Consider the following 144179-nt stretch of genomic DNA (forward strand, 5'->3'; position numbering starts at 1 on the left):
ACCAAACTGTGATGGAATCAGTGTAGTCACTGCTGTATTCCCGTGAGCGTGGAGTCACAGCTTGCCCATTTTTAAGGGAAGACTGTCAGGATACAACCTAGTCAATGGCACAGGTGAGAAGAAACACAGATTAGCAGAATTTATGCAGTTTAACTGGGGCAATATGAAGAGTATCTATTAGCCATGTGTTATAAAACATGAGTTTATGCTTTACTACTCTACTTAGCAATAGTTCCTACTGAGCTGTGCCTCTCAGCTTTGGACATGTATCACTGTTAAATATACCTGATAAAAATCTTGCTACTGCAAGAAACCCAAGCTGTGTATTACATGTCTCCGTGCATACGTGCCAAATGCATACTGAGACAGAAGGCCTGCATTAGGAGACAGCATAGAGGCATTTGCATGTGTGAGATCCACACGATGCTGTGAAGAGCATCCCATGTCCACCTCCAGTGCCCTGTTTTGGCACCTCATCAAGCCAAATGGAACAAAATGTTGAAGCCTGGATTCTGGAAGCCACTCCGCAACCCACCTTCAAGTGATGCTAATGGGGAAGCTGTAGCTTCCTTGGTCACTCCATAAGCCTGTCCATGTAAGGTTAAATGCAAACAAATGTTACTGCATTAGAAATAAACAAAGTAATAAAGCCTGCATCTTAAAAATATGTATTTGATTTTTCTTCTATATAGTGAGGAGGAAAATCAAGAGAAAGAGAAGTTATAAATCCTTAGTGTACACTCAAGAAAACCTATCATTATAAACTCAGTGTTTCATGAGCCACGAGGGAAAATATGAGAAAATGCAATATTAATTTAAAACAGCAATACTTCATATTGACTACAAACCAAACTAACAGCAAAGTTCATCCATAATTTAATGACAAAGCCGCAATTTTTTTCACGGCGCTAGATTAGCGTAACTGAACAGATTTATGTACATTGCTGAGAGCCAACACAAAAACATTTGGAAGATATTCTATGAAAATGAAGAAAGCAATCTGAATGTTTCCCAATGAACCCTTAGTAATAGCTACATATATTTGTGTTAACACGTTATTTGTTTGGTAGTTTTTCTACTAGTTATCAAGTATCATCTCAGCTCTGAGACCAGTGCTGGAATGAAGGGCAAAACAGTAAACCAAGTCACCGATGGGCTGCTCTGTGAGACAAGGATCCAGCTCTGACCAGGTGTGCTCTGATCTAGAGCAATCCTCATGGCAGGTCTGGGCTGCTCTTCTACAGCAGCAGCAAAGACTGTAGTCCTGAGCTCAAGAACGCCTTCCTTACTGCAGGAGTCGTACCAGAGGAGTCTGCTTCCTTGTCCATGTCACCAGTGGCATGATCTACAGTTAGTAGACACTTGGACTCAGTTGCACAAAGGTGCACAGAAGATGAAATGCCACTCATTTCCATAGGATGATTCAGAGACTCCTAAGTGACCTTCTGAAATCAGGTCTTTGTCATCTTTTCTTCTCTCATGAGTCTCATCAAACCCCAAGCCCAAATCCTGTTTTGGAAGTTGTTGAAACCTGCAAAATTGTCATCTATAATGGGATTTCCAGCTTCGGAAATAAAAATACCCCACCTTCGGCATTCCTTTCCTGTTCATACATCCTTTTTATGTGTTAGCTGTCAGGCCTGCAGTGCCACACCGGTCCTATCTCCCACCTTTCGGGAAGCAAATGCCATTGGCTTTCACAACAAAAACACCTCCAGAAAACACACCATAAGCATCCAGAGTGAAAATGATAAGCCAGTAGAAGCGTTTGACAATAAACAGGTAGCACCCCCAAACCAGACAGAAAGAACACTCTGGACTTTAGCAATAATTAGATAACTTATTAAGCCAGTAAAGTAGTATTTAGTGGTACTTAAAATTGTGAGCCTTTCTAAAATACTTCTGTCAATTGTAACTGCACCTCTCTTAATCCATCCTGAAACAGCATTTGCTGTAACTTAAGAGTCTGTGACTTCATCGACATTTCAAGTTGTTCACATTCCTATTTCATTATCTGCTCCTCAGCCCTTAGGGTTTCTGGTGCAGGGGGGTAGCCTGAAGCCCTGACTGCAGACTCTGGCTGACTGCAGGCATTTACCAGACCATAAAAGAACGAAAATTCTTGCTCTGGACCATTGGTGGGCATCTTCCTGAGCAAAAAGGGATTGCAACCAGGTGTGGATAACAGGGGAGCTAAGCCAGCTATATCCCTTGCACCATGGGGTGCAGGCCCACCTTACAGACCCTGGTGTAAGTACACAGCCATGGACCCGCAGCCGCAGTTTCCATGTTCCCAGCGTGGCTGGGCCCAGCTCTTCAACAGCACCACGTCCGCAGTGCCTGGTCTGACCGAGGGAGAGGAGGTCGCCTGCTCTGCCCTATTACAAGGCACAGTGTTGACCCTAGGTCATTAAGCCACAGATAAACTCACCGGTGACTGTGGGTAGATACACTTCATTGCTTTGACACCGTAGAAAAGGAGCCCACAAAAAAGAGGGAGTTTCCCTTAGCTCCACTCCAACCAATATTTCCCTCAGGCCAGCTATCCGCTTGTGCCGGGACTGCTCCTTTTCCTGGTAAAACAAGAATAATATTTTTGAGTATACTAAAGTGCTATTTTCCAAAATGAATTAAGGCTCTGAAGCACTATGACTCACCAAACATGCAAGGCGCAAGAGGGAGAAATCTAAGAAACATGGCTCTGGTGGGGAGGGAAAGGGATGCTCCTGATTTCTGCTGGATCAGCCTGAGGTCAGACCGACAGCACACAGACCGTCTGGGAGCAGACCCCGCGTACCTTCGGCTCTGCTTCCCCTCTCCCAAATTTTCAGAAGACGGAAGGGCACAAAGGGAACCTGCCCCATCATGCAGGCAGTCAGTCAGGTGATGGTCTTCACATGGGAAAACCTTGAGCTCTTTACCTATGCCAGGATAATACCCATGAGCACATTTTAGGATCAGCAAATGTGGCAAAGCCACTGAGAAAATGTCTTCCACAACTACCAACAAACCATTGCTTACGACAAAGCAAGGTGGTCCTTGGTCTATAGGACTAAAACCTAAGGCTTTCAAAACCCATTTTGGGTAGACCCCCCCACCACCACCCCCGCAACTCGCAAACCCATCAACATTATGTATGAGAAGCACAGTCAGTACAGAGAAAGCAAACAGCAACTGAGGCGGTCCTGGACTAGCCCTGTGGGTCTCAACCATTTGAAACCCTTGCCTGTGTCCATGATTAGTGTTTACTAAATTCTTATGCCCTGGCACCAATAAGAGACTTCAGCGCAAGCAGACTGCACAGCCACTAGGATTTTTAATGACCAATAAATTATCTGCTGCTTTGGAAAAGCCAGTTATCGTATTTAATTTGACAGCCCCATGCAGGGTGAATTCCATAGACACAAAACAAATGTCAGGCCTCGAGACTAACACACATTTCTCCAGATGCAAAATAGACACTCACCAGTTGCTCTCTTAGGAGGATGGAAAAAGCTAATCCCTCTAAATTATGTAAACCAAACGAGAATGAAGGCTTAAAGCCTCTCAGCATTTACTTTTAACAAGTAAAGCATAAACCACACTACTGCTTTCACATCTGCCTTTGCATTTTTTTTTTTTTTTTTTTTTTTTTTTTTTTTTTTTTTTTTTTTTTTTGCCTTTGAATGATATGCAGTACAACTATTTTAAGATCTGCTCCTGAGTGCCTGCAGCTGGCACAGCTTGGAGGGAAAATAATAGGTGCTCCTTTCTCCTCAGGACTGCCACCCTGCCCCCTAAACGCTTATTGCGCTCTTGCAGGGAGGCTTGGATCACAGGAGATCTTTTCGAATCCAGCTTTTATTTAATTTTGCATCAAGAAAGACAGCGAGGGGAGAGCTTTTTCTTTTACTCGTCTTGTATCTCATTCAGATCTGGGCTGGAACAGAAACAGAGGAGGAACATCCACTGAACTCTTAAGTGCTTTCCAGCTCTGGTTCACATCTGTTACTAATGTATCTTTACATTACCGGATAGTTTAATAAACAAGGAAGTAAGAGTTGTCCGGTGAATTTGATCCTATCATTTCAGAACTCGATCCCCGGCTCTGACACCAGCCTCTTGGAGGGACTGATGTAATTACACGGTTCGTTTTCCCCATTCGCAAATTGAAATAACAATGCTTTCCTTTGCCATGAGCCGCGCTGGGATGCAGGGAGGAAGAGCGCCGTGCAAAAAGCCGGTGCTACTGGAAAGCGGACTGATGGGGCTGCAGCCTTACTGTGGCTTTGCTGTTCTGCTTGTCGGGACAGGGAGAGGCTGCCTGGCTCCGCACAGAGCTCTGCGCGGTGGCACGGGCGAGCAGCACGAAGTGAGTGAGAGGGAAGGGAAGAGAGGCCTTGAGCTCTTAAATTAAGCTCTGGCGCAGACTTGGCCGGGCCCGCTAGCGAGCACTTAGACAAAATTTACGCGTGCGAACGGCAGCCGTCGGCCCGCCTAATGAAAGGCTACGTTACCGTCAAACACGCCGAATTACAGGGCTGCGCTCCTTCCTCCCGGAGACCGCGCCGGGCACCGGCTGACTCCTGCAGGAATCTACACCCAGGGGACGGCACCACCTCGCCCGGCCCGGCCGGCGCCCCCCCCCCCCAACCCCCCGGCTCCCCGCCCGCCGGGCCCAGCGGCCCCGCGCCCGCAGCCCTCCGCACCGCCCCGCACCGCACCGCGGCGGGGCGGGCGTGCTGCGCCCGGCGGCCGGCAGGGGGCGCCGCAGTGCCGCGCGGCGGCCGGCGGGCGCTGCGGGAGCCGTCCCCGCCGGGCGGGCGGCCTCTCCGCATTGTGCGGCCGCGCCGCTGCCGCCGGCGGGAGCGCGGGCGCGCCCGGGGCCGGGCCGGGCCGGGCCGCGCCTCCCTCGTTCGAGCGCGGCGGCGCCGCCCGGGCACCGCCGAGCGCGGCCCCTCCGCGCCGCTGAGCCGCGCGCAAGGAGGTGAGCGCCGGGCGGAGCCGAGCGGAGCGGAGCGGAGCTGCGCGCGCCCGCGGGGCTCCTCCGCGGGCGCGGGGAGAAGGGAGGAGCGCGGGCGGGAAGGTGCGGCGCGGGGGCGGGGGGGGGTGGGAGGGGGGGCACGGTGCCCGCGGAGCCGGGGGTGGCGGGGGAGCGGCGGTGCCCGCAGCCGCGGGAGCCGCCCCGCGCCGGGCGGACGGCACCTGCCGGGAGCCGGCCGAGGAGCAGAGCCCGCCCGAAGTTACGGGGCGGGCGGCGATGAATCGGCATCTACACGGAGACGTACGAGATACCTGCGGGCGAGGGGCGGGCGGGGGCGCGGGGCAGCGCGGGCGCGGAGCGGCGGGTCGTGCCGCGCCGCGGGCGGAGGCAGGGGCCCGGCGGTGGGTCAGGTACCGGCGGGCGGGTGCTTCCGCGGGAGGGAAAGACCGGTGTCCGCCTCCCACCCCGCTAGGTGATACGGCTCCCGAAGCGCTCTGCGTGCTCACTGGTGATGCGAAGCGAGCGTGGTCCGATCGGTGCTCTTGGGCAAAAGGAATCGGGAGCATGAAGGCGTCAGAGACGAGTTGGGACCCTTCTCCAAGTACAGCGTCCTTACTCCTTCTTTTTACAAGCTGCTTGGTTCTTATTAATAGGCAAAAGCCGCAGGCTTTTTTCGCAAGAGACAACTTTTAAGTGCGTTTTGCTGTAGACCGGGTGATATTAACATGGAGAGCTTCCTATGTCACTGTTAGAATTTACGGTTAAAGCGGACACTTTAGCACAGCGGCAAACCTTCACAACAGGTTGCATTCGCAAGTCAAGTTCTACCCCGTTTTAAAGGGAGACCGAAGTTTTGATGTTTTAGTCAGGGCTGAGGATCATCATCACCATCGCAGTTGCCATTTTTCGCCCAAGATCTGAAAGCATACTACAACGACGGGTACTGTTATAGTTTTTACTCTCCAGGTTAGAGAAATCGAGTAGAAGAAGTGTCAGGTGACTTGCTCAAGGTCACGCAGCAAAGCTGTGAATATAGATAATTCCCGTGTGGCCTATTAAAAGCGTATTACCAGAAATTCTGGCATCCTTTTTCTAACCCCATGCTTTGCCGAATGTTTATGTATGAGCTGAGGCAGCTTAAAGAAGGAGCGCTGGAGAACTTCTGCGTACGGATTTGTTTAGCAGAATGGGCAAGGTACAAGTGCTTAGAGGTTTTTAGGCAACTGCAGCTGAGTAATTGAAACCTTTCTGGAACTAGAGGGCTTGAGGAAAGATCAGGTCTCTGCAGGCACTATTAGTGAGTGCTTGTGGCTTTTAAATACATTCTACAAGAACTAATTCGTTGGGGTTGAGGCAAATACAGTAAATATGAGCAATTGCAGCTGAAAGGGAAAGAAAGAAGAAGGAACCTTGTGAGGCAGGTACTCCGGGATAAGTGCCTTTTGCAATATTACGGTGCCAGTGTGAAACAAACAGCGAGAGCTAGAAAGCTGAAGGTAGGTTTTGTATGAACAGTGCCAAACGTGTCAGTGGTGTTACTGCAGTGTTTAAAGTGGGAACGTAGCATCAATTATCATGACTATTTGAAAAGAAAAAAGGGGGGTTGAGGGAGAGCCTGGCTCCTTGCAGCTCCATCCTCGTGGTGTTCTTCCCCAGGCTCTGCATTGACGTCACAATGACACGGTGAAGCCGAAGACAGGAGCTGGGAACAGTTCTTCTGCTTCACTTTTGATAATCGGGTGAATTTGTCACTGCTCCCTTCCTTCCAGCATGGCTAAGAGCGCAGAAGTGAAGCTGGCGATCTTTGGTCGAGCTGGCGTGGGCAAGTCAGGTATGTTTGTCGTCTGATTTTTTCTTATGCTTGTCATCAGGTGACTTTTTGCTCCCTGTGTGCAGACAAACTCTTTGTACAAAGGGACAGCTCTGATTTTATTCTTGTCAGGGAAGTCAGGATCAGGCCAGGAGTTCTCTCTGCCTTGCTTTCCACGCTATTTTCTCCAGAATAAAGTACTTTTATCGCTTTAAAAAAAAAACCCTAACAACAACAAAACAAACTTCCCACCCCAACTCAATCCCACTTGTCATTGAGTAGCAAGATTCCTCTTTTCCACTGGAACAGAATTAGTAATAGTTAATTTGTCTCTTCATATGAAGGTATCTATATCATGCTCCCTATCCTCCAAGATAAGATCCTCTATTAAATATTGGGTGACTTCTGTAATAGCTGTAATTCTGGTTGATTTCAGTGATGAATTTTTATTCTCAGTGCTCTCTTGCATTTACATATTTACCCAGAAACCAAGAAAATATGATGTGTAAAGTTTGCATTTGGAGAGATCTTTTGAGAAACAGATGTAAGTCTGGTGAGTTCATACGGTAGAAACACAAGGGGGAGGCATAAATGTTAAAAATCCATTGCTACAGACAGCCTTTCCTTTGGTGAGACAAGGAGCATAACGCGAGGGTTGCAGGCTCTCTCGGGTAGTTCAGTGGTGTTGCATTAACTTGACAGCTCCAGGACCACTCCAACATGTCCTTGCACCACAGGCTTGAGGAAGTAAAGAGACTGAGTCTAATCATACTCCTGTAGCGGCTTGGGAATTCTAAGGTACTGTTTATTTTAGAGAAATCTGCACAAGACAAGCCAGGAGGTAGGATGTACTGGTAAGAGCATTAGGCTAGACTCTCAGCTGCTGTCAACCAGCTCCAGTTCCCCAAAGTAACTTTTGTATTAGAAGGGCCAAGGTTCTGCCCCACAAATGTATTATAGCTTTACGGGCCAGATAGTTTTGTTAAGTTCAGAACGATTTGTTTATAAAAAGTGCATTTACCCAGAAGGTATTTTACCAGAATACTCTCAGTGAAGTCGCTCTGTCAGCCTTCAGGAAAAAAGGCGTATGTGAGGCAGAGGTTGTTAGAGATTATACCGCTTACACAAAGACAATGCAGATTAAATTCTACCTTTTTGAATAAAATACCTGAGGGAATGCTGATAATATACTGGGATAAGTTTAAACTGTTCCTTCTCCCCTGCTGTGCTCACCCCACCCCTCTTTTGTATTTGTATTTCACTGTCCTGTCCAAGTTTTGTGAGTAACTTCAGTGGTTCTTGCTTTGGTTTGTCTTACATTTGGTTGATGGTTTCTGTGGTTGTCCAGTCTTTTGGCTGGATTCAAAATAATGCAAGAGCATGTTGAAGTATTTGCAGGAAAACTGAAACACTAAGAGACTCCCCTTGCCCTGATATTCCTAATCATTTGAGAGCTTATATTTAAAAAATACAAAACTACCAGTTAAGTGCTCAGTTAAAATGCCTCACCAGCATAGGATCAACGAGAACCTTTTTCACCTGTTGTATCCTTTTTGTAGACCTCAATATACTAGGATTTTATGGTAAAAAATGTTTTCCTGTAGTCCTGGAACCGGGCAGGAGATAATTTTTAATGAAAAGCCAATAAAAACATCCCAGTCCTTCAGAGTCTTCCCCCTGTCTCTTTTCTTTTTCTCCCATTTGAGATGCAAGGAAATATTACATAAAATATGACTAAGGTCCCCTCTTTTTGACTGTGACCACGCACGTGAAATTGTGTGGAAATGAAGGCTCAAATAAGTGGGCAGCACAACAAGGTGAATTTAGGAGTGTGGAGACACTACAGAGTGCTGTCGGCTACCTCAACAGAGCAGCAACTGTGCCTCCCAGAATCTCCAGCTTGCTTATGAAAACCCCTCTTGTACGTTCCCATAAAAGGATCCAGTTTCAACAGCTCGGCCAACTCCAGAGAAATAAGGGGGGGGGGGGGGGAAGTGTGTCTGAAAATACCGATTTGCCTGTAGCCAACAGTAGCAACAGTGGGGGCTGTGGAAGTGCTGTTACACCTTTGCTAAAAGCAGAGCCGGACACAAAGTAGTCTCCAGATAGCTGGGTTTGGCGGATAAGCGTCCTACTAGGTTAGTGTTGGTAGTGTCTTTTTATTTAGCGGAGCTGTGCAATTCCCTATCCCTGTGACCAGTTTGTAATACATTGTTGAGACAGGATCCTGCGGCCATAGGTTACTAGAGTAGGCTTGGCCAGACAGCTGCAAGATAAGCCAGACTCCAGAAGCGAGAATGCAAGGCAGAACGCTGGAGCACGCTAGATATGTGCAATGAAAAGGAGACGTTGGGTGATAAATAAGGCCACTGTAATTGCCAGAAAGTCATGCCAAAATATGGTCACTGGCTTGCTTGCTTGGCTCATCTTCATTTGCTGAGGAAGAGCCAGACATTAGGTTCTTAATCTGTAAGAGGCTTCACCACCTGACAGCATCAGTGAACTTACAGACACATATTGTAATATCCTGGAGAGGCTCCTCTTCCAGTTCCTGACCAGGCCTTTGGATCAGTGAGTCAAAGCGGCTATGAAGAAAGAAGCGTTGTGCTTCAGGACATGCGGAGAATTAAAGCTGTCCCTCATACACCGTGAAAGCCAATAGAACTGTTACCATTAGTGAGAGCTGAGGAACATCCTTATCTCATCATTAACGCTAGACATCTGTTTAATGGGGTGCAAGACTGCTTGTTCTACTAAGTAGTCCCAGCTAATCCAAGACTCTCCCAACATGAGGTGGGAAACCAGAACACTGTTCACAAGTCAGAATAGTGATAGCATCTCAAAAGAGAGTTAAAGCCAGGGAAAACAAAACTTCTCTCCACTTTCTTGCTGCTTGTCACGTTTCCATGGTTCAAAGGTTTAAAAAACAAATGGGGGGAATTGCAAGTCTGAGTGCCAGCTCTTTGCTGGTCTCCTTCCTTGCCTTGTCTCCTCCTGCCTGCTGGAGAGGGCCAGCAGAATTGCTAATCAACTCACCTGTCCTGTTTTGGTTTTTACTTAACGTAGACCTAAACCTCTCAAATAGAAAAGGAGGAGCAAGCCAAATCAGAAAGTACCTCTAGTAAGGCACTTAGTTCAGAATTACACTGAGTAGCAAATCACTGGTCAGCTCAACTGGGCAAGCTCATCGGGTACGAGCATCCCAACCTGCACAATCTTGTACAGTGGACTGGATGCTCCTCCATTCACCCAGTTCTTACTCTTCAGAAGTTGCATAAACTTTGCTTTAAACTAGCTGAAAAAAACCAGATGCGGAGCTCTGCCTGAGCCAAGGAGCACTTTGCTGCTCTTTCACTCAGGAAGAAGAGGAGACGCTCTGTGGGTGGGAAGGGACATTGCTAAGCCCTGCTATAGATAACAGGGCTGCACCTCCTAATTTGGGCTACAGTCAAGCGGCACTGAGAAGGACAGAGAGCTTTTAAAGTTTCATGTCCAAGAGGAGATTGGAGGGAGCGGGGAATTAAAGTTGATATGAATTACTTAAACATTGCTGTTTAAATTGTTCTTCTGCTGAATCCTACAGCTTCATTCCTATGGTAACAAAAGTTAGAATTTCCTAAATAGCTCCTTTTAAAAATACAGTAGTAACAATTAATAAAGACTTACAGGCCTTGTTCTTCCATGTCATTACAAGGTACAGTACGTGCCCAGAAAGCTAAAGAGGAGTGAAAATGTATGAACCAGGAGGAGAGAAGAAGGGCATGTACTGGATAGCACTGCACGGCTCATACTTTTCCAACTCATAATTCAGTTGACTATGAATGCTCAAAATACCTCTGCTTAGGAGCCTTTATATTTTGGCCAAAAAAGAGAGAATGTCCAGCTGCAGTATGTGCTGTCCAACTTGCCTTTTCGCTCTGTGTGTGTGCCAGGCTGAATACTCCAAGTTTCTGGGTTAGCGTGTATGGTGTGCCCACACAGGCAGATGCACTTCTCATCTGTCTGGACGGGTCGTGCAGCTGCAGCCATCGTATGTGACATGGAAGTGTGCGTGGTTTCTACCAGCGCTTAAGTGACAGAAAGATACTAAAGCTCCCACAGGCTCCCCCCAGTAAATATGTGCCTGCTTCTAGGCAGCTATGCAAATCATTTTCTTATGCAATCAGGCACATGAGACACAGGGCTGTTACCGATCTTTTGATCCAGCTATAGCTCAGATGCTTGTGTTTGGGCAAGAGGGTGATCGATAAAGTGGCATCAGTAAATAACATCCTGCAAAGAGCCTGTCCCATCTCAGAAATGAAGATCTCACTAACTTCAATCATTTTAGTGTCACAGTTGGGAAAGTCCTGAGTAGACGTAGATTTGTATCTGTTGGCTCACGCTATTTTCCCTGTCTAACCCAGGATGGGGGGGACATACTTAAGAGAAAGATATCTGGATTTGAAAGTTCCTACGGAACAAATTCAAGCAACAGCCAAGCCAGAGAGGCCTACAACAAATCTGTGTTTTGTTTTCATTATTTGGGGATATGTCTGAAATACACTACCAGGGATCACTTCCCAGTTGCAAGGTCTGGGCATGTGGGGAATAGAACTGAATTCAGCACCACCCCCCCATTCAAAAAAACATACGGGTTACTGGGAAAGAAGCCCATTTCAAAGTGATTTTCTACTTCACAAATCCCTGCTCATATGTTTTCCCCCACTAGTTTCATTTCAGGGACTTTTGGGGAGGAAACATGAGTTATTAAGGAGTGATTAGTCATCAAGCTCACAGCTCTGCTAGTAAGGCAGGGAAAGCTACCACAAAAGCTTCAAAGTCCATGCTATACCAACTGATTTATCTAGGGAAGATTACTGTAATAAGGTGTCTCTGAAACCCAAAAATGTGGGTGGAAGAAGACTGTGGATTTTCTGGTTTGGTTTTTCATTTGTTTGTTTTTTTACACTGGTGGAGTAGATGAGTTGCTTTTTTTCCTTTGTTCTTAAGAATGGCCAATGACAAGCAGATGCTTAAGCAATTATTCAGTGATCAAATTTAACACCCACTGTATTAATTCTCCCTAATATTTCACTGGTAAAGTACTCATTAAACAATCCCACTTTTTGCATCCTTTGGTTTTACACTTTTCAACCAGGTACAGGTTCACTGAGATATTGTGTGTGTATATGTACTGGCAGAAATCTAACAGTAATTAGGTCACACTGGATGAGGTTGTGTGATTATTTCTCCCCAGCAAGCATGTAAATGTGTCCCCCTGGAGCAGGTAATATTGCAAGCAACCAGTTGCATTCACATGACCTTTCCGCACTTCTGTCCAGTGGGTAACTCTGATGCCTATACAGAGGGTGAGCCCTGGGTTCATGGATCAGTGAAAAAAGTCACTGTCACCCATGAATGTGTGGCCCTGAGAGTCCTTGCCATGCCAGCAAGGAGAGGTGCTGCTGTTGTAGTGGACGTAACACGTGCAGTTTTGGGGCCAGGCAGGGTGTACAATAATAACCAAGTGCAGGGCTGTACTGGGATCAGCAGTACCTGGGGGCAACCTCAGCATGCCACTTGGAAAAGCCCCACTGGCTTTACCACGCAGATACAAGCAGTATAGTATTTAGTCAGCAGCTGTGTGACAGCTAGTCTTTCCTGGACTTTCTCAAAACTGCATTTGTTGATTGTTGTTATGCTAAAACTGAAGAGAGGGAACACCAAGAACTTGGGCTAGACACACAAGCATTTGCTCTGAGTGGCAAGATAGTCTACTTGTATCTGTTACCTCCTCCCTTTCCTCTGCTTATTTGCCTGTCCATAGTTCACTATAGCCTTGCAATTGGTGTAGAAAGCATTCATGCTCTGCTCGACATTCAATCTTCCTTCTGGCTAACCATGAAATAATAGAAGGCAGAATTTCTCTAACCAAACGCCAACTTGTTCATTCAAGCATAGCTGCCTTCCCTGTTCCATCTCATTTAACTACATCTGACATCTGCTCTACCTGCGTCCCCTCTCAGCAGCTGGTGGCAGCTGTTAGAGCTAAGACTAGTCCTGCTGTTCTTTGTTTCTGTTTAGGTTGAGCTAAATATAGCCTGCTGTTTGATTACCAAGGAAGGAATGCCAGGATTCAAGATTTATGCATGCAGCACAGATTTTTTTCTCTAGCCCTGTGCCCAGCCACCCCCCGCAGCTCTTGCCTTGATAAGGTAGCCATCCTGCCCACTTCTGTTTCCTGTAGTCATTGCAAAAGGCAACCAAAAAGCTGGTGGAGTCCCAGGAATTGTTTGCGAGCTTACTGCAAAGCCTTGCACTGTTTTGGCCGGTTTGCTGTTCCCTACCAGGTCACTGAATGCACTGGTATCTCCTAGGCTGCTGACCCTAATGGATCCTTTCAGAAATGCTAAGATTTTATTCTTCCACAAACTTGTTCTTTACCTCCCTGCTATCTGGAGTCCCTGCCTACCCCTTGCCTTGCATATACTTCTTTGCTTCATTTCTTCTCAGCTATCACCCTTCTTTTTCATGTTGCCAGTTTAGTACATGTTTCCTAAAGTCTGTGTATGGTGGAATCACTTCTGCTTTGTACTTTACATGAAAACTTTGTATTTACAGTTGCCTTCTCAGCCTCCTCACTTAGTGCTTCCTCCCATCTCTGTTTCTCATCTCCAGCTCCTCCGTTACTCTTTGCCCACACTGTCAGTGCATCATTAAAGGCTCAGTGCATGAGTTCCAGACGAGCTGACCCGGCAGCAGTGGTGTGATGTGGCAAAGAACAGCCACTCTGAAGTGGTTCCTACCGTCCTGGAAACCATTCCCTGGCTTGGACTTTGAGGATGCTCCAAGCTTTGACTGCTTCAAACAGTTCACACGGGTTAAAAAGGGAAGCAGTATAATATCTTTACATAGCTAGCCTTGGTCATAGAAGTGGGTAAATGCACCTATTTTGGCTTCGTGGCAGAGCAGGAGAAACAAGTTATGTCTGTATTTCCCAAGAAAACTTTCTTTCTCTGCATTTATCTTTGTGCCACCCTTGCATCTTTTACATTTTTAGCACCCAAAAATGAATATGTAAGTATATGAAAAAAACACTGCCTTAAAGTAGGAGTATCAACAAAATGCTTCAGGCTTCAGCCAAGCTGTGGTTATAGGGCTGTCTTTAACTGCTGTTGATTGAAGGTGTACCCTCTCACCACACACCTGGCAGGCATTCCCAACACTGTGGTGAGCAGGAGAGTGGAAAAATTCCTGTAAGTTAGCAGCGGACAAGGAATCTACAGCATCCTCATCCATTTGCTGCTTTTATTCCAAGTCTGTGTTTGCTCTGCATTACTGACAGTCTTTTATTCTACCTGCTGCTGCAGAGTTACAACTTTGGGAGAAGGCACCCCTTGGCTTTCCTTCCCTTTCCACATGCAGTTTGCAGGGCGCTGCCGTGAGCTCTCCCCATTGCCGCTTCACTGGTTATGGGACACCCACCTCACCAGCTCTCAACCTGGCCCGCTGTTTGAACTAGCCTTTCTTTCCGTTTGCCTCAGATTAAACCAGCTCCCCTGATTTCATTGACTCCTACCTCTTCCTAGAGTCAGAAAAATAACTGTGAAGGGAGGTGCATCTGTTTCTATAGCCTTTTCATAATTCTGAATGGGAAAAGTACTTTTTATGATTGTTTCCCACCAGGTAGAGCATTCACTCTGCTGGAGTTAGTCTGCAGCTGTTAGTTTCTAATGGATTTGCCATGTAGGTGTTGGGAAACGCCATATATTACGGTAGTGACGCTGTAGATAACTCATATTCTATGCATACAGTATGAAAAGATGAATGGCAAGAGAAGCATGAAGCCCTGGGGAAGGAAGTAGTAGATATATTAAACATATGTGCAGCTTTAAAACGCCATAGAAATTGGCTGGAATCTCTAGCTGCCTTTCCAGAAATGTTAGACAGCAGTCTGCGCACAGGAAAATGAGACAATATGTTGAAAACATCAAGCCTGGTTTTGAAAGCACATGAAGCTCCTGATGTTCACAGGTTGTTTTGCTGCTGCCACGCAGGGGTCAGAGGAAAGGAAGCTGCAGACAAGCAAGAGCAGACGCCTGGGGCAGCGATGCATTACCGTGTGGGAACTGTTTAGATAAGTGGCTTGAAACGTTTTCAAGCTGGAAGGATGCAACTGGAGAGTACACAGGATATACTCTCCCAGGGAGGGAATTTCTTTAGCACTCGAACAGCACTCTAGCTTTCCAAAGGGCTGTGGGAACAGCGGCCACCACCATGACCCTCCCCGCAAGGCACGCCACCATGACTGTCCTCAAGTGGCCAATATGGAAACCGAGGTGAAGGAAGGAGGAGCCTGATAGTCTCAAGTCACCAAGGGAATTGCGACTTGGGCATTGCCAAAGCTTCTTATATATATACTCTCAGTATAACTATAATGCAATCTATCATAGATTTGCACAACCCTACTCTGGAGGGCTCAGTGGCTTATCTCTGTGCCTGCCATGGGAAACGAAAATCCCACTCGGCAGAAGCCAGTTACGCAGAGCTGTCGACCGTGATCTTTTCCTGACCTACCCAGCAATTGACCTGTGCCCTTGAGGAGCTTTGCAAGTGAGAACTACAAGTCTGACGTTTGGAGCAGGGAAATGCAAGAAAATGTAGAAGCCAAAAAATTGGAGAGGGCTATTTATTTCTCCACTGAAATAGGGCTGCAGAATAAATAGAAATCTATTGGAGAGTCACCACAGAAGAATGCAGTATTAGACCCATGGGGAGCAGGAAAAAAGCACAAACAAAAAAAGTCCCAAAGCCCACACTCTGCAAAACGTGGGGCATGGGAGTACGAGTGCCAAAACAAACACCTTGTGTAACCAACCTTAGTGGCAGAATCTGTGATGCCAAGCACTCTTGCTTAACCCAACTGGATGCTTGTGGTTACATACACTGAAGTTGGTTCTGCTCCAGGCTGAATTCCAACATGAAATAATTTAATAGTGATCCACAGCATGAATTTGTCCCACAAGTCCATGTCTGTTAGATCTATTGCCAGGCAAAGGTTCAGGAAATTTATCTCCAATTAAGAAAACTTGACCTTTATCTACAGGGAGCAAGGTAGGTCACGAGATTATCAAAGAGGAGAGGACTGTCAGTATCCTTATTTATGTATTTATTTAGAAAGTTGCCCTTCAGTGGCATGTGGTCTTGGACCCATTCTGGCAGTGGGTGCCAGCTTACCCCAGCTGAAGATCTGGCCAAACAAGCCTCTTTACAAAGCTGGGAGTGCAAAGTGGGCTGCCTACCTCCTGCTGCTGTGCTGTGCCGTGCCCACACAATCACCTTTCCCCTTGCTGCAAGGGGGAGCTGAGGAATTTGCCTTATTTCCTGACCACAGTCAACAGAATCCCTAAAGAGGATCGAGAGCTCTTGTAATTCATATCCTAGCAAGTGCAACTGCACATGTGGGCCTTACATCCACTCTTTCTGTTTATGTTTACGTTGCTGACAAGAACAAGGAGCACAGCAATTGTCCCATAAAGGTGCACAGTCCTGAAGGAACACCACCTGCCTCTGAAGAGCTGCAGGCAGAAAGGTTGAAGGCAACAAGAGACAACTTTATCCTGGACACAGCTTACTGTATTTTAATTATCAATTACTCATATACCATGTCCTATTGATGACTTTGTGACTAAAGAAATAGGCTTGGGCATAGGACTTCGAATAATCCAGCTACAGGCTAGTGAGCATAGGTTGGCCATAGATGGAAAACAATCCAAACTGGGCAGAAAGCCCCATGCTTTTGAGATTTGGTAATTGAAAAATGTAAATCAAAATTCTCCCCAGTATGTGTCGATGGAAGAAGGATTCATTAATGAGCTGTACTAGTAAGACATGAAAAGTAAGTGACACAAAAGTCAATGACACAAAAAGCAACCCAGGCTCATTTGTTTTTGCTTGAAAGCAAGTGACTGACCAGACTGGAGCGTTCAGACCCATTCGCAGGGAGAGGCAGTCCTGTTCAGAAGCACCAGCTGACCACCTTGTTCCTCACATAACTGATACGGTCTCACTGAAATGAAAGCAAGCACTGGCTGAGGCAAGAAATCAAGATCTTGCCTTTAATTAATCTTCAATGCCCCATGGTAATCTCAAATAAGTACATCTCATGCAAGAATACTCTTTCATTAGTGTTCAGTGTAATTAAAGCAGTCTATTTCTCACCACCCCCAACCATGCATCCTCAATATAACTTTGTTAATTTCTTGGGGATTTTTGTTTTCAGTTTGACCTGGCACCTGAAACAACCAAGCCTCTCTTGTGAAACAAACTACCTCTATTTTAAACGTACTCAGTATGACTGTTTTCTTCTTTTTTTTTTTTTTATTTAGGCTCTAGCATGAAAGAGGCACCTGAGCTTTGACTCAGCACCACTACGGTGGAAACCAGTGGAAGTTCACATAGTGCTCAGTGTATGTTGGGAGGAGTTTGGGAACGTGTAGTATAAGAAATACTTGCATAGTTTGGACAGGTCTTATGTATAGTTCTGCAGACTTCTAGAGCTCCAAGGAAAAGATCATGCACTATTTCCACTCTTTCCTGCTTGAAAAGGCAGACACATTGGATTCTGAGCTAAGAAAGGAGCTTTGCCTGTTCTATTTTGCTAGACCCCCTCTACAGGAATTTCATTCTCCTATTTTATTTTCATGCTGAAACCTCAGTAAAATTGCCTACCTCCTAAGCAGTTGTAGCACCTATGATATATATTGATCTGTAGAATCATGGGCTGCATGGTACAATAAGCATCAGCTCTGGAGCAGGCTAGCTTGACATCCCTTTGAAGATGAGGCAAGAGGCAGACCATGGAAAATGCAGAATGACCCTAGAGCAGTTTCTTAATTTTTAGCACCTGAAAAATATGAAAAATATCATAATTTGCCTGCAGGAAGTCCCTAGACCCAGCTGAACTAAGCTTCAATATTGTTAGGACTAATTTCATGTTCAGTATCATACACCTTGCTCCACATTAGGACTGTATCTAAAAGACTTTTTAAATCACCTAAAATAATTTTGCCTGCCTCATTTTATAGCATTTCTTCAATTGCCAGGCATTTACTGAATGATACTTTCTAGCAAGCTGTGAAAAATTTAATACCATCAAGTCTGAGGAACTTCGTTGCACATGAGAGTGCAGCAAGTATTACTTTTTGTTCCCAGCGCTGCAGCATGGACCTGGACTGGCTGCGAATAGAAGCAGGGAACTCAACAGAAGAGTGACCTTCACAGCCAAGTTGAAACAGTACATTGCCACCTCAGATCCTACTTCTAATTTCTGCACAGGAGGTAGCTGACATTCATGTTGTTCAAAAAGGCAGGGAAAATAACAATGACCAACAGCAGGAGCTGGTACAGGGCTTAGGGAAACGTGTTCATGATTAAAACACCTTGAAGCTTGATTGTGCACTGTCATTTTCTGTTCATTCCCATTAATACCTTGCTCTTGGTGAAGGTTAAAATGCTTTTGTGTTTTTTGGATAACAAGACATAGCAGATGGAAAAAAGTCTTTAGTTTCAAGCGTAGGCAGACTGACATCATGTGTTAAAAGTACTAAATCACTGTGCAATTCCAGGACTTCTCTGTTCGCTTTAATAGGCGACTCTTAAGAAGTTGTGGCTCTACACTCCTGTGACATTCTAAAGGCATATTTCATATGACATTTTAGAACACTTTGAACCTGCTGATGGCAGAAGTGCTCTCAGATCCCAAACTGTTCTGCTCAGAAAAAGGTTTCCAGGGCAGTCACGAACATAGGATGCTGGGTGCACCTCCTGGAGTACTAAACCAGTGGGATTAGTTTTGCACATGGGTCTCTTGTAAGGCATAATTCAGTTGCACCTCTACAGTTTCTGAAGAATCCTAGGGATCAGCTTAATGATGTTGCTCTTTTATTTGGAGAACAAAATGAATGTGGTTTGTTGGGGGTTTTTTTGAGTCTGAATATTGACATCTAGAAAAACTTACCTGCCTGAAGCTTAGAGCACAGAGTGACATTCTGTAGTTCCCTGTTGGACTGCAGGCTTTCTGAGGAGCAAGGCTAGCATCACAGTAAAAGTGATGGTACACGACCCAAGAGACCCAGGTTTGATGCCTGTAAGCAAAGTTCCTGGGCTGCCAGCTTTCAGCTATTCTAAAAACAAAAACACAAAAGAAAACAAACCCCACACTCAAAAAAGAACCCCACGAAAACAGGCTAGGAGAAAAGTGCATGAATGCATGGAGCCATAGATCACTATGGGAATGAGAACTGTCTCTTGTAGAATGCCCAATGACTGTTCTGTCTTCAGTTTATCCCTGTACCCATCACCTGAGGGACAGCCAGTACCGAAAAACCCTTATAGATTGGGACACATTTTAGCACAGTACAGGAGTGTGCAGTGATACTAATGTGTAAACTCCTTATATCACTCAAGGACTTTGGTGAAGCACTGGGACATGATCAGGGAATTTTGTTACCTCAGCACAACTTTGTAGCCGCTACTTCTAAAAAAAAAAAAATTGTACCATCCTGAAGCTTTCTGCTGCACAGATGAAGTAAAACAAGCGTTACCACCTTACTGTAGGAGGACTTACACCATCTATATCTCCAGAAGCCAGGTCACAGCAGCTCCTTCAACTCATGCATTTGAAAGAGAACATTGTTGCGTAAATATCATCACATAGGTAGTGCACTTGCTACCATACTTCAATATTAAATAATCCTGGAGAAACTGAACGACAATAACGTGAGATATATGTATGGACTATCTCTACTCTTAGGGAGTCAGTGCAGGGCTCTCTAGCAGTAGTCTCAGAAGTGCAAACCTTGTCCAATTTTAAATAACTCATGAACCCCCTAGGATTTTATTCCTCAGTAAATAATTTCCCCAGTGACAAGCATTTTATGTCCTTCATTGCAAGGGGGTCAGAGTGGATGACTGCAGTGACCCTTCCTGACTCAAAAAAATATGATCTTGTTGGCCATGAGTGTATTAAATTAAAATTTTTCCCTGGTGCTTAATTACCTCTTCTTTCCCTTTTGAGCTAAATGACTTCTGTAGTCATGATCCTGTCCTCTGGGCCACTTGAACTTTCCTTCTTCTTAGCAGAGTTTGCATTCTATATATCTGATTATTCCTACATGCTGTCTAACCACATAGAACTCCATCCTCATTTTATATGACAAATTATTTTCCTAATACAATTATGAAATCTTTTTATAGTATTTAAGAAAAAAAACAGATTTATGTAACTTCCTGTTAAATAAAACAAATACATATAACTTTAGGGCACTAAGTTGAAAGCATTAGCTGAGGCAATGTTTGGAGTGTGCTACAGGGGTGTTAATAAGAACCAGCAAATTTTATGCATTTGAACTCATTAAAATGAACAGCACAACTTGTGCAGCAGTGGCTTATTTGCAAGAATAGGGATTAATAAGAGCATGTGGAATAGCAGAATACAGATGCAATTCCTTCTGTAAATTCACATGAAGATCAGAACAAAAATACAGAGCTTTCTGCTGACTCTTGCTAACATGAATACTTTTACCTCTGACCAGGGTGTAAGATTTGAAAACACACTGGCAAAGAAACTAAGACCTTGCACAGAGGAGATCCTGTGCATATTGGGGGGGGAAATCTAGAAGCAGACAGTTTTAGAAAGAAAATCTAAGTTAATACTCTTTGAAGATGAAAAAGCAAAGTCACAGAAAGGTGAGCTTTAGTTACAATTCTTCAAAACTAGATGGAAATTTGACTGGATTATTTGCAAAGCTGAAGAATATTAGTTATGGGAAATTAAAGATTATTAGTTAAATTAATTCAAGATTCCACAAAATGCTAGACTAAATAACCTTATACGGTGCCCTGAACAAATGCTGTGGCCCTCACAGATGGAAGGAGATTGATATATAGGTAATATTTGATTTCAAACAATCTGAATTGCAGCTTGCTGGTGCCACTACTTCTGCACTGTTTTCTTGTCCTTAGAGGTGATAATCTACTAGGGAGGTCCCAGTTTAAAGGAGGTTCTCCTCATTCAGAAACAGCTGTGAGAGATTTGAAAAGCAGAGGTTTCAAAACACTCACTGAGGGAAGGGCAAGAAGGTAAATGTTTGGGGATTATTTTTTTTAATCTCTCAGTTAAGAGCAGGTTTCCTCAGGCTTAGCCACTCCAAGGACTTGAACAGAACCAATCCAGGAGAATCTGCAGCGATTTCCAGCGACACTTTTCTTCCCCCCCCACCTCCAGAAACATACTGGTTTGGGTGTCTTCTGAATTGCCATCATTACTTAGCTTCCAGAGCAATATTTCCACAATTTAGAAGTATTGACAGGCATCTGGAGATCAATCCAAAGTCTGCAGAAATCAGTGGAAAAGCATGTGTTTATTTCTGTGGGCTTTGGAGCAGGTCCATGGAGAGCAGGGTCAGTCGTGCCATGGCCCATGCCCACTGTCCCTCCACGGCACGTCCCAGGGATGAAAGCAGCAGTCTGGGGTGTCCCCACACCCAGTGCTAGCAGACTCTCTCAGAAAGTAGTATAATGAATTGAAAGACAAAATACCATTTAAAAGCAAACATTGTAAAGGCAAAACCATAGACCTCGGCAAAAGCGTGGTGTGCTATTTCCTCAATCATGGGTGCTGCATTGTTTTTGCATTCAGAATTTGGAGTACTTCCTACAAATTCTCTAAAAGCTCATCATCTGAAAAAGTTATAGTTCAGACTTCTTTCCCACCCCTGCCTTGCAACAGCAATAGACTGCAAATAGCGCAGCGCTGATATACCCTCGCAGTAGCACGTATTTCACATACTGAGGACAGGCACTGGGCAAAGACATGAAGTAACTGATACCAAGGTGGTAGCTGTGCCAGCAGTCCGAGCCAGACCTCTCCAGTTCAATCTAGCCCCTGACTTCTTGGACCAACGACTCTTTCTGCTGTTTGCGTGGTTTAGACTACCACTATCAGCATGTTAGATTTTTCAGTCGCACAAATCCAGACTTACCACAACCTACTGGCTTCATCTCCTAGATACCAGCACCTAGCAGCGCGCTTGCTATCACAGGACAGCAAGGACATACCCACAGTTGCAGCATTTTTCTGCTCAACAGTGATGTGATACTTCTAGATGAGCCTGGCTCAGACTGCTCAGAGCGGTGAAAAAAAGAGGTGGTTTGTTGAGAGCTTTGGCAACTAAAATAATGAGGACACAATGCTAGTTACTAGTGGAAAAAGCATCAGGGTCACAGGTTCAATAAAAAGAACTATTTAGCTGTGCTGCCTCAAAACGCCGAGTTGTGTAAGCGAAGTCAGTGCGGCTCCTGCCTTTCTTTCTCTGACAAGGATGAGCGTCATCTGTCAGACTAAGCCTCAGTTTTCAGTCTGACAGGTGGAGCTGGAAGCAATGCTATTTAACATACCCTTAAATAGTAGTAGGGTAGTACCAGGGCCCCTCTAAATTTCTTAGGACATTGCTTAGATTTAACTGTTCAGGCTGGATATTTCCATGCTGGGTGTCTGCTTCAGGCTGGCTTTTTTTTGTTTGGTTGGTGTTTTTTTTTCTGGAAGTTGCCTGCCAAAGTAATACAGGCATTTCTAAGAGCAAGGTTAGGAAAAAACCATAGGTTGTGTCTGCATTAAAAAATATTCTTGCAGCCACTTTACATAGGTATTCTAGTATCATCAGTCCCCAAAGCAGGAACTCAAAATATGACAGAGAGGGGTTAGCATGTCAGCAAGGGTATGCTTTTGCTATGCTTGTGAAAGTATACTTATCTTTGGTAACAAGCCAATGCCTCTGAAAGTCCTGAGTTGTGTTTCATGTGTTGGAGCTGGGAGTTAAATTTTCCTCATGAGTTTATCCTTACAGAAAACATTCCAGCTCGGGATACAGGACTAGCTTTCTTTTCAAGGAGCCGTGTAAGGAAGAAAGTGGGCATGCTGTCATTGCATTTTCCTTTTTGCTGGCACAGAGGCACTCTGAAGAAGTAGTGAAGCGCATAGGAGACAAAAATCCCAAGAAACAAAAAGCAAACAGCAATTTTGGATTAAGATTGCCTTACCATTAGTTTATCTGAAACAGATTTGTCTTAGGAAGCTATGCTGGAAGCTAAAAATGTGGCTCCCAGCCTCAGAGATCAGTGGCAAAATTTCAGTCACTTCACCTCATCTGGCAGCCAAGTCTCTGCACATCAGCGTGAGCCTTTCTCTCTTCCATGCTTGGGCTTTGATGGAGCTTTTTTTACACTCTGTATCTTTTTTACACCCAGTGCAAATCGAAATAAAGAATGAATCAGCCTCACCCACTTAAAGATGCTTCTGTACTGGGCAGGGTCAAAAGATGTGGGCAAAGGGAGTTCTCCCTCCTGCTACTGCCTGTGTGGTAATTACGCTGTGGATAAGCAGAGGTCTTCTGTCTCAAGGGCAATCAGGCCAGCCAGCACCTCTCACCAGCACAAAAAATAAACCAAAGCACAGGGCTGAGGTTTACCTCACTGGTTCAGGAGGAAATTTAAGTTAAATACAATAAGTATTGTATCTCACATATGGGGAGAGATATACATGCATGCACAGAAATATATATCTCTCCAAGTATCTTTTGGCAGCTGGGCTTTGTGGGCTCATATTCAATCTTTTGAATAGCCCAGGCAGAGCCTGCAATCCTGCAAAACAAGTTCCAGTTTTCAAACAGCACAAGGGTTATACGGGCTATTTATGTATTTAAGAAACTGAAGCGCTGCTAAAAGAGAAAAGCCTGCCTTCGTAAGGCCTCTTCTCAAACACGGGCCACTAAGGGGACATCAAGATATCATTTATTTTTCTATTTTGTCTAATGCCCTAGATAGAAGCCATTCGAGAGCAGTTAATGTTTCATCCATTTCAATTGAGAGATCAGTTCCTTGTGGCCTCTGAGTGTTTTGGGGTTTTTTTTGTTTGTTTTTGTTTGTTTGTTGGTTTTGGTTTTTTTAAAGATACTTTTTAGTGTAGGGCTAGAATGCAGTGTTCAAGTAAGGCTAGCGAGCAGCTTGGGAGGCAGTTTTAATACCCTGAGTACATACATACCATGCAGCAGCAGGCCCAGACACTATTGTTGGTGCATTAAATTAATTCTAGGTGTTCATCTTACTTCTAGGTGTTTGTCTTAGCTAAATGCCTGTAAGACTCTAAAAAGTGACAGTAATCCAAATGCCTTCCACAAGATTTAGCACCCACACAGCAGCAAGGAAGCTTGAGATGCCAGTTTAGGCTGCCTCAACTGATGAATGCAGGGCACTTTGTGCATTGGCATTTACATCAGCTCAGCAGCACACTGTTATTTAGCTTTGGTGGAATTTTATAGCCTGCTTTACTGCAGCAAGAGCAGCAGTGTGATGAATCTTTTAAATAAATCTCATCAGATAGATTTGCTTGCACCTTATTTAGACTAGGGGTGAAAAGTATCCCACCCTCAAAGCTCACCACATTTACCACCAACGTAGGCACCATTTAACACCATTAGCACAGTTTTGACTAGGAAATTTATATTAAAAACCCCCACGTACTGCGTGGGGACACATCACAGATGAGCATTAAGTGCATGCAGTGAACAACTCAGCACTGAAACGAGCTCATATTCAGTATTAACTAGCTTAAGTCAGACTCTTACTACACAACTGGATGGGTTGTCTCTTCTGCTGTGTGTTTCCACGCAAATGCAACAAGTGAATGAAATGAGCATTCTGGGGTTCAGCTGCTGCTGAAGCAAGCTGTGGGGAAAATAATTTATTTAAGGGCAACTTCAATTTCACGTTCACTCAGAAAGTGAGTTTAACCCAATTTCTTTTTACAGCAACTTCCTCTCCCCTTCTCCCAGTTCCCCCCACTCTCTCCTTCAGTGCAGCAATACCAAAGGAAGCTGTTTGAATGGTATTTTTCACCTTGTCTGAAATTGCCATGAGGAAAAATCTTTTGTCCCAGTGAGAAAAAGGTCAATTTTGCAGACTCTTGAAAAGCAAATGATTTTTGGACAAAACCCTAAACTTCTGGGAGTTTATCCAGATTTGGACTTTTGTTTGGGCATTACTCAAAGAAAATGAGGAAAAAGGCATGGGTTGGTATGTCGTTCTTGATCCCATATGCCATAATATCTTAATCAAACTGTACCTTTGTTTGCTTAAGCCCTTAAGTATGTGAAACTGGAAACTTGGCTAACATCTATTTATAGGATAGCATCACTGGTCTATGCAAGTGTTAAGTCAATCATTCTGATTGTTGCCTAGTGTATGTTAGGTGAAAGAAAACTCTACTCTAGCATTTCTCCCTGTATTGTGGAGTTTAAGGGTCTGAAGTACCCTATCTCTTGCCTAGGCTTTCTACACTGTTACAAAGGAGGTTTTTGATGGATTTCCACTGCCTCCTCCTTACCACCTCTTTTCTTTCTGTTCCCTCCAAGATGTCCCTTGCTGAAGGACAGTGGAAAGGGGGTCTTGCAGCTCTACTGCCTTTCTTGGGGACACGTTTCTTCCACACTGGATGCCTTTGTGTTAGCCTGTTCCTGCTCAAAGCTTTGCTTTGCTCAAAGCTTTCTGAAAGCTGCATTTATTCAGTGTTTGCACCGTGGCTTGCAGGGGCATGAAACCAGTATTTATATTAACCTGAGGCATACTAATTTTGCATCTATAATGAGTGATAAAAGTCTGATCTTTAGCAAAGATACAGGATCTGTCTGCAGATCCAGAATGTCACAGTAATTCTCTATTTCTTCATGGATATTTTACCTCAACATATTTCTGTATAAGAAAGAATACAGGTGATTTTTGGAAGAGCTTGAACCTTTTTGAGCACTAGGCTTAAAGTCTATTTAGGAAGCAAAAAAGTTAATTTCTTTACTGGTTTGATACAGAGTATTTAGTAATTTTCCTCCTATGATATACGGAGAGAGCATCTCTTTGCCTTTTTGCACTTCCCGGAGAATCATAATCTGACTGGCAGTGTCATTCATACAAGTTCGCATGAATGTTCAAAGACACGCTCAGTTAGTTTTAACTACCAAAGAGAACAGTTTTAATATGAATACAAGTACAAGGATCATGTTTATGTGCACATAGCAAATGAATGACAGTTCTAAAGTCCAAGCGTGTCTACACCAATAGTTAATTAGCAGCCAGAAAAAATACATACATCTCAATATTTAACCTTGAAGTTGGGTTGGTGTAAAGGTCTGAAATAATGTCACATTAAAATGTTACCCAGAAATTGTGTCTTGAAATGAACCAGTGAGCTGTGGTTGACAGCAAGAGACTTTGGTCCTAGTTTTCTAGCATCTGTTCTTAATTCTGCTGCTATTTATTATAGAACCTTGAGGAAACTTCTCTCATTTTGGGGTTCCTTGCTCACCATCCTATGCTGAGATACAAGGAGGCGGCTTTATTAATCTCAGAGAAATGCTTGAAGTCCTTGAAAAGAAGTTATACAAGCGCGAAGTTGGATGATAGAGAAAATTCCCTGGGGATGGAGTAAGAGAAGGGGAAGGTGGAGAGGAGTTCCTGCACTCCTGTGATGCATAGTTCTGTAAATGCTTCTGCGGGATAGGTAGCTCTTAGAAGTCTGGCTAGAGTCAAAGAGATGCTCATTTGTGACTGAATTTGCTTTGCAGTCAAGGTTGTTAGAAGAGAATGAGAAATTAAAGGGATGTAACAGCAGCTTTACAATGAGACACTCGAAGAAAATGGGACTCCCCAGTGAGAAAGCAAAAGGTAGAGGGAAGATATGATCAAGTTTTACACATCATTAAAATGGCAGGCAAAATGAACACAAGGTTCATTGAATACTACAGTATGAGGCCACTTGATGAAACTAGTATAAGAATGGCTTAAACCAGATACAAGCAAGTATTTCTTTCAGAATGGGTAGCAAAATCCTGAAACTGTGCTAGAGTTTTAAAACACAGGCAGCATCAGCAAGATCATAAAAGGATTTACACAAGTTCATGGATAACAGATCTAGAAATGGATCTTGAAAGCAATTCATGGATGTGCCCTGTAACATCCTTAATACAACAGTTCTCAAGGAGGGGAGTGGACCACAGAGCGCAGCCGGGCTCGCATGCTCTCCCCAAAACAGTATCTCCTGTTGCCACTGTCAGAGACTACGTGCTTGGCTAAGATGCACTGCTGGTCTGACCCAGGAGGGCATTTTGTATGCTCCTGTGCTACAGGGAGCAAATCACAGAGACAGCGCAGTAACTTTACATGCTGATGTTTTTCCTATAAGATACCCTTTCCTTATTAACTCCAGACTTCTAAATATCATCAGATCAGGACTAACTACTTCCCTGATCATATGCTACTACTGACCACCCCCCCCAAAAAGGTTTCTTTTTTTGTTTTAAATTTGCATTTTCAATTAGCTGCTATTAAGACTCTTTTTATTTGCTTTCTGGTGTGAAGTTTCAGAACACACTTGCTTAACATTTTCAAACTTTTCTGCATAATCAGGGTGGCCAAAGACACCTCCACAGACTTTCAAACAAAGCTGAGATTCTCAGAGTCTGCTGCTATCACTCAGGGCTGCAGTAAAGGGAGCAAATGTCAAAAAACCTGCAGTGAAGTCATGAGAGATAGCAATACTTTTGTGACTAAACAAGACTGGTTATCAGCCATCTAGATAATTCTATATGCATTCAGCTTCCACAAATCAAAAAGACTTCTGGAATTAATCTATTTCAAAGGTCTGCATCAAAGAACAAGTGCCACTTGTAGTGGTTGTTTAAGTCCCAGCACAGGTGTTAGAAAAAGAACAATGACACTAGAAGTTTGTTTTCCTGGCAGAGGACCCCTTTCACTAGTCACAGCAGTACGGGGTGGTTTTTCTTGAGGCTGAACAGATGAATTGTGTCTTAAAGCCTATCAGCTAGAAAATTCTGCAACAGTGGTTGACCACACAAACTGATGTCAGTGAAAACAGAGCAAATTCTGGCCAGTTGCATTTCAGTTTAATGTGATTCTTAAGTTGTTGGCTTATGTTTTATTCTGCTTCTGCTGAGCTCCTTTCTTTTGCAAGAGTACTTTATCTGGAAGGCACAGTTCTGTGCTTGCTGGGCCATAGAGTAGTTAGCCATCCATAGGGTGTTCTTTTCACTTGGCAACCTTGGAAGCAGGGGATAGACAGCCCTTGTAAGAGAGGTAACAAACACACACATGCTTATTTGGAAGTCTAACAAAATTTCAAGCTAGAGCTATTCAAAGTGTTGGAGGTTTTATTGGTTCATTTTGTGTATGTGTGGGGGGGAGGGGGTTCTTTGTTTTGTGGGTTTTTTGTTGTTTGTTTTGTTTTTTGTTTTTTTTAAACAGTTACACAGATTCCTAGGACTAATTTCTAAAGCATAAAAAAATTAATCTGACTGTAGCCAAGCAGAGGAAAAGTTAGACCTGTCTCACAGTAAAACAAACAAACACTTTAGTTTTACTGCTGCACTTTAAAACATCCTTATCAAAACCCGTGTAGGGCAAGAAGAGCTCTACCAACCTGAACACACAGCCTTGATATCGTAAGTCCCTCAGTTAAGAGGTCTACATGTTATGTCATTAAAGCAAGAAGCTGTGCAGCGTACTTTTGTGCCCAAGCACAGGGTGGCTTATTTTGAGGAGCTGAGCTGTAAGATAGGTTCTTTGCCTATGCTCCCAGGTGCCATAAGGAGCACAGGCAGGCAGGAGGTTATCTGGACATCCAGGGGGTGCACAGATGCAGTTTCCAAGTTTTATGATGCTTTATGTAGAACATTCCTAGTTTTAATGCAAGAAGTCCCATATCTACTAATGAGAGCTACAGACTAGGAAATAGGAGCTTGAGGGCTATCAATAATAGCTCACTCCTTGTGTGGTCTTGGTGAGTCACTTAATCAGTTGCTACCTCAAGTTCTCCCAGCCCCTGAAGAATATAGTACCTTTTTATTTCCTGCTTCCTCTTTCATTATGGTAAGAACCAGCAAGCCCCAGCAGAGATTAGAGGATGCTCTCTACTGTTTGCTATAAGGCAAATAAAAAAGATGTGCAAAAATCAGCTGATGTTTGTATACTGACGAGTGCCTTGTTTGCAGTGCACCATATGGATGCAAAGTTTTCGTCTGGCATATTCCTACAAGCAGATGCCTGAAGGAGCAACTGCTCATCTGAAGTTTTTACTAGAGGAACCTCCCATTTCATTTGCACCACAACCTCCTCCTCTTTCTCCTCCTTCTCTAACATATGGAAATTAAATGTAGTTATGACTCAGGAGAATGTTTGTCCTTAAAATTAAAGAGCTTTCCCTGAATGCACTTTCTGTGAGGAGTTTTCCTTCTTGCCTTTCTTACAAACCATTTTATAGTTTGCGTGCTTCTATAGATTATATTTTATATGTCAGCAGAAAGCCATTTGCTTGTACTAATGTACAAGCCACTGATTTTGGAGACAGGTTTGCCGTCTCAGTTGGTTTCAAGACCAAATGAAGGCTTAGATATCCGCCCAACTGAATGGTTTGGTTTTCCCACTTTGTATCTGCAAGGAACTTCGCTTTGCAAGTGCAACACAGTGCCAGTGAGGGTTACACGAATAACTAATCGTGGGACAGGCATTAATTGCATACCATAGTTTATTAGCTACCACGTGGCAACAGCCATATGGTTGCATGTTCTTACTCTGTTGAAGACATGACATAGCCTTAATGGGAGGTGAACTTCCTTCTTTATTTGGGAAAGACTACGCACACAGCCGCTAGCGCAAAGAAAAAGGGATGACATAGTGCCTACCGAATTTGCCTGGCCCTAATTTGTTTGCATTCCCCATGTCTTACAATGTAGTTGCCATTAAAGATTAGATGCTTTACCCTGAAAGCTAGTGACTTGAATTCAAGTTTCCCATCTGTCACAGATTTCTTGTACAACCTTAGGTCAGTCACTTCACCTTTTATCATGATTATTAGAATAAATCTTTATTTCAAAAAAGCTGGGGGGGGGGGGGGAAGGGGTAAGTGCTTTCAAACCTTTAAGTAGTTGAATATCACAGCAGTGGGAGGCTCTACAGGTGATCATGTCAGCTTGGGTTATAATTGTGTAAAAACAGTTTGGAAGAAATAAAAGATATATCAGCATATACCATATAGAACAGAGTGTATTTAGGGTTGCTGAGGAAAATAATTTACTGGGAGAAAAAGTAGATGAGGTTTCTTTTACTGCTATCTACCTCCTTGGCCTCCAGAGTAGTTTTTCCTCAATATACTTTAATGTCAAAATAGTTTTCTTGTATTAAAAAAAGAATCTTTCTGCAGTGCTCCCCAAAGAGTTAGGCTTAGCTTTAAATGCATCCCCCCACACCTCATTCTATCAGCCACGCACACAGGGCATCTTTGTTTTCACTTTAATTTTTTTCCCCTCCATTTTTTTGCCAGTTGTTTTGTTGACCACTTCCAGATATTGCACAAACCACCAGCAATTCAGAAAAAAGACTGAGAAACATCATTCTAGAGGCTACTGCAATATCAGAGAAATGTTTGGAGGGAAGAATATGGGAAAAGCTCCTGTTTCCCAGGGAAGACAAAGCCAACAATCAGAATATTTTTAGCCAAGGAGGTTGTTTCTTCACCTGTACCTTCACCATCTTGTCCAAACATCTCTGGCAGTATCCTCAAAGTCAGGTTTCCTGTCCATTCACCGGGCACCCCATGGGCACCCACAGAGCACGTTCTCTGCAATGAATCTTGAAGGCACTAGGATTCAAGGAGCCTTCAACTCTGGGTGCTCCTGCTTGGGGCAACCACAGTCCACTACTCAGATGCCTTCACTATGTTCTAGAAAACATACCCCAGTACTCCTGCATTTCCTCCCACCTCATTGTTAAGGCTTCCCCCCCCCCGAAAAAAAAGCCCAAACCCAAAACACCTCACTAGGCACACAAGTCCCATACATGGCTAGGACATGCTGGCCTGAAGTACCTTCACTGCAGCACATTCAAAGAACAATCTATTCAAACACCACAAGCACAAACAGAAAAAATTACTGGGGCTTAGGCTGCTAAGAAGTCTCTGCAGTTCAGAGGATGGGACCTTGGTGCTTTTGAAGACAACCGTTTTTAGAAGAGAAAGTGCTGTCACTGGGGCCCTGGATGAATAATTCCCACACAGAGTATTTTTGTAGCCTCAGCTGGATATGGCACATCTGTGTTCCCAATTTAAGCATGTTTGTGATAAAGAGCAGATCAGCATCCAGGGATCCCTGTGCAGTGTGGATACTATACAGCCTAATATAGTACAAGTTTTTGTCACTGCTAAGTCAGTAGTTAGCACTGGGGTTTAGCAAGACAAAATGCCAGTAATGGCAGTAATGCCAATTGGTACTGCCTTGGAGCAGAGGGTTGACACATTTGGTACCTGAACCAGGAATATGCCAAGACCCTGCTGAAAAGTGTGAAGCACGTTGGCTTCTAATAGAAGTAGAACATTCTGCTCTTTATGTGGCAAGGGGCAGGCTCACACGCTTGCTTTAAAAAGACTGGAGGTTAGAAAATGTTTCATAATGGAATGTAGGAGACTCAGCAAGTTGGTTTAAAGAAAATGTTTTTCCTCTCAATCCATTTTAAACTCTCTCCTTGTGTTTTTCCCATTGGCACTGAAGGACTCATCTGAAATAGCTCTCCCCTGTAGAAACTTCTGTCCCAGAGAATGATGTGGTTGAGAGAACATCTTCATGCGATACCCCAGTGGTACTTATTAGCCCTTAGATGTATGCCTGATGCCATTTTCCTATGGCAGCCAAGTGGGTTGAGACATTAAGCCTTTCTGTGAGCATCAGGCTGCACTGAGAAATGAGAACGCCTCCTTTCAAGAACCAAGGTCATAGACAGAATCTATCCAGAAGTCACTACAAAGCAAGGAGTTAGGCAAAAAGCATCCCTACTTCTACTGTAAGTGTGAAGATTTAGTAGTAATGAATACTATATACACACCCTGCTCAGCATCATTATTTAGTCAGGATGGCTTAAGCCAGATGACATAATTAAATCTGCTGTGCAGGCCAAGGGACCTTTCACCAGTATTACTGCCTGTATACATAGTGGCTTTACAACTATAGATATGTCAGGGAAGATGTGCAGGATTTGTTCTCCTAATGGACAAAGATAAGCAAGCACAACCTTAGAAGTACATTAAATCTAATTCATCTTCAGCACATTGCAATGAGAGGCAGCTCTCAGCATGTCCTGCAGAGAACTGTGCTTGCATTCCCAGCAGACAAGGAAATTGCTCTGGAATAAGCAGGGACAGTGTTAACCTGAAGCATAAGGACTATTCTAGAATATTTCTCTGTACAACTGTCCTGATTTTAAATCTAGTCTTTCATAATTTAGTTGAATTTTCCAGGTATATGTCCTTGCTTAAAGTACAGCTCCAAAAGCTCAAGCTGTATATCTTCCATTTCCCATATCAGGGATCCAGAAATAAAACAGAAGCTTACAATACTGCCTGTGTGGTATCAAATGACTTGTCTACATGTGGAACTGTCAAAGTGAAGTTTTGCATCCTGGTTTATAAGCCACCATGATCATATTCCCTGTTTGGAGGGGCTTCAATGCCTTACACAATTTTTCTTACAGGTTCTGCATGAAGATTTGCAGGGGTGGTTCAACATAATGAAATGAAGTTTTCTTTAGCTAGGGCTCAGGACTATGGAATTACGCTTCATTATCGCTTTAGATAATGTCACCAAGACTGTCAAGATCAACACTGAAATGTGTAGAGACTGAACTCAGTAAAAGAGCCAGTTTCTTAGCTGAACCTGGTGAGAGATAGTACTGTATCAGAAACAAGGCAAAGTGACATTAATCTTTCAGACATTCTGCCACCAGCTTGCATCTTGTACTATTCTTCAGGTCTTCCCTTCTCTAGCATATGTCTGGTTGAGCCTATATACAGCATACCAACTGCCTTATTGAGACAGGCTTTGTGTCTTTAGGGAATTCATGTGCTGCTAAACTCAAAAGATTGTCCATATTTTCTAGACAGCACATGGTGTTTACATGCATGGGTTTTGGTGGCTGCTGAATCAAAATATAGTACCAGCAGCTACCACATAGTTACTAGATCACATAGTAGGATACACTGGCATGCAAGGGAAGTAGGATTATCAGATCCTGAAAAAACTTTCCGATTTGTTATGTATCCCATAGAAACAGCATAACATTTTTCTTGGAGAAAGGCCACTCACAAATGAGTCAAGCCAAAAGTCTAGAAAAAACAACAGGAACCCTACTGACAAGTTCATGCCCAAATACTAAGCCTTCAATACAGAACATTTTCTGCCTAGGAAGGGTTCTCAGAGCTTTCCATTGACTGCAGCCAGGCACCACCTCTGATTTCATGGCATCAGATCATTCACATCCCTTTAAAAAGCAGTTTTTCCTAGCATCTGCATGTTGCTTGGGTCAGATAAGCAATGAAGGCCAGTCCGTAGTAAGCAAGGGCTGCATCTCTTCACCTGGGAGTCCCCTCGCATACTTTCCCTCACTGTCATTGCCCTCCTCAGCCTCCTCTTCAATTCCTATCTTCAGTCCTTTCCCCAGCTCCCCTATTATTGGAGATACCACTGACACCGTAATGAAAGTCACATCAAGCTAGGCACAGGCAATGCAAAGACAGGTAGGATGTGACTGTTTACCCACTCCTGCATGTTTAATTTTCTGCTTATTTTCTCTGCCATGGTTGGAAACCCCTCTTCTTCCACCCTCGCCTCTCATTTTCTAAGACCGCATTGCTCTGCTTGGCACTTCCCTGCACTGTGTCTAGCACGCAGAGAAACAGATGACACAGCCTAGTTAGCTCCAAAGAGGGGGACAGAAAAGCATTGCCTTGGTATGTTAGTGCTGGATCTCTAATGTCTGGTGATGTGTAGGCCAAAAGCCTAGTTCTTTGCATTGTGGGTCCTAGGATGGAGCTGCTTATTTATGTGTGTTTTGCTACACAGCTTTGGGCACATAATGATTTCTGGACAAGTCCTTTCTCATAGCAAGGAACCCTATGGGGGAAACACTGTCACAAAGCAATTTGAGTCTGCAGCGGATCCATAGCACATGGAGACACACCTGATCTCCAGGACAGGAAATAAAGTGGACTCAAATAGTCTATCCACTATGCTCTGGAGATGTCCAGAGTTTGCTCCCAAGAGCAGACTGGCGTCTAAACAGCATGGGCAGGCAGCAAGCCTGCCAGGGCAATGCTCCATCAGTAGTGCAGGCACAGCATGGGCTGGAACAGCAGAGCACCTGAAATCACAGGCAGCAATCCTGACTCGTGGAGCAGGAGCTTAGCTGAACTCCAGTCTTTTCAGGGCTGGGGACTGGATGAAAGTTGTGGGAACTTTTTCAGGCTGGGGTGTCAAGCAAAGAAACATTCAAACTTTTCTGCTCTGGAGGTGCCCATTTGGCAGGATTGATGGCATTCAGTGTTCATTTTTGTTCCTGCACTCATCATTAAGTGCTGCCCATGGCAGCAGCTTGAGACTCACATGGCTCATGCTGCCAAGGGTAGGACTGAGAAGGGGAAGAAGGATGGTGCAGGACAAAAGACAACCCCTCCCTGATCTTCCTACCTCTGTAGCTCCCATGATGGTAGTGTGCTGTGCTCTTCCTGCAAGCAGGAGGTGGTCCTACACTCAGCCCTTGATAGACCTTATAGGACCCACCTGTAAGCAGGGTCAGGCCTATTTCCCATCAGCTGGGCCAAAATAACTTTTTTAAAAAAAATAATCAAGGCAGTACAAAAAAGAGAAGCTTCTGAAGGCACACGTGCTCATAAACACACACCAGAATGAATTAGGATCATGTAGAAAAATCTCCTAGATCATCCTAAGGTTTATTTGACTACAGTATGTGGAGATCAGCTCTTACTTGCATTAACCCAAGTTGTATGGCTTGAATGTAAGTTACATCACATCAGAGTTTTCCCATTAAGTGGTAAAGGTGCACCCTGACATAGATTGAATTCTCAGCTTGTGCTCCAGAGCATGTAGGAAAGCCATTGGGAAACAACGGATAAGGAAGCTATTTGGAGCCTTTGGTATGGATAAAATAAGTTAGCAGCAAAGCTAGATAAATAAGAGAAAATGCCTGGCTTACATAGCAGGAGGAGCCTTTGAAGCAGGATTGCAAAAAGTCTCTAAAGGTCTGACCCCATGCTGTTCAAACAGGCAGTCACATCGGGCTTGTCTACCTTAATATAGAAGGACAGGTAGAAGTGCTTCCCACCAGGGATCAGGTGGGGGGGTCTGGCTGCCAACCTCAATACATGGCCTCACAGGGCACTTGTACCTCTGAGTTGCTCTTCTTCCATCACCTGACAAGAGGCATCTGCTGAATTTAACATTTCTGCCCTGAATATAAGTACGGTTTGCATATGGGGAAGTAGTCCACATATAGGCCTACTAGAAAAATGACACTTCCTTCATAAAAGCCATTTTTCAAGAGCAGGCTTTCAATAAATTGATTCCTTTACTTCAGTTAGACTAACTCCAGAAGAAGAAACACTTTTAGCCCAGGACTCAGTCATGAGTATCTAAATTAACAAAGAGCACTTTATTCTCTAGAAGTGTTTCATGTTCATATATTTTGTTCTCAAGGACAAGCAAATCTTTTAACATTTATTGCAAGTTTGAAGACCAAGACATTCAATCCCTGCAATACCACCCACTCCAGCTCCACACACAAAAAAGCCCCAATGCTCCAAGAAATCAAAATCATCGTACTAATAAAAGGAAAACCACAGCAGCTAAAGCAGCTGAACTCGTTTAGTCATGTTCTTGAGCAGAGACCACTAATTAAAAACAAAATTGATGATATGGTGCTTTTATATCTTGTCACATCAGAAGGATAGATGCATACACAACTGTTTACAGAAATGGGCTTGGAGCGTCACCAGCCACAGTTTAGGATTTATTAAAGTCACACTCCTACAAGACAAGATGAGGGAATACAAGTAATCTGGTGTTAGAATTTGAAAGGGACAGGAGTGAATTAAAGCTTTAGACTAGATTTTCCATACATGAAGCATCTTATCCCAAGGCTTGTATACCACAGCTTTATGAAAAGCTTTAGCAAGAAACTACAGGTTCAGCCTTAGAAATACACAAGTGATCCAAAGACCTCTTTTAAGCCCATTAATAACAGCAATACTTTGGTTCCTCAAGAGGGCAACCAGTGGGCATTCACAGCCCTGTCTACACCCATTTCAAGTTCCTGCACCCAGGAAACAACTCCCTGGCAGAAACCAACAGCAGCAGACTTTGGAGCTCCACAACAGATCTGGTATTTTCAGTGTACCGTTTCCAACTCCATACTATTACAGGAGTTGACTGTAAAGTGATTTTCTTATTTAAATAAGTCATGGTTTATTTTTGCCCCTGTTTAAAATCATATGCAAGGTGAAATGTTAAAACTGACAGGCTTGAAATGACATATTAGAACATTCCTTGACCTTGTCGTTGCCATTCGCTTTTTACTTTTTTTGTGCAATGAAAATATGAAAAAAAAAATCAGCACATTCCCATGAAACTTGTTGATTTCCATGAATTGGCATTTTGCAGGATAAAAAAAAAAGTTAGCTGGAAGTTTTTCAAGCAGCTTTCTACACAAGAAAGGCAAAGCAGAAAAATTGCCCCAGACAGTCCAGTTTGAAATCCCTAAATGCTTCTCCTTTGCTCTTTTAACTCTGGCCAGAAGATAGAGTCTTCCCTGAATTCCCTCCTGCAGGATTTTATAATGGAAAGTAGTTCTCACTGCTTCTTTGGTTGCTTTACACTATTGTAACTGTATATATGTATTACATTAATAGAGTTGATGTAAATGAGAGGAAGACATGAAAACGCCTATGCGTATCCAGGCACAAAATCATTATTTGCTTCAGGAGAGACACTGTAAAATAATTTTTGTTGCTACAGCAATGGACACGGCACATAGCAAAATTATATTTTTTTTACATGTACACAGATAAATATATACATGTAAAAGTCATACTAACACATTTTAAAAGGAAATGTCAAATAAATGAGGTGGTTACAGCAAGCACAGTGTTTAAGAGTATGATGTACAAGTACCTAGACAGCAAGGAGTTTGAGTTCCCTCAAAACATTGTTGTATTTGGTAGCCACATCCTTCTAGTGTAAAAACTCAGACTCCGATTTGGCATTTTCCATAGTACCACCCCCCAGACAGTTACCGATTTCTGTGCAGGGCTCTTACCTTTGTAGCACGACTCCTTCCCAGCGTTCTGAACCTGCATCGCCATGGTGGTAGTTGTGGTGTACGTCCACGTCCAGCCAAAGCAGAAGTCCACCCTTTTAGGGGTGAATCAGGCCCCAGAGAAGTGATCCAGGGCAAGTCTCCTGCCACTTTAGCAGAACTCCACAGTCCTTACTCTGCTTTGGGCAGATAGCTGCTTCTGCTTCAGGCACACAACTAGGTGCTTCATTCCTTGTCCTTACAAACCAAAAGTTTTGTCCCTTGTTGAGGAAGCAAAGCGGCAGTGGGATTTATTTAGCGCTCTCAGGACAGGTTAGAGAAGTGGAAGTGCTGGACAGGGGCCTCAGCTCCTCAGGAACCTTGTAGTCCTCTAGGTTCTTTCATCATGCTTCCTACTTCATCGCCAGATATTGAATTACTTAAGCTTCTTCTAGGACCTGCACCACCCTAATTTCCAAGCAGTTCTTCCACCTCCTAAAGAACACATCCTCCAAACCTGGACTAACCTAAGCAACCCAGGGCTTGCCATTTAAAGGGAGTGCTGCAATCAGCTGATGCCCATCACCTGGTCCCCTGTCTCCCCTCAGCCACAGACTGCATTTCCCAGCAGGGCTTTGTCCTGGGCTGCTCCCAACCATCCCTGGTAGAGAGGGTGATGGAAAACCAGCTGCCCTGGGGCCAGCTAGTGCAAGTGACAGGGCAGATGCAGTGGCAAAGCTTTCAGCACAGGCTCTGAAAACTCCTTGGCAGCTCTCTTTACTTGGCAGGTTACTCTAGAGTGAAGCCGATGGAGAGAGAAGACACCATGCTATAAGCATTCATCACACTTTGCAATCCAAGCCCATTGAAACAGATAGGAAGTAAATACCAGCAAAAACTGAGTATGGAACAATTTTGGAGAGACTGTTAGCAGTACAGATAGTTTTGACATGTGCGACAATGGACTGTCCAGTTCCAGCTACTGAAATTGAGAATAATACACCTGAGCGGCCAGCCAGAGCCCGGAGTAAACTCCTACATCCTGTGAAAAACAGCATGCCAAGTAGTTACTATGGTGCTGAAATACAGTTTTAAAGTGGGATTTAATGTCTTACTCTTGATGAGGAAGATTATTTATCTAAACATATATTTTCAAAATTACAAGCAATGATCTATGAGTAAAAGCTGAATTTTGATGATTTACAGCTACATTTGTTACTGACCTTGCTAATGACATGATTTTGTCTGTGTAACCTATGAGTTATCCAGAAAAACCACAATCTTTCCACTGCTAACAGCTGAAGGAGAGTTTTATCAGGGAGAGTTTATCAAATGGTGCCCTTCAACACAGTAAAGAGGAATCCTTTCTGCTTGTGAGAAACTCCATGCAAGTTATCTGAGGACGTGAGCACTATCAGCCTGTTATGCAGTATTTCCAATGGGCTGCAGATGTGAGAAGTAGGTTACATATTGAAAACTTGCCAGTATTCTGCTTCAGTTTTTCATAGATCTTCATAGTTTCATCTGTCCTATTTTTCATTTTTGCAGATAGACTTAACTGGCTTGCAGCGTATAGGTTAGATACTACTGAAAGCACACATGAAAAGAGACCTGCTTGAGAGAATCTATGCAGAGATATCATATACCATATGGGCCATGGGTTTAAAAAAAAAATAAAGAGAGAAAGGAAAGAGAAAGAAAAAGAGAAATGGTAGAACATTTCCAAGATGGAGATGAGGTATTCTTCCCATCACTACTTTACCTTTGTTTTATTAGATTTGATATTTGGGCATACAGCCTTGTACAAAGGGTCAACAAATGGCCTCTGCAATGTGTATATCTTATATCATTATAGTAGGAATTGTGGTGAACTGAGGCCTTAAAATGCTTCAATGCATATAAGCAAATTTCACCTTTTGAAATGCTGAGGAAGGAGATGGCTTATAAAACTCAGAGAGAGACTGTTTCTCGAAACTAAATAAATAATAAAAGGGGACTGTTTTGTAACTAATCTTATTATAAAACTATTCTCTTGTGTAAGAGATTTTGCTGTTAAAAAAGTATCTCAAACTGTTTCATATAACCTGGTCAGAAAACACAAAAAAATCTATTTCATTTGTATTTAACAAAAGTTTCAGAATATTATAAAATAGTTTGGAAGTCTTGCAAGAATATACTTTCTAATGAAATTTGTGGGGCTCTGCTTCTGCTTAAACTGGAACATAAGGTGGGGGGGGAAGCACAACAAAGTTTAAGCAGAGTTTACTGAGCCTGAAATAGGTTTGGCTTGAGATGGGAATATAGTTTTGTTTCATGTGTATCATCATGTTAATTTACACAATTTATGAGCAACATCTGTCCCTGCTGTATGTCCCTTGCGCAAAATACCGGTTAGGTGTATCATGGGTACATTTCCCTGTGTGTTTTGTTACTGTATTTTATTGGAGGGTATTTTGTAAACATTAGCACATTTGACATAGCTTTACATGGTTACTTTATTACTGAGGAAGAAATAAACAATGTTTAGCGAAGCAGATGGTGCAGTCAGGTGTATATTCCTTTAAGAATAAATCACAGTGTACCACAATACATTTCCCGCTACTGGTATTCAGAAGTGACCTAGGAAAAGAGCCTAGAAACTTATCATTTTTAGCCACTTAGAATAACTTAGAGATGTTTTTTATATAAATGTCATATCGTAGTATAAAGAGGTCATTTCTTCTCCATTATCTATTGAATACCTGTTTAAACAAACAGTGTTATCCTTTAAAGCTTCTTTTAAGGAGGGCTGGGGATTGGAACCACCAAGCTAGCTTATAAGTGTAAAACTGATTTAAACTCTGGAAAGGTCAAAGCAAAATATATTGTGTTTGAGGAGAGTTCAAATCTCTCTTGCTAATTGTCATCTGAAGTTGGAAAGTAAATAATGACTGATACTGGTATAGAAGCTTAGATTCATAGAAATCACTGAACATACAAAACCCATTTCAGCAGTTCCACGCCTGTAGCTGAGTAAAAACAAATCCAGCTGAAGTTGCAGGAAGAATAGAAAATAATAGCAAAACTAAATTTGATCAGAACAATGCAGCTAATAGCCCTTTTTTCATGAAAAACAAGTAATATTATGCGATCTTATTAAAAGAACACTGAAGAACTTTTATCATTTCCCAGATTTAAAAAAAAAAGTGGGTTTTAGACAGCTGATGGATTTGGCTTAGAAAATGTGTGCTAAAGAGATGAGAGGATTCTGGATGTTAAAAATTCTAAGTTTAAAGAAGGAATGAAACCTCAGTTACATGCTAAAATTCCTTTACTAGCAGCAGGAGACTGTGCTGAAGAATGATATTTGGAAGTAACAAGCAAGTCTCGGAGAATCTGTGCATGAAGTAGTCCTGGGCAAAAAGCATATTCCTGTGGGAACAAAGACACAGTAGAAAGTCTGTGGTTCTAGCCAACTTACTGCATTTTGCTTGTAGGGAGGGACCAGGGATATGCATAATTTCAGATAGTGATTTGAATTCCACAGGTTGTTGAACAAATCTTTCCTAAGCAGGGATACATTAATACTAGAGATGGTGCTATATAACTGGACTTGGGTTGCTTAGAATGGTAATTCATGGATTTATGTGGAATTTGGAATTGCTGTTGCTCAAAAAAAAGTGAAAGAGGATGGTACACAACTAAAAAAATCATAGAACTTATCTGGTAGAATCATAGCATAGAAGACTTTTTTCTGGATGTGCAAGGGGATTGCAATATAATGATTATTATTGAGACAGAATCTTAACTGTGCTTTGTGTTTACTCTTCTAATCTCTAATAATTTACTGTAGTCCATTATTTTATACACTGTAATTCTATCTCTAAGAATTTGGGAGGCGTGACTTCAATTGCATAAGAAACACAAGTCTAATTGGTATGGGAAAAACAATAAGGGGAGGTGTTTCTGGAAAGTGTGAACTATCGGAGGAAAAGATGTGGAATGAGAAAATATCATGTGAATCCAAATGTCCCATTTTACTGTTGTCTTTGTGATCCTGGTTTCCTAAGGAAACAACATTTTGTTTTCTGTTATACTGTCTTGCTCTCTTGCCATCTGTCTCATTTTAATTATTTGCTGACCAAACTCCATACAAATTTGACAAATAGATAGTTATCTGAAGCATATTATGTTCCAATAATGCACCAATAATGCATGTAAAGCCCCAGTTGAGGAAATGGTTCATTGTAAACTCTCCTCTTTAGACATCTGAGCTTAATCTTGGGACCCACATCTGAAAAAAACCCTGGGTTCCATTAGTGTCCCTCCTCCCAGACTGAGTCACTTCCATAGTTGTATCAGTCCAGTTCTCAGCACACCAGACCCGACTGTGTTAGGTGTTGTGCAGACACAGACCAAGAAGAGCACAAGAACAAAGATTATCATGAGAGGACTCACAGAGCAGAAGAATGCCTAGCAGTTCTAGAGTAATATATATATATATATATATAGACATACAAACACGCAAAACAAAACACTAGCCTGGAAAAAAGATAGCTCTGACAGCCTCCTGGACTGGACATCCACAAGCCTTTTGTATTTGGGCCCAATGACATTCATTGCGTTCCTGTGTGGTTAGTCTTCTGTTAATCCAGGTTGTCTTGTTCCTTCTTCCACACAGCTCAGTCTGTCGACTGTAGGAGAAATGGCACATTGAAGATCTTTTTCTTTACCCATGGCCTCAAGGACCAGTTCTGTCCCATCCCTGTGAGATACCCCACTGGTTTGGCATATGCCCTCCTGGCGCTCCAACCTGGCTCTGCACTCACTCTCCATTTTCGTTTGGCGTTCATGATGACCGCATGTACTCTAGGGTTTTGATGTCATGTTACTGTGGATTCACGCGGTGTAGCTATTGTATTGGCTTTACACAATATAGCTGCAGAGGGACAGGCAGAGGGTTTCACTTTTCCATAGCATATAACCAAACAGCTCAAAACCAGCCAGTTTCTCCTTAACCGTCATGCCATTCAGTGGGCATTAAAGAGCACATCAAAGAGCTAGAAAGCTATAAATAGGAAGGCAGAAAGAAGTACTTATAAATAAGAATGTTTCTGATAAATAGGAAGGCAGAAAGAAGTACTTATAAATAAGAATGTTTCTGAGCTAAACAACCTTACCATCCACAAGAATTAGTAGGACAAGAGGAGGTGTTGCTTGCTATTCCCACATCGATTTATTTTGGTAATACAAGAAGTAGTGATGAAGAACTGCACTTAGAGTCCTGCCATAAAGGAGGGGTCTAAGTGTAGTTCTTCGTCACTTTTTATATTCCCAAAAGGAACCAAAGGGAGAATTAGAAGACTTCATTTGAAATTATTTTCAAGTGCTGAATTCAGCTGCAGCTCAAAAACTGAGTTTATGTGCCAAAGCAGATGCCTCTGTTGCAGATGACTGTAGTTAATTATTCATAGTCCACGAACTGCAATGAAAACAGACCTGGAGATGCAAAAGTCATTTTATGCTTGTAAGTCAAATTCACCAGCACTGAGTAAGCAGGTGCAGCCCCACTAATTTGAGAAAGAAGTTCTGCCAGGCCACCAGCAAAATTAGATCGTTGTTTAGCATGCAGATGGCAGGAGGTTTTGGAAGGAATGGATGTGGTTGATTTGCTTTTCATAGCAGTTCTAATGTAGTATGCAGCTATATGCCACTTATTTACTACAACTTTTACTTTACTACAACTGTTCTTCTATCTGGAAATGAATGCTTCCAGGCCACGGTAACAGACGACATACAGACAGTGTGTTTCACTGATTCCCAAAATGCTATAAATGGTAACAGCCTAGGATGCTGAAGTTCTCTGTACCCTGCAAGGCGAATGCCATTGCGCAATATCAAGCTCCTGAGAAAACACTACGGTCCTTTCTGCAGGATAAATGAACTATTTAGTCTCTAAATCCCTGTGGGGCACAGCTGGAACACAACAGGGATGTGGAGCTCTGCTCTTGGTGCAGTTCTGCATTGGCTCCTAGGTCAGTACTGCTCACATCCCCAAGGGCCAACTGACCAGGCAGAAACTACTTTTTGTGGCTCGTGCTAGCCCGACTAGCCACCATTTTTTTCATATGCCCCCTCCGTTAAGGACATTGAAGCTTGGGGGAGAGGGACAGGAGATTGTTTGCTTGCTGTTAGCACAGTTAGGGATGTTAGTTTTTTGCCAGGAAAATGTTTCCCTTTTGGCACGTTTGCCACTCAGACCAGCAAGTCGTTTCGCTTACTTCCTTCTTAGAAGAAAAGTGCAGTTTCTTTTTCATAGCACAAAGCACCTATGACTTTCTGGACAGAAAAAGAAGGGCTCCTATAGCCATCCCAGCTTCCAGAGTAGAGGCTGGCAGAATGGAGGTGCTTGAGTGTGCCAGAAATAACACAGCTCCTCTCTTCTGCAAGGGTGGCCATCTGTCCTGCTCTCCCCACGCTGCCTTGGAACTGCACTGTGATCTTTGGCAACCTCCCGCTTTCAGCCTTCTCATTTGCAAAATGGGGGCTTGCAATGTCTCCTTCACCTCCAAGGCCTGCTATGAAGAGGAAGATGCTAGAGAGGTCTAAAAATACCATGGCCGCTAAAAAGTGGAGAGTATTTGGATCGGAAAAGCCAGTGAGAAGCATCTGGGATATTTTCAAGATCTAACAAGGTGCATTCATTTCCAGTTAGACTTTGTCATCTGGGTGGTAATGAATCCATAAGAGGAGACCTTCTATTTCACATGTGCTCTAGAAAGACACTGCATTATCGTTTGTAATACAAGTAAGTGTTGGATAATACTCCAAGTAGGACTCCTTTGTACTTTGGTGCCTCTGGCAATGGTGTTAAGTGCATAAATATTGCAGTTCTGCATTGAAACGTTATTCTGCTTAATAGACAATTTTGGTGGTTTGAAATTTGGTATTATTCTGACAAGAGACACATTTTAAAATTCTATATAAAAAGAAAAAGCCATGGGACTAGGACTCTGGAGCAGACATCTTGGCGCTCTTCCCCACAGGCAGTGCAATGCCAAGAGCCCTAAAAAACCCAGCCTTTGTGCTGACTGATCCCAAAGCTTCCTGGGTTGTGAAGGAAAACTGTCAAAAGCAAACCATCTCTTCAAAATATTTCAATTTTGACAAATAAGCAAATGCTAGTGGAAAAAGAGAAAAAACCCCAACCCCGCTGGAATTTTTCTCAGCAGTGCTAGTAAACATTAAAGTGCAACAGCTCCAGCTAAGCAAACAGGAAAGCATACCCCGCTGTCTAACTGTGCAAACTGCCAGTGGCAAAATAAAGACTAGATTAAAGGTATGTTGGACCACAGCAACCAAGAGAGTTCTGGATCTCTAAATAACGTCATGTAACGAAACACAGAAAGACAGTGCCTCTTTATGAGCTTAACCCTGCTTTGCCATGCAGGTAATCAGGGCTGATTTTGTGATGAAGCCGTCCAGAAGAGCATACTGGAACCTGCTCTTGGCCAAAATAAAAAAATAATGACTTCAGGAAAAATACACATCTGTTCCCTCTGTTTGATTGGCAAAAACATCACTAGTATTCCATTGCCTCCCTAATTTACAAAATTAGCCCTTAGGATAATTATGGCTGTCGTCTTTGTAAAGGGCTTTGAGTTTTGCGCAGGTACCACTCTATACATAAAGTACAAAATAATATTATTTCAGTACGGTTGCTGGGATACCATTATATTGCGCATTATGGGAGTACTCACGTTAGTGATATTGCTAGGAGGGGGTGAGAGGAAAACCAGAAATATCTTCCCCACCCACCCTTCTTATTCAGCGTGATGGTAATTACTGTTCCCGCTTTTTCAACTTTTAAACATCCTAGCTGGCTGTGAAGAGGGCAACTTTCCTGCAGTAGCCGCACACCCTCCCTCCCTGCAGGACTCTGAACATGAGCCTCGGCCCCTTGGCCGTTCTGGAGCCTGTCAGTACAGCTCCTCACATGCCCGGTGTTCATCATGTCCCAAGTCACTTGCTGAATTAGGCCCTGTTAATGCAGTTAAGCAATGATTTACCTCTCTCTGTGGCTAAAACACCTGTGTGTGGCATCCCATCCCATTCCCTGGGCAATTTGCAAACAAATCACCATCTAGGTCCGCACTGATTAAAAGCATTAAGTTTGCTCTAGCCGCCTAATCTACTTTCCGTTTCGTTCTTTGCGTTGGGACTCATGTTTGAAAAGCCATGATTCACTCTACTTGGGCTCCTGCTGCTTGAAATTAAAACAAGAAAGCTCCTCCCTCTACCCCCCACCCTCCATTTCCTAATATGTTGCTTTCTGAAGCCATGCACCACCTTATAAATGTTTCACCAGAAGGGAGCTGCCAAAGCATTCCCATCTGTCACATTAACACAGCCAGATTGGAAGTATTTTTAAAATACAAGATATCATATGGAGGGAGGGAATGAATAAGGAACTGCATACATGACCAGGAGAAGCAGAGTTAATGGGAGACTGTGAAGTACCGCCACTTTGGGTTTGAGAATCTGGGCCCACCTTGAAACATGCTTCAGCAGCCTTTATAGACGATGAGCAACCGTCGCTCTCTGCCTGCACTGTCAGCGCTTACCACAACTGCGAGTTTGGCCCTTGCTCTGGTCCCTTATAAATTGAGCTGCCTTTACTAGAAGTGAAAAATACAGCGCCTTACAATTGCCAGAGCTTAAATAGGAATGCTTGAAAATTATCTCTGCCTACATTTTCAAAGAGGGGAAGGATTCTATGATATCTTAAAAATAAGTTTTGTGTCCTATGTTTTACCAAGTATTCATAACAGTTAACAAATTGTACAGTCTTTCCTTTGAGCTGAACTCCTGCCCCACCAAAATCAGAGTCTTACTATTGCTTTGGGCACGGCTATGGCAGGATTTCAGCCGTAGGCATGGCTACTCCATGTGAAACAGCAAGTTCAGATCTCACCAAGTGAGCACTGAACGTGATCGCTCAGGAAAGAGAAGCAAAACAACCAGCTGAGACGTATGTGTGCTCTGAGTAATTAACCTCGTCTGCTGGCAAGGCTGGTTGTTTTGAGCTTTGTGGCTATGCCTGTACGGCTACACAAAATCGAGCTAAAGATGGGTTCTTAGCCCTGAGACCTGGTGTCAGCCAAAAGCTCAGGGCTAACTCCATTTGAAGCAGCTTTGTCTCAGAGGAAGCTTGCTAGTGCGGTCCAAAACAAAGCCAGGGCAACCTGATGAGTGAACAGTGTGAATTGAGGGGGGCTATTGCTCAAGCTTGCTTTCTGCCCCTGTGTCATTCAGCATTATATACCTGTGCTGTGTAGACTTACCAGTTCACTCAGTCCTGTAGGCTTCTTCCACTCTGGGGCAGTCCTGAGCAGGAGCCCTTGGCAGCTGGCATGCACCTTAGGGGCTTATGGAATTGCAATAGATGAATCTACATCATGGTATGTGGTATTCAAGCTGTAAACCAGAGTCAGTAAAAGGTTGTAATTAGTGCAGAAAAAACCCATCTTTTTTCCTAGGATTGCTTTGATTCTGAGTTGCAAGCACAGATAGGCAGTACGTCTTTTGTTTTTCTCAGCTCCTCTGAGTAGGAAGAGGGCAGAAAAAGTGTTATATTGCAGCTTTCCAGGAACTTGCATAATTCTGTCTCACTCCCTATGTTGTATACAGCAGCTCTCTCATCATGCAGGATGCTATTCAGCTTATGTTTTAGCCAGTGCCCACCCCACACACAGCTGACATGCAGTTCTCGCTGGAGTTGAACACATATGCTATTATTAGCCAACCATACTACAGGCCAATTTGCAAGAACATATGTGGACAGAGATGGACGGTTTGAAAGACTGAACCCTGACTTCGTTTCCACCTGTTATGCAAATGCTCTGTTGCATTGGGGTCTCACTCTATCTGTCAGTTTGTCTTCTGCAAAGTAGTTATACCCTTAAAATAGCAATCCAGATTTTCAAAAGAGCTCAGCCTCCCACTCTGACAGCCAGACTTTACAAGGAAATCACCTCTGATTTAGGCACCAAAATGTAATATTCATATGTAGAAAAGAAGTTTAGCACACTGGATCCTCAGCTTCTTACACAATCTGGGCAGCAGACGCTGCTGCGAGGGTTGTTGGGAACTTTGGAAAATTTGCTCCTTCTTTAAGAACCTAAATGAGAACACAGCCTTTCTGAAAATCTGGCTCCAATTTAGGTGTTGAGCACTCAAAAATTTGAGTCTGAGCTCCCTGGAAAATCTGGCATCTAACGAAGAAGTGCTGTGAGGATAAATTAATTAATGTGAGATCCTGGGGTAACAGTGATGACAGGACTAGTAAACTTTGTAAAGAAGTGAGGAATAGCTTCATGTGTTGAAATCTCAGGGAAAATACCTAGTAGGCAAGAAATGATGACCTACTGTGGGTCTGCCACAACACAAGGAGAACCACAGTAGGTTCTGCCATAGCTGAATTCTGCCACCGGTAGAATGGGTACTGTTGCCAGTGACAGATGTGATACTATTGGCACACAACTTTAGAAGTTTTAAAATATTAAAGTATAGGCTTTTAGCGAAGTGAGAAACTCATAGTAAATCTTTAATCCTGACTTCTTAACCAAGCAGCGCAAAGAGTATTTGAAAGCTGTTGCTCTGTTGCTATTAGTTTCACCAGAATATTTGTTGTCCGGTGAACTTAGATTTTCCAGATGACACTAATATCCCTGCAGGAAGTGGGAGGGAGATGAAGCAATGTCTTTGAAACTGCTGAGAGACTAGCTTTGTAAAAGAATTATGAAATTATGATAATCGCGTGTTTTTGATAGTTACACTATATGAAAGGAAGTGCATCTAGGAGATGCCTGTTGCTTGTTCCACACGTTCACTGGTGGAATGCCTGCTTAGTGAAAAGTACCTGTGGCTGTCAAGGGTCTTCACTCATTCTCTCAGAGACAGGCATATAAGCCTGTTTTGGGGGAGGTTTCTCTAATGAGAAATAGAAAGGACCTTACTTCTAATGCAGTTCTTTCATTTCCTGATAGTTTCTCAAACTGAAAGAAGTTTGAAGCTGAAGAATAAGGCTAGATCTGGCACATCCTCACGGTGTGGGGTAGTCACGCCTTCAGCAGAAGCTGAGCGTGCTGTAGCTGAGGGCTAGCAATATTTATCTCATAGCTTCATGTTCCAAGGACCATCCATCTCTGTTTTGTAGTGAGCTAAGCAGCCACGATCTAACAAATACGTAATTCTAATGAGTTCAGCAGGGCTACTCTATTTCATATCAGCAGAGAGACGGGTGAAGTAAATAATCTTTTTGCAGATACAGTAGTTATTTGTACACACATATGTACATGGACAGCATAGCACTCCAAGGGCAGTGGAAACCAGCAGGTTTGGCATTTTTGCCATTTCTTAGCTATCTTGCCTCTTTTCTGAACATTTCTTTTATAAGCTTAAGCTTTCTCTTTTGCCCTTGTGGTCCTTAACTCTCATGCCTGCTTCTGCTGATTTAAAAGAAGAAAAAAAAAAGAAAAAGAAAAAGAAAAAAGAAGTACTGGGAAAATGAAATGATTTCTGGAATGTGTCAGCAACAAGTAGAATCTCTTGGGATCGCCTTTGACATAAAGGAACAATAAGTTTGAGAGAGGAAATTGGTTTCCCCACGGCTGATGGTTTTCCTGGATTGGCTTACCCCACTCCCACAGTGTTGAAGCTATTGAACGCTCAATTAGTATTCCCCAAAGTGTCAAAATGAATTGAACCAACTCCAGAAATTCTTCACTGCAGTTCATGTATCATTTTTCAGGCTTTGAGAAAAGGACCTACTGTTTCACTGTGTGCAGCAAACAAATTCTACCCTTCTCAACCCCGTGCCATTTTGCTTTTTTTTACTTGGTTCAAGGGCACCTGCAAAAATAAACAGGAATGGCAAGTTACTGCCTCCAGAATGTGTGGAGTACCTCAGCTAACTAGTTTATAAATAGCTAGACAGATGGATATAATGACTATAGTATCTTGAAGTATTTTCGATTGGTTTTGTTTTGCTTTGGGCAGTTGCTATATTACACTGTGTGATTCTGACAACAGTAATGGGTTCCCAAAGTGCAGATGGCAGGCTCCATTTTGAGCTACAGGCCAAAAATCATGCTGCCAAGCCCAAGGACTCAAAAATCATGACCTAAATTTCAGCCCAATTAATGGGATTTCTTCACAAGCCAGTGGAACTGGGTTTGTAAATTAAAAAAAAAAAAAAAAAAAAAAAAAGGGTTGCTTGTATTTCATATTTATATTTTTTGAGTCTTTGTAATGTCTTTGGCTACATTTTTATCTCATCTTTATAACCAAGAGTCATAAATTTCTTGCATAGTAATAAAAATGGAGACCATAGTGTGACTCCAAGAGCCAACGCTCCTAGAAAAATGCTGATTTTCACTAGAAATTACTATATGGCAGAAGTTAGAAATTAACTTTTCAGGCACAAGAGGTTACCAAGGAAAACCCATTCTGGTTCATCCCAGTGCAAATTCTGAGAACGTTCCATCTCAGCTTGAATCACTAAGGTACTCAAGCGTAATAAACTCTCCAAGTCTTATTTGCATTAACTTAATTAGATTTGCTTACTATAATCATGCTTGACCCAGTCTTTGCTAGTGGTGATGGTTTCTTTTGTGTTGGCCAGGCTTATGTTTCTGGTCAGAAGAAGCAGACAGAAATAAAAATATGACACAGCTAAGCTGGGTGCTGGACAAGATTGAGTGCATCACTCACCAAGGTGCTCAGAAGAATGAAAAAGCAGATCTTATTTGAACTTAAAACCCCAAATCACAGTTGAATTTTAGTCTGAAGTAGCAAAGAAATTTCTAACAGCTTGCTATTTTATTCTGAAACAAGTGAGCTTTAGCACTTTGGTGCTTTGCAGTGAGATCAAGGACTGTTTTTCAATAATTGAGACAGCCTTGAGTAAGTCATAAAGAGCAGCTCTTCCCAGTTCAGTCAGAAACTAGCTATAAGAAAACTGCATGCACATAGAAGTCTCAAAGAGGACCTGCCTGGAAAATGACTCAGGTAAAGAACTGAACAGAGAAGAGAGGCAGTGGCAGAGAGACAATGGGTCAATTTGCAGATATTCTTTGTTAGCCCCTGACATCTGATAGGCACACTGCAGCTTATAAGTTGATAATTTTGACGATGGGATGGAGAATATGTTTATGATACTAAGCTGGGAAGGACAAGAAGTGTGTCAGAGAACAGAATAAGAACTCAAAATGATCCTGGTGAGTTGGAGAAGTGGTGCAAGAATGATTCTTTTAAGGAAAAGACCACTTCTATTTAGAAAAAGGTTGTGGTACAACACAGAGAAGTGGGAACTGTGGCACAGAGGTTGAAGAAATTAATGACATGAACACAGCCTTGGGGATGTCTGGCTGGGTATCACTTTATCCAGCAAGGATTTGAGGGTTATAATGAATCAGAAGCTATGACCGTGAGTCAATCAGCCTGAGGCAAAGAGGGAAGATACTATATGGGTATGTTTAAATCAGAGTATCATCTGTAATAATCACTCCACTCTCCTTGGAGATGCTTAAGACCAAGAGAGCAACAAGTAGCATTCTCCAATATTTAAAATGTAGTTGTGGGTACAATAAAAGCAATGGCCTTAAATTTGCAGCAAGGAGGGTTCAGTTAGACTTTAAGGACAAACATCTAACAGCAAGGATGACGAACCCCTGGAACAGATTGCTGTGAGAAGGTTGAAGAATCACAGAAGGCTTTTACGCACAAGATAAACATCCGCCAAGAATAGATATAGTTGAACTTTCACAGGGTGGATTTGATGACCTCAGGGTCCTTATTTTCAATGATTTGTTAATAAAAGAGGAAGAGCGCAATACAATACCGTCACCATTTCTTTAACACTCTGGGCAAAAATGAACAACCAGAGACAGTGCCTCCGTTTTGGTACTTACTGATTCTGACCCTGGCAACAGCAGCCGTTCAGTACATACGGCAGCTTGCAGCAGAAGCAGTACAAGGGCGAGTGGAGAAGCGAGATGAGGCTCTTGACGCAGGCTGTATGATGTGTTCCACCTTCAGAGCCACTTGCCTTCACAGGATGCTCAGTAAAGATGTAATGGTAGGGTCACTGCCCACCTCTCACTTGCTTCCAGCACGGATGATGGTGCAACTTGGGCCATATATGGCCACATAAACAAAAGCGTTCAGAGCTCAGCTACTTCAGGCTTTACAGCAGGATTGTTATTTGACATCTGTGAGAGAAATCTAATGTCCTACTGGCCTCACTTCCTCCTGGAGCCTGTCGCAGAAGCTAAAATGGCTACCTAGAGCTTCAGTCCTTACATACTGCAGACCTTATTCTAACTTGGCTCTTTATAAAATGTTATGCATGGGAGAAAATACTTTAAAAATACACTTGAGCAAGCCAAGAGAAAGAGATAATGAGAGTCAAAAATAGATCACTTTCAGGCACAGAGGGTGTACAACCTCTGAAACTCTATTTTCATTTTAGTTTTCAGCTTTCTGTCTAAGAGTGCGAGAAAGTTCTGGGGGAGTGGGAGAGTGAATGCTTTGACATGCACACAGACTTGTTCGTTGGCAGAAAAAATATTACTGGGTTTGCTACTATATCAAGAGCTTTACTACATTGACCACGGCACATACACAGTGTTTTCCAAAGTAATGTCTTTCTTCTTCTGAAATTTCCCTATCTCTTATTTCCTTTTGGAAACTATGTAATCAACAAACAAAACATTAGGTGGGCTCCTAAACAGAAATAGGCATCAAATCAAAGAGGAGGAATGAGTGAATAAAGTGATGGCAAAAAAGGGAAGATTTGGATTAAGGGTGCATAGAAACTTCTTCTATTTGATATAATGTTCATAGCATTTTCTCAGCATCAAGCTAAGAAACCCAGGATAGACAGATTGGTTGGTTGCCTGTGCTGCCTCTTATGTTTTCATTGCCTTCCTATGGGCTTATTTTCCCGGGATAAAATCTTTTATTCAGCTAGCAGGGACATAGGTCTAGCAAGCAGAAGACAAAAGAACCACCGACCATTTGCACAAGGCACAGAGGGAGAGAGTGTGTCTACATACCTGTATTTAGGATCCTATTTAGAAGGAGCCTGCCATAGAGCTGTGCCATGGAGAAAGGTGTGGGCTGAACTTGCTAGTCCAGGCCAGGGACATGTTTCAGTACGTACCAAACTGGACATATGTGAACAGTGTCTCTGAAGTCACCTTAATATAAGCAATAAGGCTGCTTTCTGGAGAGCCAAGTGGCAAGTCTGGGAACAGATGCTCAGTGAAAGGCTGCGCTGTTGGACGGGGAGGTGAAACTCAGCCAGAGCCAGTTTTCATTTACCCAAAGCTGGTATCAGGATACCACAAGCTAGACTGTGGGTACTCAAGTTTGTCACCATATACAGTAATCACATTTCCAACATATATCCCCTCCATCAGAGCTACCCCCAGATATCCTCCATTCAGTTTAGCTAAGCAACTAGAAAAAAGAAGGTCATGTAAGCCAGAGCATCTGAAATAATCGAGTATGCAGCAGATTATTTGTAGTCTCACAACAATGAAATTAAGTTTCCATAAATGAGTCCCTAACAAGCCTGTATTATTTTATTAAGGCATGACAACAATCTAACTAAATATAAATTAAGTGCAAATTTAGGGACTTTAAATGAAGGGATTGCCCAAAATATTTCGCTGAATCGTCATCAGTTACCATCTCTGTTTTCTCCTAACAGCTGCACTATCAGAGTTTAAACAATATGCCATTAAGGGTACTTGAACACATGCTTACCTTCAAACCTCTCAGTAGACTCACCACTTCAACCTTAGTGTTGAGTACGTGCTCAAAGATGTTGCTGACTCGCAGCCACAATCCTGAGTAGGCATCCAACACGTTTGGTTGCCATGAACAGCATGAGCTTTCACGTGTGCGTCAGAAAACAGCACCAGATTTTTCTCTCCAAGATACATTTAGCACTGGTGACAGCTGCCGAGCCTGCGATGCGCTACCAGAGCGTACAGCCCGCGCGGGAGCTTGTGCAGCCAGCTGCCACGTGCAGCCACAGCTAACGTGTCGGTGAAGGCAGGTCCCTCTTCACGGCTTATTCCCTGCCCTGGAAACCCTGGCCTGTCTCCCACGCCTGGTGTTTTACGCTCACCGCAGGGGGTTTGTCAGCGGCCTGGGTGGAAGAAGCGTGCTGGAGAGACGGCAAGGGTGGCTGGCTGAGTCAGAGCCTGGGGCTGCAAGAGATTGCTACGGAGGACGGCAGCTAAACTCAGCTCGAGGGGGAGGGTTGGAGTGGGATTTCAGCTCACGTGTTGATTGCTGTTGGGTTTGTGGCCAGCTCATGCTGGCGAAGTGTATGAGTTGCTAAGGGTCCCTGTGGGCTGTTTTGGCAGCTATGAACCCACAACACATGGAGGTGCGTTGCCCGTGCCCTTTTCCTTCTACATTGTAGACCATTTGCGGGGGAACTTTCTGGAGCTGTTTAAGTTGAACATGGGCCTGAGCAGCCTAGGCTATAGCTAGCCTAAAAGGGGAAAAAACTTGAAAGGCAGATACAGGCACATTCAAGCCTGCTTCTAATGTCTCCCTGGAACTTGCACTGCAGAAGCCACCAAGAAGCAGCCAGACAGTGGAGACTCATATTTTCCACACACTGTGGAGCTACAGGGATTTAACCTTCTAGTGAAAAGTTTTGTGCCCCATTACCAGTACCTCAGCTTTTGTATGCTGATGACAGAAGGAATACCTGGTGTTGAGGAATTGCATTCCCACGCAAAATTTTAAACCTGAAATCTTAATTTAATTTTATTTTTCCTTTAGGACTTCTTTATTGTTTCAGGACTTTTGGTCTAATTTATGCCCTGTTATTTGACTTTATTACACAAGATGCCAAGATTTATGTTAATAGAGGAAAATGCATTTAAAATGTCTCCTAATATATTTCCCTTGAAATACACGAAGATTACAGCTGCTGCAATAAACTCATAATCTCTGAATGCTAGAATGGAAATGTTTGACATTAACAGGCTGCTTTTAGAAATGAAATATCTGTAGCCAGGACATGGAGAACTTATAACCGACATCTAATTGTGACTGCATTTAACTTTGCATGCTATTTGGGATTCAGGGGGTGGGGGGAAGTTAACTTTTTACGCATACCTCAATACTTCTTGATGTCAACCAGAAACAGAGGCAGCGGAATTCCACAGGAGAGACTGCTCCCATGGCAATTCGGAGTTGACAGGAACCAAGGAGCTTGTGAAATCTTGTGAGAAATTCTGATCCCTCTTATTTTCCAGTCTCAACGATTTCCATGGAAATTGAATGCTAGGGAATGCATACTGAGATTTGTACTTCAACTGCAGCACAAACTTTAAAAATCTGCAACGGTGTGGGACAATTGGGGAATAGTTGGGTTTGAATCAGCACTGAGTTCCTGATGTGCCCCGGTTAAATATGTGACTGGGAGACCTTGAAAGTGGACAACCATCCTGCAGCCCCTCCTGCATATACTTGCATTACTTTCAGAGCATGGAGGCAGGCTTTTCATGTTATTCTGAAGTAGCAAATGTTGAAGAGATGAAAAGAGGTGGTCTCTGACCAGATTCCCTGCTCTGCCACAGCAGATTTGTGCCACTAGGGTTTTACTACCTTATCTCACTGTAAGTCTGATGTAGTATAGCAGAGATTAAGTCTGGGTTTAGAAAAGCTGGACAAGTTTGAAATTAAAGTATTACAGTAGAGCTGTAGTTCATGCTACTGTTAGCAATCCTTAGTGCTTAAATAAGATGAAGACCATTTTTGTACACATGAAACTCCCACTGAACTCTGCTGGCATTGACAGGGCAATGACTAATTGCTCAAAATAAAATATGATTGCCTGTTCTGAATTCCTTTTTCTAAGAATCCACATCCTTTTGATATAAATAGGGTTATCTAAATCCTCCTTTGAAAAATGAACATAGGAGTGTGGGTCTAAGCATGACAAAGGCCTTAGACCTCCACTTTGGAGTTGGGGAAGCCTTGTCTTACCAGTCATTCATTTGCTGGGAAGGTTTTTGTTTACATTCTAGGCATTAATTGCGCAAAGTATTGCAGAACAAAATGGTACCTTTCCCTTGTTCTGGAATACCCCACCAGAAGAAAATCAAGCTCAAAGTGCTTATACAACGAAGGAGGACAACTATTTTCCTGCTTTTCAAAGGATTACACACAAATACAAGGCTGCCTGCGTCAGAGAAACAACCACCCAACAACAACAAAATCCCAAACCTAATCTGCTTTAATAATATTAATAATTTGCTATTTTTTTGATAAAGAAGTCATTTTAGTGTTTAGTTTATGAATATATTCCATCCCTGCTACACGGATATCAAAACTGAAACATGCCATAGACCAACCCAGTTAAAAGAAAATCATACGTTCTTATCACCTCTTCACTTTTCCGTATATTTAGAATAATGACAATAGGCCAACTTCTATTTGAGGCAAGGTCAAAGTAATTTCAAAGAAATCAATAACATTCATCTTTAGTTATCTATGTAACTGAAAGCAGAATTTGATCCAATAAGTGTTAAATGAGCACTCTTGAAATAGGAAGTAACAGATTCTAGGCACATGTATAATCAGTTCAAATTAGATTTTACCTCTTGGAGCATCAGCACAATGAAGAAATAGGCATGGAAAGGAATTGTTCAGTCAGTGAGGAGTACAGCATCTCTTCTACTGTTTATATCGTCTTTCCTATATGTTGTCTTTTGTTCATCAGTAATAAAGTATTTAGGTTTTTAATACAAATTCCTTCTTCTGTTTGCTTTGGGCATTTTATGTGCCTTATTCTATAAAATCTAGAATGATTCTTTGTATTAAATCTCCCTTTCTAGTTATTATGCATTGTCACCATTATTTTGTTTGTGTTATAAAAGACTCAGAACTGGTTCTTTGCTGTATACAAAAATGAAAGAAACCACAGTCCCATCCCTAAAAAGCTTAGGAGGAAACTACTAATATGTTTGGGTTCATCCTATTTCAGGAAACTAAATTTAGCTTTTAATATCTTCTAAAGAGAAATCACTATGCTATGGGAAAAAATTACTTATCTGACACAAAAAAAAGTACTCAATATAATCTTAGTTGGGGGCTTTATCTGACTTGGTAGGACTTCTGAAAATGTCATGTTTTACACTTTGAAGCGATAAACTGAAAGACATTTTGCTATTCCAGTAATTCTGGGAATTATAATTCTCTGCTCATGAGCCTAAAAAAGCCCACAGAATAAAGCACCTATTAGCACAATTTAGCCAGTACAGCTTGAAAGCACAGATCACAATGTTAATCAGCTCAACAAAGCTTCTACATTATTAACAGTCACCAAAGGTCTTTGTGATAATAGTAATACTAAACAATGAAGATGCAAATAACAGGATGCTTGGGTGAGTTTTACAGTTATACTCCCTTCTTGGGGGCTGTATTTTATTTTGTTTTTCTTAAAGAAACATGGGGTCTGTATATTGAAGTGTTTCATTTGGAAGGTCATTAGATTAAGCAGAATAGAGTCAAAATTTAAAAAACATATGTTCATACTTGTTCACGTCCTAGTCTTGAATGCAGTGGGAGTTGAGAGTTAATTCTCTTAGATGAAGCACAGCATGCTGAAAAACTGAAGTTTTACTATATGATTTTCTTTCATTATATAAGCTTGGTTATATAGAGGAATATTTCATAAAAATTATGGTTAATCAAAAGCCAATTTATAGGTGAAGAATGGTTCTGATGACAAATTTATGACCAGCTGTAGTCCATAACCGTAAGGAATTCTTAGGTGGGAAGTAAAGGGCTTTCTTTAACTAAACATATTCACTACTGTAATATCAAAAGTGTTAAGGCCATTTTTCTCAGGTGGAGCTTTACAGAATCAGATCCAAAACTTAACTGCACAGTGTCCACCTTCTCCAATCAATGAAGCAGATCTCCAATATACAGAAACTTCATTTATTATCAAGGCTTTGCCTTCCACCCTCCATCCACTACATCAAATGTACCAGTGGTCTTGAAAAAATAATACACGATCATGTATGTAAAGGTTGTATAATAGACACAAAATAATTAAATTAAGATATTGTGGACAACCTGAATGCCAAATACTTGAAGCTTGATTTTTTAAAAACTTAGCAAGCATGTTAATAACAACAACAACAACAAAAAATTATGTATCTATGACAGCTAGTATTAAAAAATGGATGTCCATTAATTTTATGCATATAACATACTTAAAAATTTATATTATATTTCATGTAAATCAAGCTGTTATATGTAAATGGTGGAGTGGAGGTATAGGCACATTGAATTGGAAGAGAGCTTGGTTGGTCACTGAGTCTAATCCTTCATGTCATGAGTCCCCTGTCGGATATTTGCTTTCTACTTGAATAGTGTATCAAAAAAAATTGCCTTTCTCATAAGTTGTTTTCTACTTTATAGATTAACAAATAAGTACAGTATTTGAAGAAGACATTACACTGTAGAAATCAACAGCAGATTGCTTTGATAGGGTGACAATAAAAGAGATGAGGAATGTGAAAAACATCAGGAAGTGACAAAGATGCTTCTTCAGTCAAAGATTATTCCCTGGTTTATTTAAAAAAAGAGGAAGAAGATTGCCTCAATTCTTCCTGTGTGTTTATCATAGCACTTTTAAGGTGTAACAGTGTTAATTAAATCAAGCCTAAGGTTTTCTAGGAGTATTTTTATACCTTGGATGTGTGTGTGTTGTCTGACGAACACTGAATCGAGCTGCCTTTGCAGATAAATATTTTCTCTTTGACTCAGTCTTATCGAACATGCAGCAATGCGCTCGTGGATTTTAAGGGGTGCTTTGCTTGGAAAAGAACTGAGGAAAGCATATGATGCTATGGCCATCATGCATATGTCAGGTATTCACAAAGTGAAGTTAACATAGCACATTTATCTTCACGAGTTTGACAAGTAGATCATCTAAATGTGCTGTGACATTCACCCGTAACTGAATGACTAAAATGCCCACTTCTAACCTCAATTTACTCTAATTGATTAGCTCTTCTATCTATAATTCAAGAAAATGACTCTGCTTTCAGAAATGACAACTGAAAACCAGGAGAATGATACCCATGCACCTGATTTTTAGATTGTCTAAGCTGCTCTTCCGATGACCTGTGAGGCAAAGTCATGACCCCACTATTTCACGGTGGTGCTGGATGATGTGAACTGCAATTAATGCTGTCAGAGGAAGCAGACAGTTCTGTTCATAGACTGCCACTTAGTCATGTAGCTTTTGCAGCTGCACAGTAAATAGCTCTAAAGCATGCTCTTGGAGGTTAATTGTCCACTACGATAATTATTCAGACATCACATTATGTACGCAGTCCTTGACGCACCTAAGTACCTGCCTCATGCACACTACCAGCTCTGCACATACATATTCACACACAGCATCCACAGCCCAGATTCAGGTAGGCCAAGTTAGTTATAACTGCAAAACACTCTGCGTCCAAAAGGCAGTAGTCTGGGGGGGGATTTGAAATGGCACCTTTTTTTTTTCCCCTCAGATAAAACTGCCATCCCTGACCTTGATATATTAAACTTCTAGGTTCCAGTTTCCAGTTCAGTATGTTAAATCCTAGTAGAAAGCATAGCTTTAAAAAGGAAAGCCCATGTAAAAATGAGGTACTGCTGGCAGTTAATGACAAACTGCACTGAACCAAAGTGTTTTAGGTAATTCGATAACAATTTTCCCACTCCTTTACCAAGCTAATACTACATAATGGGATATATCTGTTTCATTTCATGCAGGTAATGATATAAACATATGTATGCGGTTCAGTAAAATGGTTATGGAAATGCAGCGCTTCACCCCGGTGATTGCTGTTGTCTGGCGTTTCATTGCCGCGTACTTTTATTTGTAACATAAGCGCTTCAGGAGATGACCGTGGCACTTTGCAGGTCCCTTCAGCTAGGGGTGAGAGGAGGGCATGCCGATGCAGTGGGAACAGGACATAGCAGGAGGAGAGTCCGGATGCCTTTAGGGGCTCGAGAGCTCAGACGTGGGTCACAGTACCCTCCCGCCACCACAAGTGGAGGTAGGGTGGCCAAGGTGAAAGGAAGGGGGCAGCTGGGACATTTTGTTTAATTCAAAATGAAACATCGCATTTCTTTTCTTTACCTTAGTAAAGCCTTATGGTTATACCTTTTACAGAATGACATCAAATCAGCAATGGAAAAGCTGTTTCCAAAGCAAAATCACCTTGTTTTTTCTGAAACAATTTTCTCCTTTCTTTCGGACCAGACTGCTTGCCGATTTGATAAATGGTTTTGGTCTCCCTAAAGCCGCATTTTCCTTTATTATTGTTTTGTTTACAAAACTCCTTCTTTTCCTACCCCCTCGCCTGTCCCTGGCCTGATACTGTAGCATGCTGCTTCCATCCCCCCCCATCCCCATCCAGCTGTGAGAAGCTGCTCAGCTCCACTTACTCCCCATATTCCGCTGAAAACAAAAACTAGCTGAGTTGTTACCAGAGGCGAGGCGAGGCTTCCTATCCTTCCTCCTCCAACCTGTACACATGTAAATTCTAAGTAGGAATACTTATTTCCCCTTTGATTAAGAGAGGTTTCCATCAATACTTGCTGGGTTCCCAGGATGACCGGCAGTCAGACACAGTCTGGCGATACCGCCCGTAGTAACTGCCCCACAGCTAGAAGCTGCTTCCCTTCGGCAGAGCTGCAAAAGGCTCAGCATGTGATACTCCCAGTGCATTGCAAACATGGCTGGCTTACAGCACCAAAGGCAGCAGCTAACCAGCCTGTCTTCACATTTGCCGTGGTCCGGAGACACACGCACAGTTGATCAACGTGCCTGGACCGATGGGAAAAATACACTAGCAACGCAATGGTTTTCAACTGTAGGCCTGCAGAGAAGATGAAGATCCCTGCTGATTTCTCATGTTCCTCTGAGCCAGGTAGTCAGATGATTTGAGAGGAATGTTAGGGTGGATCTCCAGACACTTCTGGCTGTGCCAAGGGCATATCCCCCAGCGGTCTCATCCTGGCTGCTTACCTCTTGGAAAGAGAAGAGGCAGGCAGAGGGAGCGATAAAGGCAAACAGTCCTGCTGCTAATGGCAGCAGCCATATCCCAGGACATTCCTCACCCCAGGCCCCTCTAAGGCAAAATGTAAAAGCAATGTATTAGAAAACTCAATTTTCTGAATCTGTGGGTTCCAACTAAACTGATGAGGGAAGAAAAGAGAAAGAGTGGAACAAAATACTTGCAGCTGTTTGAATGGGAAATTTCGGTATCATTCAGACCTCAAAATCAGATTTTGTTCAGGCATCGGCACATGTTGCTGCACTGGTTTTTACAAGACACCAGATGCTGATCTGAATTGCTTCACAGAAGCCGTTAGCAATCCAGGAGATTTAGAAGGCTGCTGATAAGAGAAGATAGAGCAGCTCTGTAAATTGTCTCATTACACATCAATAAAGGTTGAAGTGGGAGCTTTCATCTACATTTGATCTCTTCCCAAATATGTAGAGTGGTTGAACATGCCCATTTTTCTGAATAATAAAACTATTGCGTTAAACCTTGCGGAAATTAGTAGATTAATTCACCATACTTCACTGAAGAGGGAGTTGTAGAGATTTTTTTTTTTAAAAAAAACCTGCGTATTTTTTTCTACATCAAAGCTTTGGAGGCTACTGCTGACATTTGCTTATTGTGGTTTTAATTAAGTATTATTTACAATGCAACCGAAGCGGTAGTCAAAAGGTTTTTTAATGTATGCTGTATCAGCAAACCTAAGTAATAATTTCATCTGAAGTTGATGAGGTATAAATATTAAAGGTATAAATGTAAGTTTAGAGAGTAGTTAAGTGTAAACATTTCCCATTTGATTTTTAATTGCTCTGTCCTGTTTAACAGACCCTTTCTAAGTCATGCTGGAGCCTCACTTGTGAAGCAGTTGCTTTGACGGAACTGCTCTTCGCTCCCTCTGAATGGAAACAGCATCATGACAAAATACCAACAATAAGTTAGAACAGAAAGGGATCAGCGTATTGGTATGCCAGGATCTCTGCCTTTACAGTTCCGTTGAACCTGTCTGAAGCCGTTTGAAGGCACTCACTTGTGTAAGGGGCAGAGCTGGAGAACACCACCAGAATCCTGGCACTGTAATGGGGTCGACCGCACAGAGCAGCTACAGCCGTCGCAGCACGCCAACCCCAGCTTAGAGCAGCAGCCGGAGGGGAAGAGGGAAAAGAAGGGAAGAAGAAAGCATAGGCAGGCATGGCACAGTGCAGCTGGGGTGCCTGCTTCAGGATTCCCACTGCGTTCCCAGGGTTCCTATGCAGAGTCAAGTCCTCTGCAGTGAGCCTGCCATTACATAGTGAGAACAACAGAATTTGGATCAGAATAGTCTCAAAAGGAGGCTAAAGTATTACAATTAAGAATAGCCTCTTTGAAGGAAATTACAATTAGTGGACTTACATTTCCTGCCCCTGTGATCAAAGTTCATAGTCTGCTAAAGTTTTGGGGGTGGGGAGGTTGTGGTGTTTGTTGTTTTTTTTTTTTAAATTGTGTTGAGTTTAGATATCAGCCCACAGGCTTTTCTAAGTAACTTTGTTACCTTGACGGCAGAGGCTAACATTTGCAGCTTGTAATAGCTGAAATGTTCTGGTATGCTTAAGTGATTTAAGTGCTTCGGGAATTTTTACCCTAATTCCTTGAGAGCAGAACTTTAAATGTCACTTATAACAGAAGAAATTACAGCAAATACGCATATGAATAACATCATTTACAGTTAAAGGATAACTAAACATTGCTAGAGATTGATATAAACCAGAACAATTGGATCCAAACATAAGCAGGCTTTCAGACAGACTGAGATCTGGTTACAATCTTTATAGCTGAAGCATCTCTTTAAATATCCCTGACAGGAATGTATAACAACATGCACTGTAATATCTGAGTCACCTTTCAGCCATAGGAGTAAAGGTGGTGGAGACAGCACTGAAAATTTGGATATTAGGGGCGCCTTAGGAGCTGTAAAGCGAAAAGCCAGTGTTGGGATAAGCGAGGGAAAAAGTCAATAAAAAGCTCTCTTAAACTTCATGTGTTTGGTTCTGAAGCTACAAAGCTTTTGAATTGTGGACAACTAAAATGAAGTATTTACCCAACATAAATGGAAAAAGAAAGGGAGCCAACCAGATGAGAATATACCCCCATATTTGTATACATAAGATCAGCTGCAAAGAAACCTGTTCAGATACATCCACACTGTCAAATAACTTCTCTGCCTGCTTTGCTCCCAGATCTGGGCCTTTGGTCACCTGCATGAGACGGAGTAAAACAACTGTATTCCTCCACACCCCTCCAAGGGTGATTCTGAGAGTAGTTTGCTCCGTGGACTGCTCCTATAGCAGTAGGGATGAAGAGCAAAGCATGTTCTCCAGCACATCCCCATCAGCCCTGCACTCTTCAAAGACGCCTTCGCACTCTCCTGTTACTCTCCCATGGCATGCAATAACCGCCCGTGCTCTTGGGCTATAGAAACACCACTCTCTTTCAAGCTGTCACATAGCCTACGTGAGATCTCAGGCATCTCCAAGTGAAAACTGCAAGAAAGAAAACAACTGTCTCTTAGAGCCATGGGGTCCATAGGGGATGAGGGCCAAGTGCTGGGCAGTGTGAAGGCAGCTGGTTGATTCTGAGTGGGGATAAGCCTGTATGGTGCGAGTGTGACCCACCTAAAAACACTGGTCTGGGCAGTTCCTCAGGCAGATGCTGTTAACAGGGTCCATGGTACCCTCTCTCTCAGAGATTTGAACCCAGACTGGGTTATGTAAAACTACTGTTAAAAATAAGCAACTCTTTGTAAAGGACTAATTGGTATCGTGGACTGAGAATTCCAGAAAGCACCAGTCAGAGTGCTCAAACAAAGAGGATATAGCAGAATTTTATTGAATCAATTCTTCCTAATGATAAACTGCAAGAAGCACGTGGACTTAGTTTCTACATATTAAACGGCTTGTTGGGCAGATAGATTGGAAAAAGCTTACGATTACAGATACCAATGAAGAGGTGACACACTGGCTTTTGGGCATGGACAGTCAGATCTGTCTAGATTAGAGATTAGATAATTATGTTTAGCTATTTTAATAAGCTGTTTCTCATCAGGCTTAAATGTATGCTGATCAGTAATTAAAATGGCTGTAAGTATGAATCTCTGCAGTTTTTCTTTAAACAGGCTTAACTATCTTTTACTGCCCATTTATTTCGGTCTCTCTGCACAACACTGTGCCCAATATAATAAATGAACTTTTGGGGAGATCAAGTGTGAATCCATTCACATCCAGTGATAAACCATTCATTCGGTGGTTATAGCTCATTAGGTGTCATTTCAGAAGCCTTCTGTCTCCATCACTGGTACAGATGTTGGAGAGACAAGCTGCACCTTGTGGCTACGCACAGAACAAAGACCACACAGGGGTCTCAAAGATAAGGCAATTAATCTGTAATGACAATGTTTATTAACACCAGTAAAATGTGCAATGATCTCACATCAGGGGAAGAAAAGACTCTTAACTGCAATTTTATCCTAATTTGGCTGAGTGCAAGAGAATAAATTAATGGGATTTTAGAACAGGCTGATATGCTTTATGTGAGTGTTAATATGAAAAGAATTGAGAATAACACTGCCAAAAGCAGTAGTTTATCCTGTTGAAATTAGGAAGATTCCAAGACATCTTAGAGGGTATTATTCACAGAGCATGTTTAAGAAAATAATAATTGGGGCTTGGGAGAAGTCTCAGAAAATACATGACTGTTCATATTTTTAATTCTTTTGCAGGTTTGTTTTTATTTTATGGTGGTTAGTATTGGAAAATGAAAGTACTTCAATAATGGAAAATTAATATGCTCCTATTAGGTAAAAGTTTGGACTATTCTGCAAAGTAATTAAAATTGTCAGTGAAAGAAAAGCAACTGAAAACCAAAAGGCCTGCATTTTTCATTTGTGCTGGTGCAGAAACAAAACAGAAATGTTCCCGAACATTTTGCAAATAAACCAAAACAATTCTGTGGAAAATTAAGTTTTATTTTAAAAAATCTTTTTTAAACTGAAAAGTTATTCTAAAGATCATGCATAGTTGTATGGCATGTCTGATTTATAGCCCACACAGGACACTATAAGAAAGCAGGGCCAAATCCAGAGCAAGCATAAATCAGTTGTTAGCTTAAATAGAGCATTGGACTAGCTGAGAAACTCATCCTTATTCTGCTATGCTGGTAGTAAAAGCAGCACATCTCATTTCTTTCTGAATTAGCTCCCACTCTTGTAAAGGTTCTACACAACTTCCAAGTCCATTATTATTCTTAAATGAAAGACTTGTAATAATATATAGCATTACAAGATAGGGGGGAAACGAGTTCTATAAGTCAGAGTCCGTCACAGCTTAAAAAAAGCGCAAAGTCCATCTTCCCTGAATTTGGATGATTTTGCTTAAGAAATGAATGCAGGGAAGATAGGTGAGCTGAAGGGAAGACTTATTATATAATAACAGATATTGTAGGAGACAGAGTCACCTTTTCACTGAACATTTTACAAGTTTCAAGATATATCACCCCTGCCATGACATTTACCTGGGGCAGAAGAACCCACTCCAACACAGTTATCTGGGAAACCTCATTAAGCCAAATTCTGCTCCTTGACACATTTCCAGCAGCTGTTTAAAGACCATGTGGAGCCCTGCATGCATCTCAGAAGGCCTAAAGTTCTGCGAGTGCTTGCCACTAAGTAATAAAGATCTCGCAACTCCTTGCACTTTGCAAATGGGGAAATGGAGACACAGACAGAGACACTGTGATCCCCTCCCATGGTGTGGCAGAGACAAAGATAAAACATGCCTTAGGTCAGAGGCCACTCTTTCATCTTTAGACTGTGCTACTGCTATTCATAAATGTTTATTCATTTCATATTCCAAATATGCATGACAGTGAAGGCACTAGTAACATTAATATAAATATGTTTTTCATTTGCATTTTACCATACACTAGCCATGTGTGGTTTTGTGTTCCCAAAACAGGGAAACTGGGCAAATGGTCTGTCTTCAATTTGATGGATGACCTCTCCTATCTGATATGGAGTCCAAGCAAATTATCAGAAAAATTTGGTACTGCACATACTTTTGCACTGTGGAAGCATCTTCAAGAGTAATGATCACCCTAACACGGAAAAACTGTCTAAGAAAGACCTTTGTATGACTGTGAGGACAGAGTATATTTTAACTTGTATATGCTGTTTGAGTGCTCCCTTCTACCCTGGGATTAATTTCTCTGTACAGAAAACATTCCTCAAATACAAATTATTTCAAAATCTGACACAAAATAGAGCTGAAAAATAAATTGACTCGGCTGAAATAAATTAAAAATTATGATGGATGTTTTCCGAACACTAGTGAACACTGTAGGCCAGATCCTGTCCTCATTATGTATAATAAATGTTTGGTAATGGAGCAAAATAAAAGTGAAATGTATCTTCGTGCTTGCAGGATTGTAAGAAAGAAGGAGGTCCACCAGAAAAAAAAAAAAAAAAAAAAAAAAAAGTACTTTAACAGTAAACCAGGATGAGGGAAAACACATTATCAAAGTGGAGATACACCAGTGTAAAATTGGAGGAACCTAGTGATAAAACAGCTTCATGAAATATGAAAATACAGAAAATAGTTTTTCATAGAAATGCATCTCCAATGTATATTTCATTATGCTCTTGGGAGTTGCTTATGTATGTCATCTGCATAGAACAGAGTGAAATTCGTCTTTGGAGTATTTTGCGGCTAGCTGGGAAATCAACAAAATGTTTGTAAAGGGGAGCTACTAAATGCATTTCTGATTCCCAGGAGGAAGCATTTCTAGCGGCAGCAGGCATGACTAGCTCTATTTTCTACCTTGTCAGACTTTCAGCTAAAAGTGAACTGTAAAGTTCGTGCTAGGAGCTAATGACTGGTATGTGGGAAAGCAGCAAAAAGATTATGTTGCTTTTCATCCTTGGTTCAGATCTATTCCACATGGCTGTTGGTCAAAAGTCTTTTCCCATCCAAATGCATCTGGAGATAAGCCAGGATACTGGATACTCATTACAGCTTGTAGAGATGGGTCGCTGCCTACATCACATCCTAACTTGATCTAACTGGAATTTGTGCTGTTGAATTGAGCATAGAGAGTGATATATTCTCTCCGATTTCCTCGATGCAATCAGGACATTTAAGCAAATATACCTTGAGTGAGAGCAGCCATACAGAGCAACGGGACTAGCAGTGAGACCATGCCCAGGAGAGCTGTCTCTGTGTCCCAGCTCCACGCCTACATCCATCATCTGGAGGAAAAAGCTTTTTTCTTTCAGCTTGAAGCCTCGCTTGAGTTCTTGAAAAGCATATGTGGGTGGCGATCAGGCCACCGCTCTGATTGTGCGTAAGCCCGTCGTGAAGATAAGACCGTGGTGGTGGCTCTGCACTGTAGCAGCACCGTGCTGCACGTTGGGTTGCGTGTGGCACTGCTGTCCCTGGCGTGTCAGGTCCGTGGGAAAACAGATCTACCAGCACCTTCAAGCAGGGAAAAGTCTCTTGCTGGTTTGTGAGAGTCAGAAGGGGATGCGGTACACAGTGGTTTTAAATTGTTTGTGTTCACTGTATTATAACAAACTCTAAGGCAATAATTACTTCCCTGAGGTAATATCAACTGCACTAACAGCATGAGAAATTCGATCTGCCCATTTCCTGGTTTTGGCCACAGCTCATGAAATCACAACTATCAAACGCAGAGCCTGGATGAAAGGGCCATTCTCCTCTATCTACACAGCTATTTTTGGTTCTTCATGGCTTATAAATAAAATAATCTTTGAGCCTGGAATTGCTCAGGAGGTTTTTTTCAACCAAATGGCAAGTGCTTTTAGAGCACTCGGGGAGATGGGGGAAGTCAAAATCATTTTTGAGTCACAACTGGGCTTTTGAAGCATTCGAAAACGAAAATACGTTCCTAAAAAAACAGATACACATATACTCTGAGTTTGATCCTCTCCCTGGGGAAGCATTCATAGCTTCAGTGATTTCCATGGAGTTATGTCAGATTACATGAGCTGGATATTTGCTTCAGGACATTTTACAATCACAAACAGCAGCAACTTGATAAAGATCTCAACATGTTCCTTAAAGGCAGGCAAGTGTCACTGATAGACTTGTTGCAAAAATGTCATTCATTAATAAAAAGGTCCTGAGTGACTGAAAGGGATACAAATGAAATATTTCACCTGTTTAGAGTTTCATTTTTCAGTCCCTTTAATTGTGTTTATCAACCACATTTTCCTAATCTTTTCAAAGGTCTGTCTTCCTGCAATTTAAGGTCTGTGTTTGGGAACCTCAGGTTAAATAGAGCCCTCCCTTGCAGTCTCTAAGCCTGGGGACACACTGGAAAGGCAAGGACTACTGCTGCAAGATAAGAGGGAACCTGAGATTTGAAAGATGGCTCAAACCAAAGACACTGACTGAAACAGCAGGCTATGTAAAATGCGGGTGTAAGTACAGGCAGTGGCACTGGCATTATATGAAGTAGCAAGCACTGGTTAGGTAATTACAGATGGTGCTTTGAAGCCATGCACACTTACTGTGTAAGCATGTAGAGACTAAAAGCATGAAGTGTGGTCTAATCCAGAACACAGTAGCATCCTTGGAAAGAAGTTCCAAAGAAAATTAAGGCAAAAAAGATGTAATCTCATAGCATCAAGCATGAAATGACTGAATACTCGACTTCCTCAATCACTCCTACCTTAGGCAATGAAAATAAGCTTATACTCCAGGGTGAGAAGGAAAATTTATGAGAATGATGGAAATCAATCACAGTGTTTTATTCTCCACAGTGTGCAGGAATTTCTCAGAATCCAAATGGTCTTTTTTTTTTTTTTTGTTCAAAACACGAACAAAGAATACATACTGAATTAGAGTAGAAACTTTTACATCTGGTTTTCCAAGATAGAGCTGTAGCATAAGCAAGAACACAGTCCTACTTAGGGGTCACAAAGACTGTCTAATTCTCTGATTTGTGCAGCCATAAGGTGAAGATCTCCAGTTCTTGCACAATACAATCTAAGACAGAATTCAATTCTAAATCCATTACAGAACACCAAAGCTTTTATACTATTGAGCTTTTCCCCCTCTTCCAGCAAACTGATGTTAGTGAGCAAGCATGAATGGATAGTACTAGAATCAACTAATGGTAAGGATAACCCCAAAGTATTTGCACAGTTGTTCCTGTTCCCTGTCTGACCTGCTCTGCTTTATGTCAGTGTCTACTTTAAGGGGTAGGAATTGTCTTTCTGTACTGTGGTTTATGTAGTGTCACAAACATTGATATTGATCTCTTGCAGCAAAGGTTTCTGTTTGATCTCACCAGTGTAAGAGCATGTATGTTATTTTCATCAGGGCCTTTCCAGTCAGTTGATTCATTAGTTTTGCACAAAGCAGGATTGTAACTGGGCAGTGAGGAGGGGGAAGTTCTATGTGCAGAATAAGATTTAGGAATTCCTATATTTCCTGTAAGGCAGAGGCTATTTTGATGTTGGCTCATTATGTTTGGTCTTCCTTTAAAAAAAAAAAAAAAAAAAGGTATCTCCCCAAAGCAGAGGGCAATGGCATCTAATTTTCCCATCCACTGATTGTAAAATCTTTATTTAATAAACTTAAATTTTACCTTCTCCCTCTTAACTTCTCCACTAATTCTGTGACATGGTAACCTTGTTCTGAGTGTAAATGTCCTTTCTCTCCCAGTCAGAGATAACAAATGTCCTTGACAAAATAGTACATCTTCATTTTTCACAACAGAGTTGCTATCCCACTGGTTCCTTAAAAAGCAGAATTAATGTTTTGTCTGTGGGAGCAGTTTAAGATGAGATAAACTGTGGGTATTAGCCTCTCAGAGATCATCCCAAGCTGACGTTATAACCTTGTTCAGTTGATACATCTGGTGGTATATGAGCTTTTCCGTAGCAGCATCGACAGAAATGGTTTAGTTTTGGATCATGCAGTAGGATTATGAATCTGTAACATTAGCACTGTCACAGGTGGGTATTCTCCTACGTGGGCTCTGACTCACTTGTCTTTTGCATTCTTGAAAGGAGGAAAATCCTTAGAGATGTAAATCAAAGGTATTAGTAGGAAGCAACTGATATTCATCTGCAGGAAGCAGGAAAAAAGTAAAAATCCCAATGGTCTTGCATTACATCATCTCCCTCATTTGAACCATAGTTAATCCCAAACTGTTCGACATCCTGTGGATGTGAATTTAGGTGTCAAGTCCCATGAAAAGTCTCCTGTGGAGGAGATGTTGAGAGAGAGTAAGGGTATGGTTCAATTTCAGAAACCAAAGTTCAGCATGCCTGTATGTTCATGTTTACGTGGGAATGAAGGGTCTACACTCATCATGTCCAGCCAGGGCTCTATGAAGTTGCTTAAACAGAATCACCTAGTGCCACCTGAGAGAGCCACAGGAGGCTGGCTGGTGTGACACAGGACCTGTCAAAGACCCATGCTTTTCTAAATGGCAGCTAGAGCCACGTAAGGTACTATAGGGAATTTCTAATGCCACTTCATACCTGCATTCAGCCAACTGAATTGAGCCCTAAGTGTCTCTACCACTCCTTATGCAGACAGCCAAGCAGCAAGCACAGCCCAGAAAGTAAGTGGCACTAGTCCCCAAAGAACTGAGTGAACAGCACTAGTTCTCTTAATCAAAAGATTTTCCAAAGCAGAAATTTCTCTGACAGAAATTAATTGCCTCCCTGCAATTGCCCCAAAGTAGAGTGGAAGCAGAGCATCTCTGTGCCCTTCTCTCTTCCTGTCTTCTTACACTTTTAGATCTTCTCTGACACAGATGAGTAAAGTTCTCTGTGGGGAGAGTGAGTCCAGCTCAAGGTCTAGAAAACAATTTGATATGCTGGGATGTTGAACTGTGACAACTAGCCAGCTTACTTGCCTCTCAATTCCTGTCCTTGGTTCTCTTTGCCTTTCTCAGGTACTCTTTTATATATCATCAGAAGCTGTATTTAAGTAGCAAAGACATTTTTGACATTACTCAGGAGGAACAGCATCATTATTCTAGTGCTTTATAGCCCAGAAGTGCTTCAGAACCTACAGGCATGGTTGTTTGCGGCGCAACAGGTCCCTGGTGTCTAATCTCCCAAGTAAATATGTGACTCATTCGTCCTACAACAGTGTGGGACCATAAATATCAGAGGTTTAATCGCTCAACACAAGGCCATGTTCATGTGTCGTTGATGAATCCAAGTCTCTAGATAGTAAACACTCAGGCCCCAAACAAACCAAGCCTGCAACCAAGACTAAAAAGCTTTGCTGTTTTGTAGAATTTCGTGTTACAAGGTAGACCTTGTAGTCAGTAGATCAAGAGTAGTCCCTGCTGAGAATTATGCTAACTTTAATAACTAAGTTTTGTTGTTGTTCCTGTCTTAGTATCCTTTTAAGGTCAAAAATACGTTCATTGTGTCATGAACTGTTTCCAGTCAAAATATGCTTGACAGATTCTAATTAATACATTCAAAGGGACAGTTTTAGTACAGTTTCTCACAGACACTTCTATAGCAACTGTGTTTCAAGGGGGCAGTAAAACTACAGGGAGGTTCTGCACTAAAACAACACTTGGCTGTTTATCTGGGCTCAAGGTTACTTGGGTGTTACATATTGCTTCCTGCTGGAGCCTGAATTTAAGAAGGAAAATATCAAGCATCTTTCAGGTAGAGGGCTGCATCATCCTAGAGATTTTTTTAGCAAAACAAGTGGTCTAAGCCCTAGCAGAGATAGAAAGAGCTCAAGGACACATATGTGCTCCTTTGCATTCATGTAATTTCTACTTAACTAGTTGTTGCTGTGGTGCAAGCCAAATACAGCATAGAGATAACATTACAGAAGTACCACTAGGGACTTCAGCATTACAGGTACGTCACAACTGCACTTAAAGCAGCATTAAAATCCTGCTAGTTCACGAATTAATGGTAACTTTGGAAACCAAATTCTAACACAATAGCTCTTCAGGGGACAACCTGGAGGAGGAAAAGCATTTTCATTTGGCTTTGACAATCTCGCTTTTTTTCTTGGCCCCTTTTTTACTAACAGCCACTTCAAACTCAGAACTTGCAGAGTACACTCACACTCTAGTACAAGGCTCAGAATACATGGCACATTTCAACCTTTTAATCACAGCCACTGATCATTGTTCTTCATAACCTAATTTAGCTCTGCAAACAAGACAATTAAAATGTCAAGTTTCATCAGTTGCATTGATTTTTCAAGAGCAGCCTCACACTTGGCTACAGCCTTGACTGGGATGTCTCCCTACAGGCTCTGCTCTTTCCTTGCCCTATTCAGATCCCAGGACTGATCTTCAGAGGCTGAAACTCTCAGACTGAAAGACTTTATTAGTTGCATGTGATCCCTGGTGGCATCCAAAGGGTACAATAGAAATAGGAGTAACTTTCCAGCAAAGCCTCAAGCTCCACTGCTCAAGAAAATACAGTTCTCTACTGTAGGACCTGCCAGTCCTCCACTCCCACGAGTAGCAGCAAGGCAGCTTCTCCCTGTGATGAATTCCCTGCAGTGCAACAACTTTTCAAGCTTCAATTTCGAACCAGAGTATGTAGTTTAATGAGAGCTGAAGCCCATAGCAGGAGAAGCAATAACAAGCAAGATGGGCAGAGGGTTCACCCTGTTCAAACCTCCCTACATTTGAAGAGAAATAGCCACTTGTGCCTTAATACTTTGGTTCCCGAGTAAATATTGTTCAATGGGTACATTAGACAGGTCTGGGGTCTAACATAAAAACTACCATAATAAAATTATACTGCACAATAACTCATTCTTATCATAATTCCCAACTTCTGAACTCTAGGCTGCTTCAGGTCTACCTTAATCAAAAATTGTGCTTTAAAAAAATTCAGAGGAGGGCACTACAGAAAATTAGAGTTCACACCAGAATCTACACAGTGTGGGATAAAAACTAAGTACAGATGAGAAGTAAGAGAGAATGTGATTATGAAATGAAAGGTGAAATCTAGTCACTTCTTCCTGTTTATCTAATGTTACAATGCAAGAACATCACTCTCTGGAAAGATTAATAGCTAGCACACCTAGTTTATAGCAACGTAAGAGGAAATGGTGCTCCAAACAGCAGCTGTTTAACCTGTGCATTGCACATCCAGAGGAGATCATCACATCACTTTCATTGTCAAAATGTTGAAACAGTTTCTGGTCTTCAATAAATATCTCGAATTGTAGGTGGTAGGGCATTGGAGGGCTTTGTGAAAGAGTCATGATTTAGACCTTCAGAGGAGCACTGCCAGGCCTGAGGTCTGTTTTATCACGGATATAAATGCTGGGCTCACACTACCAGGAATGTCTAATCCATGACTAACCAGAAGAATCTGAGTCCACAGCATAAAAAATAACCCCAAGGTCTACATTGGTGGGTAGTCAGGAATGTTAAGCACTAGAAGGCAGTAATCAAGCATGCCAGAATTTACAAGATCAAGTAAGATTTACTCCTAACCTGACTCCTAAAAATATTGGATAGTATACACATCCTAATCTGGAAAGGTCCTTGAACATACTTCATCTAGAAATAAAAGTGGGCATCTTATGGCAGCACACTTGCATAGAATAGAAACTGACTGTCTCCAAGTTGAGATGACAGCCACCTTGAGCTCACTAGCTCTTATACCTCCCCCTGCTACTCCCCTCCCCCCCCAAATTCTTATTCGGTTAAAAAATATTAACAGTAGGAGAGCTTCATTTTTGGCAACTCTTTCTTTTTACATTCAAGTCAAGCCAGTGCTACTGGACCAAATCTTCAGCTGGTGTAAATCAGCACGATTCGGTTGGTTTCACTGAAACTCAAAAGAAGCTCAAACTTGCCTCTTGGCTTCAGTCACACTCTTCTGGTCTGCACAGAGGGTTTGCTCTACTGCCCGTTGTAGTTCATGCAGGTCACGGTTCACTGACCATTTTCCCTCTACTTGGAGCCAGCGAGACCTCTGACCTGCTCTCCTTAAGGCTTTCACAACCCAGGAAGGAAGCAGCCAGAATGATCCCTCCCTCCTTGTCTCCTCTTTGTAGACCATCGGAGCATGGGGCAGCACCCAGAGCGCACTCAAATTGTGTCACTGCGCCTCTGGGACTCACAACTGAGAGACAGTTTGGAAGAAAACCACTCCGGTTACCTCTGAAAATCTGGTATGATTCTACACTTGAGTTTTTCAGATCCTACACATTATTAAGATGCTCATGAGACCAGGATTGTCAGCAGTGAGGAATGAACCAGGGAATCCAGCTTCTCAACACCGGAACCCTTTTGTTGTCTGAGCTCTTTCAGCTCTGTTGCATACAGGTCTAGCAAGATCTTCAGCTCTCCTGTGTAGTCCAGCCACCTGGGTCACAATCATACTAAACTCCTATTTTCTCCAGCATCTTAGAGCGGTGTCCTTTGCAACTCATAGCTTAAGGAACCAAGAGTCAGTTTGGGACTTAGTGATCATTTAATTGTACATGCTCCTTCTTCTATGTTATCCATATGCACAAATAAGAACAGTGCATGTGACTCCAATTTTGCTAAGAACTATATAACTAAATGTATATCAGAAAGATATATGTAAGTAAATTTTAAGGCCAGGTTAAAATACAGAAAAACTTCTAGAGAGGTTACTGCAGGCACAGAATTATGAACCTACTATTTTTCCCTCACCCGCCCTCTGAATTTTTGGCATACCGTTGCTGTCATACACCTTGCATTGTTTGTTGCGTTAAGTGAATGCTAATGCTAAAAGAGAGTAATTTGATGGCAAATTGAAGGAACGTTTAATCTAATCAATGCTTGCTTTGAACTGCAATGCTATGAAAGCTTGTCAAATTACTGTATTTACATAGTGCAGCTGCTATTCATAAGCCTGCACATTATACATTATTTATTGCCTCACATAGGTGCTGGCAGAGCTCAGGACTGTGGTTGCACGTGCAGAAATGTCTTCATGCTTTATTGCAACCTATCTCTGGTTGCTCAAGTAATATCAGAATCTTAAGAGAACCTTCTGTGAGGAAAGTTCATATTTTTCTCCTGGTCTCATTCAAAACCAACAAGAACAGAAGCACATGAAAAAAGTAATCAAAAAAGTAAGTTAACTGAACTATTTCCAACTTCCAAAGAAGCTCTAAGCAATTTCAGTTTACAGAGAAGCTTCAAGTAACAGAAACAAATAAACAGTTCAATTTGGATGAAATCAAGATGGTATTAAAAGTAAATCTGAGCACTGTTTTTCCTCATAGAATTATACTTAGTGAATGTAATATACTTTATGAAAAAAAATATAGGCAATAAAGTCTTAATTTACAGAAAAAATTTCAGCCTACACAGGAAAACATCACACAGTAACGTTACCTGGTGGAATCCAGAACTGGAGATTTCTGTCTATGTCACCACTGCAGGGTGGCTCTTAGCAAGTTATGCCGTATCCGTGTACCTTGTGTTTATCATACAGCAGTGAAGTATGTTCTTCTAGTGAATAAGTCATCTTGCAGAACTGTAGGTGTAAACAGAATTATGTAAGAGCTAATAGCAAATATTTATATTAACTTGCTTATATAGCTGAAATCATTGCATGGATAGAAGCTACATGCAAGTGTGTAATTGTGAAGCATTAACTGGAAAACAGGAAACATCATTTGCTTACCAGCAAAAAATTGGCAGGACTGGCAAAATATTTTGAAGGCTGCTAGATACATACTCAGGATTTAGGAACCCAAAATTTAGCTTGTATAAAGTCATGGTAATAGCTGAAGGAAGGTAATACAGGCACTACGTAAGAAATTTGGAAAAGAGTAATGCCGAAAGTGATCTGGGAGCTCCACTGAATTACAAACAAATCAAAAGTTGTAACATTATACGATTGTGAAGAACAGCGGCGTGTGCTTGGGTTTTGTGAATGAAAGTTCCTATCAGTGTAGAAAGAATGTAACAAAAATCTTAAGTATAAAAGCTGTTTCAGTACCTGAAACGTAAATACATCTATGGTAGGCTTTCATTTATTAATTTTATAGCATGCTTTAGGCAAAATGGGCATACTGGAGGAAATGGGAGAATAAGCAACAAAAAAGGACAGGGGCTCAGTGGGTGAATATGTAACCAAAAAATTAAAGGATACGAATAATCAGGAAGGCAGCAGTACTGTGAAAACCTAAAGCTACTCCCCAAGTCCTGTTACTGATAAAATAGGATTTTTATGAAGAGGCCACACCAAGAATTTTTATTATTTTCTTTTAGAATATTCTGAACGCTATTAATTATTAAACAAACACCCCTACATTGTTTGTGGAAACCAAGTAAAAAAATGCAAAGCAAATATGCAAGTAAACTAACTAATAACTAGTGTTTATTCAATTACTGTTTTGTACAAACAAGCAGAATGTTTTAATATCAGTTCGTAAACATCTCCTTACCCAAACTGCATGTTCACTTGAACATCATCTATGTGCAAGTCAGCTGAAAAAAAAGCACATGCAAAACACAGGCTAAAATTCAAAGGGAAAAGCCCTTAAAAGCGCAATAAGAAGGGATGAAGAAGGATGAAGAAAAGCAAGGAAAAAAGGAATTATTCAAATTTTTTCTTGATGAACAATGTTAGAAAACTCAACCACAGAAAGACAAAAAAATATCTACTCATCTTTAATAAACTCAGTTCTGGATTGGCAAATGGAAGATTTTAAACAAGGCTGTCTGCCAAGAAGAAGAGAAGTAGAAGTCCCAGCTGTAATTAAATAGATTGACTCCTCTTCCTCTGGAAGCAGCAGAGCAAGAGCTCCTCTTTGGTGGCTCTTCAAAACTTCCCCCTCTCTGTGGCTGTTGCAGTGAAGACCACTTGGCTCAAGGGAGGCTGAGTTAGGAACAGTATGAGGACTGGAGATTCTTAGGACTTACAGCCTTTTCATTCAGGTGTTTGCATGAGGAGGAAAAAAATTTATTGGGGGGAAAAAAAGGAGTGCCTCAGCTGAGGATCTCCCTTCCTTCCTGCCGGGGGAGCTCCCAGCCTGCCAGGGAACTCCGGCTGGGGAAAAGGGCAGCAATTGCCCTCAGCTGCCTCCCCTCCTCTGCCAAGACACGGGTGCTTACGATGCAGATTGCTGGGCTCTCTCCTCTGGAGGAGGTTAAAAGAAAAGAGAATTTGCTTTTCAAATACAGAGGTTATTAGCTTCGATGACTCAACCGTACAAACCGTAGATCCTAGTTAGGTGTCCCCCTCAGCAGAACCACTCCCTCCCTCACTGGGACAGTTAGAGCTGCGTGAAGCTGAGGACACGCATCCTTTACTGAAACGTCTTATCCTTCTCAAGCGAGTTCTCAGGTTTCTGACGTTTTCTACCTCAACTGATATTGCTTGAGCAACCATTCAGCTTCCCTGTTAGGATAAGCCAAGAAGGAGGAATTCCTAGGATATGATGCAGTCCCTTATATAAGGACAAATCAGCTGAATGGTGACTTGTTTTTACAGCTTGCTTTTAGACACAGTTTTCCCTTACTTTGTCCTCTCTCCTGAAGCTCACAGCCCCAGAAGCTAGTACAACCCTGCACCATGCCAGCTGCTCAAAACCCGAGGGAAGCCGCCCTTGAAGGTGCCCTGGACCGCCTGGCTGTGACCTTGCTGGCTGGGCCAGCCAGCTGCTCTGCCGGGGGATGCTGCAGGGGTGGCTGGTATGTCCTACAGCTCATAGGCAGCATGTCCTGGGAGGAATCCAGGCTCTTCTTTCCAATCTACCTTGGTTTAAAAATCTTCTGAATGTTATTAGATTCTGTAAGACCTGACCTTTAAAAGTCAGGGGTGCAATTAACCAATCTGGCCAGCGCCACAGCAGCAGCTCAGGCTAGCCTAGGAGAGGCAGGAACCAGACAGTTCACTTCTGACTAATGTTATTAAAGAGGAACAGGAGGTGAACCCAGACGCTCTAATTAAACTGCAGCAGGTCTGCTCAGCAGGCTGTTATGATTGAGTGCAAAGCAGAGATACTGTGCAAAGCATGCTAGAATCCCTGGGCTTCATCTAATTATGTGGCATAGCATTTTTGTGTTGATTTGCTGGCAGTAGCCTGTCATCCATCTGGCAAAAGAAAGGGAAGGTATCCAGAGAAATGGGGATCCTCCAGTGCCAATGCTCTGGTCCAGAAGCCTCTATACTAACTCCCTTTATCAAAACCAATGCATAAAGGCATGGCTAGAATGGAAGGAAAGGCAGTGTGGCCAGGAGATTGCCTTCATTATCTGAATGAGTGACTCTGCTCTGTTTTCATTTGTATGTCAGAAATAGCCCTGTATGTAAGAGTGCCCCTGAAGATCAGAGGAGTCATTTGCCTGGGTCTGACTCAGAGTTTCTTTGGTGTAGGTGAAGATGCCAGCTCTAGAGCCTCTGGCCAGTGCTAAACAGTCACTTTCTCTCCCAGTCCCATCTACTTTAGATATGCACTTAAATGGCAAAATAGAAATTCTGCAGAAAGGTGAATCTTGCAGCTCTGTTGGGCTTTTTTTGCTTTTTCTGGTATTTCAGTTGGCTTGAACTGTGGACTACATTTGCCTGTGTCAGTGTTTGCCGTCCTTTCCACTGAGGATCTACTTACATTTCTTGCTTCTTTCTCTCTCTTCATCTGGCTCACAGTGAATTGCCTGTGGTTCCATGCAACCTTTTTCTGTTAACACACAGAAAACCTTGGACTTAAGATAAACTACTTTTACTGGGATCAAATGGGCCAAGCCTGAATTTGGCTTTTATTTAGGCTCGTAGCCTACCCACTCTGTAGTACAAACACAAGTCAAACCTGGTCGGTTGGTTTCGATTGTTTTGGCTCCTTGTTTCTCTCATCTCTTGTTCTGAGAAGCAGAGGAGTTTTCTTAGCAGTTCACTGTGGAAGAACCACAGGCTCTTTGTTTACTCACAGAGAGCCTTGGGCTGTCCCTAACCTTCCTACAGGACACCAAAATGACCCTGCATATTCAAGGAACCCAAATATCCTTAACATTATTGAAAATTGAATGTATGTAATGGGAAAAAGCAGGGAGGATATTCTTAAATGTAGGCATTAGCTTCCTGCAACTCTTTACCCAAGGGTCAGAGTAGGGGTCCTCCAGATTGTAATCCAATGCAGGAACCTAATCTATCATCTAGAAAAAAATCTTGGAGAAATTAGTCTTGTGAGGCTAAAGACAGTTGTTGCAAATAGATCCCTAACACATCTTAGATCTTAGCCTAAGCCTCCAAGTTTTCTAATGTTTAGCTGATTATGCAAGTGAGCAGCTATGTATTTCATGTCTGCTAAGTAAGATGGGTGCAAGACCTTGGGCATTGATTTGTTTAGGCTTAAGAACCTAATCTAAAAATCATTTGAAGCTTCCTAATGATTTCTCAGCTAAGCCTCTGAATTGCCCCTCTTACTTGTCTTTCTCTATTTGAGTACTGCTGGTAGAATTTGCAGCTGAAAAATATACTACTTTGACTTGCAGAAAAACATTGTTACCATGATTAGCTCTGAGGAAACAAAAAACTCCAACACTTTTATACTTGCTCCTGATTTATGTCTATTTTTTCACCTCTACTTTGCTGTCCCGTATACTATAGTATTGTTAATCCAGTTCCATAATAATGCACACAACTTCCAATTATTTTAAAGTAGAAGCTATAGGAATAATTAGATATATTGCTGATATGATCTATAACGAAAGACTAAACTGGCATAGGTGCATTAGTACTTGCAAAGCTAGTAGGGGTTGTGTCTCTTCTTGGAAGTAATGAAAATGACAGAAATTGCAAGTTATAAACAGGGACTGAGGGCCAATATTTTTAACAGAAGTATGTCCCTAATACTGCAAATAAGTGCCAGGAAACTTGGTGCTTCTGGAAAATCTGATTAGGTCCCTATTTGCATCTTAAGAGCTTAAATATACTTATGCTTATAGTAAATGAGAACTTTCAACGGAGGCTGATGTTGGATCTGGGCCTTTGAAAAAAAATCTAACCTCACTGAAGTGATTGGGAAATCTTTCAAATGCCTTTTAAAGATTTCCCAATCTTTTAAGTTGGGGTCATCCAAAATTTTGACAGCCATAGACCAAATGATATGATAGGAATTTGCTCAGATTGGGCTTTTGGAGACAAATATATTTTATGATCTTATAGAGCAGTGGAAAAATCATTTTGCCAGGCCTAGGTGGAAAAGACCCATGGGCCATCAGCTGTGCAGCCATGCACCAAGCTTATAGAGTGACTAGTTACTCATTAACCCCCTTTTTATGATACTTGCTCTTTTCCTGATCAAAGGAGGAAAAAAAGCATACTTGCTGCAATTCAAGTCCTACTGGAGAGAAGCATAAGATTTATTTACTACATAATCTTTTCAAATAGAATTAAAGAGAATTTAATTTGGCTTAAATCATAGACTGGTCCTCTGCGTGAGTGGATCACAACTTACTTGCCTACATTTGAGAATCAAGACTCACACAGATACTGAAATCTAAAGACTGGTGGGAAATGTGGCCAATGCTATTTGGATGAGTAAGAGGAAAGACAAGGTGCGGCAACGTTATTATTAAGAACTAGTTCCAACCATAGTTAGCAGAGAAGTTATCACATTTTTTTGTCTTAAGATCCTTCTAGTGACAAAAAAATAAAATTCCTTCCTAAAAGGGCAGGAAAAGAAAGACAGAGTGATCAAGCAGAAGGATGGGGAAACCTGCCATGAAATTTTACCTAAAGTTGAAGTATTTCAGGTTTTCTTTCAGAAAATGGGAGGGGTGCATCGGAAGGGCAATAGCCTAAAATGGCAACATTTTCATCCAAAGAGTTCCAGTCAAATCTCTACTGACCAGGGCAATGATAGTTGTAATGTACTCATTTTTCTCAACATACTTCCTCTAGTTCCCTCATATAAATTTGAACTTAACTACCCTGTCCCCCCTCCCCTCAGGCCTATGATTGTACTAAACCAGCGTTTTTACCATAACCCCTTCGGCACACAACCCTGCGATACCTCTTTGGATTCATTAGTCGCCTGTTGTGGTTTACAGCGCATCCATCTGCCATTCGTTAGGCCCTCTGGTCGCGGCTAGCAAGAAGCTAGCTCAAGTCTGGTGGAGCAAGACCGCAATGAAGCAACAGCTGAGTCTAATCCTAGCAGTTATTGTCCATGTTTCATTAGCTGTGTGTTTATGGACATTTGTGGGATGTTGTTTTCCTCCTCTGTTAGGCTACGTGCTTTCTTTTGTAATTAGTGTAGCTTGAAGAAAGATCTGCTGGAATAAATAGATGAGGCCTTTGGCTTAGTGAGAATGGCACAAAGAGTCAGGTAGGCATTTGGAGTGATGCCTTCAACCAAAACTGGACACTCGTAATGTACGCACTTCCAAGGGACTAACCCTGCCAACACACTCCACAGCAAGTGCCTAAACCCCCCCAGCGGTAACTGGTGAGCGGCTGCAGTGGTCCCCACCGGTACCATCTAGACAGTTGTGGAAGGCCCAGGCAATCAAAGAATAGGGAGAAAAAGTAGCCAGCTAGTTTTCCAGGAGTTCCCTGCCCAAACAGTCAGAATTTGATCTAACAATCCTTTTCCCAATGATTTTTGAAGTTGATTTGGTTTAACCAAGTTTCAAAAGAGAAAGACCAGGATTAAGCCTATCCACATAAGAGCTGTTGAGACTTAGCAGTTGTACTTTAATTTACATGCAAGATGATTTTCCAGGTGCAAGCAAGCTTTTCAGAGCCATGAATAGCAAAGGAAACACTTGAAAAACTAGTGAAATGTTTGCGAGAACCCTCACACAGAAGACATTGGAGGGATGAGAAGCTCTCTCTTTAGGAGACTGCTTTACAACGCAGGAATTTAGCCTAGGCCTCCTTGTTTCCAGCTATTGCAGGCACAGGGATTTCAGTCTTAACTTCTTTCTTGTAGGGGTGGGGCTGCTGCTGGTATCAATTCGAGAACATTACTTATCTCATCGCACCTAAACAACTCCCTGGAGGCATGAGCTTCAACCTAGGGAAAGAAAGGCAAAGCTGTTGATGACTTCAGTGGGTTGTGCCTCAGGCTCCATTCAAGGAAGGAAGAATTCAGTACAAAAGTCATCTCAGAAATATATAGCTACGTTGAGCAATGGCAGGGCGCTTCCCAGCTGTTGAACAATTTAACAGCCAGATCGAAAATAGCCTCCTGATACATGTTCCTCTAGGAATCGTTTCAGTGGCATGTGAGATTTCTGCCCTTTCATTGTCAGCTTTATTTCCAGGAATGTTTTTCTTTTTTCCAGCCAATGCTTTCTGTCACAGTGGCTTATCGGACAATAGGTTGCAATGAGCCTGCTGCTTCTCTGCTTTCCCAAACCCACAGTCCTGGCCTTCTTATCTCCTGTATCAATGAGTGACATACCTTTAAATGTTGTACTTCATCTAATTAAAATGAAAGTACAACCTATGCCCCTTTTCTAACCAGACCATGCTCATTCTTTTAGAGTAGTGAATTATTCATCTCTTGCCACTTCTGCTTTTTGCTGGGCTAAACTCTGAAGAATGGGAGGGAAGGGAATTCAGAGAATGGGGAGGAATAACAAAATTCCTCCTCCAGCTCTGACCTTGATAACAGTGGGGAGAGCAGGAATCACTGCCTTGGCTGCTTATCCTCCAGGACAACAGGTAGAGCAGATAGAGTAGCTAAGCCTGCCTGGAGCAGGAGCATGACAGAGCAATGCTGCTGGGGAGCAGGACCAGGATCACCGGTGGCTTTTATTGCTCCCCTGGGGATCCATCACATCTGCCCCAGGTGGATGAGCAGGAGGTGCCACAGCCCTCCCAGGTGCTCTGCTGTGTAAACAGCAAGCCCACAGGGCAGGATAATACCTATACCTGGAGCATAAGACCATATCTTTTCTTCTATATGAAATCAAAACAATAAAGAGGGGATCAGACTACTTTAAAAATAACCCTTGCTCCTGTAAGAAAGGTAAGCAAAGCTCTTAGCTTTGGCTGAACTCAGCTGGAGCTGAAGAGTTCATCCCACCCTGCGGCAGAGTCATTTGTGAGACCACAAGACTCATCTTTATCTCCTGGGGAGGCTATGTCAGGGTGCATCAGGAAAGTTAAAAATGCTGGCTAAATTTGCCTCCATTTTAAAAGCAGGAAGGAACCGATGGTTACAGACTATTCTTGCTGTCTGTGAATAGCTCATTAAAAATGCAGCTTCTAACAAACAATAAAATAAAATGAATGCTTTCCTTAAAGGTACATCTGTGAAAGCATTGTTTCAGCATCCAAGTAAAAAGTACTATTTATATTTCCACAACACTTCTGCTTTGTCAGCATGAGCCTTTCTGCAGTGATAATCCATTCATCCCGGCAGCAATACTATTACACCCAGGTTCCAGACGAAACTGAGGGATGTGGAGAGAAACTAAAGACCAAATTTTTCACAAAGTGCTCCAGGGCTGAAAGAGGAAGAGGTCACAAAAGAAATTTCTAGAAATGCCCTAGTGAAAGTAAAATCACCAGGTGTAGGGTGTGTTTTCTCCAGCAGCAAAGCCAACTTAAGTATTCCCCACCTTTGCCACAAAACCACCTTCTGCTCTCAGTTTGGCCACTTTGGCCGTTGGAGGTACCATGCCTTTCTCAGGACCAGTGGAATGATCAGGGTTAACCAAAAAAAAAAAAAAAAAAAAAAAAAAAATCAAAAAACCCCAAACAGTCTTGAGGAAAGAGCATCTTCTGAATCAGGATAATTTCATTAATTCCACATAGAGCTCATCCCCACAAACACGTGAATCAGCATGGGTGGGTAGGTAGACTTGGAGAGCTACAAACTGGGGAGCAACAAGAGACTTGGTGAGGAGAGATGGATGGGAGAATACTGGGGAAGGGCGTCCTTAGAGACCAACACCATTTAAATGCTATTGGGCATCATGCTGGCTAGCTCTCTGCCCTGCCAGGCACACTAATAGCTTTGAAAATGTAATCACCCATTATTCTGGGCAAAGCCAAACAAAAAGCACGGCAAAGCAAGGAATGTAAACCACATCTAGGGCTGGCTCCCTAGCCACTGCATCAGCCTTCATTATGAGCAATTGGAGGTTTTCTTATTTGTCAAACTGCAGATTCCCAGGGCTGTGTTTCCTCATGGCTCATATGATGTCATTGTGAATGGCTAAGTAAACACAGATTGCTGCAGTCAGTATACGGCACTCTGCAGGGCAGTAACAGGAAAAATATATATTGTTTTATTCAAGTGCTGGCAAAGAAAGTGGAATTGTTTATATTCTCTCTGCTTACTCTAAAAAGATCACAGGGTGAAACTAAGGAAGTGTTCTTAAAAAAAAGCATTAAAAGAAAAACTCAGTGATAAGAGGTTTATCACGCTGGCCTGAGAAAATAATAGCAGCTAATATCATCATAATTGCAAACTTCCTTAGTCCTAAAGGATCTCTGAGCCTTTGACACTTACCCACTACAGTGGCATGTACCTACCAACTCTCAGGAAGGAGGTGAGGATCCTACCGGGGAAAGATGACACAATACACTTATAAAACTGCCGTGGGATCTTTAACATCCCCCTAGAACAAACAGGAACTTGGTGTTGGCAGCCTCATGTAAAAGGAATGAAGAAAATCCCATCACTAAGGTCACTTCAAACTACACAAACCACTGAATGAGATAATGACTGGGAGAGTCCTGAATATATGACTTGTTATCTTTGCTATCTGTGTAATTTCTATGGACAAGAGAATCTCACACAGATAGAACCTCAGATTTTGGGGGTATAACTCATTTTTCAGCATGAATAAATTTAGCAGATCTTCCTCTCTATATAGACTTTTAGCTAAGTATAGCTAATTAGCTAGCTGAGACCAGAAGAATGCTCCCTGTAGCTATTGCTCTCTGGGGAGGCAGGGCCAGGTCTCCTGGCAGCTGTGATGAACATCATAAACTAAGTTATGTTAATCCTCCAAGTTTCAGACTTGAGATAAGTCAGAGGTTTTACAACATCCATTATCTACTACTGTGTCTTTTATTTTGTTTGAAGACATATGATGTTCATTAGCTGAGTGCCCTTAAGCATTGAATATGAAAGCAGAAATTTACCATTTAAATTTAGATCATGCTTTCCCCCTGCCACACACACACATAATTTTAAAGTTTACTCTGAACTGTTCCCAGGATTGCGTGTCCAGATCCCAAGCAGGAGGCTAATAATAACCCCTACATTATTATAAAACTACATAAAACTGTAGTTGCAGCCAGAGCTAGATGATAGTTGTTTATCAAAACAATGAATTAGTTTAAATTCATTTAATGCTGTCACTAGTACTGGGAACCAAGCACACCACACTGTAGTATACTGGATGGACCACTTAGCAGTGCTCGTCTTTGCCCATCGTAACATGCCATAGCTCTGATAGGAAACCATTACTTCCATGGTCTGGGATGAATTAATCTTCCTACCGACAGCGGTTGTATGGGATGAGCAGTGACTTGAGATCAGGCAGATCACCAGTTAGGCTTCAGATTTAAACAGGCTTTGGTTACTAGTGATTTATGGACAGTTGCTCTCCACCCACATCTGCTCTTCTAGCCTGCTCCGCAAAAGAAAAGAAGTGATACTGCAGGTGATGCTGTTAGTAATACCATTCGGTGGCTACCAGTCCCATCTCCCTTAGGGTGATCTTTTTGCCTCTAGAAATTAGCATCTCCACAGCACGTTAGAAAACCTTTGTTCAGACTGAGCTTTCTTCTTCAGCTAATCATTTCTCCACTTTGCAACATACTTCTTTGTACTGTGAGAAGGAAGCATGTGGTGCATAGCATTTAACTTATGTTTTACTTCAGTTGTTGATCACAGCCTATCATTCACTTTTCTTGTTCTTTAGTATCGCAGACCCTACTGTGCAAATGATACCTTTGTCCTTAAAGAGCTTCTCTGCTCCTGCTGCTGTGTCTCTTAATTCTCCATGTGTAATGGCAAAGCTGTCTGCTGTACAAAAAAAATTGCTGGTACAAACAAAAGTTCATTATGCCAGGTGGCAAGTGAGTAACAGGAGCAGATGTCTTAACAACACAGGGAAAAGGAGGGAGGGTTAAAAAAAAAAAAAAAAAAAAAGCATAGATAAAACATGAGAACAGCCGTCAGGACATTTGCCACCACTTTCCGTGCGATGCTAGAGGCTGTTGGAAGATTATATACTATGTTGCTAGTACCTAGTCACACAAGCCTGAAAACCATTGTGGTTTATGTCACTGTCTGATATATCTGTTCTCACATGCCTTTCTCCATTCATTTTTCTGGGAACTTCTCCAGGTGTCTGGTTCAGGTACTTGGCAATGAGCCCATCAGAAAGAAAACAATTCCTTATCTTCTGCCTTTAAAAAGTCTAGGTAGCCAAGGAGCTGCAATGCAAAATCAATTAATAGCACATTTTGAAAAGAATGAGCTCCCATAAATATTGTATTGTGCACGGTATTAAAAAGATGTAACATTTATCAATGTGTATGTCATCAGGCTTCTTATAAGAAAGAGGATCCTGAAAAATCCCTAAGTCAGTTTTCAATGTATTTTGTTGCTCTAATTCTTCATTTCCCTGTGACACAGGCACCTTACAGTCATGCATCTATTGACTGATTTGTGGCTCATCAGTCAGTAGGGCTGGTATGAGCTTCTAGTGTTCACCTAATGTCCTTTGTCAAAGAAATCCAGAAATAGCACAGAACATATGATCTTTCAAGATTTTCCCATATAACCTACTCCAGCTGGATTGTAATCACAGTGTAAAGTTTTTCTGGGTTATCTGACATTTCCATGGAGCCAAACCCAGAAAGCTAGGGTGTGCATGTAAATGAAATGAAGTATATCACAGAAAAAAACAGGGAACAGCTTGTTTTTCATTTGATGCAAGCTGTAGTCTCATCTGATAGAGTATACATGGACTTAAAATAAGACAAGAAAATTATTACAGTAAGGCTAAGGAGAGGGATAGATAGTCTGTTCAGACTCTGACCACACAGAAACAGCCAGTGCTGTCTACCAAAATGAAATAGGGAGCTCTGCATCCCTTTACATCGCTGGGTTCCTGAGGCAAATGAGAGAAGAAGGCACGCTTTATGCCATTTCTAGTTACCATTTGTGCTGATCTGTACAGACTTAGTGAAGCAGTAGCACAGCAAGGCATTTTCACAAAAGTACTTTTTGCCATCATGAAGGTTACAGATACAGGCAGTGATCCAGCATTAATGCCAGTGGCCTTGCTCACAGTGTGCTAACTGCCCTCTCATCCAGGCTGACTCACCAGGGCCTGATAAAACCCTATTTTTATGTATTTAGGGTTACACTAAGTCTTCAGCCTAGCAGCAAAACGGTATGTTGTGCCTTTCCAGGATGGGTTTGTCAGACCAGGACATACCACGTGAAACAAAATGTCTTTTTCTGCTGGCAAGAACAGCGGTCAGTGGGATGGCAAAACACCAGCCAGCCCCCAAAACTATCAAGCACTAACCCCAGCATGAGGCAAATCGGTTTGCTGAGCTCCTTACTGGCAGCCTCCCCCTCAGGCAGGGGTAAAGATTGATGGCCAGGTTGCTGCCAGCAGCCAGGGTGCTCTTGGAGAACAGCTGGTCCTGGTAGAACAGTCCCTACCCTGACCAAGGATTCACACAGAACTGGCTTTTCACTTCGTTGGAAAAACGTCTTCATTCCTTCGGGCATGAGACTGAGCTCCCTGCCCTACTCCCTGGGAAAGGAGTCTACGGCTCTCCCAGGACATGCAGGCCTTCTCTAGTAAGGGAACTTCACTTCTCTCCCCTTTCTTCCAGTTCCTCCTATTCCTCTCTTGCCCTCTGAGCATGGGAAGGGAGAGGGAGCAGGGATCAGAGCAAGAGCTGAAGGAGAGCCTTAAAAAAAAAAAAAAAACCAAACCAAATCAAACCCAACAACCAAACAAAAAACTACCCACAACAAAACAGAGAGAGAGAGAGAGCAGCAACAAAAATCCCCACTTCTGCACTGGCCGTGGCTTCCTTCTGTGCTCATGCATGTTCCTCCCTCTGCACTGGCAGGGGATGAGGCAGCAGCTCCACACTGTCCTAGGGGCAGCTCAAGGCATCTCCAAAACCAGCCAACCCTTCCTTTCAGGAGTGCCACTCAAGTAAATCACATTGCCTGCATCTTGAGCCAGGCTTAGCATCAGCAGAGCTAAATCAACTTTTTAGTACATACAGATAAGCTGAAGCAGCCAAGAAAGTGCATCTTTGCCGTCTCCCTGTAACGGTGACGTCTGACTAAAAAAACCCACAATTTAGTCCCACATGTTTCTCCAGTGCAATACAAAATAACACTGCAGTGAATTAAAGAACAAAACGGAGGCTGGTGAGGTTGTGTTGGTTTGTTTGTTTCAAATCTGCATTTCCTAAGTTAAGAGTTCCTTGAAAACAAATGGTGAGGTGTTCAGGCATTTCCTTTGAAAGAGAAATCAAAAAAACTATCTTCCAAAAAATGGCCTTTCTGCATTTTCCAGCAAAAATTCATTCATACAAAAATGCTTTGACAATAACCAGATCATCCTGCCATCTAAAGTATTACAGAATTCCCTCCTGTATTTCCTTTCTTTTTCCTTTTTAAAGATGACAAACTAATTTGACCAAGAGTGGGATGTTTTCTAAAGTCAACAGTGGGAGAAACGTCAGGGAAAATATGTACAAAAAAAGCTAGAGCCCCCTGAAAATTTTGTCATCTTGCCATTGTCTTAATGAAGTACTGGATTTTTAAAGAAGAAAGCTTTCCAACCCTTCTTTCTTCTGAAAATACTTTCTTTTTTTTTTTCAGTTTTTTCTTAAATAAATCAAACTTTTTTTTAGTTTTTACCTTGAGATGGAGAGGTGGATTTTATGGCAAAGTTTTATACTGAGAATCCTATTCTAATTTACTTTGCCCAATGTCTTTCAAAACAGTGTGCAAGTTCAAACCTTACCTGTGTCAGTCATCTAGAAAAGCAACAGTTATTTTTGTGATTTCATCTGTAAGACTTGCTCTACAGCCCGATCACAAATATACTTTGTCTCAGACACACAAACATCTGGAGGTGTTACCATTAACTATGTTTTGGAAAACCATATGTGTTAGTAATAGCACACCAGAAAGTTTAGTCTTCACAAAGGGGTGACATAACAAGTTATACAATGAAGCCAAGAGAGGAGAAATGGTAGAAGGATGGATATTACACACTGCGTTCCTAAAATGATCAAAACCATTAGACACACTAGTCTGATCATTTATCTTTTAGGTGAGAGGAGACCTGTGAAATAAACAACCTTACATTGGAGCAATGTATTATGGAATAGGATAACGTAAAATAAATTAAGCCTCCTGCTTGTATTCCATACGCAGCAACTGTTGTAAAAAAAAGGCCTGCAGGACTGAAGGCAATGGGCAGAACATTACTACAAAAATCGTCCCGTTCAGTGGCAACTGAATACTGTGTATTTTGTGAAATTCGCAGTAGACTATTCCAGATGAATATATAGAGAGGTTCTTTTATGGTGAAATTACCGTGCTAGAAGCAAGACAAGAAACACTTCCTGCTGTTAACATTAGGATGTGGTTATAATCAAAGATTTTGACAAACAATTCCTGTATTTTCCATATTCAGCACTGAATAAGGAAAGTGGCCTTCATTTCGCTAACATGCCTGTGCCAAGATTACTTTCTCCCCAGTCTCCGAGTAGTGGCAAATTTTGCCTCTAACCTGGGGGCCAGACATCTCTGTCATTGAAGGGAGATCGTCAGTACCGTTCCCTAACATCAAACTCAATTTGTGCGACAGCTGCAAGCCTACAAAAGCAGGACCGGGCATAGCTAGATGTTGCAGAAGAGCTGGTGCATCCACAAGAGCCCACGCGTGGGCATACGCAGGCAGGTAGCACCGCTAAGCGTGGGCAGCACACACATGGTCTGGTTGGTGAGCAAGAGAGCAGAAACACGCAGGGAGAAGAGCACAGGGTAAACAGTCACCCTAGCAGTAAGTGTGAACATAGATAGAGCAATTACCCTTGTGCAAGTTGGGAAATGGATGGCTCACCTTTCCGTTTCACAAGCACCTGCAAGCATTAGTTTCGTTACACTGAAACCAATGATTTTTATGCTACTTTTCAGTGGTGGCAAAAGTAAATTACTGTGCACGCTCTGATAAAAGCACAAGTTATTGTTCACTTCATTCCTTGCAATTAAAAAGAGCTTGCAAAATAATCTAATGTAGTGCTTCCTTCCAGGCTGCTATTAAGACAGTTGAGAGGAAATTAGTAAATACACCATGCTATGGATTGCCAGAGTTTCAGATGAGCTCCTTGAAACAAGTTACTTTTCTACAGACCCTTTCCACTCAAAAGTTCCTAAAACCAGGTACTTCCCACAGCAGTAAAATGCAGTTACATCTGAGATAAACTGAAATTGCCACGAACAAAAGAAATAGTCCCCAAAACTTTGTAGTAGAAACTGAAAAGTGACAGTGATTTTAAAAATGGCACTAATTACACTGACATTTGGTCAGGCCAAAGAATGTATGTCCTGATAAAGACTGCTAAAAAACACGGATGAGTAGAATTATGGTTTCTGTCTCTTCTGCAGTAGCACAGTCCTTCCAAGCAACTTGTCAAAAGGAGGTCAGTTATTGACGTCTAATTGAACAACCTACTGAATTAGCATCTGAAGCAGTCTTTGGAGGCCTGCTATGTGCATATTCAGCATGTAAAATATTATTTACCGTAAAGACAAATCCAATACTCAGTGCTTAATTTTTATGTTTGAAAGTATGTTAGTGTTTTTGAAGTTCTTGAACATGGGATGTTTGTTTAGTCCACGATGCGGCTGTGGGGATTAAGATGGAGATTTGAGACAGGTATTCCAGGCCCTTTATAACCCACCAGAACAAAAAGACATTTGAACCATTTTTGATGTTCAGATTTGGGTCCACAGAAGAGGCGTCCACGTCATTACCACTGAAGAAAAAATGTTTACATTACACTGAGCAACATGACCTCCTGAAAGGCAAGAGCAACACATTTCATCACGTAGCTGTTCAATCCTAGTCTGTATTTACTGTTACACAGTGTGCATATATATACACACACATATACACACACTGTTATATATATACACACTGCTGTACAGTATATATAAGCATATTAAAAAGTATACTTTTGATATTTATATATAAAAGTATATGTACTTTTTATATTTATATCATCAGTCAGTGGAGGACCTCACTGTGCTGTTACAGAAAAAACATACAAGCATACGCAGTAATTTCTCTGAACAGTTCACTGCTTAAGGCAGTGATTAAAATTTAAGACAGCGAGGCAGTGTAAACCAGATGATTTTTATACTTGTTACAGTTCTTCCTTTCCTTTCCCCCCACTGATCTCATTTTGCTCCATTAAATTTACCTTCTAGTTTACTACAAGCACGTTAGGTCTCAACATCAGAAGTGACTACAGTGAACAAACCAAGAGAGGAGGGGAGGCAGAGAAAACCTCCTGTTGATGTCTCTCTCACCACTCGTATCCCCCTATCACTGAACTGCCAGAGGTATTGTCAAAACTGAGTCAAACCCAGGCCCAGAGATGCAGACCCAGAAGTAATGACTGCATGTTTACATCCATGGCACACCAGGGTCAGAAAAGGACTCTGCATTACAAGTTCATACCCAGACACACACAGACACCCCCGAATGACCTGCACTTTCAGGAGCAAATTAAATTCTTACGGTAGTGTCTTTAAAACAAACCATTACTTCCCAAAGCTGGGCACAGAGCTGTTGAAGGAGGCAGCACATCGTGTGCCAGAATCCTGTGGCATCCTGCAGGCTGGAGCTTGCCACATGCTCCAGGGGGACTGAGATTCCAATACATGAGGGGCCTCCAAGAGGGTGAATGGGGGATGAATTCTAACAAAAATACACTTTTTAAAGAAAACAGATACTTCATTTGTGAAAGTGCCTTTCGATCATTATAACCTCTGGTTTAAACCACTGGTGTCTCCTGCCAAGTATGGTTTACTGATGACACATCATCATGGCACCAGGAATGGACTTGTTGATAAGTTAAATAATGGGACTACTTTCAGATCATTTTTATAGCTGAGAATTCTCATGGCATAAAAGAGTCATCATACAGTTATTTCACGGTGGAGAACTGTTATTTTTCTTAGAATAACTTTGAACTCTGTAGCTTTTGGGGAAGGGGGATGTTTTTCAAATAAAACCCTGCTTCCATTCTTCCCCCAAAAGCTCAGCTTGTATTAGCTGGAACAATAACAAACTCGTGAAGATATGTATTCAGGCAGATTGTAAATTTAGCCAGAGCATTTATATGTTACTAAATCCAAACAAAGATCTAAAGCAAGACACAAAACACCACCGAAAAAAAAAAAAAAAAAAGGTTGCAAAAGATATGGACTGAGATTTTTAAAGCTAAGGGACTCAGCCACACAAGTCCCAAAGAAATTGATTAATTATGTGGTTGATAATCTCAGTTTATATGCCAAGTTAATTCCTGATATAACTTCATTGTCTTCAGTGGAGTTACACTGCAAATGTATTTGACAGATAGTCATGTTTCTTCTCCAAGAATAACTTCTAAGGCAGAAGGTTTAAACATGAGTGAAAGAAAGTCCTGGGCCAAGTTCTACCCTAATTTAAACCCTGTACAGAACAGCTGACTTGGAAGCAAGGGTGTAAGGAAAGGCAGAAAGAGACATGAGTCTATTCTTCCTTTGCTGGGACATTACATCAATTCTCTTAGGTAATGGTCATGTCTCCAAAAAACACAGCAGGAATCCAAATTGCAGTTTGTTGGAGATTCTTTCATTCTAAGCCTGCAAGTTCTTGTATTTCACAAGCAGTAAGTATTCAGGAAAGAGCCTGGACTAGTCTCAGTGGAGGACCATGAAATTCTCTCCTATTAGGTACTCCATGGATCCGAATCTTGCCTGCTTCAAAACCCATCTCATCTTCTTTGAGGATAAGAACTGGAAATGGCCATTTTAATACAAACATTGGAATTAGTCACCAAATTTAATCAGAAAATAATTCGTTTCAGACATTCTCAACCTCAATGTTATTTTGAATCAAAACCCAGCATTTGGATTATTTTTTTAGTGTGTTGGGTTATTTTTGGGTCCTTATTAGTAATAGAGTTAAGCATGTCTAAATAAGGCTGATGGGTCAAACAGGGTGGACACACCTTTGCTAAGGTGAGAAGGAATTAATGCCCATCTCAAGTCTTTCTGTGCAGCATTGCTAAAGACACGGGGAAGTTTTATTGCTTTGCCCAAAGCGTCATTTAAGCCAGCGGCAGAAATCTGAGCACTACAGCTCTTAAGTGTAGTGAATTCCTAGTGTCCTCACTTCTGATTCTTCTGCTGGCAGAACTTATTTTACTAAAAGTGATGTAACCTGGCAGTAAGTGAGCTCAGCATAAACAAAATGGCTCCACATAATACCTCTGCTCTAGGGGGATCACTGCTAGGGCAGGCGATGCGGGCCAGCAAGCTGGTCTCTGGACTGACGGCCCGAGCACTTGGATGCCCTTCCCAGCTCTCCTCTCATTGACTATTTTCAGTCAAGTCGGACAGCAAGGTCACATACGTTGTTTTAATACTCAACTGGATGTCAGGGGACCATCTGCTAAGCACCCCTAATGAGGCAAAAGTGAAGACATTTCATATCCAACATGGTTTGCAATAATTATAAACAGGACAGCCACTGGATCAAGAGCATCTCACATTCCCCATCTGTGAAATGCAGCTGCTAATCTTCAGCCTCGTAAAAACGTGTGGAAGTGAAAAGCTCCATAGGATGGGCTGTGACCACTGCCTTGAAGGAAAGCAGGAGTATTTTGAGGGAATCGGCCAGACCAGAAGCAGGGAGGTTGAGCATAGCCAGCCCTGCAGGAGCCAGGAGCTCTGCACGGCCCCGAGTGGGCATGCCCCCGAAACTGGCACAGAGCACGTGGCTCTGACGCTGACACTTCCCCACTCACCTGGACTTGTGCTGAGGTGGCATTTTCTTCCCTTCACGGGCCCAAGCGAGCCTCATGCAAGTACCTGATAACTGGCAGTGCCAAGCGAGCAACTCTCTGGGTTTGCTGTGCTCCCCACCGAGACCTGTCCGCGAGGGACACTGATTGCCACCTGGCCCCATGCATGGGAGCCACCTCCCACCCTTCCTTCCTTTTCTTCAGCTCCCTCCTGCATATGTGATCATTTGTTATTTCTGCATACAGGCCTTCCTGCTGGAGATGAATACGACCTACTCTTTCCCTCCTCACCAGAGCTTACGTCCGTGATCTCTAATTCTTCACTTCTGTAGTACTCAATGCCTGTACCATTTTACACCATGTACATGGCTGTGCCTCTTCTTCTCCCAGGCTCATCTCAGCTGCTGCGGCCCAGTTCTACCTTTTCTCCTTATCGCTTGTCACCTTCTCCCCTCCTTCATTCGGGCTACCTCCAAAATCAACTCTTTTCCCACTTTTCCTTCAGAGATGCTGCTCTCTGTCACCTGTCTCAGACATTAGTGCTTGACAGACTTTCTTCCAGGCCCCTTCATCACTTTGACCCTCCTCTCCAGCAATTTTCATCTCCAAGTACAAGGTTGTCATAACTAAATGGACCATGTTTAAATATGAAAATAGCTGCACAGTTTCCCCCACTCTCTTCTGCCTTTTTTCTCTCTTCATTATCTACTCCAAGTCCAGGCACAGGCTCAGGGTAAGGCACTGCAACACAGGTAGCACATCACTACTACTCCTTCAGAGCACAGCTGTGAAAGAAGAAAGCATTTTTTAAATCTGTTCTTGAAAAAGATGATGGTAAGGAGTCTTCTGAAAGCATGTCAGGAGAACTTTTACCCTGCACTTCCCCAGTCAAAATGGAGGGAAAAAAAAAAGAAGAAAAAAAAAAGAATATTCTGTATATTTTACTAGCAATTAGAGAATAGTCATGACCAAACTTATGAAACATCAAGATGCTTAAAACATTCCAATTGAGGTAAAAAGTGGGCAATTTACTTTAGCTTCATAAATCTTAGAGAATCAGTCTTTGTCATGTAAATAAACCATGTAATAGGTTTTCTAGAGATAGGTAACACAAGTGGACAAATCGTAGAATCATAGAATGGTTTGAGTTAGAAAGGACCATTAAAGGTCATCAGATCATCTCAAGCTTGGTGACTTGTACTCTAGAATGTCCCTCTGTTTTTCCACTGACTGTAGAGGGAGGCTAGATATTTACCTAAGCCTTCTTCATGTGGCTAAAATTAGGTTAAATAACTCCTATCTAACTGGAATAAAAATGATAAATCGGTAGATGAAAAGCTGGACATAAGCCAGCAATGTGCAGCCCAGAAAGCCAACCATATCCTGGGCTGCATCTAAAGGAGCATGGCCAGCAGGTCAATGGAGGTGATTCTGCCCCTCTACTCCACTCTGGTGAAACCCCACCTGAAGTACTGTGTCCAGCTCCAGAGTCCTCAGTTCAAGACATGGACCTGTTGGAGCAGGTCCAGAGGAGGGCCACAAAAATGATCAGAGGGATGGAACACCTCTTCTATCAGGACAGACTGAGAGAGTTGGGGTTGTTCAACCTGGAGAAGAGAAAGCTCTGGGGAGACCTTACTGCAGCCTTTCAAGACCTGAAAGGGGCTCATAAGAAAGCTGGGGACAGGCTTTTTGCTGTGGTTTGTTGCAATAGGACAAGGGGTAATGGTTTTATTTAGACTGGATATAAGGAAGAAATTTTTTACGATGAGGATGGTGAAACACTGGAACAGGTTGCCCAGAGAGGTGGCAGATGCCCCATCCCTGGAATCATTCAAGGCCAGGCTGGACGGGGCTCTGAGCAACCTGATCTAGTTGAAGATCTCCCTGCTCATTGCAGGGGGGTTGGACTAGGTGACCTTTAAAGGTCTCTTCCAACCCAAACAATTCTAAGATTCTATGAAAAAGGGCCTAGTGCAGACATCATCATGGACGGAAAACAAGCTATACAGAGATCTTCTTGTAGTATACTGACATCCACATCAGGACTACGACTTGAAAAGTTACTTTGGCTAAGAATTGCCACATTCACTCTGAGGGCCAAGGAGAGTATTTCTGCAAAGGCTAAAAAAAATTTTAAATGTAGGATTTCCTAAGGAAAATAGAAACTTAAAATAACACCGATTTAAAATTGCTTCTTGTGCAGTGATCTCATTTCCTTAGGATCAGCTGCTTCTTACTCCTCCAAGTGTGAGGCATAGTTAAATCTTTCTGAAAACTAATGTTCTGGTTGTATTTAAAAAATAGGTTCTGATCAAGCAAAGCTTAATTAATTATCTTTATTCTGCAGAGTATTGCCTTGTCCTACTCTTGGGCACAGAAATCTGGGATGTGGGGCATTCTCATGGCTTTAATTTTGAAAAGGATCAGAACTGGGTTTAGCTGTCACCTTTTACTGTCTGTCTGCAACTGAAAGAACAGAACAATCCTGTAGGGCTGACGACAAGGAAAACTTTTCCTATAGCTGAAATTACTGCAATCATAGCTAGAGCAGTGGTATCTCTAGCTCCATTTTGGAAATGCAGAAAGGATTTTGAATAGTTGGCAGTGGTGAACACTTTGTTTACACCCTAGAAATTCAAGGCACTGCTTAGTTTTAAATTAGAACATAATCAATATCCTAACAAAGCCTTTATAGATTGTTTTTAAAGGGGCTGAAAGGATAGAAAAAATTAAATATAAGAACATAAGTAGCAAGATCTTAGCCCATAAACTGAACTTGAGACCTAGTTATCCAGTGCTCTAAAATCTAAAGCTTTATTTCTACTTCTGAAAATTCATTAATAGCATTTGTTGATCATTGGTTTAAAGTGTTATAGCTGATTCCTTCCAGTGACAAGTAGGCAAAACATGGAAGATAAATTGTTGCAAGGAATGCATGCCAAAATACAGAAGGAAGCTATTTAGCCAATTTTACCTTCCAAGGTTTAAAATCTGAAGGGAAAGTTTTCAAGAATTAAATTATTTTGAACACCCCTAGTTTTGAAGCTTCAAAGCATGCTGGATCAAAAACTGCCAACCCTTTTTCCCACTGGTTATGGGAAATCTAAAGCATCCAAAATAGGGTTTTTTTCAAATGTTGTCTGCTCATAGCACTATAAATGGAGTTGGTTTAGCTTTTTAATCGTAGAAGCTATTGTGACAAAAAAATAAGTGGGGAAAAAAGTTAGAAACTACCATTGAAAATCTCTTGGTATTCTTTGTCCTGCATTGTTGCATGGGTAAATATTTTTTGTTTTCACTTTGTTTCCCCCCCCTCTAAAAGTGTAAAGTGGGCCACAAACAGTGAAGAGGTCTTGACTCCCCCAACTAACAAAGCTGAATTCTGCTCACAGTTCAGGGGAGCTGCTACATGCCCAGTCACACAGAAAGGTTTGCTGGGAAAGCTTTAAAAAAAACAGATGAGTTGATGGCTTGTGCATCTCACCTGGAATATTTTTGTTCCTCCAGCTCTTGTTGTACGTTTCCTGACCAAACGGTTCATCTGGGAGTATGACCCGACACTAGGTAGGTTGCATTTTATTCTATACACGGGGTATGCTGTATATAATACCAGGGCTGAAGTAATGGAAAGTCATAGAGTTAATATTCCAAGCCTCAGTCAACCTTTAAATTTGCTGTAAAAAGCTTCTCTATAGTCATTTAAAGCTGGAACAAATTATTACCTAAGATGGCAGAACAGAGAAGCAGTAACACAGTCAAATGAAAGCAGAATTAATATATGAGGCACATTTCCGCCCACACAGAAGTCAGTGGGAATTTTGCCATTGAAAACAATTGCGTTAGTATTTCACTCTGAAAATTATTTAGTGTGCGATCACTTTTCTGCTTTTGGATAACCCAAACATCAGCTGCTAGAGAATAAGGTGGCTGGGATACAGATCTCAAAAATTCAAGCAGAAAAAAAAAAAGTAGGTGCTTACAGTCAGTCTACCTACCCTTAGGTAAGTTTTTTGCCCTCATTTTCAAACATACATTGTGTCTCACTTTTTGGGTGACCAGATAGGGACACCAGTCATCAAAAGAACATCCATGTCTCCTCCACCACTCCCACTTAGCTGTGTTGGGTCTTGCACTTTTGAGAAGCTGGCACAGATACCTCAAAAAAACCTCTCAAACAATTGCTGTGAATTAGGGGCCTTGCTTGAAAATTCAGTCCAAGGTCCAATTTTTTAGTATTTCATAAGTTAACATATATTTGAATGCTCTACACTAGGGAAAATCCAGGCCAAGAAGTCTGAGATGAGGCATTCACATCTTAGAAGGCACCTTCAATACCTCAGGACTAAGTACTTGCACATGAAGTAAAGGGCTGGAAAATTTTCTTTTTCTCCTACAATCTGTTGCCACCTCCTTCCTAACCTTTCTTTGGAGGCTCAAATACAGATCGTGCAGTTAAATACCTATTTCTTTGTTAGGGTTCTTTATCTATGAGGTCACACTAAAGAAATAGAGAATGCCATACATTTGCACAGCAGAAACAAATATGAAAGTTTAATACACTTGATTGCAAAACCCAGGCAGCCCTTTCAACAAAGAAAAATAACCAATATGGGACTAAGTATTTTCATCTGGTAAGATGAAGAAATGACAGATATTGGAAATCTCATCTTGGGAAAATAATTCTCAGAACAACCTGAGCTCAAATACATTCTTTTTTTCTGCTAACATCAATATATTCATCAGTGAATTATAAGTCACCTGCCTTGTACTGCACAGTGGGATGTTCAGGATAATTCTTTGTTAGTATTATTAGTATTAGTACTTCACATCTCTATCACTAATGTATAATTTTAAGAACTTGACAATAGAAGAAGTATATAAAGTGTTTTGTATCAGTATAGTCCAAGTCCATTAATGTCTTAACAGGGACAGTACATGCAAAAGTATCCTTGTTGCCTTGTTTAAGCACACAAAGTCAGTTATTAGCAAGTTGCAAGGTTTATAATTTTTTGCCCCATTATGAAGGGCCTATGTCCTTTTTGGTGTACAAGACTTGACATTTGTTTCTGTTTTACAAATGAATACAACTGCAAATTATCCACGCCCCTCAGGAATATAGTCATCTTCTGTTTGGAATATGAAAAGCTTTCACACAGACAACAGTCCTATCTCAATAAAATAAAAATTAACTCTCTTCTGACTTACTGAATTCTATGTTCTCATTTGGTTTAGAGGATAACAGCTTAAATCATGTATTACAGTTATTGCAAAGCTAAGTGCTTTAAGTTGCTCAGAGGAAAAGGTTTGAGAAATGCAAAAACTAATAAACTACTATCAATAAGTTATTTCATAATCACAGTAATCTCTGGTGGAAGCTGCCCACCAGAGACTGGTTTTTAGAGTACTGTTTTTTCAAACTATGAATCACAACAGGATTCAAAGAAGGCTCTGAAGTGTTAGAGAAAAAAAATCTCCTGACATTCTAACTATTATTCAGGCCTTTGGAGATCAGTCAGAAAAGCACTGTAACTTCAAAAGCTTTGAGAAACAGTGCTTTAAAGAACCCATTTCTGTCTTTAGCATGATCATCCCGTGGTGATTTAGTGGCCAGTTACCTGTAAACGTCACTGAGCTGAATTTACTGAGAAGTTTTAGCTGAATAGATTCATTTCTTCTTAGCAGTCACGGACTGGCAGTTTGGTGGGAAGAAGGATATCTATGTATTCCACCAATATAAAAAGTTTAAGTTGTGTCAATGAGACCCATTTGCCCTTCAGGGAGAATAAGTAGCTTTGTCAAGTAATTTTGAAAGGGCAGGAGTAACACAGATGCAAACTCACTAGCTACTAAGCAACAGGAGGTTTTGCCAAAAATCACTGGGGCTGTGACAAAAATGTCATATTTATAGTTTGTTTGTTATGTCAAGTTTTCAACCACCCATTAGCCCCCCTGATGCAAGGAATCTCCAGATAATTCCTATTTTTAGGAAAGCTTTCACCAAGCTGTACAAGGCCTGATGGAAATTCAACATTATCCTAAACTAAGCATCAGTGTAAAAAACCTTGTCCTCTTAATTCAAGGGTGGCACATTTTAACTGGGAAGGAAAAAACACACCTTATAAATATTCTTTACTACTCTAACCTGCCAGAAGAAAATGAAGGACCATATTTTTAGCAGCATCTGGATATACTGCTGTATCTCCAGGAGCCAAATTACAAACCACAAAATAACATTTTCTGGCGGGAGGAGCATCACTGAATCTTGTAAGCTTTGGCACATGGAGCTGCTGCTGAAGTCAGGGCTTTGCAGCTCTGCCACTTTTGTGCATGATGTTGGATCTGTGCAAGCATCGGTCCAACAGCTGCATCTTCGCAAAAGTACTTTACACTGCGCTTTTTATTTTACTATTCTCAGCCAAGGGGTAAGAACTGCAGCAAAGGTCATTTTCTGGGGAGTGTTAACCATCAGCCTTGACTGCTCCATCAATTCTGTCTAACTGGCAAGTCACCGTCACCATCTTGGCATGGTTGGTTTTGTTTGTTTGATTTTTTTAAAAAGTGCCTAATCTCTCCAGCTAAGTGCTTATCTGGCACTATCAAGGTGAATGAGTTTCCACTTTCAATCCTTATAATAAATCACACAACTATCTCATGTGTGCAACAGAATTAGAAGGTCCAATGAAAGAGCTCTATGCAGAAATGGGCTGGAAATGCACATTTAAAAAAATATACAATTGTTTTATAAAATCTTAAATATATGAATTCAGCATTACATTTAGTCTTCTTTAGCTCATTAAATAGGTACTGAGAAAGGGGATTGGGTTACCACGTGAATTTCACCAAAATTCATTAACGTTTATATGTTTTTAAGTAGGACACAACTTGCAAATTGATAAGCAAATTTAGTGTGATGTTAGAAGGCCTAAAAACACTTAGCCTGGTTAGGGCACCACTTAAGCCACAGCCTAAAAGCACTTCACAAACATAAGCAACGCACCCGCAGCGGATTTAACACAGACCTGGAAATTCGTGCTATATTTCATTTTGGCTCTATTAAGAGGTTCATAGAAGCAGCATGAAAATGAGCATTCCTGTGTACCATTTGAGCAGTGCTTGCCAGGAGCGGCGTGGCAGCGGGGTGACAATTTGCCTGCCACCGAGGCACCTTGCCTCGGGGAGAGTTTGCAGCCTGCAAGCAGCCACCCTCGCAGCAGCACCGCTCCAGGTGGCTCTCCACCACCTCGCCGCTGCCACAAAACCAGAAGCGTGTAGATGTATAACACCTGCCAGCCTGCATCGTCTCGGGGATGGACATACTCGGTGGGGATGAGTTTCGAGGTGGAGGTGTAAAGACCTTTATTTGGCCACCTACCCTCTGTGGGTAAACTGGTAGCCTGAATGCAGGGGTCCCATGGACCTCAGTGACCCAGGGCTTCACACCATGGTTTTCAAGGGCGCTGTGAATAGCTGCTCTCCTCAGTGCTAGTTAAATAGGAATAACAGTCTGGATTTCAGCAATTTTCCCCATGAGCTAGTGGCGGTGCCCAGAATTTAGGGTGCCTTCAGCTGATCTCAAAGGTGGAAAGACATTGTGGTTTGTGGTCAAATAAGTGATATATAATTGATATTAATTAGAGATGCTGAATCAGAGTAAGTCATCAAGGGAACTGGTAAATTTCTTTTTTCCGGGGGGGGGGGGGGGGGAGGGTGCAAACAACAGCAAAAAAGGAGGAGGAAGGCCAAAGAGTCATCACAGCAGTAGCCAGACAGCATTGATGGCCTGCAGAATACCTCATGGGCAGATTACCTGCCTCTCTAAACCATGACATGCAGGGAGAATCTCCTGGATCAAATGATGAAAGAAGAAAATTCATTGTAGCTATGGCTAAGTGGGTGCTTTTAAAAATAAATTTTGCAGTATTTCTCTGAGAACACATTAGTTGTTCTACCAGAATCAGGACAATCTGCTTAACTAGAAACAGAGCTGCAATATCCAAGATTTAAAAAAAGAGGGGATTATGAACTGGGTTGTGTCATTTGTTCTGAATTAGCATTTCTATGTATAGTTGGGAGAACCAGGTGCTTTCTGATGCATAGAGACTTACAACATCCACTTTTGCCATATGGGGAAAAAACCCAAACAAATAAAACCCCGAGAAAGTGCAGGAGACAGGTTTCTCAGCTCTTTTCTTGATTCTGTCACTGATTTGTTGCCCACAGTCTCTCTCCCTCTGCTTCTCACCTATAAAATCCTTCATTTAAGTAACTGGTGCTCAAAGAGTTAAGACTCACATATCAAAGGTGCACAGAAACACCAAGCATTTCTCCAGAGACTGAATTTTAAACAAAAGTCTACTTATAAAATAACAGCAACCAAGGAGATAGTACTTTTGTCGACCTTTCTAGAAGTCACTTGGCTTTCTCACACTATCCCTAGATGTCTTTCTCTAGCTGTTCACGTATTGCATACAACTTTGCTAATCCTCTGAAAGGAAAATTGTCTCTGAGCAGATAATCAGCAGGACAGTGCATGACAGACTGGCCTGTCTATGTAGTCAGAGACAGAGAAAGCATAGGAGTTTATTTAATTTGAATGGGATAGAGAAAAGACTATCCATTACTTTGAAGGAGCAGAGGCAACCATAAAGAAACGAGTCTTAAGAAAAATTCTAATTTTGCTAGGACTACCAGATTAATAGTGACATTTTTAAAGAGTATTGCTTCCAACTATGTCACAATTTCTTTAGGTCACTCGGATTTTTGTTCGCTCTTTTTCTACTGGGAGGGAAACAACCCAGAGTTGGTGTTTCTGTAAAGTCGTGTCTAATGCAACATACCAACAGCCCATAAGACACCATCAAACATGGGTAAAGTGTGTAGGTATCAGTAAAGCAGCAAAGGTGGGAGATAAGGTGGTAGAAATTGTTGTCCCACTAGCTTAGTTATGAAAGGCCCATGATAGCACCATTCTTCTCCAGCATAACATGAAACAGCCAAAGGACAGCAGAAAGGTACACGAGGTAAACAAGTGCTTGAGGGAGGGAGACACACACCTCTGTTAGTGCCCTGAATTATCTCGCAGCAGAGAACTTAATCTCCTATAGACCAGCTCAAGATTTATAAATTTCACTGCTGTGGCAAGAACAGCAGAAATCACTTTGCGAATATATTGTCTACATTGGCAAGAAGGCTTTTCCCATTGGAAAGCTTGGTGCGGGAAGCTTATTTTTACATTAGAAGGGTAGTTTTGCCTATATAACCACACCTGTAGCTGTGGGTTCTGTTAGCAAAACGGTATCATTCAGGGACTACAAGGGAAGTTTGCAGATACCACATGTAATGTAATTAACATTACAACACTAGCAAATGTTGCCAGCCTGAATTTCTCTTCTGCACCTGATAAATACAGATCTGTACAAACAACATAAACTACAGAGCAGAGTGGGAATATATCCAAACTAGCTTCCATCAAAATGGTTGATAACCAGAAACAGTTTAGCAGTGGGAACCAAGACCTCACTAAGAATAATTTACTCTAGCAAGAGAAGATGCAAGAACTATTTTTCTGGGGTAATCTTGTGCCAACGGAGCCATGAAAAAGAGCTGAGGTCCTCAGGTCCAACTACAGTTCTCAAGGACTGTCTTTGCTCTCTGGTTTATTCAGCTAACACGTTGCCTGGACAGCTGGAATACCATCTGAATACAAGCCCTTCATCCCCAGGATTGCTTTCCCTGCTGTAGATCACAAGTTGAAGAAACACATGTCTTTGTATAGTGTAGATTTCTAGTTTTCTTGACTTGTGGCTCACTCAGCAAGTTTGTCTTAACACTCCTGAAGGTTTACTGCCTGCCTCTACCCTAAAAATACTAACTCCCAGCAACACAGCTGAGAGAGAAATTGCCCAGCCAGCAAACAGAAGTTTTAACAAAGGGGCCCATACTAAAGTAAGTGTTAATAAATCATTAACTGATGGTGCCTTCAGCTCTAGGGTGTAAAGGTTGACAGACCAGCAGCCCCAGTAGGAAGGCAGCCTGGGGAAGCCTCCCCTCCCAGCCCTCTCTTCCTCCTGCTGCACAACAGGATACTGCAGTCTACACTGCTAGAGACCAGATCATCGACATGACCATGATTAAAAATAACCGTTTTCCGTAGCGAGCAAAAGAGGAGGAAGTTCTGCCATCATCTTGCAGAACTTTGCCTTCTGCATATTTCATCTGAACACCCATGTTGACAACCACGGCTTATCCAAGCACAAGCTAGCAATAACATATGTGGTCCAGTATGGGCTTTCAGCCAAAGCGAGGTGGAATGGTAACCAACTGTTTGGGGCTAGGAGGAACGGCTGCCAACCTGCGTTTCAGGCAGTACCATGACAAATGTGTAGACGCTTAATAAATTGCTGGAAAACAGCCTTCTTTTCAAGCCAGACTCTAGCTATTAGCATCCTCAATTTTTATTAACAAAATTACTCATTCCTTCTGCCTCACTGCTTAAAGCATTCAGTGCTCAATAGCCCAGATTATGCCTTCCTAGGCATCTTCCTGGGCTTCTATTTTTCCCACTTCAAAACAGTAGAAACATTACTTAACTTGATACACGTTTAATACATTTTAACGTTTTTACTATACTCCTTAGCAGTAGGAATTTGTACTGAATGTATTAAAGTAATGAGCCGTGAAAGTATTCCTGATTTCTCTGAGGTGTTTGTAAGGAAATGGACTGGTATGGCCTAGAGCACCTTAAACTCCCAATACTGGCTTCTAAAATGCTCAGCAAAGGCTCGAAATGATGAAATTGTAATTGAGAGCAGCAGAGGAAGATGCTTAAAATAACATGGGAAGCAGTTATCTGAAAATGTGGGTTTTCTTTCATATGAGTCTCAAGATGAAGATAACTCCTGATGCCAGTAATAAAAATATTGCCTTTTTACAGTAGCTCGACAGACAGCAAAAATCAGAATGGCAGTGGCTGTTCTTGCTGTAGCTACAGCTGCAAAATATTTTGCCCCTACTTCTCTTCTTGCTCATCATATTCTGAAATATTCTCCAGATGAGCAGAAGTTTCCAGTGCTTGCTTTTGCACCTTCAGGAGAGCAAGCTTTTGTTTTGCTTGTTTTAGGTGTGAGAAAAGTCTCGCTGGTTAGTTTTCATTTATATTGGCAGAAACAAGGTGAAACTCACAGCTTTGCTAACAAAGAGCTCTTGCCACAATCAAACAAAAAAGCGTAGCAAAATATGGTTAAACTTGTCATGGGTGTAATTCCTACCAGGAACTAATGCCTCTGCTTATCACTGGTGGGAAAGTTAAATCAGAAATTTAAAAAGCAGTTAAAGCCTTGAAGCTTACTTCCTGCTAGTTAGCACTGCTCTGGCTTTGTTGGTTTTCTTTCAGCAGGCCTTAATTAATCTAGTTCCCAGGTATCTGTACACATTTTCTCTGCCTATCTCAGTAAAAGCTGGATGAGGACAGAACCTGTAGGAATGAAAATGTAACACCACTCCTTTTCTCATCAAAAGAAACCCAGTCTTCACATACAGGAGAAAAATCATACACAGGAGAAAAATCATATGCAGCAGAAGCCAACAAATAGACGTACTTCCCATTATTTTTAGAGGTATCTTCAAGAAAACTGTATTTTAGGATTTCTGTTTGGAGACCAAAATTTATTTATTGAAAATATCAACACACCAAGAAAAAATGCTTTTCTGTAGACTAGTTTTATATCTCCCTAACATGTTCTAAACAAAAAGCAAGTTCTGGGGATGCAACACATCCTTTTATACCAAGATGAGAACTTTATAGTCTAGTGGGTCTATGCATGCATAAGCCATCTATTACCTTCCTACTTTATTAAAATAGGAAAACATGATAAAACCCAAACTGCTCACTAAGCAGCAGACCTAATGAAGCCTTATTACTTCTGAATTTGTTCCCCATTTCATACTGCAGTAGTCGTTTCTTTGCATGTGTCCCCGTGCTCCATGGAGCATCCTTTGTCCCCCATGAGTTCCCCACAGCACCTGAAGATTCTTCTAAGGTCACCTACTAATAGTCTTTGCCAGTCTGCATGGACCAGGGACAGCCCCACACCCTGGCTGGTGCAGAGGCACATGCCTGCTGACTGCCCAGAGCCTACACTGGCTCTTCTGCCCTGTGCCTCCTTAGAGGCATTAATAGGGTCTCTATTCTTACCCAGCCTGGATTTATACGGGTCAGAAATACTTGAGAGCTTCACCTTGGACTGAAAGCAGCAACTAAAAGCAGCTCAGCAAGGCAAGACACTCGCTGCCCGCAGTGCCACCCACATGGCTTTTTTGTGCTCAGCTTTAATTTGACTAGTTTGGGAATACCTGCTGTACTGCAGTCATAACTCTGATTACAGCAAATGTAGCCTTATAGAAGGCAGCCAAAAGAGCCAAAAATGAAGTGAGAAGAGAAACTCCTTTGCACATCACCAAATCAATTCCAAAAGCAGCATTCACAACGGCAGGCTGCGTGTGAAGCAGGCTGGAGTCCCTAGAGCTGAATTAAATATCACCGCAAAGAAATACCTTCTTCTTTCATACACATTTTGGTTTAAATGTGTAGTTTGATGCAAATGTTCATGTACTACAGTAGTCATATATATAAAGCACATTGCAGGTACTGTACAACTCCCAGGAACTTGTCCTTCTATATTTCCTGACTCTTGGGGGTTGCACATGCAGAAACACAACATTGAAGAACCCAGGTCCAATTATCAGAGCTGTCAGTCACAGTTTCCTTTCAGTAACTTTTTTTACTACTTTTTCTTCTTTTACATGTGATAATAAAGATTGCAATAACAATGCATGGCACATCATTTGATGGTATTATTGATAAATAACACAACTGTGCTTATTTTTGAGTCTGTAGTAGCAGTTAATAAAGAGATGTGGGGATACACTACATTAGCATTAGAAACACACTCTAAATACACAAAGGCAGTACTGTGCTTACTGAAAAACCACTGATGGTTGCAAAATAAAACCCCTCCTCTAAGGTAAATAATGGATGGAGTAAGTAACAGCCAGATGCAAGCAAGAAAAATACATTCAGCTGAGTTTTGAGAAGAACTGGGGTGGGGGAAGGAAGAAGACAGGAGAAACTTTCTGATTCAGGAAGGTACATTCAACTTACAGGGGCTTTTTGAAAGGTGAAAAGTTCCTGAAGCAGCAAGGAAATGCAGAAGGGGACAGATTTCACAAAGGCAGGTTCAAGGAAGGCTCTGGAGAACATATCAGACAACACCAGGGTTAGTAACGGAGGTAAATTTTTTTCCCCAATGGGCTGTCAAAGTCGCTGTTCTCAAATGTGATAGACAAGTGCCATCCTGATGGATGTCAAAGACTGCAGGAGTCTAAATGAGCAGGGAGTTGCTCAAACAAACAAACAACAGGAACCTTTATTTTGTAGTCAGAAATAATTATGGGAAATGTTAGTCTTTTAAACATACTGCTGCATTGCCATCCCACATGACTTTAACCGTAACTCAGAAGTTCACGCCTATTAGCTGAAGCTTTTTGGTCTGGAAACTCAGCTATAATTATTACACAAAAGCTCTTTCTCTAGGTCTCTTGCAGTTCTCAGATCCAATTGGCTGAAAGCCACCATGAGACCAAAGTTTCTTAGAGCATTTTTATACGTCCTTGTTTTATTAACCTTTCCTGACAAAAATGAACTAAAATTCTGAATGGAAACAGAATTTGTGTCCCTCTGTACTTAAAAGCAAACAAAAGAGACCAGGCTGTTCCTTAACTTTCCATGTAAAATGGTTTATGTCATTGCTCCATCTCAGCTGATTTACCTAGTCCTACTACAAGTGTTTTCCTAAAAGCAATAAACCCTTCCAATGCAAATATTTCCTTCCAGAGCTGTGACATAGCCCTGATATATATTTCCTGTTCAAAATAAACAAGTACTGAAAACAGCTTTTTACATCACTACAGCTTTTTACATCAGTGCAAATATAAACTAAGAACTAGCAATTACTTCTCAGATAATAGTTTTTCTCCAGAAAATATAATCTTCTGGAACAGATATATTCAGTAGATAATACTGGACAAATAGGTTTGATAAATGACCAGCTAAGTCTTACAGGCCAAAACTCTATTAAATATCACAATAAGCATAGCACAAGGATGTGATATGGTCAAACTGTGACTGAATATCATATCCATGGACAGTCTATGGATCATGGACTTCAAAGTTTTCTCTATATAAGCTTTGTCATTTTTTTCCTGCATTTTTTTAAAATCACATTGCTCAAAAGAATAGGGAGATTTGTAATACGCTTATCAACAGAGAGCCCCGGGGGAGTTTTTTTAAATTAATTTTTTCCCCCAAATCATTATTTCTGTAATTATTCAGCAGCTGTGGTAATTTTATCCAGTTCCTATTAATGAATTATTGTGGCAATATATTATAGGCTTAAAAACCAAACCAACTGCTACCACTTTCCAACAAGTTTCTCAGGCCTCTTGACAGGTCTAAATGTTTCTGGAATAAACTTAAATTTTTCAAATGTTAGGACTGTGAGAACCAAGAGTGTTTTGCACAGCAAAGGTGCTGTGGGATTGCAGCTTTATAACCAAGCGGGACCCTGAAATCTGACATCAGCTTTCAAAACCACACTCATCAGCACCTTTGATCTTGTTATTGGGAATATGACTAGAAGCATAACGCACCCTCCAACCAACAAGAATGGGTCAGATTTACTTACTTATATTGAAACAGAGCAAAACACCAAATATGACTACTTCCACAGCACTAGCAGTGTCAGGCACACGGTGGCTCAGTCAGCAGCAGCTCCCTAACTCTGCTTTGAGGCTAGCAGTTTTGAGACTGAGTCTATGAAGAGCAAAACGCAGCTCTGAGGTTTCTTTACTATCTCTGAGGTTTTAGCCATAGAGCTATAGACGTAATATATAGGCATCACCTGGTGCAAATGACAATCAGAAGCTCAGAAAGTTGCCTATTGTCATCTTGGGAGCCACTGGTACAGCATTACACTTTGCTCTTTCTACTTGACTGTGATGACACAAGCATAAGACTGGATTCATCTGACCAATTTTAGACTTCTAAGTGCTTCTGAGTGTGATTTATCCCAGGAGAGAGATCAAACTATATCCAACACCTATTTTACTTCATCAACTCTATTATGAGTCAAGGGTGCTTAGCTGAGACACGGACACCTGCATTGTTGATGGTTTCAGTTAGGAATCCAGCAGGTATCTCATCATCTACTTTCTCTCTAGCTGCATGTCTCAAAAAAAAGTGCACAGGGAAAATGATATTAATAAATCCCAAAGCAAGGCAATCCATTTGTGAAGTACCATGGGATTGATGTGAACAGACTGGAAACCACAACTTCAGGGCTCATAACTCACAAGATAACCAGATACTTCAGATGTTTCTGTTCCCTTGAAGGAGAAGCCATGTCTGTGATTACAAAAAAAAATGCTTTAAATGTCCAGCTGTTTTACACTCCTCATTAAAATTCACCCAGCTACCACATATTCCAAAGCACAGGAACAGACACACATTTACTAAGATATATTTACACTGATCTGACCCAAATCAATGCTACTCGTTCAGGATCAAATTCCATCCCAATGTGAGCAGCCAAAAAGAGAGCTAAATTTTCAACACAAAGTGCTGCCAGACTCCTATTTTGAGAATTCAAATATCATTTAAGAATCATGCTGCTTTTATGCAGCAAGCACAAGTCTACTCCTTGAGATTTATTCTCCCATTTCACGGGGAAGAGCTGTATGGCCTACTGCACTCTGCCTTCTAAGAAGATATGCTGCAAACATGGCTGGATGACCACTTTCTCAAGTTGTGTGGACCAACTCTCAACAGCTACGTGTCAAGCACGGCCAGATAGTTGAAGGCATTTAAGCATTGCAAGGCCTAAACAAGTAAGGAGCTAACATCACATTACTCAGAGAGCCATCTCTTCTTCACAGCACCGTCCCCAAAAGAAACAAAGCCTAAGTTCCCAAATGACTTTGGACATGGAGTCCCAGCCTAGCACTGGACATTTTAGCCACTGAAACAACTTGTTGAAGGTTCCACGCCAAACTAGAGCTCTTGCCTTTTCTGCATTCCCCTGGGGGAACTGCTACAGCCAGGAGGGTATACAGATAAGACATACCACTGAGAGACTTAGCTATGTCTTACTCTGTTTTGTAGGTATAGCCTCAGGATCACAAAGGTAGGACTCCAACTCCTCCTTTAAACAGAAGGGATATTTACAGCCTTTGAAAAACCTAGTCTTCATTGCCTGAAACCCTACAGCAAGATTGCTTGCCATCTGCCTAATTAAATTGACCATTTGTCCCTATTAGAGGCAGCTGTGCTACTTAAAGCAATTAATGTGGCACAGGAGGGAAGTGACATTTTTGGTTTGGGAAGAGACTGTTTGCAGCACTAACAGCATTGAAACATTCATGATTATGAAGAAGTGACATTCTTAAGTACATAACGAAAAAAGGTATTCACCAAGCATGAGCCCTTTCAGAAGTTCAAATTAAAGGAATGTGTTTCCTTAAAGATATCCTTCATTCCTGTTGAGGAGATTTGCACCAAATAAAAGAATTGTGTCTCTGACAATGCAAAGCATTCATAGTCACTGGCCACAGTTTTACAGCATACGGATTTGCCTTTTGATATAGGACATCTGTGAGCTCGCAACAGTAATAAATCTGAGTGTTAGCAGAGATAATTTTCCAAGTTTTAGGTCAAATGCTATCAAATTTAACTAATCAGCTCATTAAGATAAAACAAAGCCCTTTTCTCATTAGCTTTCTGATTAGTTGCAGGGTTCCAGGACCTGGGACATAGTAAATAAGTTCCTTTTTTCCTGTAGCATAGTGTGAATGCTTAATGCCCACTGGTTATCCTTATAAATCATATACAGGGAAATCACTGCTTGAGCCCTTGCTAGAGGAGGGGAATGTGATGATTTCAGCATGTTTCAAAGAGACATTCCTAAAATAGCTAACTGTTCTGTAATTTTATCACAGTATAAGGCCTGAGCTTAGTGGTTAGGTTCCCTGATCTCCAACCGTCCTGGTTTTGATCTTGTGAGACTTCAAGCTATGCAGTGACAGGCTGTTGAGCTGGGTACTTTGAGAGTAGTGGTATTTGTGCTTTAGAGGTGGCAGCCTTCCCTATGAGCAAACATGAAAAATGGGCTGCAGCCTTGCAGAGCTTTGCCACAGAAAACTCTGTCCTCTTGTTGGGCACAGAGTGCAGCGTCCACAGGCACAGCCCTTTGCAGGTATAAGACATGAGAACGAAAGAGTTTGGGGAGAGGTAAAAGAGTCACTGTTATAGGAAGAGGGACTTGAGTATGCTCCAGAATGGTTGGAAGAGCTCCAACAAATAAAATTCGGTAGAGCTGTATGTCGCATATCAGGTCTTGTGCTGGCATAGCTGTAAGGAAGATACAAAAAAAAAATTTACCTTCCTTTAATAAGTTTCACAAAATGTGTTCTTATTTTAGAGTCTACATATCGTCACCAAGCTACCATTGATGATGAAGTGGTTTCCATGGAGATACTAGATACAGCTGGTCAGGTGCGTGGGTACATGTACTATTATCCAATACCTTGGCTTAGATAGACAGCAGGGAAGGGGAGTGTGGTTGTGACAGCAGTGCGGTGGGTGGCAGGTGTGCTCCACTTCTGGCACAGAAGCTTGCTTCTGAGCAGAGCCCCCCCTCCACCACCATCGCCTTACTGCTGGACCCAGCACGCTGGATCCAGACCCTTCTGCAAGGGACCCTCCTTAGAGTTTTCGAACACTGGAAGAACAAACAAGTCAGGGTTTACTCTGGGATTAAAATGATTTTGTTCTCATTCCTTGATTCAGGGCCAACCCAACAACATGTTGTTATTATTACACACAAAGTTACAGTTTTTTTCTACAGTCAAGTGCTGAGGCTTTACAACCTCAGTCAATGATCCCCACCAAAGTGAAGAACAGTTTTGTCATAGTCAGGTCTCCCTTCCTTTCAAAACATATCAGGTGCTCATGCTGCACAGTCCTATGCAGTTTGAGTGCTGGGTAAGATTCAACAAAGACCCTCTTCCAATTGTCTGCTACCAGCCTGTCCACAGGCAGCCCATGGCACCTTGGTAGAGTAGATCTCCTATGCTACATGATAAAAGAGGTGATGTGCGTAAAGTATAATAAAGTAGAGCAGATGTACATGGCTTTGTAGGTTTTGGAGGACCAACATCTGTCTGAAGGCCTGGTGTCTTCTTCATAAATCAAATTCCTAAGGCTGGTGTCTGTCTTTTCGAAACAGGAGGATGCTATTCAGAAAGAAGGACACGTGCGATGGGGTGAAGGCTTCGTGCTGGTTTATGACATCACGGACAGAGGCAGCTTTGAGGAAGTGCTGCCACTTAAGAACTTGTTGGATGAAGTTAAAAAACCCAAAAATGTCACCCTGATCCTGGTGGGAAACAAAGCAGACTTGGATCACTCCAGGCAGGTCAGCACAGAGGAAGGTGAAAAGCTGGCCACAGAACTAGCATGTGCTTTTTATGAGTGCTCTGCTTGCACAGGAGAGGGCAACATTATGGAGGCCTTCTATGAGCTCTGTCGTGAGGTACGGCGTCGAAAGATGGTCCAGGGCAAGACACGGAGACGAAGCTCCACCACCCACGTCAAGCAAGCAATTAATAAGATGCTTACCAAAATCAGCAGCTAAAAAGAGCTGTACTAAGCTAAAGAAGCATTTTAGAGCATATTAGCTTGGAGTAGGGATGAGGCAGGCAGAGCACATTTAATTAAAAATGGTCAAAGCTTTGCAATTAAAATAAATAGAAAAGACAAACCACAACGCTTTTTTGAGTAACCTGGGGTCAGACTTTTTTCCTGTTTTGAAACACATTTAGCCACACTGCTTCTGGCTAATGTGGAAAAAAAAAAGAAAAAAAAAAAAAAAAAAGCAAACTCCAAAGGACCAGATGATTGTGGGGATTGGCACTGACAGAGCATCTTCTGCTTCTACAAGGCTGGCTCCAATCCCCTGCAAGTCAGTAGTGCCTAAACATCATTTCTGGCCAGCCAGCTGCTCAGTAGCCATTGGAGATTAAGATTCAGCCCTCAGTCCATCAACAACCGTCACAACCAGTGTTCTCAAGGACTGAATACACATAGAGGCTGCTGTGTTGTACCAGAAAATTCATCTGACACCTTTCACCAGCTCTAAATTGGTGCATTGTGTGCTTTTACTCCAAACTGTCCTTCCTTGTTATTTTTGTCAAATCTATGAATGCTGATGTTCACAGCAAGGTACGCAAAAAATATAGGAAAGGTCTATTTCATGGAGTCTTTAGCCAGCAAGACACACATTTCAACAGAGCTGAAGTTCAGCTGCCTTTCCAGATCCTCTGAAACTGCAGAATTCGTCAAGAAATAATCAGCTAGTCCAGTGGCATTTCAGCATTTCCCCCTGAAAGTGCAGTACTGTGCTTGGGGAAATGGAGTGTATGTGTTGGGAAATCAAACTTAAAAAATAACCATATTACCATTGATTTAGTTATGGGTAGCTTTTAGCTTTTGTTTGCATTTTTGTTTTTGTCTCCTCTTACTCTACCTTACACCGAAGAAGAACTGAATCCATGGGAAGGCAAGTATTTAAAGTCTAAGACCAAATGTAAATCAGATGTGAATGGCCTCCACCATATCAAAAGGCCATAAGTTCCAGTTGTTTAAACTTCCAGATGTTGCTTGAAGCACTCTGTGGTTTAAACCAGCACAGGTTTTTTGTGACTCTTATCTGGCACATTGAAGTGAAAGTGCATTTTATCAGATTTTTACGCCTGCGATAAAAAGTGTCCAGTTTTTTCTCCTCCTTCCTCCTCCCTCATGCATCTCATTTAAGCCAGCTGTCAAGTTTTGCCTCCGGTCTACTTGTATGCTAAGAGATGCAAGAACCAAGACTGGAAGATTTTCATTCAGATTGTGCTGGTGTCCCACCAGTTGTGTTGCATCCCTTCAGACAGCATGGTGTGCAGCTCAGACTGGCATCATGTAGAACCACAGCCAAAGGCTGGAATGACAAATGGGAATATTAGCAGTATTCTCCTTTGAGGACCAGCCCACTTGTAGCAACTAGTTACAACTTCATTCTCCACTGCTTTGTACTTCATATGGTTATTTGCCTCTCTGAGGAAGTAACACCAAAAGGCTATCAAACACAAATTACCACAGATGTAGGAGAGTGAGGATATCTGGTTGGGTAGCACTTTATAGAGTTATAGGTAGCCATATAAGTGGTGGAACAGGCTGGAGAATCAAGCCCTGTCAACAGAGAAAAGTCCCAAGTCAGGACTTTTTTCAAAAGGATTGGCTTAAAGATACTTTACCACAGTACATTTTTTTTAAACATTCTCATCTAGCCAACCAGCATCAAAGATCATCACATTCAGATGTGTATTTTATTTGTGCTGTTGTTTGTTCTCTCTGTTTCCACTATTCTAGATAGTGAAAACTCATTTCACTCTTCTGGAATCAATGTCTATATTTCGGTCCTCATATTCAGGTATGTTGCCATACATCAGCTAGGCGCACTGCAATGGAAACCTCACCATGTGCTTCTGGGCAGGGGGTTCCTGCAACAGGTGATATCACTATCTCTGTGACACACCTGTTCCCAAACTATTCATTATATCACTAAATTTAAAAAAAAAAAAAAAAAAAAAAAAAAAAAAAAAAAAAAAAAAATTAGTAATGCAGAATCAATGAGTGTAAAAGAAAGAGCTAGTGCCTGTGCATGCACCAGTAGTCACTAGCTGAAAGTCTGAACCTGCAGCCATGTATGTTACATTAGGAGCCGGAGTGAGCATTTGCAAGTTGAGGACTAAGTCATTCTGTTATCTTTCAAATCAGTGCTGTTGCACGAATCTGAAGTAAACAAAATCCTTACCTGCAATCCCATGGCAACATAGCTGAGAGGAAAGTCTTTATATTGGTATGCTAAGCAATTGATTTATCCCTCTCTAAGACAACTTCAACAGTTCTTTTCTCTGAAAACCTTTCTTGGGGTTCAGACCTGAGGTGCATTTAAAATGCAAAAAGGTAATATATGAATGATAAGAGAAAATAATCATATTCATATTAGGATAGTTGAAAGGAAGGAGAGGCTAAGCTGTGCCCCTCATACTTTCCAAAAGAATTCCAGCCAATTATATCTTCTTTTATAATGTCTGCATGGAGAAATTACAAAATCCTGGTGAAAGAAAATGTTCCACTGTGCAAACATGACTTGTTATATAAAGAACCTCTAATAAAAATAGTACCATTCCTTTGCAAAGACTGAATTTGGAAACTGCCAAACATGATAAACACCCGGTCAAAAAGGAGGCTGCTATTTTGTGACCTTTCCTCCCACACAAACACAAATTTTACTTAATTGCTCATTAATTTTTTTTTCCTCGGTGTAATGGGCTGCTCATCAAGCCAGTTATAGTATATTATAATCTGTTGATACATATTACATAGTATTAAATGCAATCTGATTTACTGTTGCTCACAAAGTTGCAACATATTATTGGCTATGCTATAAATGTGTCATATTTCTACAATGTGCAAATTGAGCCAAAAAGTGCCCAAGCATTGAAAAGGCCAAATGCAACATGGACCCACATTCAGTAGCCTTTCCGCAGCAGGCATCAACAGTTTAAATTCTGTTTCTACTGCTGCTATTTAAATGTACGTGTATGACATTAACATTAAATTTCTCTCCTCTGCCCGTTGTCATTTCGTCAGAGAGAGGTTGCGAAGGACAATAAACAAAAAGGGGGAGGAAAGGTGAAATGGATACTTGTTACCTACAACAAGTTGATTGTCATTTATGAAGTTTTTAAGTATTTATCTTCAATTGATGAAGAGTTAGTCATGCCCACGCTGCAAGACCTGGATCAGGAACCAAGACTTCCCTAGAACTTTGAGAATCTTCATATCTGGGGGTTCGGTGCAACCATGGATGGAAGTGAGGATCAGCCACTGGGTTTGCACCTGGATCCAGACAAGTTGTCCCCAAACCTGGGGATAGTTGCATCTGGCAGTTTGCTACAAGGCTAGTTGATTTTTATATATATAATGATCTGTATGCATTTTTACATTCAAAATATGAAAGCTTGTGCTTGTAGATAATATATAAGAAAAAAATAAAAATAAAAATAAAAATAAAAAAAATAAAAAAAATAGTGCGCTCTGTACTGAACTCTTACTCATTGATCTTCTGTTAGTTGTCTCTGAAGTGTTGTCTTCCAGCTTTTAAGGGGCCAGTTCCAGGAGTCCTGATTCAGTTATTATTAAATCTTTATCTAAGGAAACCAAACAGTGAAATTTGCCTGAATAAGCACTTCAGCATTTGGATCAGTTTATTTGAAATTACTTGGCTGCTAGGCCTGGAATCAAGAGGTCAGGCAGCATCTACAGTGAAGCACAGAACCGAATGTCCTTGCTGAGTATCTCAAGGCTGATCAAAAAAGGTACACTGCCAGGGTTATTAAATGACCTCAGTGAAACCCACCACCCAAACTCTGTCCTGCCAACTAAGTGACATGGATCTTGATCCCAAGCTTCTCAGGTGATGTCCTGGGCTAAGCGGTCTGGGAGATTTATGTCAGCAATTTGGACAGAGACAAGTTTTCACCTGCTGCCAGCTATGCCCATTTTCCAAGGATAATGCGCTGTTGTTCTGAAGAGAAGGTATATTACATGTACCTTATGTAAGGTACATTATATCAATGGTAAACAATCAATCATACATAGTGTGGGTATTAAGCTCTAACAGAGGAAGCTTCATCACAGAAGAGGGGAACCAGCTGTAATCCACTCTCCTGTTTTCCTCCAAACCTGGGCCAACCAAGTAACCCAAAGCGTGATCATAAATAGCTGAATGGCAGCTGAATGCCACCTCTGGCAGAGCACTGCGTGAAATCTGGGTGCAGGATCTATGCTGTGAGGTGAAACCTCCCAAAACCAGGTGAGGCATCCTTCCACTCACTGTCTGCCTCTGTAGCACTGCAAAGCAGCTTTGAGTTGGGTCAAGCTGCACTATAACTTTCTCCAGTCGAAAGAATGCCCCCTGCAAAATAAGTAGCTGCAGTCATAAAGGCTATGTATAAACAGTGTTTGGGGTTCCTTTTATCTATCTCTTTAATGGATCAATCCATTTGCATATCTTGAAAAGAAAAAAGATAGAGGTTTTAATTAAAAAAGGCTCCTTGGCATATTGATGTATCTGCCTTTATGTTCTTTGAAAATTGAAACATATAATGAAAGCAGTGTCATCTTAGAAACTCTGATGTTACGCACTTTACTTCCATTACAGATGCCAGGCACTAATTACCGGAGAGTTATGAACATGCAGAGCAGTGGCTTGTCGTCCTGTGCTTCGCAAGGTTACTAGGAGGCAATAAAGATGGCTTGTGTGAGGCCAGTTCAGTCTGGTTTCTGTAAACACAGTTCCACATGAGGAAAACTATTATTGCAGCTCGCAGCAGAAGGAGCCAGGCTAAGTTCCCAGAGTGGGACTCCCCTGACTCCAGAGGGGTTATGCATGGGACAGGTAAAGCCCCTTGTTCACAGCCTTGGTAGCCAACATGTGGAGAAAACACTCCAAAAGCCAACCTCTCTCATGTGCTTGAAGGATCTCTCCTCCATTTTTAGTTTGAAGTAGACTGGCAGGAAAGTGGGAGGTAAGTTTACACTACTGACTGTCATCTAATACATCAGAGAATTTGATGGGAATTTTGTCTTTTGCCTTTTTGGACTAGGCTCTCTCACCGTCACTTGATTCCCCAAAGAAGTATTTGTCTTTTCCCACTGCTATTTTCTTAAAATAAGTTAAGTTGTGGAGTTTGGGTTCCGTGGCAGGTGTCAATATACTCTGATATCATCCAGGGATATTTTATGGGCAAAGAGGCTGTTATCACTTCTTGGAAGTCCCTCTCACAGGAATGCAGAATTTACAAATGCTTCTGGATGTAAATTCTTAACACTGAACGTGGCTGATCTGAAGAGCTGGAAATCAATTTTTTTCTATAACGGATCATCTAATAATTATAGTACGGGCCCCTTTGTCAAGTACCACAGTCCTAAACCAGACTGAAACATTCTGTATCACTATGAGCAGCTACATCCTACTGTGAAATATTAACATCCAGAATAATAAAAATGAAAACAATTTGTAGGCAGACCTCAAATTATACCTCACAGACCAAACTTACACTTTTTTTTTTTTTTTTTTTTTTTTAATTTTATTTATGTAGTACCTGGAATTTACAGAACCTCAGTTCAAAATCCATTAAGTTCTAGTTACTAAGAATACATCAGTAAAGTAAAAATTAATGTTTTATTATCAAACTACTTTGTCATGGTTTAACTCCATCCTGCTGCTTCTAGCCTAGTCAAAGCTGTCGTTGCTACAAGGAATAGCAAGAAGACACAGAAGGAACTTTTGACAGGAAAAAAATCCAAATAAAAAAACCAATAAATAACTCCAAAGGGACATAACCTAAGTAAAGGTGGAATTCCCATTTTCCCGAAAAGCAATTGCAAGATTTTATACATTAACACTGGCACACAGGCGATCTGACGAAAGAAGTAATTGGAAAAAGTTGAATATTTTAAGGTTTTGACTTGAGTTTGTTTCTTTCTTGCAAATCTAACTGAAAAGAAATAAAATTATTATTGTGCAACAGACCTTAGGGCTGGAATTTGTAATTAATGCCAGGTTTCTGATATCCAGCTTTTAATAAAGTTTCTGGATTGTTCAGTATTTCAGGCTTTGTTTTTAAGTTATGGAAAACAGGTATCTCAATAACTTTACTCAGTGTTATCCCAGCTATACTATTCATGATTCTTTTTAAACAGAATTAGCTGCAAATAGAGGAATGTGACACTTTTCTCAGGAATTCAAAAGCATTCTCCCTGAAATCTTAACAGCTGAAACATGATAAAAGAGTATATCAAGTAACGCCAGCACCATATTGGAGCAAAAAGCTCCCAGATTCTGTACAAGTTTTCACAGATCACTGCCACTACAATATTTTCCCCCAAAACTTTCAACTGAGTATGAGATCTCAGGATTGCCACATCCAAAAGCATGTGCCTTTAAAACTTGAACTAAGTAAGTAAAGTTTTCTGGTGGCAATAAGAAGCTCATGTCATGGAGAGGGTTCATTGCTGTGGGGAGACATGATCTCTCACACACACACAGATCTGGCATGCTATATCAACATTTGCAAGCAGATTTAATTTCATTCTCCTGGGGCTGAGCTGATCGTAACTTTTGCAAGTGAGAACTGCATAATTTTTGAACCAAATCTGAAGTCCAAGAAAATCAGTTGCCTACCTAGGAATCTCTCACAGCAGCCATTCCTCAACTTCAAAGAGCAGCTGTAGAGCAATGAGCAAGGTCACATAAAAGCCAGAGAAAACATCAAAATAATCTCCTCAAACCTCTTTTTTTTTTTTCTTTTTAGTAACGGAGGACACTGGGCATAGAAAAGGTAAATCAGTTGTCCAAAGTCATCACAGTGGCATGTGAAATGCCACAGCAATAGAACAAATCCTCTGAGTCACTGATTTCTGCTTTCAAAAATCCAGAAAATTCATTTGAAGCTTTCAGTTCTATTCAGCTTCTGCTTGAAAAAAAGGGAAAGGGAAAGAGAAAGGAGAAAGACCCAGTTTAAAAAAAAAAAAAAAAAAAAAAAAAAAAAATCCAAACAAGTTTCTTTTTGTTCTTAGGGTTTCTTTGTGCAGAGCTTTCTGTAGTTCGGTAGTTCCTCACACAAGCATTTGCTAGAACACTGAACACTGACACTTGGTGTCCATAAATTTTGTATCTCCTAAGGACAGATACAATCTCAACCACGTTCATGTAAACATTCAACTCAATTCAGTATGAATCTGGGATAGAAGTTTATATCTACTTCAGTCCAAATTATTTCACTTTTGCACTCTGAAAGCAGAGCATATTTCCCCTCTTTAGAATAGAATTCAATGCCAAAGCAGTGAGTGTTATTAACAATATTAAATATGTATATTTTATTCTGCCAAAATTTAATGGAGTTTAACCGAAATCCATAAACAAAAGAAAGATATGTCTGCATGAACTGAAAAGAGCAAAACAATGTTGGATATGTTCTATAAATACTAAATTTCTTTTAATAGACCCATGAGTTGCCTTTTGCTTCTTTTCTCTGTTTTTCAGTATTTGAAATAACGACAATAAATGCAAAAAGCCTGCAACTTCCTTTATGGACTTTCAAGGACTGTATTTCTCTGGTGCGGGGTTAAAACATTCAAGCTTTATAACTCAATAGGAAACATATCAGGAATGACATCAGAAATGATAAAAAGTTATTTTAGAGAGGGAGAAAGGTAGGGGGGAGAGAGATCTTCAGACTTCCTAGAAAAGAAGCTAATTAAAGCTCTCTGAAGGACTCTGACATTTATATATAGTGGTGAGCTATTAAGTGAGGTCTAATCTCAGATTCTTTTGAAATAATTATTACTGCAGGGAGGAAAGAAGAGATGGGTGAGATGGCACATTTTGGTAACAGGCCATCAGGTCATCACTTCTTGGCTAGGTTTGTCATCATTCTGAAGCAGAGTTAGTTACTGGTTTCAGACAATTTTCCCAATAAAGCTACAGCCACTCCAATTTTTGCAGGCTGATGTCAGTAGAAAAAAAAGCTGGAGACTGAAAGATCACAGTGTTTAATCTACCTGTATAGCCCTTGAGCATTTCTTGGGTTATTAGAGACGGCTGCAGACAGAAATCCAGAAGGTACTGAACGCATCCATAATGGGATAGGCATGATGTTCTGCCACACTTCACCCATGTGTTGGGCCAAAGTTTTCACCACCAAATCTTGAGCTGTTTTAATGTCTTTATCCTCTTCAAGGAAAAACCTGAAAAATGTTGATGTGAAAAGTTAGTGATTTGAGGGTGGGTTTGCTTTTGTTTTAAAATTGAAACATTTAGAAAACATTTACAAAAGACAATCCCCAAAACACTTTAATTTAGATATTACTGTGATGAGATCAGTGAAAATATCTAGATAGCTGCTTAAGACAGCTATTTCTCACAAATATGTTAAAAAGAAAATAGCTCTGGGACAGCCATTCCAACCATTTTTGTGAGCTCACACACAGTTTGGTATACTCTGTAGTTCTCTACTGTTAACTTCTCATCAGTAGGCCTCTTACTCTCAGACATTCTCATGGACTCCCATAAACCTTCATTAAAACAAGTTGCTATATTAAGATATAGTTGCAGAGAGCATGTCATGATGTCACAGATCATGTGAGTAGTCTGAGGTTACTAACTGCTGGTCTAGCCTGTTTTCTGTATTCAAATACGAGTAAAGGGAACAATAATTATCGTGTCAAGAAAAAAAGTAATTTAAAAATTTTTCAATATTTATTTTCTGTTTTAAGAGTCTGAGGATTAAGACATTTGTTGTTGAGTTTGTTGTGGGTTTTTTTGTTAGTATACTGAAATGACTCCTTTAAGGTAAAAGAGGCTGTGGAGATTTGTTGAATTAGATTCAACTCAACTTGTAGGAAGGCTAAATGAAATACAGAGGTCAGAGCCAACATAATGCACTGACAGCTCATAGTATTCTCTCAGTGACCAGGAGGAAAAAGCAGTGTGTAGTTCAGTACCCACGCTTCCAAAGCAGTCACTGTATTTCAGACGGAAACTTGCCACGTGCTTTGGGTTCCATGAGTTGTTCCTTCTGCCTGTCTAGCCCACTTCTCAAGTCAGAAAATAATGTCTATATTGTCCAGAGCTCATTCACATCCATTCACACATTTGAAAGTCTGTTTCCCATTTAGATGACACAGAGATCCTTAAGGCTCTCTCCTGCTCTGCACTTACTTGGGGTTCCAGCGGGGAAATAGTTGCTGACCTCTCCATCACCCTCCTCAGATTACATGGTGTTGCCTTCTGTTAACACGGCTGAGGCTGAGCACCCCACGTCACTAGTCATTGAGGAAGGGGTGGAACAGCACCCTGAGGCTCCCTGAGCCTCCAGAAAGAGATTTCAGACAACTACTCGCTGTATCTCAAAGAAAAGTTCTAATACAAATGCTTTCTGGGAAGCGAACACACCACCTCGGTGGGGTTTGCAAGCCTCAGATCTGCATCATGACGGGGCTTTCATGTGGCTTGACGAGACATGTTCTTGGCCACACCACTCAGCTGACCAACAACTCCAGCTGCAGATGATGTCTCTTAATCTATCATCTGTGCATGATTTACAGCCACAGCATGCGTTTCAACTTAGAGGCAGAAAGGCTATGCACTTTTCACACATGGTTCTTCATGGATTTGTTCCAGTTGCTTCTGTGACCCAGTCTGAACTTTGAACACAAAAAGCACAAAAAGCATGGTGTTTTCAACATGCAATTATTGTGGCTATCAAGTTCCAGGAAGGAAATAAGCTGCTTCTAATTACATGAAGAGAATGCGTACCAATGGCAGACTTTGGTAGTAGTCAGGGAAAGTTTTCAGAAACTCCCAAAGACTGGTGAATGTATCAGTGAGACTGCTGAGAGGCACTTTTCTGAATTGATGTTTAGTTTTCAAATACAAAAATATACATCAGGACAGGACTAGAATACACAGAAATTCACTGCTCAAAGACCTGCACCAACATTAAGTTTAGTTTTCAGACTGCTTCCTTTTGATCCTGAGCAAATTAGTTAAGACCCATTTCATAGTTTACCAAAGTCAATAAAAATCATTCCTGGGATGTTTTCAGGAACTTTGGGATCTGAATCTTTACCCTTACAATTCTCACTTCTGTTCCTTTAACTGGATGCAAGGGATCACAATTTATTGACCCCCAATCCCTTTTCATATTTCTATGGTATATCATGTTAAATATCTATACAACTCTTGGCATACTGGGAGCCCCAAATCTACATCTTGGAGACAGTATGCAGTAAGATTAAAAAAGAACATCAATCATCTCATCTAAAAGCTACAGTGAATCCATATCAGACCAGACATGACCAAGCCTATCTAATTGTCCAACTGCCTTAAAAGAATTGCTAACTTTATTGGTAGATAGGCAGTGATTTGTAAAAGCTGTCACTACAGTTCTTGTGAGACCAGCTTCCTATCAGTCCCGTAACATAGGCATTTTCCTGAGGTCTTGTGTCCTGGATCAAAAAAACACTTAAAGATGAACCTTTTACTGTCAGAGGTTTTAACCCTTGTGACCACAGAGAGAGAGAGAATAAAGTGACAAAAGTATGCATGTAATCACACAATAAAATTGCCAAGGTGATTACTGAGATCTACCTCAAGACTTTTTTAAAGCTTACGTGAGACTACTGTGTGGATATGGCAATGACTAACATTTACGGGGCACACTAAAATGTGGAAATTCAGTTAAGGAAGAGATCTTGTTTCACATCTTGAAAATTAATCTTGACTTCTGTGTGTCTTCACTGCTTACCAAGCAAAGTGATGGTATCCTGTAAGTTAAGCACACAGACACACAAGTACTAGCTGATAAAAGCATTTTTAACTGATTTCTTTCTTTTACATGGATAATGTAAATTATTTCAAAAGAAATTATTTAAAATGATTAAAAGAAATTATTTAAAAGAAATTTTTAAAAATTTCTTCAAAGAAAGTGTAGCTTGTTGTAGCACAAAAGAGGAAAAGGAACACCCTTTCTGGAACATAATGTTAGCTTGCCCTCCTCTGAGTAGGGAGTAGACTAGATAACACCCATAGAGTCCTGTCCAACCTAGATTATCTTGTAATTCTATGAAGAAGTTTAAATATTTGCCTCTATAGTCCCTTTCACCTAGAGATCCTACCATGAAAAAGAGGGTGGTAGCCATTTGGAGACCCTCTGATGACACTTGGGATTAAAAAAGAAAATAAAAATCAAGAAAAAGCTTCTATCAAAAAACAATGCTCCCTTCCTCCGGACTAAAAAAATTGAAAGAGATGAGGCTATTTTTCCTACCTGACCTACATCAAGGTGTTTATTCAAAAGCAAATACTACTTTTTCTGCTTTTTCATTACATCGACAATACTACAGCTAGATATTAGGGCTGGGAGGGTGTTGACTGGTTTTGGATACCTTAAGTCATAAAAAGCTTTTTGTTACAAATCTTTTCCTAGTTGTTCCTCCCTCTTCAAACATCTGAAGACAGATCCACACTGTAGTCATCGCCATTTTTCACTCTAAACCCTATAGTGGCATACTCTTTCTGCCTACTTCCATACTCAGTAAAGCATGAAGTAAAAAATTACACGCTCAGTCATTCCTTCAGACCAAACACATCCCTTTAAAAAATTCATTTATAAGCTTTGCAATAGGGATTACAAGAAAAATTGCCAGTCCTGACTTCAAAGGCTTTGGCAACTCATGCTGAGCTGCTTTTTCCCGAAGTCTGCCGCCATCTTGGGTCCATTAACCTGTCTCACGCTCTTCTAACTAAACTAATACACCATTTAAGGCCTCTGTATTTTCTTTCTCTACCTGTGTAGGCATCTTCTCCCTTCCAATTCAGTCAAAAAAATCACCTTCTTGCCAAGTCAACAACCATTCTTTCCAAGATACTTACCAGAAGAGTTCAAAGTATGTTACTTAAATCAACTTCTTTGGCACTGAGAGATTTACTTTCTCTTCCATATATTCCATCCAGTGTTGAGCAAATAGCTAACACCAGGCAGGATTAGAGCAGTAATACTTGGCATACCTCAAATTTTGGCCTCTATGCAGAAAAAAAGTCTAAAAGAAAGTCTCCCTGTTGCTTGTTACTTCCCTTTTCATCTGGAGAATTTTCCTATGATGGCAGTGTGCACAAATTTTCATCACTGCATTAGGTAAGGGTATTTCCTTATTCTCGCTCACAATAATGAGAATTTATCTTAGAAAGGCCTGCAGAAAAGGATAGCTCCACAATTAGCATCTTAGCACTATATGTTGAAAGGAAAAAGATTGACTAGACAGAGAAAACAAATTACATTCTTACTTCTAATGTCAGCTGTTTCTGGTCAATAGGAAAACCAAAAGCACATAAACTCTATTGTCTCCAGTCACTAGCTTTGCTGTTTCTCCTCTGGCAATTGTTCCTTGTCCATAGGAAGTCAGTTAACAATCCTGAAAAGTTCGCCTTGTATAATGCTTAACACGATCTCATATTCAAACAAAATTCTTTCATATTTTTGAAAAATAATAGTTAACTGGTGATGGGAGGAGGGCATGCCAAGTGAATTTTTAAATATAATATATTGAAACTAACCTTTGCAGCTTTCTCACCAAGATCACAGTTGCTCCAATGTTCTTTTCCTGTCCTTAGTGGATGTTTGCCCTAAGAAAAATCTCCCAGACATGACGCTGCACATAGAGAACAGAAAATACACCCAAGAGCTGCTGTCATTTCTCTGTCTTAGCTGGCAGTGCTGGAAGTCATATTGAATTGGATCCACAGGTTCATCAGTCTGAGAAATCATAATAGTGAGTATCACCCCACCCTAAGGAATGACTGATGTTTCTTTTTTCAGCTTGCATACCTAAAATGATCTAGGACATGAACTACTCCAATGATGGTTTACAGGGACAGTTTCTTAGCAGAAGGGAATGGATCTCTTTTCAAGTTCATCTAAACCCACTAAGAAATATTAAGAAATGTGTCTAGGAACTGAAAGATCAGGAATCTGCTTTGGGGTCTGCTACAAAACTTCTGTCTACATTGGCATCAGGCTCTGATTGCTCATTTGAAGAGAAAAGATGGTAATGCTTATCGATCCCATCAAGATTCCTGAGCCTTAATTTATTAGTGGAGTTGACTTGCTTGGTTCAAGTACACCTCAGACACATCCTCTGACATCTACTATTTATTGGAAACGTACTCTCTACGTTGTGATAAAAGCCAGGGAACTTCACCCTAGAAGGCTGAGACTGCATGGTTATCACACACTGAAAAGAGGCTGCTTGCATAGGTCCAGATTATCGGGATGAGGAGACCATAATAGGAGACATTATGGTCTGCTGCCATGCTTCTCAACTACAGAGGCAGGTCACCAGAGGTTAAGGTAAATGGCAAATGTCTCTGTGTTGTGGTTACCCTGGCAGCTCTTTTTGGTACACAAGGCCTTGAAAATTTTACTAGACAATAAAAGAAAGATAAACAGTCCCCTCCTCTTACCCTTCGAGGTCAACTGTTGCTTTTGTAACCCCTTGAATCCCACATGAAACTGTATCATGGACATTGTTTCCACCACCCTCATGTATTTAATCTATTATAAATGTGAAAACAGTGAAATGTTTATATTTCTAATAAAGGGTAACTAACCTTTGGGGAAAAAAATAAGACAAAACCCAATACATTGTTGTGTACAGATTCTGCTTCAGGCAGGAGCCCTGGAGTCTTTTTCTTCTGTGTGACTTTGGTGAAATCACTTCAGCTCTCCAAGCCTGGTTTTTATTTGTAAATGGGGCATATGACATATGCCCTTATTTGAGATATATATGTGAAATACGTTTGATGACAGGCTAGAGGTATTGATCAGAGCCACTCAGTAAAGATAAGAACTAGGTCAAAGAGAAGTGATGGGTTATAACTAGAAGAGTGACAAATATTTAGAGTTTCCAACTTTGCTCTTATCTATGAGAAGTCTTGTTTGCCAGATATATTTCCAGACAATTTTAGTTTTAAAATACCATTAGAATAACAACAAAAAAAGGAGGCCATTCTGAGCTTAAGATGCTCACCCAAAAGGATCTTTATGAACTTGGAAGGTTTTTTCCAGAACTTTTCTCATAGAGAGTTTTACTATGGTTGCATCTTTTAAAACAGTAGAATAGCATGGCCAATGCTTTGATGTATGATGAAATAGAATTTACAAGAACCCCTGTCATCTTCAATACTTTCTAAAGGAAGCAGCAGGAAGAATTATGGCTTGAAGAAATGCTGACATAATCAACTTTCTCTCTTTTGAATTTCAAAACAACAATGAACAGACTCTCTGGGGCCAGCGTTCTCCTTGGTGTAACTCCACTGAGGCCCAGAGTGCTGATTATGCAGAATTTGGCCAGAAGCATGTTATTGGTCAATGCATGTTTTGGTGGGTTGGTGCAAGATTCAGCTTTCTACCAGTGCAAGTATTGTATATCAAGCGTGCTCACGTCTATCTGGTAGTAAGGCAGCTGAAGAAACAGTTGATGTTTCTGTTCCAGTGTCCCTTTGCTGGACTTTTATTATTGTCAGAGAAGGGTTCAAAACCATGGAAAGTAATTGGAATATAAACAAAGTTTCAAATGTTACAGCTGGAACGTGTATCTCCCGTGAGCTGATCTGAAACACTAGGTCTGAACATCTCGCAAATTTGGATCCTTTTCAGATCTAAATTCTGTAGCAAGATCCAGGTCAAGCAATACTGATATCTGGATTTACATGCCAGCAAACATGTAAACTAAGCAGAGTTTGAAGTCCAGGTCAGAAAATTTCCATACTCCTAACTTAACCAGCCCCTTTCTCCAGTAGCTGTTTGAGCAACTCTGAAGATTATTTTGCACAAAATAGCTCAGAAAGATAAAACGATCATGATGGCGGGACTAGGGTCAACAGGCCAGTTCCTGATTTTAAGAAAAAGGCTTTAGAAAGAGAGCAGAAAAGGCAAGCCCTGAAGAAAATGATTGGTCAAGAAAAAGCTTTTTTGCTGGATTGTGGGAACGCCCTAAAATGGCGCTGTCTTTCCCTTTGGGACCTCAGTTGCAGTGGCATTGCTGGCTGCCCCAGAGCACTCCCCTACTGTCTTTGGGTCATGGAGCTGCCTTCTGGGAAACAACTGCTGGAACGAGAAGGGAGGATGAACCACAGGGAGGAAGAAGGTGGGTAAACAGCCTGCTTGCAACCTTTGCTGAGGAAGGCAATGCAGCGGAGCTCAGCAGACCATATGAATTCAAATCTTGCTACCTTCAGAGAATAGGATATCAGAGTAGATTAAGAAAACAAGTTTCCCTGTATATATTATTAGTAAAAAGGGACAATGGAGCACTGCATGGATGGACTAGATCCAGAGGGGGTGTAGAAGGGAACAGTCAAGTGTTCTTGGCAATGCCTAGAAAGGGGAAAAGAAAACTGGCACTTCTTGATAAACAGTCTCAGGCCTTAAGGTACCTTTGTTTTTTGCCAAAAAATGTTAAACAAAGTAGAGTGGTCTTTTCTCCCACAAGATTAATTTTTTAAAAATGCAGAAAAACCCATGCACATTCCCACATGTCCTTTTGCTGACTGCTTTCAGAGCCGGTTCACAGCAAAGAATACATTGGAACAATCTATCTCTGGGATGCACCCAAAGAAGTCAATAAAGCAACCCAAAAGAAGAGGATTTTCCCATTTTATGTAATCTGAAATATGTGAAATAGCCTATTGGAGAAAATGGAAAGAGAGGAAAGATCACCCTTCATTTTAGATAGTTCATTTAGTTTCCCTGAACAAATATTTGAATATTTGCCAGTGTAGCTCCTGGCTATATTAATAACTTAGAACAAGTCATAAAATAAAATTGAGGGACACAATAATATTCTGTATAATTTGTTTCTTAAATTATGTTACCTGAGAAAATAAAGTTACAGATATATCCACCTAGATTTGACTAGTTATGCATTTTGAAGATTCAGAATCTCTTCCAAATTTCATAGGGTTTTCAAAATGTAAAGCGAAAAACTATATCCACATCTTTCTGAGGCACAGTATTTTGCTAGTGTATTAAAAAAAGTACACTCTAGTTTGAAAAATGTGTAAGACACAAATTTTATGGTCCCCCAAGCACACTTTTAAGTGGTTTTTACATGGACTCATTTCCACAGTCGAACAAATGAGAAGACAACATTACATTACTTGACTTTGTCAGATCAGTTTACAGCTGAAAAGTGTTCATGAATTTAAAATTGCCACTTTTCTTCTGGGAACCCCCTGCCAATATCTGTCCCCACCAGTCGGTACGTCTGAGCAGCACTAACACCTAGTGGCACAGCGTTCCCATCGGGCAGGTCGCCAACCATCAAACCCCTACAGACCAAACGCTCCTCTTACCAATGTCAGCAAAATCTGGGGTGTCCAGCAGACAGTTCCCTCTGTTGCAAACTGGTCCAAAGCCCAGTGACATCCATTTGTCGGTCTGGACATGGGCAAACCCCAGAGTGCTGCACGTTACAGGAGGTTCACACACCTCCTGCTAGCAATAAGGTTAGGTGGTTATCTTCCAAGATGGAAGTGAAGATCATATTTTTATTAGTATCCAAAATGGTAATATATGGCATCTATACAGCAGATGGTCCCGTAACAAGCTAGAAAAATTTTTAACATCTTACGTAGTGAACCTCAGGCCTCTACACTCAAAGCACTCAGTACCAAAGAACACAGACTGTGCGAAAGTTAAGCAGGGGAGGAAATGGGATGAGGGAATTGCATCACAGAAGAAAAAAATTGGCAAGATGCAAAAGAAATAATTGATTTAAAAGTAAACCGAGTAAGGTCCTGCAAGGGTGCCTTAAACACTTAAATGTTACCATGTTAAAGCTGGGGCATAGAAGCTTGAGGACAAAATCTGAGCCACAAATAAGCCTTTTTGTAGTCCCAAACCCCCTCTAGCCAAGTGAGGAAGTCCATGTGTGGTAGCCCAGAGGCAATGCTGAATAGAGGTACACGTCTGAGGTCCACAGCGCAAGAACACATAACTAACTCCAAGAGTTCTTTAACAGACATTAACAATGCTAATGTGAATTTTGATGTGAATTTTGATCCCCTTACCACCCTACCACGAGAAACACAGTTTCAGAGCCCTCTGTCACTCTCCATGAAGCTTGCACTCCTTTCTAAATAGACATACAACTTCAGCAGTAAGGACTTAGATGGGGGAATTCACAGGCAAAGCCACACAAAAGGATCTACAGGGAATGAGCCTAAACTGCAAACAAGTCAGGGATAAATGGCACTCTACTGATCCACACCACAACTAAGACTGGATGCATGAGTGAGGAAACACACCACAAGGGACTGTTACCAGTGGGACATCTTCCCCAGTGGATGAGAAAAAAACTGGATAATCTACTGACAGGAGTACTTACATATGGAGAAAAGAAAAGCTTAGTATTTAATTCCATTTACCTTTTGTTGCCATTCCTCCTACCTTTCCTAAGACCCAGCTTTATGACTGTAAACCCCTTCCCCTGAGTAGGTTTTCTTGTTTGTAACACAGCTCCCTATACACCTGGCAGTGGAGAGTTTCTGCAAGCTAGAGGTCTTCAGTGAGATGACATATAGTCAGTCTAAGCATGGTGGCATGCCAGATTAGTTGTTTTCACAGGCTCTATGGACAAGTTCAACCCAGTTATTTGGTTGGATTTAATCAGCTCATAGAAGGTTGACAATCTGCATTATAATACATATTAATAGTAAGAACAAGGCACCCATTTTTCTAGGAATACAAGAGATGTCACAGAGCCAGTCACTGTATGATGAGATGGATAAGAGCCCCTACACACGTTTCAAAGAGCAATCAAGAGGATATGGGGGTCACAAAGATAATTTGCTCTACAGCTGGGAAAAAGAGCCAGATATCTCAAGTTGCAACCAACTCCACAAATCAGATTAAGTAAAGGCAGCAGAAAAAATAAGCTGAGATACTTCCAGCTGAGCAGCAAGCCATAACCTAAGCTTGTCATGGCCTCTTGCTTTTTAAAAGAAGAAAATGCAAACAGAAGATAAAGCAAATCAAATGAAGGTACACAATACATCTCTGAACAACTGAGCTGGTTTAACTCTGCATTGAAAACTGAACTGGACTTTATGTACTTAGAGGGCATCAGAAGGAGAAACATTTGCTCTGGCCACGGAGGCAGAAATAGAGAAATGAGAAGTGCCCACATCAGACTTGCTTTGCATCAGATTGACTTTGTGCAAGGAATGGGAAGGATTTAATGACAGCAAAAGGCCACAGTGAGTTGTCATCTCACCAGTTTCCAAATGGCAACTGAGGTCATGTCTAGTCAGTGTGTGAATAAGAAAAGCCAGTGAAGAAAATAGATTAAGCCTCTGTCACTGATGCTCTACTACCTGAGGCAGCACTCACCTCATTAAGGGGGAGTTGTTGAGGCTGTTTTCTGGTCTGGTCCCAAAAGCAGAGGGTTAGTAATTGAGATGAGGAGTGTAGATGACTGGTTGAACTGCAGCTTGCTTTTTTTCTCTTGGCAGCCTCAAAAATGGTAGCTACCTTGACAGGCTTTTCCTTTTCACATACACAATTCATGCTGCACCTCTGCAATCTACTATATCTCACTTTCAACAGGCACATTTTACTCCATGGTTTCTACAGTATGAAGAGCCCAGAAAGTAATTCTGCTAAGGCAGTCTAATGAGATAGTCAGCAAAGTTCTCTGGAGAGATAAGAAACAGTGACAAAGCCAGTGAAATGAAGGGTTGCCACACATGTACAAAACAAGAAGTCAGGCTCATCAATCTTTTGCTGTCAAAACACTCTTTCATACATACAAATCTCTTCATTTGCTTTTGTGAAGCTGTTTCAGTGAAGCATGATAAATGCTAGAGAGTAGATGAGGATAACAGCAGGGACTAGGTGGTGAATTCAGATGGTGCAAAGCACATATAGAATTCACAGAGACCCAATGGAACTATCTGATCGGAGTTTGGCTGGAGTACAGGCTGCAAATAACTACCCTGAGAGATCGATATCATGGATGTAGCTATATAACTGCTGTAGCTTTGTTTTCCCCATTCTGCCTCCTTAATATTAAAGAAGAACCTGAACACCCTACCATTTTGTAGGATACAGCCTCTTACAAAATACATATTTCTATTTGTTTTGCTTTGGCTGTGGCTTGCCTTCAGCTAACCAAAAACTGTTTCAGCTGGAAGCACATAGTCAGCTGTTGATGTCAGAAAAAAACCTCAGTTTAACATTTAGTAAGAAATAGCTTCTCTAGCACATTGAACTGCAGCAACTCTAAGTGTAGAAAGACACACGTTAAACCATCAACACCACTTTCCTCAGCAGCTGGGTGTTCCTTGGAGGTTTTAACATCCAACTGTGGATTGGACCAGCTCGACTTTACATTTTAATCTGTGATGAATTCCCCTGAAATGCGGTCTGGCTTCTGGCCAGTAGTGATCTGCAGTTCTGCAATTCAATTGCATTCCTCCAGTGTTTGGGGATTAAATTATAAATGTCTAAAGAGATAACTACAGGTAAGTCTACTATGTGGATCCCAATGTACTCCCATTCAGAAAGCAGGCCAGGGGGGATAAAATGTTGCAGAACTAAATAACTGAAATACAGAGAAACAAGAGAGCATTGCTGAGTAATAGTGACATTCAAGTGCTTTACGTAGTGGTTTTATATACATATAATTTTTATACATTCATATGTATGAATATATAAATATATACAATTATGAATTTATACACACAGGCACACACATTTAAATGGTTAGAGAGAGAATATTGGGAAAATTTTCCTCTCCTCCCCAACAAAAGAAATGTTAGTCTAATTCAAGCAGATTTTTCACATAGGTCATTTTCATGAAGATTAAAGTACCATTGTACTTGCAGTATCTTTGAATAGTTTTGGAAAAAAGAATTGCTGGGGAGTCAGGTATACTCTGGTTTGAAAAAAAACCCCCAGCATTTTACACAAGCTCTCCAATGCTGTGTCTATAACTGTATCAAAGGACAATTTCACAGTAATTTAAGCCATTTATTTATTTATTTATAACCTGTGGCTGTTACAACAGATGGAGGAATCATGCAGAGCTAGAAGCACATAATTGCTGTACGTAGTTACACACAAAGCCAAACTTTGTTAATTCAGTACTAACCTTGCAGGCCAGAGGATATAGAATAACTTCCGCCCCTCTGTGTCCTGACACTGGGTCATTCTCAAGTTGTTAAAGAAACACTATGAGGAAAACACAGAGCCAAATGTTCTCCAGCAATTCTCTCATGGCTCAACAGCTCAAGTCAAGCTAAAGAAGGAAAATCCACTGTGGTTTTATGCTTGTATGACAAGTACACCTCACACCATCCCCTGGGTGATGCTAAAGGGTCCAGCTGAGCAGGGATGAGAGAGAACCAGTAGCCACTGTGCAGCAGGAGAAAGGCTCTGCACACAGGCAGTAGTCACCCTAGGCCAGAAAAAGCAGAATCCTCCACTCCTCCCCTCAAATCTGCTCCACTGTTCATGTAAGTCAGGTTAAGGAATGTGGGGGTGGAGAGATGGGCAAGTGCCCAATTACAGATCTTGCTTTTGGCACCATATAGCTTCCATGACCTTCAGAACACCTATACAAATTTTAACATGAAATAGACATTCAAAGTCATCTTTATTCCCCATGCACCCTAGACTCTGGGCTTTCCTGAAATAACATCTTCAGAAGGAAGAGATAAAAGCTATATAAAACCTACAATTATTTCTTTTTAAGCACACCCTAATGAAGTACTGTTGAGCAAATCAACCATCCCTGACTCACCTCCATAGACAGACACCAATTTCCTGCCTCCACAAAACAGGCAGCAGCATGCTCCATCATTAAATCACTCAAGCAAGAAGCATTTCCACAATTTCTGTTTGGAATCTGTTTCTTGACAGTCAGCCTCAATTTTCTTTTCCCTCTGCTTCATGCCATCATGTGAAGGCCCACCTTTCAGGTCACCTCAGTCTCCTCTTCATTGTTCTTCTCAGATATTTTTGTCTTAGTCACTACCTCTGCCAGATGGTTGAGAAGAACAGCCCTGATCATAGAGAGCTCCCACTCCCTTTCCCAGCCACCATGGAGAAGACGGGTTTCCTTTTCTAACAAAAGTCCTCTATAATTTCAGCCTGAACATGAGCAGATTTACTTCTCTGCTCCTACAACTGAGGACTCCCTGGAAGGAGAAATGCAATCTTTTCTTTCCAAGTCAGTATGTAATTACATACAGTCCAGACATGGTCTGTAGCATCTTCACAGATATTTTAGTCCCAGAAAAGGATTAGGCTGGGTGCAGCACCATACAATATATTCTAACACAGAGTAGGGTCAGAGCCAAAAAGCCCTGAAATAGAAGCCTCTGACTACTCTTAGCCTTAACCCTAGCCTAGAGTCCATGGCACTTTTGCCGCTCTCATGCTTCAACTACCGGGGTACCCTAAACCATTATGCATTACTTTGATGCTTCCCTATGAGACAGGAACTACTAACATGTCTCTTTTGGAAAGAGCAACCAAGGCACAGAAAGAGCAAGACCCCCCCCCATGAAACGGAATGTTAATTCCTTTACCCTTAATGAGCCATAACTGGAGTTAAAGTCCAAGTGCTTCCACCACTGCACTGGAACCAGAGTCCTAAGTAGTTAAATCTTGTGTTTTCATGGCTACTGCATTCATAAAAATAAAGCAAACCAGCCGCTCCCCTCTCCCCTCACACTGAAATGATTAACCAAAGAGGAGAACACTTGTATACAAACCAAAGTACATTTTGTGCTTGTCTTTGATTTGAGTACAGATTTGAAACAGTTCAAACTGGGGATAGGGTCTCAAAAGGAAATCCAAAGATTAAGACTAAACCCATAACAAGAGATTGTTAAAAGCAAATTAATAAGGGGGGGAACAATGCATATGGAATGCTTGAAGTATGGGAACTTCTATATTTCCTATATTCTCTTTTGTCTAGAAACTTTCCCATCTCCCACTCCTTCAGCTTTTGCAGTATATTTTCAATTTAATCAGTCCTGAAATGTTATATCTTCCCATGCCTTCTAAAATAATTTTTTGGTTCTTTATATAACTCTTGATTTCAAAAACTGGAGCTGGGCACTGGTAACAAGAACACTAAATCAACCCACTACTAGTCTGGTGTTTACAGCTGGCATGACTGGAAAATCATTGAGTGTGTTTCTAAGTTACATGCTCATTTAAAATGACAGCACCGCAAACTTAAAGTGAGCTGCATTTCTTCTACAAAATGGCTGGGGATCTGAACAAAGTTACTGGGGGCATTCAGCTGTTGGGAAGGTATGGGCAGATCTGGCAGCAGGAACAAATAACCCGGTCCTGGCAAAGACAGGAAGACTAATAAATCTATATTATCGGTCATAATTCATTGCTATCTGGTCAAGCAGCACTTTCACAAAGAAATGACCATATGCTAACCTGGTTGTCAAGCGCAGGTGGAGCAAGTGCTTCATTATCAATGCCAGGCTTTCATTGCTCAGAAATTGCCGAGGTGAAGATAGACCTCTCCACTCAACAGGAGATCTAACTACACACATAGTGTCCTTTGTACACAGAGCTACCAGTTTCAGCAAGTTCATGCCTCAGCCTGTACTTCTTGGGGATGCTGCCTTCCTCTTTACACCCCTCATCCTCTGGCTTTCTTCTCCCTCCCACCCTCCTCCTGCCTCCTGTCCTCCCCACACCCTGACCTCTCCCCAGGTATCAAAGCACTGTTCAAGATGACAGTTTATTTTGCTGGCCAACTTGCTTTCCCAGTTTATCACTTCCTCTGGAACTGCAGTTCCAAGACTCTCTTTATCCAGTGGACAGAAAGTGGTCTGGTTTTGCAAAAGCAGTATAATGGTATGTTTACCTCCCCAGGGGAAATGTCTCCAAAGCCTGATTTCCATAAAACTTGCAACAGGAATCCTACGTCACCCTCCTCAACTGAAGCAGCTCTGTGATACCATCAACGGCAGAAATCATCCAAGCAAAATTAAATAGGAGCTGTTTGAGTAAACTTTTTTCTTATGCAGTAGCATTCAGGCATATAGTCAACAGAGGCTGATAAACCTGTAAACTGACAGGCCTGGTAGCATCCTAAATAATAAGCTATCTTTACTCCTGGCTCACAGTACCAGCAGTTTCAGAAAAAGATTGTGTGTGGGAGTTTAGAAGTTGTTTCATATCAAGTTTGAGTTAAAACTCCAGACCCAGGTGTCCTTAGATGTTGTGTCCACAACTTCTTGTTAGTAAGAGCAATGGAGTGTAAGGAGCATCCTCTCTAATCTGAACATTTGTGCAAAAACCAAGGATGAACTGAAAAGCCATGACAGACCGTGGTGGTTGGTGGCTTCTCTCGCTCCAGAATCAATCAAGTATTCAGGGGATTAAAACACTTTCAAGCTCTCTTTGGTGCTACTTGTTGCCACTTAGCAGCAAGAGCTCTGAAATGAGAGTAAGAAATGTCCAGAGCAGCTTTACAGCATCTTTGATGAAGTACTAGTTTCCCCACACAACAAGCATCTATTCAGTCCAAGATATGCTTGGAAATGTGGTTTGAATCCCATAAAATTTGCTTCTATCAGGACATAACCCATGTAAACTGGACAATAAATAAGCTGCCTGGTGTGGATCCTGGGAATCCATTCAAATACAACAGCTGCTGTTGCAGCAGAGGCTCAGTACTTCACCGAGGGTTTTATGCTGATCACTTACCCAAACCTTTCAATAAATGTAGAACATACTAAAACAAAAACCTTGTGCTAATCCATTTATTAGCATTTAATTCTGATTTCCATTTACTCACATTGCTAGACCCACTATAGCCAAACCTGCCACATTGCTTGACTTTCTCCAGTGTTTTCTGCATGATATATAATGCGAGCCTTGTCACACTGAAAGTAGTTATTAATGATGCCAGGCGGAAAAGCTAAAATACTGGATCTTGTGCAGAAAAACAAGTGTGTTCATGGGCAGGGGCTTCCAAGAGTTTATTCTAAGACTTGCCACAATTTTCAATACTATCAGCGTAACTACTAGACAATTGTTCTTTGGATGAGAGATATTGCTACCATTTTTAAAACAAGGCTAAGATCTATCATTCTTCCTTAGAATTTCAAACCAGATGTTTGGCTTATTTCCTTTCATTAAATTAAATGTACAATAAAGCCAAGACTACTGTTTCAGTCCATCCAAAATAGGCTGCACAGTCAGAAATATAAGAGAGATCACATCTATTGTATTGCCACTGAAGCCCTCAGGGTAAGCTCCCCCCCCCAGCTCCTCCAGATAAGAAAGGGATGAGGATCAAAACATCTGGCAGTAAGTGCACCTCTGGAATAAAGCTCCCAATCCAAAAGTTCTCTGACTTCAAAACTAGTTAAGAAATTTGCAGTTTGACCACCTCTGTGGCACCAAGTCAAGTGCACTGTAACATACTGAGCTAGCATCAGGGAATCTCTGATTATTTTCTAAGTCACCTGTACATATGGTTTGCCACAGAAGGAGCCATCTCTAGGCAGACTAGGATGTGTGAAACTACTGAACAGAATTAACATCCGAGTCAGTGTGATCTGGAAAAGTTTGTTCCAAAGTTCACTGAAAGCAATGCAGAGGGTCAGAAATATGGGCATTCACAATCTGGTCCTTTGCAAGGTGGAGGAATCTCAATGCTCTGAATTTCAGCTATTCTTAATTTCTAAAGCACCTACAGAGCACATGTGTTCAAAATGCTTTAGAAACACGAACTGTCAAAAACACATTGCCATTAAGGGTCAGGCCATTGCTGTTACCCTGCATTAAGAGTAGTGCATCCTGCAGTTCTAATGGCTGGTCCTGACTTTGTCAGAACTGAGAAAATGTCGAAGTTTGCTTTGAACTACATTTTGAAGGGCAGTGGAACATCTATGGCTTCATCTATACACTAATCATCACAAATCACCACGTGTCATCTTAATTCTAAGAATGTCTTCAAGGAACATACTACAAAGCTGCAATTCTAATTATTTACCTGCATGCTTTCTGAAGGGAGTTTATGAGGAGAAAAATGCAATTCAAAAAGCTGGAGAATAAAGTCATTCTTTCCCATTACTTGCAAGGAAATTATTATCCTTTGGGTACAGCAGGTGCTAACCAGGGACAGGAATTTGTTTTTCCTATATACACCCATACCATCTGCCCAGAGCACAGTGGAACTTTTCCATTAATTTCCCTGTAGGTTCTTGACTACCACACTGACATTGAAGTCACAGAAAGCATTTTTAATGTGTTTCATGCAGAAGTGCTGGAAATAAGGCATATATTTTCATAGCTTGCCTCACTGAAGCAATATAAAAGGTCAGAGCAAGAACCCAAAGCAATAGGGTTCTGGGTGGAGGAGGAAAAAGGAGGAGTTGTATTAGTAAGAGGTGGAAAGATTATTGCCAGTCTTTGTAACACTGACCAATTACATAATCAGAGGTGGAATAACTGTAAATAGCCCTCTATGCAAAATGAACAATCTCTGGCCTAACAAATTTAATTGGCATTTAGAAAAAGAGATCATTGCTGAGGCATCTTAGTGACATGTAGGTTAGCATCAGCTGTCCCCAGGCTAATCCAAAAATGAAGTTGTGTTTTACCACATGACCACGTAAAAGCCTATAGTTTGTCTGTAAATTTCCATTATGGTTAAGAGATAATGGTGGACTTCTTTGTTCTTCATGTGATATGCCACTCACATTTAATTTCAGATTCAGCAACTAAATACGTCAGTGGCTTACAACAGTAGTAACTAAGGTTTTATATATGGTTCATTCCGTGGGTTTCTCCTTTTCCTTCAGAAGCATTGCTTTCTCTACTACATCTGCTGCCAGGACCCAGCCTAAGCCCTGCAACCAACAATATCGCTTCTGGAACCGGCTCATTTTCCACTAACAGAATAAAAAAAACCTAAACAAACAACCACTACCCCACTAAGAATACAGAAGAATCAATTTATTTGCCAATACAAATTCTGATTCGTGACACATATTTCTCCACGGCAGAAATAAAACACCTGAGCAGTCTGACAATACATACTACCAAGCAGGCTGCAGCTGCCAGACCAAAGTGACAGAGGAAACAAGTTTTTAATATTGGAGGCTTCTATCATCGAGGAGACAACAGGAGAAATCCAAAGGAAAGTGAAAAAAGAAAACTGGCTCTGGGTAGTAGATTCTTTGCATTTACTAGCATCTCTCTAAAATGTACAGATGCTAGCTAGGACACATCAGTCATGATCTGGAGGAAAGGCATGTATCTGTGGTTCTTGCCTGGCATCGCACGGTTTGTTGCAGCACACATGTGCCAAACTGGATGACATTAATGAAGAATCTGTGCTCTGTCCATCCTTTTCCCTGCTCATCTTCACTAACTTTGCACCCACAATTACTTCAGTTGCAAGGAGGTGAGGTTGGATACAAGTCTAAGTGAGTAACTGTCATAGGTTAAAAAAATAGCTTAAATTGTGAACGCTAACAGGCAGCAGGTAGTTGAGTTTGTGTTGGTGGCTGGGTGGGTGAATGTCCAAAACTGAACTTTTGAATCTCCAGTGGAAGCCTGATATTTGCTAACTGCAACAAAGGCAGCCTGTTGTAGATTGTGAAAATACCTGGACTAAACTGAAGTGGCACATCCCAAATCCTTCAATTAAGAAAGAGACATGAGACAGAACCACCAGTTAGAAGGCTGACCACACATTGTGCTTCTTTGCACACACTGGTTAGGTAGGGACAATCAGGAATGTATGGTTTCAGAAAGAAGAAGAGTCAAAAAAGAAGAGTTCCTATAGAGAAACAGTGGTCTTGGAGAGAAGGAGAGCACCTGGAAAGAAGAAGGTGAAGATCCTGGCTGGAGAAAGATCCTAGAAGTGGTGGAAGATCCAGGAGATCAATGAGCTGTGGAGACAAATGCTGGGAGAGCCCCAGGGGAGTTGGCCAGTAGCACCTAAGACTGGCAACTGGAAGCAGCAGCACAGCATGAAGCACCATGACTTTCTGCCCAACCTTCCCAGACCAACAGCAAGCTCCCCATGAGAAGGGAAGTTGAGACCCAGTGAAGGTAACACTGATGGGGACACCATGTGAGTGAGAAAGAAAATCAAGGAGGGTAAAAGCTTGTGTAAAAGTTTGTGTTGGTTTTGGTGTTGGGGTTTTGGGGGTTGGTATGGGGGAGGGGGTGTTTGTTTGATTGTTTGTTTGTTGGGGGTGGTAAGTTTTTAAAAGCTGAAAGTTTATTTAAGAACCTTGACAGTTCTTAAATAAAGCCCGGTAAAACTCCACTACAGGCTGTCATTAATTCTCTGTCACCCGTGACAGTGATGTTCAATGTTCACTGTAAGGTAGAAGAGATTCATCCATTGCAATGGCTCATACTGGACATAGAGGTCATACCACAGAGCCTCTTGACATAACGTCATCAGCACCCACGGCACTAGAGGGACCTTAACCTCATTTTCTTTCCCCAAGGCTGCTCTGCCTTTCTCCAGAAATCTCAGATTTCCAAAAACTTTCCTCTCACATCAAATGATCAAGTGACATGCCACACCCCGCAATGGCACTAACCACAGAAAAGTGAGGGCAGGAAACTGCAGCTATGATATGAGATGAGATTGCTGCTCCCTCGTCTGGCACTAGAGATTTCCAGAACAGCATATGAGTAGGGGAGAGGTGATGCTACAGAGGGAGGTTGCCAATGGGGTGAGAAACCAAAATCCTATACATAACCCCATCTTCTCTGGGGTGAGGAGCAGGAGAAAGCAGATCTCTAGCTGGAATTGTGTATGTTGCTAACAGTATGGCAGAGGAATGTTAAACAGAAAATTTAACCCCTTTTTATCCTTCCCTCCTACTCCCCAGTGAATCTGTAGCCAGTAACGATCATTGTCACTGTAATCATAGGGAAAGATGACATGTCAAATGATGCTTCCACAACTACAAGAGCACAGTAGCAGAAACGTGAACAGCTCTCAGGAGGAGGAATGCCTCATCTCCTGTTCCACTGCTAAGCCACATACTTGGAAGAGCAGACATGATCCAAAAATTTCTCGGATCTCTGAGCAATTCTCAGGCTCCTACAATAAACCCTCTCTCAGCTCAGCCGGAAAAAAAAATAATAGACAAACACCAAAGCTACCAATGCATTTGCAGTGAATCATCTGGTTACTAGTCACTTTTGTATGACATAATTTGTGTGGTATTCATAAACTGCTTTTTGTTTTCTGATGTTCCAAGCCAGCGAACTCACAACAAGCAAAGCCTTCCGACTTCCACATAAACCCTGCAGGGAGAAGGCTTGCAGGACTGCGCTTCAGTTTACTGGTTAGGATGCACAAACCAGGCTGCATGGAGGTTACTAGAGTGGAGCATACCAACATCCAGTGCACAAGCACAAGGAGTTGTGGAATCCTCCATATCCCAAGGAAGGAGCTTCCAAAACACCTCACTCCATGAGGGACTGCATTAGGCAGTGAGTGAGAAGATCCTGTTCACTGGATCAAAATATCACTGCCCACATTCCCAACCTCAGTGTCTGGACCTCCACCACAGTGACCATCTAGTGTAGGCTGGCCCTTAGCCATAGCTCACAGTCCACAGTTTGTCTAGCATCCAAGGCTCATGATCCACAGTTTGGCTAGCATCTGAACCTGCCCAAACTTGCTTTTCAACCTGAAAAAATGTTTTATGCCAAAAATATAAGCATATTACATTGCCTGACATGCTAATGAAACTTAGCTGTTGCGCACACTCTATATTTGCTTTGCATAAGTTAACATGGTGACAACAATAAAGTTGAGAAGAAAGGATGTACCTTGCTGTGAAGCGGATCAGCAAAAAACCCACTTCAAAGCAAATTTCTTTGTGACTGCCAGGTACTTACTTTCCTATAAGCCTATTTAAAGAAAATAGTATTTGAATGTTGAAAGATTATGGGTTAATGTGACCTTAGGATTATCGGCAATATACTAAGCTCACAAAATACAAAGTTTTACAGCTTCATTATAGTTTCCTTCACTGAAAAGCTATTTAAAATCACCCTGAGAAATAGGGTTAGAATTTAAATTTAGCACTGTTCTACAACTCTGGCCATTTGTAAACTGAATTTGGGTATCATAACTAGTTATATAAGTCCTTAGTCAAAAAGCAAAAGTGGGCTAGATGAGTTTCTTAATTCAGGACACATTTTTCATACGGATGCCACAAGATTAATTAGTTCATAATTTTACAGGAGGCGTCACCAACCAGCATGTTTACAGGCAGTCTTACGTTAACGCAGGCAGAACTGTCTTTTTATTGTTTTGTATGCTAGTTTCTTTAGGTAAGCTGTAACAGTCAGCAGAGAATTTAACTCCATCTTCATACTTACCTAGAGTCAATTTTGGAGAACCCAGAGTCAACTGGGTCTTGGGATACTGACTATAAATAAACTGCTAAATAGAGCACTACCAGGGACTGACCCAAGGCAAAGAGGCACTTTCTGACTTCCACCCACCCTGTGCAGGATGAACCCACTGAATCACACAGTTGTTTGCAACAGCTAACTGAACCAGTCCAAACCAGAGCCAGCAAGAGAGTGAGTAATCAAGGAGCACTTGGAATCAGAGGGTCAGGGCAAGAACCCTCTCTCTATCTTTTATTTAACAGTATACACATACCCATATCCTAGGACTCTCATGCTGATGCTTAGGCAGAGAGCGCTGAAAATACGTTGCTTGCCTGTATTTCACTGACCATTCCCTGTGCCAGCAATAGTGTAAATAATGTCCATAAAAGTTTCCTTCAGTATAGATCCAGGTTGCAGTAACAAAAATTTCTGGGAGAGAGTAGCTGCCTCTCAGCAGAATAATGAATCAATATATTACACTGTGCAGGGCATTTACATCATGTGGGCTGAGGATATTAACAGAATAATCAATTTTGCAAAACGCCTTCAAGTGACAAGCTGCAATTTGACCACTGTTGCAAATAAGAGAATTGGCACTAGGACTTTAACCCCTTCACCATAGCAGGGGAAGGGAGCACAGCTACAGCAGCCATCCTGCTGGATTAAGAAGATTTCACACTAGGAGTTAAATGTTATGAAACAATATTTGAGTCATTTTACAAGAAAATCTTAAAATGTCTAACTGGAGACTTAAAACCAAAACCCAACAACAACAACAAAAAAAACAAACAACAAAAAGGCAAGTTCATTCCAATTTTTCCTTTCCAATAAGTGAACTTATTGGAAGTGAACAAACTACTAACCCTGTGCATAATTCCATTTTATGGTCCATGCACTTATTTTTACTCTTATATGAGATGAGGAGGAAAAGGACCTTTTCTGCAAAGCAGCCACTTCAGAGCTACTAGCTTTGCACTATCTGAGTGATAATGGTATTGTTCTGTCCACTTGCAGATAAGGGAGATGCTTAGCAATTTCCCCCAAGTGATTTCTTTAACTCAGCAGCCAGAAGAATCAGGGTTCACTGAAGCTTCAAACATAGTCAATGGTAAGAATGCGACTCTCTGGGGAACAACCAAACTATTAAAAGGATACCTATTACAGGTGACATAAATACTATGTTCCTGCTATGTGGCGTTCCTTGAAGGTCATCAGAAATTAAAGCACCCTTGGAAATTCAGGGTTTTTCAAGTTCAATCAACCTAGAATCCATTAAACAAGAAAGGTATTCATCTGCTGGAAAGGTGTAGTAAACTGCTTCTGTGAGCTGTTTACAAGCAGAATCTCTGAACAAGAGAACAAATAAGCTGATTTACCTGAACTGTGATACTAATGCTCTTTGATGTCTCTTTCCTCTGAATACATGAAAGCTCTCATCTTTTTCTGAAGGTGAAAATAGATACTTTTGAGACAATTATCTGTAACATGTGGGACACTAAATGCTTTCTTACTTTCTGTGCTAAACCGGACTGTTGCCAGGTCATGCAGTTTAGGTTAGGAGGATCTCAGCTTTTTCATTAACCAAGAGTAATTTAGCATTTGTTGTTCTGGAACAAAGGGGAACCTATTTAAGCTCAAAACCTAGCTAGAAAAATGTATCCTTCTCCTAAATTAAAATAAAAATAAATCCTGAGTTTTAGCCTAGTTTCTGGTGATCACTGAGTACTTGGAGCTAATCCTGCCAAGTCTATAACATTTTTTACTGCACTAGCTACTGTTGATCACACTGTGTGCGAGAGAGCACTTGCAGGAGCAGTTGCATGCAAATACCTATGCCTTTAGCACTTCTTGCCCCCAAAAGTTTAAGGTATGTACTCATTTTGGAGAGAGAGCCTAGCAGATAGGAGGTACATATGCTTCATATCTTTAAGTATTAATAGAAATAGATAGATAGGTAGATAGATAAGAAGCTAGGTAGATAGATAAGAACCTGGGTAGAGGAAACAGCATTTCTGCTGTGGCCTGTAGCATGTGTTCATTCCCCATCAGAATATCACATAGGCACATCCCCCCTGAAAGGCAGACAACCCTAGATCCAGGACCGCAGAAACCTTGTTTAATTTATAAATGCAGCACTCAGCTTATTTGTAAAACAATGAGTTGCCTATCTACATCTAAGTATATTTCAAAGCTTGGAAGTTTAAAAAAAAAAAAAAAGTAGTAGTTTAATCTATTCCCCCCTAACACATGCTGTCTGTACTGTCCTCCCAACTTCCAGATGGTAAGCCATTTCCAAAAACATATCATTCTTTCTGGATGCGTTTCTAAAATATAACCCAACCAGAAGCTACAAGTTTGATGCAGCTATTAGTGGCTGGATTCTTTGGCTTGACTTATGCAGAAGATCTGATTAAATTATTATAATGGCCACTTTTGGCCTCAAAACAAAAACAATACAAAACAACACAACATATAACATCTAATTCCCCTTTTCCCCTTCCAAAGACCACAAATACCTCGGAACTAACTTTCTTCTACAGGAGGAAATCTAACAGCATATGCTGTGGGTATACCAACCCATGCCAGTGAAGTAATCTTATTTGTTTCATGCCCATAGTGATTGCATAGTATTTCTGGGAAACAGAGCTCTTGGCTTACAAATCAGGACCCACAAATGTTATTCTTACTGTTACATGAAGCTCTGTGCAACATGTAGTGCTCAGAGTGTGCAGAACTCGATGCTTGCAGACTGGT

General features: G+C 41.5%; 1 protein-coding gene across 1 annotated transcript; it reads left to right on the top strand.

Annotated features, from left to right (window-relative positions):
- The first annotated feature begins 4877 nt into the window (after positions 1 to 4877).
- RERG (RAS like estrogen regulated growth inhibitor) lies at positions 4878 to 115381 on the top strand. Its single transcript, XM_049822366.1, has 5 exons — positions 4878 to 4966; positions 6620 to 6794; positions 96714 to 96770; positions 110738 to 110811; positions 111545 to 115381. The coding sequence occupies exons 2-5, from the start codon at positions 6734 to 6736 to the stop codon at positions 111950 to 111952; spliced, it is 600 nt and encodes a 199-aa protein (XP_049678323.1). The 5' UTR covers positions 4878 to 4966; positions 6620 to 6733; the 3' UTR covers positions 111953 to 115381.
- Positions 115382 to 144179: the final 28798 nt, after the last annotated feature.

This window comes from Accipiter gentilis, chromosome 18 (genome assembly GCF_929443795.1).
Source record: "Accipiter gentilis chromosome 18, bAccGen1.1, whole genome shotgun sequence".
NCBI classification, from domain to species: domain Eukaryota; kingdom Metazoa; phylum Chordata; class Aves; order Accipitriformes; family Accipitridae; genus Astur; species Astur gentilis.

Excerpts from the sequence above, each read along its gene's own strand:
- RERG (XM_049822366.1), top strand. The coding sequence starts at position 6,734 with ATGGCTAAGAGCGCAGAAGTGAAGCTGGCGATCTTTGGTCGAGCTGGC. Across the intron at positions 6,795-96,713 it reads AGCTGGCGTGGGCAAGTCAG|CTCTTGTTGTACGTTTCCTG; the intron begins GTATGTTTGTCG and ends TTGTTCCTCCAG. Across the intron at positions 110,812-111,544 it reads TACTAGATACAGCTGGTCAG|GAGGATGCTATTCAGAAAGA; the intron begins GTGCGTGGGTAC and ends TTTTCGAAACAG.